General features: G+C 43.0%; 2 protein-coding genes across 8 annotated transcripts in view; one reads left to right on the top strand and one right to left on the bottom strand.

Annotated features, from left to right (window-relative positions):
• CCN3 (cellular communication network factor 3) overlaps positions 1 to 1,462 on the top strand; it is a 9,134-nt gene extending 7,672 nt beyond the window's left edge. The window contains exon 5 of the mRNA XM_066578515.1: positions 1 to 1,462. This exon is cut by the window's left edge and continues 1,107 nt beyond it. The gene's annotated coding sequence lies outside the window, so the exon portion shown is untranslated.
• Positions 1,463 to 62,773: 61,311 nt separating this feature from the next.
• Positions 62,774 to 143,317, bottom strand: ENPP2 (ectonucleotide pyrophosphatase/phosphodiesterase 2). Of its 7 annotated transcripts, none has more exons than XM_066578508.1 (28): positions 143,159 to 143,317; positions 142,877 to 142,991; positions 120,188 to 120,343; positions 113,140 to 113,262; positions 112,778 to 112,838; positions 110,947 to 111,044; positions 109,406 to 109,485; positions 108,418 to 108,537; positions 108,074 to 108,129; positions 107,797 to 107,862; positions 106,530 to 106,602; positions 104,745 to 104,853; positions 100,291 to 100,413; positions 98,634 to 98,665; positions 96,864 to 96,991; positions 96,701 to 96,785; positions 95,397 to 95,484; positions 93,486 to 93,658; positions 91,795 to 91,843; positions 89,067 to 89,123; positions 88,737 to 88,847; positions 86,082 to 86,218; positions 81,188 to 81,323; positions 77,561 to 77,638; positions 76,742 to 76,874; positions 75,425 to 75,578; positions 67,779 to 67,829; positions 62,774 to 63,372 (listed from the first exon to the last, which is right to left on the bottom strand). In XM_066578508.1, the coding sequence occupies exons 1-28, from the start codon at positions 143,189 to 143,191 to the stop codon at positions 63,199 to 63,201; spliced, it is 2,799 nt and encodes a 932-aa protein (XP_066434605.1). In that variant the 5' UTR covers positions 143,192 to 143,317; the 3' UTR covers positions 62,774 to 63,198. The 7 variants fall into 7 exon arrangements, with proteins under 7 accessions (XP_066434605.1, XP_066434606.1, XP_066434607.1 ...); XM_066578509.1 differs by having other exon boundaries at positions 62,774 to 63,369; XM_066578510.1 differs by lacking the exon at positions 67,779 to 67,829.
• Positions 143,318 to 144,179: the final 862 nt, after the last annotated feature.

Below are 144,179 nucleotides of genomic sequence, written 5' to 3'. Positions count from 1 at the left end.
TCTTAATCCGCACCAATGATGCAGATTTTGACTCTGTTTTGGTGCAGCGATGCTGTATTCGAACGTACCCTTATACAATGTTTTATAAGACCAGTGATCCGTGAACTGTAAATATTGTACATTGTAATATACTAGTAGAAAGCGCATCCCAGGGCGGCCACTGCAGTCTATACATATATAGAAAGATCCAGCGGATGACGGATGAAGACGTGTACTTTTTTGCCATGTAGGCCTGTGTGCGATTGAGAGGGGGAGCTTCATGCTGCTCGTGTGGATGTAGATGATGTGAAGTTTGTTGTACACGATGGGCCACGGAAAACTAGCCCGGCACCACACTCTTATGAAAGCGGCCTAAAAAGAAATGGCTTTGTTGCCCATAGTAACTAATCACAGCGCAGCTTTCATTTTACCTCAGGAGTGATTGGTTGCTATAGGCAATAAAAGCAGATTTTCTTTAAGAGTGCAGAAAAATCAGTCCTATTTCCGTATCAAAAACCATGTCACAATCTGCGTCTTTGATACGCATTTTGACTCAGATTCGGCTGACTTCAACCTGCTCAAAAGCCTTTTCTTACTTAGGAATATCGCGCAACCAGTCTCAAAAGTGCAGCACGCACCAGCAACGGCTACTGACTGCCACCATTGCTCAGGTGATACGGTGCTCAGCAACGGTGCTGGGTGACCGTGTGTACTGTGCTTTGTGCCCCGCAGCACACAGTATTCCTCGGGGACAGGACGCTTTTACGCAGGCTGAAGTCTTCTGGGTACCCGCAGCTGACACTAGTGCGGTGTTTGACATGTTTTTCTTCTTTTTAAGCAAAAATGTTGTGGATTTTACCACAAGATATTTCGCAGTGGAGAATCCGCAGCATTACTGCTGCACATGAACGCGACCTTATGGGAATATCTAGGCGGATTTGACATTCAGAAGTCTAGGAAAGCTGAGTGACAACCTGGCGGGAGCTGCAATGGCAGGAATGTTGGTTGCCACCCAGCTGGCCCTGATATAACTAAGAATCCAGTCAGACTATTATCTATACACACAGGGCCTTGTTTATCCACTAACAGTGAGACTGTCCTTGTTGCCCCTAGCAACCAGTCACAGCACAGAAGCTGCTGAGGTAAAGTGAAAGCTGCGCTGTGATTGGTTGCTAAGGACAGTTGGTTGATTGTAGGTGTAGATCCTCCCTCTGTAGATATTTCTGGTTGATGTCCACATATTAGGGATCGCTGTCCTGTATTCAGAGCATTGGGGGTCTTTCTACTAGGGCTGATATGTGATATACGCTGGAGTGAGCGCTTGTACATGGCCGTTGTGTGATTCTTCTTTCCTGTATTTATGAAGCAGCGTCAGTAATGCACAACGAACGGCGATTTGTTGACGAGAGAATTCGTTATTTTTTTTCTACATGTTGTGTAAAGCAAATTTCTATTTTTTCTAATAAATCAGACATTATCTGTGTCCCTGTTGTGTCCTCTATCCTCCATCGTGTGTGATGTCGACCGATACTCATCTGTCAGGATATTTTATACACAGCAATTCCCTCACAGACCTTAAGGCCGCTTTCACAGGACACATTTGCGCATGCGATACGCAGTGAATGGAACCTACTAATTTCAATGGGTTCATTCACATGCGCTTCATTTTTATGCGCATTTCGGTCTGGCACAAAAAAAACACAGCATGCTCCTATTTTCCTACATAATTGAGTATCAAAGTTCCTCATAGTAGTCAATGGAGGGTGCGCAATATGCTTAAAGGTGCGTGGTACGCTGCATGATTGCGCAGAAAAAAGAACACATCTGTAACTGAGATGAATTGGCCGTGTGTCTTTATTTGCCGCACATAAATAAACAATAACTTGGTGGCAGAAAGGGTATGGTAAAATACGCTGACGCGCGTGCAAAAGGTCTCGTTCAGTTGCAAAAAATTGCGCTGAGCTGCGCGCAAATACGCTTATGATTACGGGAATCAAGCCTGAGCGACCCTCTAAGTGAAAAAGTATTAGTACCCCTGTGTAATGTACCAAATCTAATTCTCTAACTTCCCGATGTCATACAAACATGAAATTTGGCAGGAGCATTCTTTAGGTCCTAAATAGGAAAAGTAAAGGGGTCACAACTTGATTATTCAATGCTAAGAGTATTGGCACCCCTATGTAATGTAACTTCCCAATGTTGTACAAATATGAAATTTGGCACGAGCATTCTTTAGGTCTAGCCTGAAGGACTGAAGAGATGCATCTAACTGGTCCAAAAAAGTATTTAAAAGTACTGTCCACTAAAAACTAGTACAACAAATATTCCTGCCCTGGCATATGGCTCTCTCCAGATTAGTTATATTTGATAAATCATTCTGAAATGTGTTAAAGGGGTTGTGGCCATGAAGACTCTTGCTACCATATGTGGTGGGATTGTGAGACAATTTAGGACTTTGGAAACTTGTGTCATGAACATCCATGTACTTCTTAACGCAGCCTTGAACTTGTGTTTTCTTCATCTGGGTTCCATCACTAAGTGATATCTATATACATAAAGGTGAAAGCCCTCACTGACTGACTGGCCACAAATTCTCTAACTATCCTGTGTCACACAAACATGAAATTTGGCAGGAGCATTCTTTAGGTTCTAAATAGGAAAAGTAAAGGGGTCACAACTCGAAAATTCAATGCTAAGTGCAAAAGTATTGGCACCCCTGTGTAATGTACCAAATCTAATTCTCAAACCTCCCGATGTGACACAAAAATGAAATTTGGCACGGCCATTCTTATATCTCTGTTTATACTGAGGAGAATATAACACTGCCCTGTGTGAATATAGTGAGAAGAATCTACATTACCTAACTGTCTATATACTAAATAGACCTCACATATCTGTGTTTATACTGAACTGAATATAACACTACCATGTGTGAATATAGTGAGGAAAATCTACATTACCTAACTGTCTATATACTAAATAGAATCTACCTCACATATCTGTGTTTATATCGAAGAGAATATAACACTGCCAAACAACACGTAAACACCTGTACCAAGATAACTTAGGTGAAACCGGGTATATCAGCTATTGTATACTTAAAGGGGTTGTCCCGCGCCGAAACGGGTTTTTTTTTTTTTTCAACCCCCCCCCCCGTTCGGCGCGAGACAACCCCGATGCAGGGACGTACAGAAAGCTCACCGGAGCGCTTACCTTAATCCCCGCGCTCCGGTGACTTCTATACTTACCTGTGAAGATGGCCGCCGGGATCCTCTGCCTCCGTGGACCGCAGCTCTTCTGTGCGGTCCATTGCCGATTCCAGCCTCCTGATTGGCTGGAATCGGCACGTGACGGGGCGGAGCTACACGGAGCTACACGGAGCCCCATAGAGAACAGGAGAAGACCTGGACTGCGCAAGCGCGGCTAATTTGGCCATCGGAGGGCGAAAATTAGTCGGCACCATGGAGACGAGGACGCTAGCAACGGAGCAGGTAAGTATAAAACTTTTTATAACTTCTGTATGGCTCATAATTAATGCACAATGTACATTACAAAGTGCATTATTATGGCCATACAGAAGTGTATAGACCCACTTGCTGCCGCGGGACAACCCCTTTAAGAAAGAAAATAACCCAAAGCCGACGCCAACCAAAACCATCGCTATATGCACCCAAAAGCATACATATTATATATCGAAACGTCCAAAACAAAATAGTGAACCTGCTCCCATACCCCCAATAAAACTAAAAAAAACTGAAAAAAGAGTCAGTGAAAAAGATATTAAAAATATAACCTTATGTGTCATGAGGGAAAAAACGCAGCAAAAATAATTTTGGTAGCTAAAGGAAAAAAAATAGGGCAGTAAAACTACCATATGGGTAAAATCCCTAAAAAGTGTCTAGTCATTACGGTACAAAACAGCCTGGTCCTTAAGGGGTTAATGGGCTTCTTCAGTTCTGTTATTTTCCACATATAAAACTGGGGGGCTGATGGCTTCATTGAAAAAGGATCTGCTTAGTGTCTGTAATGTGAGGGATGTGATGGATACATCGAGGCTGTATAATATGAGGGTGCTCTCACACGGGTGTTTTTCTCGCATGACTTTTATGTGTAGCACGACGCAGAAAACTCACACGAAAATACATCCGATTATTTACCATGGGAGTATCTATATGGCTGATTTTCTTTAGAAAAAAATCACAAAATGTGTTGATATTTGGACAAAATCGACTATTTTCTGTGAGCCAATAAAAAAAAAAAAATCGCATTATAATTTCATGTGAATGGGATTTTCATGCGAGTGAAATCTGACTTTGTTCGCTCTGAAATGCTAAGATAACAAGGCCTCTTACACAGCTAATAGAAAACCAATTAGTCACTGTAAGGGACCTGTATTTAAAATGTTACTTTTAATAATTATAACATGTTAAAATTCTCCTCATGGGGCCCACTAAATAAATAAACAAACAAACCAACACAAAATGGACAAACAACAAATATAAGTAGTACCCGGTGTAATGTAGACACCAGATTCTATATATGATAATCTCAGATAGAGCTCCTAAATTTGGGCTGATAGATAAATTAAAGGAGATGTCCCGCGCCGAAACGGGTTTTTTTTTTTTTTAAACCCCCCCCCCGTTCGGCGCGAGACAACCCCGATGCAGGGGTTAAAAAAACCACCCGCACAGCGCTTACCTGAATCCCGGCGGTCCGGCGTCTTCATACTCACCTGCTGAAGATGGCCGCCGGGATCCTCTGTCTTCATGGACCGCAGGGCTTCTGTGCGGTCCATTGCCGATTCCAGCCTCCTGATTGGCTGGAATCGGCACGTGACGGGGCGGAGCTACACGGAGCTCCATAGAGAAGAGGAGAAGACCCGGACTGCGCAAGCGCGGCTAATTTGGCCATCGGAGGGCGAAAATTAGTCGGCACCATGGAGACGAGGACGCCAGCAACGGAGCAGGTAAGTATAAAACTTTTTATAACTTCTGTATGGCTCATAATTAATGCACAATGTACATTACAAAGTGCATTATTATGGCCATACAGAAGTGTATAGACCCACTTGCTGCCTCGGGACATCTCCTTTAAATGCAGGTATAACGATATCAGTTTATATATACTGATTAGAGATGAGCGAACGTACTTGTTTCGAGTAATTACTCAATCGAGCACCGCGATTTTCGAGTACTTCAGTACTCGGGTGAAAAGATTCGGGGGGCGCCGGTGGGCGGCGTGGCAGCGCGGGGGGTAGCAGCGGGGAACAGGGGGGATCCCTCTCTCTCTCCCTCTCCCCCCACTCCCCGCTGCAACCCCCCACTCACCCATGGCGCCCCCCGAATCTTTTCGCCCGAGTACAGAAGTACTCGAAAATCGCGGTACTCGGGCGAAAAAGGGGCGTGGCCGAGTAGGTTCGCTCATCTCTAATACTGATCTATAGTTATCCAATAAGCAGTGTCTGCATTATTTTGAAAGGTCTGAAGGCCAATCTCACAGAGCTGGGTACCACAGAAAGTATATGTGGAGTATGTTTCTGTTTGTATAAGTACCTTCTTTGTAATGATATTAAAAGTGTCCAAGATATGATGTCAAAGCTACAGACCAACATTCTGTCTAAAATATTGTTAGTTACAGGAATGGTTAGGTACAAATAATCACTCTATTCCCTTGATACCAGCTCTGATCATGTCCAACAGGGTGTCCCTGCTAGGATTTCAGCATTAATATAGACAACTCTGTTGATTGTATCAGAGTACCTATATTGGTCATATAGTGATATTTTATAGGTTGCTTAAAGGCCTCACTCTATATATCCCACTTTTTCTGATGTTCAAAAATAGCTACTAATAATAAACTGAGGCTGATAGTTAATAGACTGAGGTCTGTCAGTCTATATTGGGCCTACGAGCCCTACACAAGTACGCTACTACTAAGTCAAATAACACATTAGCCATTTATCAGGCAATAGTGTGTATCAGTCTCATGAGTTTATATTGGGCCTTCGAGCCCTGGTCTATGCTGATCTTTATACCATACCAGCTCTGTATCAGGCATTTTGTGCTTGAAACTTAAAGTGACTATCCTGGTAAAGCAGTGATCCTTGTATCACTGCAGAAACGCGTTGGAAGTCTGATATACAGTTAGACAGTTGGATACTTACAACTTAATTTGTCGCAGACAGCTAGACATTAAGCTGATTGTTACCAGCATCAGCTTGACAGTGTATTCACCTCCTGTGTCATGCAGTGAGAATGTTAGTATTATATTCACTATCAGCCTCTGTTTATAATCAGACAGCTGCTGCCAAGGCAAATAGGATCATGGGGTGCATCAAATGAGGTCTAGTGGCACATGATGAGAACATTGTTCTTTCGCTTTACAAGCCAATGGTCAGACCACACATGGAATTTTGTGTACAGTTTTGGGCACTGGTACTCAAGAAGAACATATCACAGCTTGAGTGGCAACTAGAGATGAGCAAACGTACTCGTCCGAGCTTGATACTCGTTCGAGTATTAGCGTGTTCGAGATGCTCGTTACTCGTAACGAGCACCACGCGATGTTCGGGTTACTTTCACTTTCATCTCTGAGACGTTAGCGCGCTTTTCTGGCCAATTGAAAGACGGGGAAGGCATTACAACTTCCCCCTGCGATGTTCAAGCCCTATACCACCCCCCTGCAGAGAGTGGCTGGCGAGATCAGGTGTCACCCGAGTATATAAATCGGCCCCTCCCGCGGCTCGCCACAGATGCGTTGTGACATACTTTAGGGAAAGTGCTATCTTGGTGGAGCTGCTATAGGGAGAGCGTTAGGAGTTATTGTAGGCTTCAAGAACCCCAACGGTCCTTCTTAGGGCCACATCTAACCGTGTGCAGTAGTGTGGAGGCTGCTTTTTGCAGTGTTGCCCTTTTTTTTTTTTTTTGGTATATCGGCCGTGCAGAGCATTGCGCCCTGCAGTAATACTCCAGGGACAGAATTGTGGAGGCAGGGACAGAAGACATATATTATTGATTGAATATACGCAGTGGGCCTTTTCTAAAAAATATTGGGCAAAAAATCTATTTGGCCTGCCTGTCACTCTGCTCAGTGTTCTGGGTCCGTGTGTGCTGGGTGTAGTAGTTCTACAAAATCATACGCAGCCAGCTAAGTGTTACAGCAGGCTTGCGCCAAATTATTTCCTGGCTCTGAAATCACCGCTCTGTTGCAGTTAATAACAGTGCAACACTCTGCAGTTCTGTGACACACTCCAGGGACAGAATTGTGGAGGCAGGGACAGAAGACATATATTATTGATTGAATATACGCAGTGGGCTTTTCTAAAAAATATTGGGCAAAAAATCTATTTGGCCTGCCTGTCACTGTGCTCAGTGTTCTGGGTCCGTGTGTGCTGGGTGTAGTAGTTCTACAAAATCATACGCAGCCAGCTAAGTGTTACAGCAGGCTTGCGCCAAATTATTTCCTGGCGTTCCGTACACAACCTCTGTCTCGCAATCAAGATGTGTCAGCAGCAGCACGTCGCCAGCAGTCGGTGTCACGCGGCGTGGCAGCACAGCGGTGGGCAAGCGTCAGCAGGCCGTGCTGAAACTACTCAGCTTAGGAGACGAGGCACACGGCCCACGAACTGCTGCAGGGTCTGACAGAGCAGACCGACCGCTGGCTTGCGCCGCTGAGCCTCCAACCGGGCATGGTCGTGTGTGACAACGGCCGTAACCTGGTGGCGGCTCTGCAGCTCGGCAGCCTCACGCACGTGCCATGCTTGGCCCATGTCTTTAATTTGGTGGTTCAGCACTTTCTGAAAAGCTACCCCCACTTGTCATACCTGCTAGGAAAGGTGCGCCAGCTCTGCGCACATTTCCGCAAATCCCACACGCACGCTGCCACCCTGCGGACACTGCAACATCGGTTTAATCTGCCAGTGCACCGACTGCTGTGCGACGTGCCCACACAGTGGAACTCTACGCTCCACATGTTGGCCAGACTCTATGAGCAGCGTAGAGCTATAGTGGAATACCAACTCCAACATGGGCGGCGCAGTGGGAGTCAGCCTCCTCAATTATTTACAGAAGAGTGGGCCTGGTTGGCAGCCATCTGCCAGGTCCTTGGAAACTTTGAGGAGTCTACTCAGATGGTGAGCGGGGATGCTGCAATCATTAGCATCACCATTCCTCTGCTATGCCTCTGGAGAAGTTCCCTGCAAAGCATAAAGGCAGACTCTTTGGAATCAGAAACGGAGGCGGGGGAAGACAGTATGTCGCTGGATAGTCAGAGCAACCTCATGTCTATATCTCAGCGTGTTGAGGAGGAGGGGGAGGAGCATGAGGAAGAGGGGGAAGAGACAGCTTGGCCCACTGCTGAGGGGACAGATGCTGCTTGCCTGTCATCCTTTCAGCGTGTATGGCCAGAGGAGGAGGAGGAGGAGGATCCTGAAAGTGATCTTCCTAGTGAGGACAGCCATGTGTTGCGTACAGGTACCCCGGCACACATGGCTGACTTCAGGTTAGGATGCCTTTCTCGTGACCCTCGCGTTACACGCATTCTGGCCACTACGGATTACTGGGTGTACACACTGCTCGACCCACGGTATAAGGAGAGCCATTCCACTCTCATTCCCGAAGAGGAAAGGGGTTCGAGAATGATGCTATACCACAGGGCGCTGGTGGACGAACTGATGGTAAACTTCCCTTCCGACAGCGCTAGTGGCCGAAGGCGCATTTCCGCGGCCCAGGTAGCAGGGGAGGCGCAGAGATCAGGCAGCATGTACAGCGCAGGCAGGGGAACACTCTCTAAGGCCTTTGACAGCTTTATGGCTCCCCAGCAAGACTGTGTCACCGGTCCCCAGTCAAGGCTGAGTTGGCGGGAGCACTGTAAAAGGATGGTGAGGGAGTACGTAGCCGATCGCACGACCGTCCTCGGTGACGCCTCTGCCCCCTACAACTACTGGGTGTTGAAGCTGGACACGTGGCCTGAACTCGCGCTGTATGCCCTGGAGGTGCTTGCTTGTCCTGCGGCTACCGTCTTGTCAAAGAGTGTGTTTAGTGTGGCTGGGGGAATCATCACGGATAAGCGTACCCGCCTGTCAACCGACAGTGCCGATAGGCTTACACTCATCAAGATGAACAAAGCCTGGATTTCCCCAGACTTCTCTTCTCCACCAGCGGACAGCAGCGATACATAAACAATACGTAGGCTGCACCCGCGGATGGAAGCATCATTCTCTATCACCATCCAAAACGGGGACCTTTTTGCTTCATCAATCTGTGTATAATATTCATCCTCCTCCTCCTGAAACCTGACGTAATCACGCCGAACGTGCAATTTTTCTTAGGCCCACAAGGCTCAGTCATATAATTTTTCTAAACAATTTTTATATGTTTCAATGCTCATTAAAGCGTTGAAACTTTCACCTCAACCAATTTTTATTTTAACTGGGCTGCCTCCAGGCCTAGTTACCAATTAAGCCACATTAACCAAAGCGATTAATGGGTTTCAGCTGCCCTCTCGGTTGGGCATGGGCAATTTTTCTCAGGTACATTAGTACTGTTGGTACACCAATTTTTGTGGGCCCTCGCCTACAGTGTAATCCAATTAATTTTTTGCCCACCTGCATTACAGCTGACGTAACATCAGCTGTGATGGGCAATGCAATGGGATATTTTTATGTACCGCCGGTGGGTTCCAGGGAGCCACCCATGCTGTGGGTGCACACGGAATTCCCATTGCGGAGTTGTATCTGCCTGTGACTATTTATAAAAAACCGCGGTCTGACTGGGGCATGCAGACACCTTGACAGAATGAATAGTGTGTGGCACATAGGTTCCCCATTGCTATGCCCACATGTCCAGCTCCAGATGGAGGTGGCACAGGATTGGATTTCTCATTGCTTCTGTACAGCATTGTGGACTATCGCCCCGCCCCTTTTAAAGAGGGTAGCTGCCTAGCCGTGCCAACCCTCTGCAGTGTGTGCCTGCTTTTCCTCTGGCAGATGCACTTATAAATAGACATGAGGGTGGCGTGGCATGAGGGCAGCTGAAGGCTGTGCAGGGACAGTTTGGTGTGCGCTGTGGACACTGGGTCGTGCGGGGGGTGGGGTGTTGGGCAGCATGTAACCCATGAGAAGTGGCAGCGGAGTGTCATGCAGGCAGTGATTGTGCTTTGTTGGAGGTAGTGTGGTGCTTAGCTAAGGTATCCATTGCTAATGAGGGCTTTTCAGAAGTAAAAGTTGTTGGGGGGGGGGGCCACTCTTGCCACTATTGTGGCTTAATAGTGGGACCTGTGAACTTGAGATGCAGCCCAACATGTAGCCCCTCGCCTGCCCTATCCGTTGCTGTGTCGTTCCCATCACTTTCTTGAATTGCCCAGATTTTCACAAATGAAAACCTTAGCGAGCATCGGCGATATACAAAAATGCTCGGGTTGCCCATTGACTTCAATGGGGTTCGTTATTCGAAACGAACCCTCGAGCATCGCGAAAAGTTCGTCTTGAGTAACGAGCACCCGAGCATTTTGGTGCTCGCTCATCTCTAGTGGCAACTAAAGTAATAAATGGAATGGGCGGACTACAATACCCAGAGAGATTATCAAATTGGGGTTATTTAGTTTAGAAAAAAGACGTCTGAGAGGCGGCCTGATAACTATGTATAAATATATCAGGGGACAATACAGAGATCTCTGCCATCATCTGTTTATACCCAGTTGATCTGTAAACTAGACTCAATAAACATAGGTGGACTGTCCAGAATAGATATATGAAGCATGGGGTTTCGAGGCACTTTGCAAATTTTCATAATAAGGATGCCTCCCTAATGCAAGTTACCCCTATAGAACAAATACCTGAAAGTCAATTTAATATTTAAAGAAAAATAGAAATGTATGGGATCGGATTTATGCATTAGACACCTTACAGCCAAACGGCCTAAATGAAGTCCTGGAGAATTTTTAAATTTACTGCTTCCTACTCTCCTTTTATTGATTTTAACCCCTTCCCTCTCCTGGGCGTAAGTTTACGTCCTGGCAGCGGGGGACTTCCCACAACAGGGCGTAAACTTACGTCCTGGGGATAGCGCTAGATCGCTTATGATCTCGCGCTATTCCGCAGCGGGAGCCGGCTGTCAATCAGCCTGTCTCCTGCTGTTAACCCCTTCCCTGCCGCGATCTATGTAGATTGCGGCATGGGAGGGGTTCACAGAGGGAGCACGCTCCCTCTGTGACATTACCGGACTCTCGCAATATAATCGCAGAGAGCCCGGCTGGTTGCCATGGCAACAGGAAGGCAGATACTGGCGTCCTGTATTGGCATAGCCTGTGATCGCTGTATAAGCGATGAGGCATGGCAGGGCAGTAGTCCTGCCATGCCTTATCACAGCTATCATCAGAGCTATACTGTAAGTACCCCACAAGTAGGGACACAAATTGTGTAAAAAAAGATAATAAAAATGAATAAAAAAGAAAAATGTAAAAAAAAGTTTAAAAAAACAAACCTTTTTTATGCCTTTTCTCATATTAGCATAAAAAAAGGTAAAAAAAATTTAAAACCCCACATATTTGGTATTGTCACGTCCATAACGACACGTACAATAAGCTGCACATGCTTTTGACTGTGCACGGAAAAAAGCGTTAAAAAAAACGCTAAAAAACTGAGGCAAAATGCACGTTTTTAGCACTTTGCCTCCCTAAAAAGGAAATAAAAGTGATAAGAAAACCGTATGTACCCCAAAATGGTACCAATAAAAACTACAGCTCGTCTCTCAGAAAATAAGCCCTCATAGAGCTCCGTACATAGAAAAATAAAAAAGTTACAGAACTTTGAATTCAGCGATTTAGAAGAAAACAAAGGATTTCCAAAAAAAGGGTTTTTATTGCAGAAAAGTGGAAAAACCTAAAAAAAATGTAAGAATTTTGGTATTGTTGTTACCGTACCGACCCGCAGAAAAAATGCATTGTGTCATTTATGCTGCATGATTAACACTGAAAAAAAAATCTATGGCAGAATTGATGTATTTTTCTCTCCCTGTTATCATAAAAAAAAAAATAAAAGTTTTACAATATAGTCAATGTATCCAAAAGTGGCACCAATAAAAGCTACAGTTTGCCACGCAAAAAACAAGCTCTTATACGGCCGCGTCGACGGAAAAATAAAAAAGTTATGACTTTTGAAAAATGGAGAAGAAAATCCGCCAAAAATCGTTGGGTCCTTAAGCCCAAAATAGGCCGTGTCATTAAGGGGTTAAGCAACATACTATAAAATTAACATGCTAATTTTAGAATTACTACATTCTCAAATCATATTTATTACTATTATTGTTATAATTATTATCAGTATAGATCATGAATGCCTGAAAGCGCTGCAGAATAAGTTGGCGCTATACAAATAAAGATTATTATTATTATTATTATTATTATGAATATAGTTTATATATATATTTTTTTTTATTATTTTTTTTTAAGGTTTCAGAATAGAAGTTTTTTATTTTATTGTTACTAGTTTTATACATATATCTATATATTTCCCTTTAGGGTTAAGAATGAAATTGAAAGTACTAGAATTCATTACTGTTAAAACAAGCTGAATCCATTTCATAGAAGGTACATTTATTGATTTTAAATGCAAATAAGCTGTTTTTAAACTACTTTACTAATCACAAATGGGCATATACAATACTAAACTGATGTAACAGCCAATATGCCTTTGGAACGCACGCTGAAACGCATAGTGATGTCAGAGTTCATGGACGTCACTCATGACGCATAGCATAATGCTTCATCACGCCGCGCATCACGAAACTACAGTAGAAATGGACCGCGGAGTGGAACCGCTCCCCTTTTATCCAACACATGGAATGAGTCTATGTGGCTGACATCAGATCTGAGCACCACGGCTCCACACATGAATGCCACCTTCCTCACCATCTTTTATTATATAAAAGTAAGTGACATAAAAACTATGATTAGGCTTAAGAAAGGGGTATAGTATAACCCCACAAAACGCGTTGCCAGTCATTCACCTGTATGCACTGGCGTAACTATAGGGAATGCAGAGGTTGCGGTTGCACCCGGGGCCCAGGAGCCTTAGGGGGCCCATAAGGCATCTCGTCTCCATATAGGGAGCCCAGTACTATGAAGAAAGCATTATAGTTGGGGGCTATAACTGTTACAGGTTTTGCGTTGGGGCCCAGGAGCTTCAAGTTTCGACTCAGTGTCAAGGGGTTAAGAGCTGTTGGGGGGCCCCAATATAAACTTTTGCACCTGGACCCATAAGCCTTTAGCTACGCCCCTGCCTGTATGTATAAGTGTTTGTAATATTGGATACTTGTCAATAAAGAAATCAAAGAAGGAACCCTATGATCTACAGCCTTCAAATCTTTACAAGCAGACCTGGAATGGGAGGTAATGGTTAATTCCAGATTCCCCCAGTGAAGTTAGTTTATCTTACCCTATTTCACTATAAAATTTAGCTCCACCCTTCTTTTTCATCGTTTTTTACTCTTCACAACAATCGCCAGGATGGCGTGGCAGTGACCCTGGATCCCCGTGGCAGAGGATGGGGAATTGCTTAACATAGCATTGCATTATACCACTTTCTGATGGTCAGTCTATCAAGCCAAGTCACAGGCCTATCAGCTATACCAGCCCTGGGGCCTTCAGAAGGGCCCAGGCTGCCATGGTAACCAAATGGAACCTTGCTATGTAATCATGGGGGGCCATTTGGGACCCCAGAATACCGATCTGGGCATTAAAATGGTTAGCAGCCAACTTCCAGTTCCGGCGCCCTGGAGTAAGCAGCAGGGACACCAAGCTCCGGCAACCCCAATCCAGATACCGCTCTAATCACAGCTGCTGTTGGCCCTTCAGGCTGGAGACCTTCACCACTGCTCCAGAGAGGCTGTATGAAACACCGGAGAGTGAAGGAGACAGCAGCGCCAACCTTTCCAGCCCCGCTGCCGGGTGGCCGCGCGGGATAGCGCTACCATAGCAACCCTGCTACCGGTGCCCTCGGAGCCTGCTCAAGCCGATAACTACAAGAGAAGTGTACCTCATAGAGACCCGCAGGCACAGACCCCGATAGCGCTTCTGCTGCAGCACCGACGGAGCTTCTGGGACCGACGAAAGCACAGGACGGTAGGAGACACGTGTCCCCCTCCCCCCAGGTGGCGGTGGACATTTTGGGCTCTACTCGGGCAAACAAGGGACTGATATAAACCCCCATAGGAGACAGGGCGTGTGGAGACTGCCTCTTCCAGTGATCAGAATCATTAAAGTCAACGGTTATTAAATAAGGAGGGTAGCAAATCCCACAAAATATACTGCCAGTCCCTCAGAACGCCTTTCTATCTACTGTCACACGTGGCACAACATGATTTAAGTGCAGACTAGATCCCCCTGGCACATGTGCATCAACAGAATCTACGCTTATTACTTTCTGTTCTGACGCTTGTGCAACAATATACCTTGAACACGGTCCCCGCAGTTCTGATGCTTGCGCAACAATACACCCTGCGCATAGTTTCTGCAATCTTGATACTTGTGCAACAATAGACTCTGAGCCTAGTGCTTGCTACTCTGATACTTGCACAACAATATACCTTGAACGCGGTCCACACCGCCAACAATATACTTTGAGCGCAATCCCTGCTGCCTGGCAGCTCCTGCTATTCTGACAGTCGGGTAGCGATATACTCTAAAAACAGCTCTTGCCGCCCTGATACTCGTGCAACAATTTACTCAGAGTACAGTACTTGCTGCCCAAATACCATTGCAACAATATACTCAAAGCGCAGTTCCGGCTGTCTTACCACCCATACAACAATATATTCTGAACGCAGTGGTGGCCGTTGCTGTTTGATACTTGCGCAACAATATACCTCGAGAGCAGCTCCACATACCAACCTATTTAACTATAGAATATATTACTTTAATATATGGAGGAGTTTGTGGTCAAAATGAGGCATAATAAAACTAAGCAAACGGAGACATCATCAAAAAATCTGTCAAAACCAGCACCAGCGAGAGAAGATATTTCCAAAGATGAAGCTCCACTGGGGGACCCACCTGTGTCTCCTACATCACCTGATCAAGAGAACGCAGTAAGAAGAGATATAGCAGCTAGAGATGAGCGAATGTACTCGTCCGAGCTTGATACTCGTTCGAGTATTAGCGTGTTCGAGATGCTCGTTACTCGTGACGAGTACCACACGATGTTCGGGTTACTTTCACTTTCATCTCTGAGACGTTAGCGCGCTTTTCTGGCCAATAGAAAGACAGGAAAGGCATTACAACTTCCCCCTGCGACGTTCAAGCCCTATACCACCCCCCTGCAGTGAGTGGCTGGCGAGATCAGGTGTCACCCGAGTATAAAAATCGGCCCCTCCCGCGGCTCGCCACAGATGCATTCTGACATAGAGGAGGGAAAGTGCTATCTTGGTGGAGCTGCTATAGGGAGAGTGTTAGGAGTATTTTAGGCTTCAAGAACCCCAACAGTCCTTCTTAGGGGCACAACCGTGTGCAGTACTGTGGAGGCTGCTTTTTGCAGTGTTGCACTTTTTTTTTTTTTTGGTATATCGGCCGTGCAGAGCATTGCGCCCTGCAGTAATACTCCAGGGCCAGAAGTGGTGGTTAGGCAGGGACAGAAGACATATTGATTGAATATAGATAGAGATGAGCGAACGTACTCGTCCGAGCTTGATATTTGTGCGAATATTAGGGTGTTCGGGATGCTCGTTACTCGTAACGAGTACCACGCGGTGTTCCGGTTACTTTCAGTTTCCTCTCTGAGACGTTAGCGCGCTTTTCTGGCCAATTGAAAGACAGGGAAGGCATTACAACTTCCCCCTGTGACGTTCAAGCCCTATACCACCCCCTGCTGTGAGTGGCTGGGGAGATCTGATGTCACCCGAGTATAAAAATCGGCCCCTCCCGCGGCTCGCCACACATGCCTTGTGAGTTAGCTGAGGGACAGTGCTGTTCTATTGGAGTTGCTGTAGGGAGAGTGTTTGTAGTGAGTGTAGGCTTCAAGAACCCCAACGGTCCTTCTTAGGGCCACATCTACGTGTGTGCAGGCTGCTGTTAGCAGTGGAGAAATTTTTTTTTCTTCTCAAAATCGGCAGTGCAGAGCATTGCACCCGGCATTAGGGACAGAAGTGGTGCTTAGGCAGGGAGAGTGTTAGGAGTGAGTGTAGCCTTCAAGAACCTCAACGGTCCTTTCTAGGGCCACATTTAACTGTGTGGAGTACTGTGCAGGCTGCTGTTAGCTGTGTTGCTTTTTTTTTTTTTTCTCAAAATCGGCGGTGCAGAGCATTGCACCCTGCATTGATACTACAGGCACAGAATTGTGTAGGCAGGGCCACAACACAGTTATTAGTCATTGAATAGGCACAGTGGGCCTTTCCTTTAAAACAAAAGGGAAAAAAGTATATTTGCCCTGCCTCTGTCAGTCCTAAGGGCTCTGTGTACGTGTGTGCTGCGTGGAGAACGTAAAAAAATCAGACGCAACCAGCTACGGTTGAGTGCAGCCTTGCGCCAATTTCTTTCCTGCCTGGGAAATACCTGCTCTGCCACAGTTAATAACTCTGCAACAGTAAAGTTCTGTGACACTTTTGCAGGGCCGCAACACAGTTATATTAGTCATTGAATAGGCACAGTGGGCCTTTCCTTTAAAACAAAAGGGAAAAAATTATATTTGCCCTGCCTCTGACAGCCGTCAGGGCTCTGGGTACGTGTGTGCTGCGTGGAGAACGTAAAAAAATCAGACGCAACCAGCTACGGTTGAGTGCAGCCTTGCGCCAATTTCTTTCCTGCCTGGGAAATACCTGCTCTGCCACAGTTAATAACTCTGCAACAATAAAGTTCTGTGACACTTTTGCAGGGCCGCAACACAGTTATATTAGTCATTGAATAGGCACATTGGGCCTTTCCTTTTAAACAAAAGGGAAAAAATTATATTTGCCCTGCCTCTGACAGCCGTCAGGGCTCTGGGTACGTGTGTGCTGCGTGGAGAACGTAAAAAAATCAGATGCAACCAGCTATGGTTGAGTGCAGCCTTGCGCCAATTTCTTTCCTGCCTGGGAAATACCTGCTCTGCCACAGTTAATAACTCTGCAACAGTAAAGTTCTGTGACACTTTTGCAGGGCCGCAACACAGTTATATTAGTCATTGAATAGGCACAGTGGGCCTTTCCTTTAAAACAAAAGGGAAAAAATTATATTTGCCCTGCCTCTGTCAGTCCTAAGGGCTCTGGGTACGTGTGTGCTGCGTGGAGAACGTAAAAAAATCAGACGCAACCAGCTACGGTTGAGTGCAGCCTTGCGCCAATTTCTTTCCTGCCTGGGAAATACCTGCTCTGCCACAGTTAATAACTCTGCAACAGTAAAGTTCTGTGACACTTTTGCAGGGCCGCAACACAGTTATTAAACTTATTATTCATTCACTAGAGGCAGTGGGCCTTTCCTTTTAAACAAAAGGGAAAAAAGTATATTTGCCCTGCCTCTGACAGCCGTCAGGGCTCTGGGTACGTGTGTGCTGCGTGGAGAACGTAAAAAAATCAGACGCAACCAGCTACGATTGAGTGCAGCCTTGCGCCAATTTCTTTCCTGCCTGGGAAATACCTGCTCTGCCACAGTTAATAACTCTGCAACAGTAAAGTTCTGTGACACTTTTGCAGGGCCGCAACACAGTTATATTAGTCATTGAATAGGCACAGTAGGCCTTTCCTTTTAAACAAAAGGGGAAAAAGTATATTTGCCCTGCCTCTGACAGCCGTCAGAGCTCTGGGTACGTGTGTGCTGCGTGGAGAACGTAAAAAAATCAGACGCAACCAGCTACGGTTGAGTGCAGCCTTGCGCCAATTTCTTTCCTGCCTGGGAAATACCTGCTCTGCCACAGTTAATAACTCTGCAACAGTAAAGTTCTGTGACACTTTTGCAGGGCCGCAACACAGTTATTAAACTTATTATTCATTCACTAGAGGCAGTGGGCCTTTCTTTTTTAAAAAAAGTTAAAAAATTATATTTGGCCTGCAGGCTTGCGCCAATTTATTTTCCTGCCTGTGAAATCAAATCACTGGTAATACAGCATGCTGAGGGGTAGGGGTAGGCCTAGAGGACGTGGACGCGGCCGAGGACGCGGAGGGCCAAGTGAGGGTGTGGGCACAGGCCGAGCTCCTGATCCAGGTGTGTCGCAGCCGACTGCTGCGCGATTAGGAGAGAGGCACGTTTCTGGCGTCCCCACATTCATCGCCCAATTAATGGGTCCACGCGGGAGACCTTTATTAGAAAATGAGCAGTGTGAGCAGGTCCTGTCCTGGATGGCAGAAAGTGCTTCGAGCAACCTATCGTCCAGCCACAGTTCTGCGCCGTCCACTGCTGCAAATCCGAATCCTCTGTCTGCTGCTCCTCCTTCCTCCCAGCCTCCTCACTCCACTACAATGACACATGCTCAGGAGCGGGAAGACTCCCAGGAACTGTTCTCGGGCCCCTGCTCAGATTGGGCAGCAGTGGTTCCTCTCCCACCAGAGGAGTTTATCGTCACTGATGTACAACCATTGGAAAGTTCCCGGGGTCCGGGGGATGAGGCTGGGGACTTCCGCCAACTGTCTCAAGAACTTTCTGTGGGTGAGGAGGACGATGACGATGAGACACAGTTGTCTTGCAGTGAGGTAGTAGTAAGGGCAGTAAGTCCGAGGCAGGAGCGCACAGAGGATTCGGAGGAAGAGCAGCAGGACGATGAGGTGACTGACCCCACCTGGTGTGCAACGCCTACACAGGACAGGTCTTCAGAGGGGGAGGCACGGGCAGCAGCAGGGCAGGTTGCAAGAGGCAGTGCGGTGGCCAGGGGTAGAGGCAGGGCCAGACCGAATAATCCACCAACTGTTTCCCAAAGCGCCCCCTCGCGCCATGCCACCCTGCAGAGGCCGAGGTGCTCTAAGGTCTGGCAGTTTTTCACAGAGACGCCTGACGACCAACGAACAGTGGTGTGCAACCTTTGTCGCGCCAAGATCAGCCGGGGAGCCACCACCAACAGCCTCACCACCACCAGCATGCGCAGACATATGATGGCCAAGCACCCCACAAGGTGGGATGAAGGCCGTTCACCGCCTCCGGTTTGCACCGCTGCCTCTCCCCCTGTGCCCCAACCTGCCACTGAGATACAACCCCCCTCTCAGGACACAGGCACTACCGTCTCATGGCCTGCACCCACACCCTCACCTCCGCTGTCCTCGGCCCCATCCACCAGTGTAGTTCAGCGCACCGTCCAGCCGTCGCTAGCGCAACTGTTGGAGCGCCAGCGCAAGTACGCCGCCACGCACCCGCACGCTCAATCGTTAACCGTTCACATAGCCAAATTTATCAGCCTTGAGATGCTGCCGTATAGGGTTGTGGAAACGGAGGCTTTCAAAGCTATGATGGCGGCGGTGGCCCCGCGCTACTCAGTTCCCAGTCGCCACTACTTTTCCCGATGTGCCGTCCCAGCCCTGCACGACCACGTCTCCCGCAACATTGTACGCGCCCTCACCAATGCGGTTAGTGGCAAGGTCCACTTAACTACGGACACGTGGACAAGCACAGGCGGGCAGGGCCACTACATCTCCCTGACGGCACATTGGGTGAATTTAGTGGAGGCTGGGACAGAGTCAGAGCCTGGGACCGCTCACGTCCTACCCACCCCCAGAATTGCGTGCCACAGCTCGGTGGTGGTATGTTCGGCGGTGTATGCTTCCTCCACTAAAGCACCCTCCTCCTCCTCCTTCTCCTCCTCCTCAACCTCTGTCTCGCAATCTAGATGTGTCAGCAGCAGCAGGACGTCGCCAGCAGTCGGTGTCGCACAGCGTGGCAGCACAGCGGTGGGCAAGCGTCAGCAGGCTGTGCTGAAACTACTCAGCTTAGGAGATAGGAGGCACACGGCCCACGAACTGCTGGAGGGTCTGACAGAGCAGACCGACCGCTGGCTTGCGCAGCTGAGCCTCCAACCGGGCATGGTCGTGTGTGACAACGGCCGTAACCTGGTGGCGGCTCTGCAGCTCGGCAGCCTCACGCACGTGCCATGCCTGGCCCACGTCTTTAATTTGGTGGTTCAGCGCTTTCTGAAAAGCTACCCACGCTTGTCAGACCTGCTAGTAAAGGTGCGCCGGCTCTGCGCACATTTCCGCAAGTCCCACACGGACGCTGCCACCCTGCGCACCCTGCAACATCGCTTTAATCTGCCAGTGCACCGACTGCTGTGCGACGTGCCCACACGGTGGAACTCTACGCTCCACATGTTGGCCAGGCTCTATGAGCAGCGTAGAGCTATCGTGGAATACCAACTCCAACATGGGCGGCGCAGTGGGAGTCAGCCTCCTCAATTATTTTCAGAAGAGTGGGCCTGGTTGGCAGACATCTGCCAGGTCCTTGGAAACTTTGAGCAGTCTACCCAGGTGGTGAGCGGCGATGCTGCAATCATTAGCGTCACCATTCCTCTGCTATGCATCTTGAGAAGTTCCCTGCAAACCATAAAGGCAGATGCTTTGCGCTCGGAAACGGAGGCGGGGGAAATCAGTATGTCGCTGGATAGTCAGAGCACCCTCCTGTCTATATCTCAGCGCATTCAGGAGGAGGAGGAGGAGGAGCATGAGGAGGATGAGGAGGAGGGGGAAGAGACAGCTTGGCCCACTGCTGACGGTGCCCCTGCTGCTTGCCTGTCATCCTTTCAGCGTGTATGGCCTGAGGAGGATGAGGAGGAGGAGGAGGAGGAGGAGGATCCTGAAAGTGATCTTCCTAGTGAAGACAGCCATGTGTTGCGTACGGGTACCCTGGCACACATGGCTGACTTCATGTTAGGATGCCTTTCTCGTGACCCTCGCGTTGCACGCATTCTGGCCACTACGGATTACTGGGTGTACACACTGCTCGACCCACGCTATAAGGAGAACCTTCCCAGTCTCATTCCCGAAGAGGAAAGGGGTTCGAGAGTGTTGCTATACCACAGGACCCTGGCGGACAAGCTTATGGTAAAATTCCCATCCGACAGCGCTAGTGGCAGAAGGCGCAGTTCCGAGGGCCAGGTAGCAGGGGAGGTGCGGAGATCGAGCAGCATGTACATGCCAGGCAGTGCAACAGTCTTTAAGGGCCTGGACAGCTTTATGGCTCCCCACCAAGACTGTGTCACCGCTCCCCAGTCAAGGCTGAGTCGGCGGGAGCACTGTAAAAGGATGGTGAGGGAGTACGTAGCGGATCGCACGACCGTCCTCCGTGACGCCTCTGCCACCTACAACTACTGGGTGTCGAAGCTGGACACGTGGCCTGAACTAGTGCTGTATGCCCTGGAGGTGCTTGCTTGTCCTGCGGCTAGCGTCTTGTCGGAGAGGGTGTTTAGTGCGGCTGGGGGAATCATCACAGATAAGCGTACCCGCCTGTCAACCGACAGTGCCGACAGGCTAACACTCATCAAGATGAACAAAGCCTGGATTTCCCCAGACTTCTCTTCTCCACCAGCGGACAGCAGCGATACGTAAGCAATACGTAGGCTGCACCCGCGGATGGAAGCTACGTTCTCTCTCACCATCCAAAACGGGGACATTTCTGCTTCATCAATCTGTGTCTAATATTCCTCCTCCTCCTCCTGCTCCTCCTCCTGAAACCTCACGTAATCACGCTGAACGGGCAATTTTTCTTAGGGCCACAAGGCTCACTCATCTAATTTTTCTAAACAATTTTTATATGTTTCAATGCTCTTAAAAGCGTTGAAACTTTATCTTGAACCAATTTTTCGTTAAACTGGGCTGCCTCCAGGCCTAGTTACCACTTAAGCCACATTAACCAAAGCGATTAATGGGTTTCACCTGCCATCTTGGTTGGGCATGGCCAATTTTTACTGAGGTACATTAGTACTGTTGGTACACCAATTTTTTTGGGCCCTCACCTACAGTGTAATCATAGCAATTTGTATGTTCTTCGCCTGCACTCATGGTACAGAAGTGTGTGTGGGGTTGGCCTACACTTTAGCTACATAAATGTAACTTGGGCCTTGGCTATACTGCAGCTACTGAAATGGAACTAAGACTGCGCTCCCACTATACTGCTGCTTCGGAATTGTTACTGGGGCCTGTCTTGAGTGCTACTATTGCTGACATGAAACGAAAACTGCGCTCCCGCTATACTGCTGCTTCGGAATTGTTACTGGGGCCTGTCTTCAGTGCTACTATTACTGACATGGAACGAAGACTGCGCTCCCACTATACTGCTGCTTCGGAATTGTTACTGGGGCCTGTCTTGAGTGCTACTATTGCTGAGATGGAACGAAGACTGCGCTCCCCCTATACTGCTGCTTCGGAATTGTTACTGGGGCCTGTCTTGAGTGCTACTATTACTGACATGGAACGAAGACTGCGCTCCTCCTATAATGCTGCTAGTGATATGTTAGTGGGGCCTGTCCTAATGCTACGGCTGAAATGTTACGAATTATGGGCTCTGCCTATACCGCTGCTAATGGTATGTCTCTGGGGTGTGGAAACAGAGGCTTCCCAAAGACATGATGGCGGCGAGGCCATTTCCCCCCAACGCGGTTACTGTTAAGGTGCATATAACCACGGACACGTGGAGAGGACACGTAGTGCCTCAAAAACATCCCCCTCCTCCTCCAACAGGGAAAACATTCTTGGCAAATGCCTTTGCATTGGTTCGTCTGGTGGCAGTCCAAAAATTTCACCTTTACCGACACTACAAGAGAGCCCCCCCACCATCCCCCCGCCACGGCCCACTTAATCCTGGCCACATTCCGAAAACCAATAAAATAAAACCGCGCTACTAGGTCCGCAGTCACCACCACATTACCACCAACGCGGTTACTGTTAAGGTGCATATAACCACGGACACGTGGAGAGGACACGTAGTGCCTCAAAAACATCCCCCTCCTCCTCCAACAGGGAAAACATTCTTGGCAAATGCCTTTGCATTGGTTCGTCTGGTGGCAGTCCAAGAATTTCACCTTTACCGACACTACAAGAGAGCCCCCCCACCATCCCCCCGCCACGGCCCACTTAATCCTGGCCACATTCCGAAAACCAACAAAATAAAACCGCGCTACTAGGTCCGCAGTCACCACCACATTACCACCAACGCGGTTACTGTTAAGGTGCATATAACCACGGACACGTGGAGAGGACACGTAGTGCCTCAAAAACATCCCCCTCCTCCTCCAACAGGGAAAACATTCTTGGCAAATGCCTTTGCATTGGTTCGTCTGGTGGCAGTCCAAGAATTTCACCTTTACCGACACTACAAGAGAGCCCCCCCGCCATGGCCCACTTAATCCTGGCCACATTCTGAAAACCAACAAAATAAAACCGCGCTACTAGGTCCGCAGTCACCACCACATTATCACCAACGCGGTTACTGTTAAGGTACATATTAACAGTCTGACTGGGGCATGCAGACACCTTTACAGAATGAATAGTGTGTGGCACATAGGTTCCCCATTGCTATGCCCACGTGTGCAGCTCCTGATGGCGGTGGCACAGGATTCTATTTCTCATTGCTTCTGTACAGCATTGTGGGCTATCGCCCCACCACTTTTAAAGAGGGTCGCTGCCTAGCCGTGCCAACCCCTCTGCAGTGTGTGCCTGCGGTTCCTCCTCATGGCAGACGCACTTATAAATAGACATGAGGGTGGTGTGGCATGAGGGCAGCTGAAGGCTGCGCAGGGACAGTTTGTTGTGCGCTGTGGACACTGCGTCGTGCGGGGGGGGGGGGGTTGGGCAGCATGTAACCCAGGAGAAGTGGCAGCGGAGTGTCATCCAGGCAGTGATTGTGCTTTGTTGTAGCTAGTGTGGTGCTTAGCAAAGGTATGCCATGCTAATGAGGACTTTTCAGAAGTAAAAGTTTTTGGGAGGGGGGGGGGGGGGGCCCACTCTTGCCGCTATTGTGGCTTAATAGTGGGACCTGTGAACTTGAGATGCAGCCCAACACGTAGCCCCTCGCCTGCCCTATCCGTTGCTGTGTCGTTCCCATCACTTTCTTGAATTGCCCAGATTTTCACACATGAAAACCTTAGCGAGCATCGGCGAAATACAAAAATGCTCGGGTCGCCCATTGACTTCAATGGGGTTCGTTATTCGAAACGAACCCTCGAGCATCGCGATAATTTCGTCCCGAATAACGAGCACCCGAGCATTTTGGTGCTCGCTCATCTCTAAATATAGGCAGTGGGCCTTTGCAAAAACATTTGGGGAAAAAAATCTATTTGGGCTGCCTGTGACTGTCCTCAGTGTTCTGGGTCTCTGCTGGATGTAGTAGTTCTCCAAATTCATACGCAGCCAGCTAAGTGTTACAGCAGGCTTGCGCAAAATTATTTCCTGGCTCTGTCTGGGCTGTTAAATCACCGCTGTATTGCAGTCCACAGTGCAACACTCTCCAGTTCTTTGACATACTCCAGGGCCAGAAGCGGTTAGGCAGGGACAGAAGACATATTGATTGAATATAGGCAGTGGGCCTTTGCAAAAACATTTGGGGAAAAAAATCTATTTGGGCTGCCTGTGACTGTCCTCAGTGTTCAGGGTCTCTGCTGGGTGTAGTAGTCCTCCAAATTCATACGCAGCCAGCTAAGTGTTACAGCAGGCTTGCGCAAAATTATTTCCTGGCGTTCCGTAAGCGAAGTCAGCCTCCAACCACAGGCCAATAAGTGGCACATTTAATTACAGCGTTCTGTTTCTGCACTACTGGTAATACACCATGCTGAGGGGTAGGGGTAGGCCTAGAGGACGTGGACGCGGGCGAGGACACGGAGGCCCAAGTCAGGGTGTGGGCACAGGCCGAGCCAGTGCGGTGGCCAGGGGTAGAGGCAGGGCCAGACCGAATAATCCACCAACTGTTTCCCAAAGCGCCCCCTCGCGCCATGCCACCCTGCAGAGGTCAAGGTGCTCTACGGTGTGGCAGTTTTTCACAGAGACGCCTGACGACCGACGAACAGTGGTGTGCAACCTTTGTCGCGCCAAGATCAGCTGGGGAGGCACCACCACCAGCATGCGCAGGCATATGATGGCCAAGCACCCCACAAGGTGGGACGAAGGCCGTTCACCGCCTCCGGTTTGCACCACTGCCTCTCCCCCTGTGCCCCAACCTCCCACTGAGATCCAACCCCCCTCTGAGGACACAGGCACTACCGTCTCCTGGCCTGCACCCACACCCTCACCTCCGCTGTCCTCGGCCCCATCCAGCAATGTCTCTCAGCGCAGCGTCCAGACGTCGCTAGCGCCACTGTTTGAGCGCGAGCGCAAGTACGCCGCCACGCACCCGCACGCTCAAGCGTTAAACGTGCACATTGCCAAATTGATCAGCCTGGAGATGCTGCCGTATAGGCTTGTGGAAACGGAGGCTTTCAAAAGCATGATGGCGGCGGCGGCCCCGTGCTACTCGGTTCCCAGTCGCCACTACTTTTCCCGATGTGCCGTCCCAGCCCTGCACGATCACGTCTCCCGCAACATTGTACGCTCCCTCACCAACGCGGTTACTGCCAAGGTCCACTTAACAACAGACACGTGGACAAGCACAGGCGGGCAGGGCCACTATATCTCCCTGACGGCACATTGGGTGAATTTAGTGGAGGCTGGGACAGAGTCAGAGCCTGGGACCGCTCACGTCCTACCCACCCCCCGAATTGCGTGCCCCAGCTCAGTTGGTGGTATCTGCGGCGGTGTATGCTTCCTCCACTAAACCACCCTCCTCCTACGCAACCTCTGTCTTACAATCAAGATGTGTCAGCAGCACGTCGCCAGCAGTCGGTGTCGCGCGGCATGGCAGCACAGCGGTGGGCAAGCGTCAGCAGGCCGTGCTGAAACTACTCAGCTTAGGAGAGAAGAGGCAGATGGCCCACGAACTGCTGCAGGGTCTGACAGAGCAGACCGACCGCTGGCTTGCGCCGCTGAGCCTCCAACCGGGCATGGTCGTGTGTGACAACGGCCGTAACCTGGTGGCGGCTCTGCAGCTCGGCAGCCTCACGCACGCGCCATGCCTGGCCCACGTCTTTAATTTGGTGGTTCAGCGCTTTCTGAAAAGCTACCCACACTTGTCATACCTGCTCGGAAAGGTGCGCCAGGTCAGCGCACATTTCCGCAACTCCAAGATGGACGCTGCCACCCTGCAGACCCTGCAACATCGGTTTCATCTGCCAGTGCACCGATTGCTGTGCAACGTGCCCACACAGTGGAACTCTACGCTCCACATGTTGGCCAGGCTCTATGAGCAGCGTAGAGCTATTGTGGAATACCAACTCCAACATGGGCGGCGCAGTGGGAGTCAGCCTCCTCAATTATTTACAGAAGAGTGGGCCTGGTTGGCAGCCATCTGCCAGGTCCTTGGAAACTTTGAGGAGTCTACCCAGATGCTGAGCGGGGATGCTGAAATCCTTAGCGTCACCATTCCTCTGCTATGCCTCTTGAGAAGTTCCCTGCAAAGCATAAAGGCAGACGCTTTGCACTCAGAAACGGAGGCGGGGGAAGACAGTATGTCGCTGGATAGTCAGAGCACCCTCATGTCTATATCTCAGCGCGTTGAGGAGGAGGGGGAGGGGGAGGAGCATGAGGAGGAGGGGGAAGAGACAGCTTGGCCACTGCTGAGGGTACACATGCTGCTTGCCTGTCATCTTTTCAGCGTGTATGGCCAGAAGAGGAGGAGGAGGAGGGGGAGGAGCATGAGGGGGAGGGGGAAGAGACAGCTTGGCCCACTGCTGAGGGTACACATGCTGCTTGCCTGTCATCCTTTCAGCGTGTATGGCCAGAGGAGGAGGAGGAGGATCCTGAAAGTGATCTTCCTAGTGAGGACAGCCATGTGTTGCGTACAGGTACCCCGGCACACATGGCTGACTTCATGTTAGGATGCCTTTCTCGTGACCCTCGCGTTACACGCATTCTGGCCACTACGGATTACTGGGTGTACACACTGCTCGGCCCACGGTATAAGGAGAACCTTTCCACTCTCATTCCCGAAGAGGAAAGGGGTTCGAGAATGATGCTATACCACAGGGCGCTGGTGGACAAACTGATGGTAAACTTCCCATCCGACAGCGCTAGTGGCCGAAGGCGCATTTCCGAGGGCCAGGTAGCAGGGGAGACGCAGAGATCAGGCAGCATGTACAGCGCAGGCAGGGGACCATTCTCCAAGGCCTTTGCCAGCTTTATGGCTCCCCAGCAAGACTGTGTCACCGGTCCCCAGTCAAGGCTGAGTTGGCGGGAGCACTGTAAAAGGATGGTGAGGGAGTACGTAGCCGATCGCACGACCGTCCTCGGTGACGCCTCTGCCCCCTACAACTACTGGGTGTCAAAGCTGGACACGTGGCCTGAACTCGCGCTGTATGCCCTGGAGGTGCTTGCTTGTCCTGCGGCTAGCATCTTGTCAGAGAGGGTGTTTAGTGCAGCTGGGGGAATCATCACGGATAAGCGTACCCGCCTGTCAACCGACAGTGCCGACAGGCTTACACTCATCAAGATGAACAAAGCCTGGATTTCCCCAGACTTCTCTTCTCCACCAGCAGACAGCAGCGATACCTAAGCAATACGTAGGCTGCACCCGCGGATGGAAGCATATTTCTCTATCCCCATCAAAAACGGGGACCTTTTTGCTTCATCAATCTGTGTATAATATTCCTCCTCCTGCTCCTCCTCCTGAAACCTCACATAATCACGCCGAACGGGCAATTTTTCTTAGGCCCACAAGGCCAAGTCATCTAATTTTTGTAAACAATTTTTATACGTTTCAATGCTCATTAAAGCGTTGAAACTTTCACCTCAACCAATTTTTATTTTAACTGGGCTGCCTCCAGGCCTAGTTACCAATTAAGCCACATTAACCAAAGCGATTACTGGATTTCACCTGCCCACTTGGTTGGGCATGGGCAATTTTTCTCAGGTACATTAGTACTGTTGGTACACCAATTTTTGGGTTGCACTCTTGTGCTGGACATTACAAGACATGACACCATTAGATCAGTCAGACATGGAGTGGATGGAGTTCTGGGACTGCCAGAACTACATTTCATGGTAGAGAGATTATGTCCTAGATTGTCACCATCTTCATTACTCTCCAATAGGACTCAGGAGGAGAAAAAAGTGAAGTGAGTAGCTCTTGATTTTGAAGACCCTTATGATAATGAGATATCAGAGGAAGCGCTAGAGCACCGCATGCATCAGATCTAAGTACCTTACTGTCGGACCCCCACAATACTGTTACCCCAATATCTGGTGCTAATCTTCCCAGACAGGACCCCCACACACATCAGAAATCCCACCCCAGGAACAAGGAGCCATATATAACATAATTATAAAAGTGGGAATGTAGAAGGAAATATAATACAAATGTCACCAACCCCTAGCAGCCCCTATTATCAGGTTACTCATCCGTGTTGCTTTCTTAGAAGTGGAGAGAAGCTGATAGCAGCTTCCGGACATGATGGGCAAATAATACAAAATAATCTTTCATACAATCACCAAACAATCTCGGCTGCAATCTGATTAGTTGTTGCATAAATTTCCTGGTTTTGTTTGTTCTAGATTTTTTTTATATAAATATCCTTTCCCTGACCATTTTATAGCTTGTATATGTCATATTTATATTTTTTCTTTTTCATTTCTTACACAGATGGAGAAAGTTAATTAGGGACATGGAGGTTTATTACTGGTAAGTATCTTCTAGCATAATGACCCGATCTCTTTAGGGTTACAACCAGGGGTCTTACCTGCAGAGTGATAGGAGTATTCCTGGGGGGAGCACTAATATGTCCACAGAAAGAACAATCATCCACTATAATCTATGGGAATACCTATTGACCCCAGAACTACTGCCCCCTGGTTATCCAGGATCACTATAGAGATGATATATTTGGTAGGTGTCCGTCTTTCCCATTATAACTGGTTCTATATTTTTTCTTCCAGGCCAAAAATAAAAGGATTTTACAGACTTACTCCAATCCTTGAGTCAACACCATAAGTCTATAAAACAAGCAGGATTGTATTGTTAATGTTACATCTAGGAGTTTTCCCTGCTTACTGAAACTCACAGCCGGAGCTGATGTGCCTCACTATACATCCTAGAGTAGAGAGACGATGTGCAGGATTTTCACCATCTTCTGTACTCTCTTTTAGGACCCAGGAGGAAAAAGGGGAATGGCACCCGCTGAATTTTCCAGACTTTGATTATGAAGAGATGCCCCTATTATCAGGACACTGATCTGCATTGCTGTCTTAGACGTGGAGAAAAGCCGATAACACCATCCGGCCATGACTGACAAATAATACCAAATAGACCTTCATACAATCATCAGAAAATGTCTCTGCAATCTCATTAGTTGTTACAGAACATTCTTTGCTGCTCTAGATATTTTTGTATATAAATCTCCTTTTCCTGACCATTTTATTACCTGGAAGTATATATTTGTAAGTCATATTTATAGCTCTTTCTTTTTTTACTTCTCAGACAGGTAGCTACATACTATTGAGAGCAACTCAGAGGTCTAATGGTAATTGTCTTCTAGATTATTGACCTTATTTGCCCTGTGCCACATGAATGTATTTGTTTTGTGCACGAAATACACAGTGAATAGAACCCAATGATTTCAATCAGTTCACATATGTATTTTGTGCAAGCATTTTGTTTGCGCAAAAGAATACACAGCATGCTCTGTTTTCTTGCACATTTGCACACACAACTGGCACATTTTGAATTAATTGCCCATTTCAATAAATGTAGGCCTGCTTGTGCATTTGTTTTGAGAGTGTGTACTGTAAAACACGCCCATGCAAATTGCTTTCTTAGAAGTGGAGAGAAGCTGATAGCATCTTCCTGCCATGATGGGCAAACAATACAAAATAATCCTTCATACAATCACCAGAAAATCTCAGCTGCAATCTGATTGGTTGTTGCATAAATTTCCTGGTTTGTTTATTCTAGTTTTTTTTATATAAATATCGTTATCCTGACCATTTTATAGCCTGTAAATGTCATATTTATAGTTTTCTTTTTTATTTCTTACACAGATGGAGAAAGTCAATTAAGGACACAGAGGTTTATTACCGGTAAGTATCTTCTAGCATAATGACCCTATCTCTTTACTGTTACAATCAGAAATATAGAAATATTCCTGGATGAGCACTAATGCGCCCACATAAAAAACATTCATCACCTAATCTAACCTGTAAATGTCATGTTTTTATATATATTTTTTTCTTTTTATGTTTTCCACAGCTCTTCCATTACAACTGTTTCTGTTTTTTCTCTTCCAGGCCCCAAAATTTTGGATATAACTGATATTCTACAAGGCTTGAGCCAATACCGTAAGTCTGTAAAAGAAGGATTATATTCACACCAATACAAATAATGTTCTTTAATACACCAGTAATTGGAATTGCTGTTTTTTTGGTTAATTCCTCTCCTAAAAATAGGAATGATGGTTCATCAATAAAACCCCATGTACCCCAAAATGGTGTAATTAGAAAAAAAAGAGTTTTCTTACAAAAAATAAGACCTTATATGGATCCGCTGATGGCAAAATATAAAATTTATGGCGATAAGAACGTGGAGATGACAACATTATGAATTAAATTGCTGTTTCCTTTGCTGGACATTACAAGACATGATGCCATTAAATCAGTCAGACATAGAGCGGATGTATTTGTATTATTGTATTGTCACAGATATCCACAGGGGGAGAATTTACTTAGTGATTAAACCAGGTTTCTGGTGGAAAAAAATTGTTAATTTTGGAGAAACACTTTTCGCTCAAAAATTGTAAAGTTTTTACTTTTTCACTGCAATCACCACTTTGGTAGAAAAATAGGGTGTAGCAAAAATTTTGTGGTCTTCAACTGCCTGAAAGATTTACTATCATTTATGCTAGAACCTGCCATAAATTATGGAACAATTCTGTACCGGATCATAGCTAGCATAGATTTCATAATCAGGAACACAGATTGTCCAGAGATATGTCAAATTTATTAAGAGATAGTCACTTTTTAATAAATTTGGGATACTTTGTATTTAGATTGACATATATAGCTATGGTTAAAGTACATTTCCCCAAGTGTGCATGTGACTAATTATATATAACTATGTATCAGGTACAAGGTGGGCTTGGATGATTCTGAAGGTTCTCGGTCTTGTGTTGCAGGTACAGGGTGCAGGCGGTTCCTATAGATGACATCTATTCATCCTTCATCTTCAAAAGTGCTACTTATATCTGGAAACTCACGGCAAGCGCTGATATTGCTGAATTATGCATTTTATAGTAGAAAGATGATGTCCGAGATTGTCACCATCTTCGGTACTCTCAAATATGACCCTGGAGGAAATAAAATAGGAACTTGAGGATCATAATGATGATGTCATCATAGACCTAGAAGAAATCTTCTTGGAAGAGATGCATCTCACTGTAGTACCCCCACAATAGTTCCCATTATTTAACCTTTATATGTCCTATTTATCATTTTTTGTTATAAATATCCTTTTCATGACCGTTTTATAACCTGTAAATGTCATATTTAAATTTTTTCTTTTTCATTTCTTACACAGATGGCTCCGGAACATAAAGGAGAAAGTGGTCTTTTTTTGGCAATTATCTTCTAACATAATGACCCTATTTCTCTAGTGTTACATCTAGGGGTCTTACCTTCTGAGTGACGTAGGAATATTTTTGGGTTGAGCACCAATATGTTCACATAAAGAACAATCATCCCCTATAATCTATGGGAATACTTATAGACCCCAGAGCTTCCGCCCCCTGGTTATCCAGGACCAGCACATTATATAGAGGAAATATTTGGTAGGTGTCCGTCTTTTCCATTATAACTGGTTCTATATTTTCTCTTCCAGGCCAAAAATAAAAGGATTTTACAGACTTACTCCAATCCTTGAGTCAACTCCATAAGTCTATAAAACAAGCAGGATTGTATTGTTAATGTTACATCTAGGAGTTTTCCCTGCTTACTGAAACTCACAGCTGGAGCTGACGTTCCTCACTATACATCCTATAGTAGAGAGACGATGTGCAGGATTTTCACCATTTTCTATACTCTCTTTTAAGACCCAGGAGGAAAACGGGTTCATGCTAAATCGAACTTTTAGCAATGTTTAACTGTTTTGGTTCACTCAACACTAATGACCAGATTAATGTTTAGTAGATAAAACCACAACCTGCTGAGACAATGATAAATATGTAGGGAAGGATAATGGGGAGCAAGCACCCCCTGAACGCTCATATTGATTTATTGTATTACTTGTAGTTAAAACCGTATATATTATATATATATATATATATATATATATATATATATATATATATCACAGCTTCTCTGATCCCGCACTTCTGCTTATGCACCCACTAGACCTCTCGCCTGACCCTCCATCCTACAGTATTCAAGCCAATTTCCCAGTTACTACTGTTCATACAAGACTCGTCTTACATAGTAACATAGTATGTAAGGCTGAATGAAGACAATGTCCATCTAGTCCAGCCTGTCTATCCTCCTGTGTTGATCCAGAGGAAGGCAAAAAACCCCAAGGCCAGAAGCCAATTAGCCCTTTTGGGGAAAAAATTCCTTCCCGACTCCCTGAAGGCAATCAGACTGTTCCCTGGATCAACCCCTAATAGTTCCTACCTGCCTGTAAACCCGGATTGACACTTAACCTAATATTTATATCCTGTAATATCCTTCTTCTCCAGAAAGACATCAAGTCCCCTTTTAAACTCCTCTGTGGAATTTGCCATCACCACTACCTCCGGTAGAGAGTTCCACAGTCTAACTGCTCTTACAGTAAAGAATCCCCTTCTATGTTGGTGATGAAACCTACTTTCCTCCAATCATAGCGGGTGTCCTCTTGTTACCGTCGTGGTCCTTGGTGTAAACAGATCATGGGAGAGATCCTTGTATTGTCCCCTCATGTACTTATACATGGTTATTTGGTCGCCTCTTAACCTTCTTTTTTCAAGAGTAAATAGTCCCAGTTTGGATAGCCGCTCTGGGTATTCCAGTCCCGTCATTCCATGTATTAGTTTAGTTGCTCTTCTTTGAACCCCCTCAAGCACTGTGACATCTTTCCTGAGCACCGGTGACCAGAATTGTACGCAGTATTCCATGTGAGGCCTGACAAGTGCCTTATATAATGGAAGGATGATGTTCTCGTCCTTCGCCCCTATACCTCTTTTAATACATCCCAAGACTTTATTTGCCTTTGCAGCAGCTGACTGGCATTGGTTACTCCAGTTTAGTCTATTATCCACTAATACCCCCAGATCCTTTTCCATATCACTTTTCCCTAGTGGTACCCCATTAAGTGAATATTGGTGACATCTGTTTCTCCTGCCCATGTGCATAGTCTTACATTTTTCAACATTGAACTTCATTTGCCATTTTACTGCCCAAGCTCCCAGCTTGTCCAGGTCCGTTTGTAGCCGCACATTGTCCTCCGTTGCATTAATTATATTGTATAATTTTGTGTCATCTGCAAATATTGATATTTTGCTGTGTAGCCCCTCTATAAGGTCATTGATAAATATGTTGAACAGAGTGGGGCCTAATACTGAACCCTGTGGCACCCCGCTAGCGACTGTGGTCCAATCAGAGTACGCACCATTTATTACCACCCTCTGCTTTCTATCATTGAGCCAATTTTTTACCCACTTACACACGTTTTCGCCCAGTCCGAGCTGCCTCATTTTGTATATTAGCCTATTATGTGGCACGGTGTCAAAGGCTTTAGAGAAGTCCAGATATACAAGATCAATAGATTCTCCCTGGTCCAGCTTAGAGCTTACTTCATCGTAGAAACTGATCAGATTTGTCTGACATGAGCGACCCTTCATGAATCCATGCTGGTGAGGAGTTATTCCCTTATTCTCCTTGAGGTACTCATCAATGGCGTCTCTCAGAATCCCCTCGAAGATTTTTCCCGTTACTGAAGTGAGACTTACTGGCCTGTAGTTACCAGGCTCACTTTTGCTCCCTTTTTTGTAAATTGGAACCACGTTGGCAATGCGCCAATCCAATGGTACTACACCGGTCTTGATAGTGTCTAGAAATATCATCTGGGCCCGGCGATTTATCAATTTTAGTTTTCTTTAGACGCTTCCGCACCTCCTCCTGCGTTAGGTATGAGATATTTTGTGAGGGGTTTGTTTTATTCCCCTGCATCTCGTGTGGCATTTCCTTTTCTTTTGTGAATACACTTGAGAAAAAACTGTTTAGTAGATTTGCTTTCCCTTCGTCATCATCAATGATTTCTCCTGCATTGTTTTTTAAAGGGCCATCGCTCTCCCTGCAAATCCTTTTGCTGTTGATGTAGTCGAAAAATAGCTTCGGGTTGTTTTTGCTCTCTTTGGCGATCCCTCTTTCTGCTTCCTCCTTGGCAGTTTTGATCGTATCTTTGCATATTTTGTTTTTTTCCCTATATGATTTTAGCGCTTCTTCGCTGCCTTGTTGCTTTAGTAGTTTGAACGCTTTCTTTTTTTCGTTTATTGCCCCTCTTACCGTCTTATCGAGCCACATTGGTTTCCTTTTACTTGAGTTTCTTTTATTTTTAAAGGGAATGAACTGCTCACATGAGGCGATTAGGATCCTTTTGAACTTTTCCCATTTGTCCTCCGTACTGATATTTTTGAGGATGTTGTCCCAATTAATGTTACCGATAGTAGTTCTAAGCTCATCAAATTTTGCTTTACTAAAGTTTAGTTTCTTTGTCACTCCCTGATAAGGCTTCCTATTGATTGATAGCTGGAAGTTGATTATATTGTGGTCACTATTCCCCAAGTGCCCCTCAACCTGTACCCCCTTTATTCGGTCCGGTTTGTTAGTTAGCACTAGGTCCAGAATGGCCCTCCCTCTTGTTGGTTCCTGCACAAGTTGGTTCAGGTAATTATCTTTAATTACTCTCAAGAATTTATCACCCCTATGAGATTTGCAGGTTTCCTTTTCCCATGTTATATCTGGATAATTAAAGTCCCCCATGATAATTACTTTGTTTCGCTTTGACACCTCTTCTATCTGCCTTAGTAGTAAGTTCTCAGTTTCTTCTGTTGCTTTTGGTGGTCTATAGAAGACCCCTATCAGGATTTTGTTATTTTTTCCTCCCTGTATTTCTACCCACAGAGATTCCACCTATTCGTCTACTACTCCTATATCCTCCCGTAGCCTCGGCTTCAAGTTTGATTTGACGTACAGACATACCCCTCCCCCTTTCTGGTTCCTTCGGTCTCTTCTGAAGAGATTGTACCCCTGCAAATTCGCCGCCCAATCGCACTTATCATCAAGCCATGTTTCCGTAATTCCGACTATATCATAGTTTTCATCAGTCATTCTCGCTTCAAGCTCACCCACTTTACCAATCAGACTTCTTGCATTCGTGGTCATACAATTTATATCATTTTTTTTGTTTTTTAAATTTGTTTTGTTGCTATTCGTACTTATGGCTGATCTGTCAGTTCTAACTGTACTAACCCCACCCCCTGCTCGACCCCCATTCCCTTTGCTTGGACCCGGATCGCTAGTTACACTGGCTACCCCACTATTTCTCATTTTACCCTCCCCCCCAGTCCCTAGTTTAAACACTCCTCCAGCCTTCTAGCCATCTTATCCCGCAGCACAGCTGCACCCTCCCCATTAAGATGCAGCCTGTCCCTACGGTAGAGCCTGTAGCCGACAGCAAAGTCAGCCCAGTTCTTCAGGAACCCAAATCCCTCCTTCTTACACCAACTCCGGAGCCACTTGTTTACCTCCCTAAGATCCTGCTGCCTTTCTAGTGTGGCTTTAGGTACAGGTAGTATTTCTGAGAAAACTACCCTGGAGGTCCTCGCCCTGAGCTTGGACCCTAAGTCCCTGAAATCATTTTTGAGGGCCCTCCATTGACCTCTAACTTGTTCATTGGTGCCAACCTGCACCATGACCGCTGGATCCTCACCAGCCCCTCCCAGTAATCTGTCAATCCGATCCGCGATGTGTCGAACTCGAGCGCCAGGAAGACAACACACCGTTCGACGATCCCGGTCTTTATGGCAGATTGCCCTCTCTGTCCCCCTAATAATTGAGTCCCCCACCACTAGAACCTGTCTAGCCTGCCCTGCTCTCCCCGTCCCCGTCTCACTGGAGCAGTTATCCCCCTGGCGTTCAGAGGGCATGTCTTGCTGCAGCGGTGCTGGCTCTGTAATGGCATCGCCCTCATCTGCCAACGTTGCAGACATGTTGGGTTGTGCCAGTTCAGGACCAGCCTCCCTGGTTCTCTTCCCTCTACGCCTCCTTCTATCTGACACCCAGCTGACTGCCTGCTCCCCCTGCTCTTCCGTACTACCATCCGCCCCTGCCTCTACCCCAGCGAGTGTCTGCTCAGTGAGCACTAAACTCCTTTCCATGATGTCAATGGCTCTCAGTGTTGCCAGTTGCCCATTTAGATCCAGAATTTGGGCTTCTAAATGTGCGACGTGCACGCATCTTGCGCAACAATATGCACCCTCGATCGGCTGATCAAGGACCGCATACATTGCACAAGTAGCACACTGGATGACATTGCCAGGCATGGAGCTCATCCTAATGGGGATCTACAATTTACTTGTGGAAGTAGTGAAGAAAGACTTGTTCACACTCCGCTCACACGCTGCTACAACCGCTCACCCGCTGCTACAACCGCTCACCCACTGCTGCAACCGCTCACCCGCTGCTGCAACCGCTCACCCGCTGCTGCAACCGCTGACCCGCTGCTGCAACCTCTGACCCGCTCCTGCAACCGCTCACACTCTGCTCACACTCCGCTCACACGCTGCTATAACCGCTCAACCGCTGACCCGCCGCTGCAACCCCTCACCCACCACTGCAACCCCTCACCCGCCGCTGCAACCGCTCAACTGCTCACACGCCGCTGCAACCGCTCACACACTGCTGCCTCTGTGCAACCACTCACACACTGCCGCTCTCACACAAACGCTTACCCGCTGCCACTTACGCGCTACTGGTCACAAAATTATTATTTTTTTATTTAAATTACCCCCCTCACAAACACTTAGACCCCCAGACACACACACACACAGAAGACACAATTAACCAGGTACACAGAAGACACACACTTAGCTCACAAACACACACAGAGGATACTTATCAGCTCCTCCGCTCCTCCTGGTGACGTCACCCGCTGTCCCGGCGGCCGCTCACTCTGCCTCCTGTCTCAGCTGCTCCGTACTGGTGCCCTCCGCTGCTGCCGGTCTCTCCGTGCTGCCCCCGCACCTGCTTCGGCTCCGGTAACGGCTGCTCCGCTCCTTGCTGCCCCCGCACCTGCTTTGGCTCCGGTAACGGCTGCTCCGCTCCTTGCTGCCCCCGCACCTGCTTCGGCTCCGGTAACGGCTGCTCCGCTCCTTGCTGTCCCCGCACCTGCTTCGGCTCCGGTAACGGCTGCTCCGCTCCTCGTCTTCTCTTATAAAAGTCTCACACTTGTTTTCTTCTTTATTTAGAGCCTTCAAATGACTTTTTGCCTGCTGTGTCCTGAAATCTTCAGATGACAATAATTGAAACATCTTGCCTCCCCCAATCCCCCTTCCATAACTCCATCCCCTCCCTCATTGTATAAATCTCTCGCTTCCCAAATAACCCTCCTCTCCCCCACCCCCATAACCCTCTCCCCAATCCTTTTCATGGCTCCACCCTTCTGCCACATCCATCTCACCCCCCCCCCCCTCACCAGGAAATCACAATTGAGAGACAAGGGGCAGTCGTGGCAAAGAAACCATATTGAATACATTTTCATCTATTCATTGCAGTACATGGCATCATTAGTTTCTGTTTTCTTCTTTATTTAGATTCTTCAGAGCATATTCTTCCTGTTGAATACAGAGGACGCCGGAAGACCGTGGCTAAAACCACTCCAATCTCTAATCTTGCTCCACTCCTCCACCTCTATAACCCTCTTTCCTCCCCAACCCCTTTTTCCCACTTCTCCGCCAAGCCCATAACTCTATCCTTCACAATGTCCTCCTCCATCCACATAACCCTCTTCTGTTCCCTACCCTCATAGCCCTTTCATGTCGAAAACATATGGATTATATAGATTTTCTCCCATCTTTTAGTCAATGCTGTAAATCCATAAAACAAGCAGGATTGTATTCTTAGTGTTACAGATAATCTACTCTAATATGCCTGTTATTGAAATAGTTTCTTTTTTTGTTCATCCTTTTCCTAAAAAAGGAATAGAAGTTTATCAATAAACCCCATGTACCCTAAAATCGTGCAGTTAGAAAAAAGTAAATTATTTTACCAAAAATAAGCCCCCATATGGATCCACTGGTAGCAAAATTTAAAGATAATAGCTGTAGAGCGTGGAAATGAAAAATATCAAAAATTGCCGTGTTTTTAAAGCCCCAAGTAGCCCGGTCCTTAAGGGGTTAAACCGACCACCTATAGAGTTTCCTTTTTATGCTTCCAGTTATATTATTCTTTGGTCCCATTAGCTGCCAGAACTACATTTCACGGTGGAGAGATTATGTCCTAGATTGTCACCATCTTTATTACTTTCCAATAGGACTCAGGAGGAGAAAAAAGTGAAGTGAGTAGCTCTTGATTTTGAAGACCCTTATAATAATGAGATATCAGAGGAAGAGCTAGAGCACCACATGCATCAGATCTAAGTATCTCACTGTAGGACCCCCACAATGGTGTTACCCCAATATCTGGTGCTAATCCTCCCAGACAGGAAACCCACGCTCATCAGAAAATCGCACCCCAGGGACACGGGACTATTTATAACATAATTATAAAAGTCGGAATGTAGAAGGAAGTATAATACAAATTTCACCGACCCCCAGAGGCCCCTATTTATCAGGTTATTCATCCGCATTGCTGTTCTAAAAGTAGTGAAAAGCTGATAGCAGCTTCTGGCCATGACAGGCAAATAATGAAAAATAATCCTTCATACAATCACCAGAAAATCTCAGCTGCAAATTTGTTGGTTGTTGCATAAATTTCCTGGTTTTGTTTGTTCTAGATTTTTTTATATAAATATCCTTTTCCTGACCATTTTATAGCCTGTAAATGTCATGTTAATATATATATTTTAAAATGGTACAAGGTTTCTTCGAAACATGGGGAAGCTTTATCCAACTAATGCCACAGAGAGTAAAAGAAAAACTAAAAAATTGCTTTCACCACACCTATTGGTTCCAAGAGCAAGCGGCAGTGGGGGATACACCAATATAGGGTAAATCACTGGTCGTGCTGTGGCCATGCGGGGCCTCCACAATTTCTGAAGATCTCCAGCAGGAAGTTCAACAGACTAAATATGTAAATATCAAAATGGGTCAAGAGTTTGGTTTAATGCAAATGTTCCCCTCCTCGTCCCTTCCTGTCTAACTGACACCCCCCTCCTCCCTTTTTTTTCCTTCTCCCCCCTACCCCCGCCCCACTCCCCCTCCCCCCTCATTCCCCTCCCTAACCCTCCCAGTTATATAAAAATGTTATGCAAAAGTGAATCAGGATGACTTACATACTCATGACGCTAAAGCAGCAAATAACACTGCAATGTCAAGGTCTGTCCTGATTTAATCAATAAAAACTGTTTTAAAAAAATATATTTTTTTTTTTTCATTTCTTACACATATGGAGAAAGTCAATTAAGGACACAGAGGTTTATTACGGGTAAGTATCTTCTAGCATAATGACCCTATCTCTCTAGTGTTACAACCAGGGGTCTTCCTTGCAGAGTGATATAGGAGTATTCCTGGGGTGAGCCCTATATGTCCCCTATCATTCCCCTTTTTTTTTTTTAAACAATAGGTTTTTATTGATTTTTACCTGTATAATAATACAGAAAATGAGTCGAAATTTCTGTGAATACATACGAGAAATTAGAATTTTCAGCAATGTTTGAATTTGAGCATTTTCAAAACAAATATAATGTGAAAATAATAAAAGTGGTCTTAACTTGGACTGCTCAATTCATAATGACTAATAATAGGCATGTAACAATCTCACTAGGTCAAAAGTAAACTCCATCCCCTATGATCTATGGGAATACTTACTTTTTATGCCTTCCACAGCTCAAAAAAGACAATTGATTATAACGCCGTTGTCTTTGATCGGTAGGTATCTTCTAGCATAACGACCCGGTTTCTCTAGTGTAACATCTGATAGTTTTCTGAGGATATATCTGGTAGGTGTCCATCTCTTCCATTATAACTGATTCTGTATTTTCTCTTCCAGGCTCCAAAACATTGGATATAACCGATATTCTCCAAGGCTTGAGCCAATACCATAAGTCTATAAAAGAAGGATTATATTCACACTTATACAAATAATGTTCTTTAATACACCTGTAATTGGAATTACTGCTTTTTTGGTTAATTCCTCTCCTAAAAATAGGAATGATGGTTCATCAATAAAACCCCATGTACCCCAAAATGGTGTGATTAGAAAAAAAAACTAGTTTTCTTGCAAAAAATGAGTCCTAATATGGATCCACTGATGGCAAAATGTAAAATTTATGGTGATAAGAATGTGGAGATGACAGCATTATAAAACAAATTGCTGCATCCTTAAAGCCCAAAATAGGCCAGTCCTTAAGGGGTTAACCCTACCACTTAAAGATTTTGCTTGTAACACTTCCAGTTATCACATTATCCTCTGGTCCCATTAGCTGCCAGAACTAAATTTCTGTATATGTTATGTGTTGTTCAATAGAGAGCAAGACGAGGATGAGAACGGAGGTGATCAACCCACCAGACCTCTCAGTGCCTCCATAGCAGATGGATCTGACTCCATCAGGGTGTAAGTACAGAAACCATCTACAATGTGCCTATTGTATAAATATATCATATATTACACTACATTATAGATATTTATAACTGTAATATATGTTATGTGTTGTTCAGTAGAGAAGAAGACAAGGAGCCGGACAACGTTGATCATGTTGGAAATGTGACTGATGCATTCATTAACGTACATGTTGACGATACTGTACCTCTGGATATGAAAATCCTAGATCTGTGCTGCAAATAGATGTACAAAAAGGGCACACTGACATAGCTGGGGGAGTTCTCATGCAAAAGAGACTCCCCAAGGTGATAGTGATGTAGAGTAGAATAGATTAAAACGCAAAGAAATGTATTGGATTTTTAGACTCAAGGGTTTTATATATTGTGGGATTTATGTATATACATTTATATATATCTTTTTTTAAGGCATATAAGGAAAAGTTACTTTCAGTGATATTCTGAGAAAATGGATCTTAAAACTATTTAAAAATTGTTTAGCTATATATCTATATTTGTCTTTGCTTCTAGAGATAGTTGGTAATTACTTATATGTACCTCCATGTTATATATTACTTCCCACCTAGATAACATAGATGATATATCAGGATGCATTTCATGGAAACATGAAGATCATTGTTGCCTCGTTCACTAATCATTCGGTTTAATTACCGATCATTCAGTCATTCTCATTCATTCTCATGTAAATTATTAAACGATTTAGGGAGTGAATGAGCAAACAAGTTATCTGCTGACAGCAGGAAGACTTTGGAGGTGAGGTGGAGCGCTTCATATTCTTCAGATATGCAGGTGATATTGAATCAAAATTTGCACCGATGGTGTGGATTTTGACTCCGTGTTTGAATGGGAAAATGATGTTGAATTTGCTCCTGTGGAAAGTCCGCAGCACGTCTGCTACAAGTAAACATACCCTTAAAAAAGAAAGGCTGAACATGTTATGCAAATAATCATCACTAGAGGGCTCTCTATACTCACAGTATTTTGTAACTCTTAAGACATGGTTGTAAGTGAACTGGTGAAGTCAGTTGCAGCTAACATAGATTATAAATCATTGTGATATTCAGTCTAGGACCTCAGTGTACATGTAACAGGGGCTAACTAGAGTAGATGCCAGCCAGCCATCCAGCCATCCATCTTTGGGGGGTCTTGTTTCTATAACATGGTAACTTATTCTATAACTGTAATCTATGGGTCACTATGATAACAATGCAATTCAATTTATATAATTTTTTTTGCTGTGCTACAGTTAAATAATACAATATCTTTGGAAAAAAATTATTCCAAAGATATTGTATAATCTTCTGACAGACATAATTTTTTTAATTTTCTGCAGAGCTGTGAGAGGGCTTATTTTTTACAGAATGTCCTATAGTTTCTATTGGTACTATTTTTAAGTGCATATGACTTTTTGATGACCTTTTATTACATTTTTCATGGAGACAGCATAACCAAAAAAAAGCACAATTTTGGCATTGTGTAATTTTTCATTTTTATTATAATTATGGAAAAAACAGTACACACCCAGCAGTGCAAACAGCTGCATTGTTCTCCTCATGGCTGCCAGCAGATTCCATTGTTCTACTGTAAACATGGCAGATGGAGAACATCCTGCAGTCTACTAAGAGATAAATGTGTTTGCTTTATCTCTCGGTAGCTGAAAGATGGATTTTAAGTTGACCTTAAAATCATCATTCAAACAATAAGTGCCTGATTCCTGCGTTTACATGTAACAATTATCGCTCATTTTCGTCCATTTGAACAAATTTTGAGTGACAATCGTTGCATGTAAATGGGCCTTTAGGGACCCTCAGAAGGAATGTCATTGTGAGGCGCCATTTTGGAATCCCCAAACACCGATCACAGCATTTAAAAAGTTAATCACAGCTGTTGTAGGCAGGTGTCAGCTGTCAAAGAGCAGGATAGGCTACTGATCCCACATATAGAAATCCCCTGCCCTCATGATATAAATATACACCCTGGGGCATTGAGAGGATAATATAAATCCAGAGTGAGTTTGTGATATTGTATGGAAAGTGATGCAGCTACAAGTTGGTGGTGATAGACTTGTGGGTTCCTGAAACCCGAGGTAGGGCGCAAGCACCAGGCCGCAACCTTGTGTGTAAAGCCTAGTACAAAGACTTGTCTCGGAGACAGTAGTTCCCAGTGTGACAACTGGACATATGCCGAAGGTCGATCTGACCATGAGATTCAACTCCGTGCTTCTCAGCTGGGTCCACATGTATCAGATGTTAGTTACTGTTGCTGGTTTCTAGTATAAAGTTTTCAGCATGCACAAGTCTGATTCTTCTTTCCAACTGATGCCTCATTACAAGGTTTGCAGCCCAAATCACTTCATGAGATATGACTCCAGACAGTACCGGTCATACGGGTGGCCAGTATGGATGTGGTTCTTAAGTAGGTTCATGAAGAGCAGATAGGAATAAAGTCTCTTCAGAGTCCAATCCCTCTGCACCTATTGCTAACCTGCACAACCCCATCTCTACCCACTGCAGGGGTAACATACGTATTATGGAAGCCAATAATGCTGCTGTGGGGACCATGATTAGCCTGGCTCTATCATTCTGTGACCTTCAACAAAAAATACATATAGGGTAAAAAGGCCGAGGGTCGCGCAAAAAGGGCAGCAAATGCTGTTTATTTTTAGACAGTTGTTTTTTTTTCAACATGCAATATTACACCATACAATGATCAAATGGTGAAGGAGTTAACCAGTGTATGCACGCATAGTTTTGTCATATTGTGTAGCGCATACACAAGGTTTGGACAGGACTTTGGTTAACATAGGGAACATCATTCACATCACTCAAAACAGGGGCCAGGTTACAGAGTACACTGCGGGCGGCAGAGACAGTCTGCGCCCACCCACTGGACTCTGGCGGTAACATACATTAGAAGAATTTTGACAAGGTATTATGTAATTAAAATCACAGAAGGGGAATATACAAACAGACAAAAAAATAAATAACTCACGGAAAGCTGCCATATACTTACTGATAAACTGATTCAAGAGGGAAGGTATAAACCATGTAACCCCCATTATGCAGACAGTCAGAGTGCTAAACAGAGGAGCAGCTTACACATGTGCAGGACACTGATGAGACAGCCACTCACAAGCCCTCCTTATACCGAGTGGGGTGCCTGCTTAGTGTTAAACCCTGCACAGATGAGCAGATATATGGTGTCAGGCCACATGGTACGTGTAGTGCACCATGCTAGCTTACATCCTAAAAATGACGCCATAATTAAATCTAGCGGGTTGCCCTGCACACCACAGGTGAACCACACTGGCGCTGGTAAGCCTGGGCTCCCCCAGCATTCAAAACCGCACTGAATGTTATTGATAAATACTGATAAGTACAAGGTATTAGCTGATATTTTGGCCAAAATACGTGAGCCTTCAAGGGTCCTTGCATAATGTGGGTCCCCACCCTTAAATAGTTGAAAGCACAGAAGGGGAATATACAAACAGACAACTAAAAAAAAATTGCATCAGTTTATCAGTAAGTATATGTCCGCTTTCTGTGATTCTTTTTTTTTTGCATTATATAATTAGGAGCCGTGTTTTCTACTTCATTGATATCTAATTACCATTGGTTTAACCTGCTACAAACTGGTGACGGGTTCCCTTTGGGTTCCTTTTAACTGCATCTGCATCCTCAGAATGAAGTTGAACAAAAAGCTAATAGCCTCCTACTCCATCGCTCTCTCCCATAATCTACAGGCCACTTTATGCCTGCAGCCAACGAGACACTGCAATAGGACTCTTGCACAAAGTGATGAGATGATACTGCATCATGCCAACCCACACAGAGATCCTGTTCTGGCGTCTCATGGGCTGCAGACCTAGAGAGGTGGAGAGTTCTGTTCTGTTCATCGTGAAACATTATGGCAAAAGTAGTAGTAAACTATAACAAACTATATAGATTTTTATATCACTGTAATCATATTGACCCACAGAATAGTGATAGCGTGTCATTTATATTGCAATCCTGTAAATACAAAATCTGTACAACAATAATGGAAGTGATATTTGTCTGTTTTATAAATCCCCCCCCCCCCCCCAAAAAAAAAAACTATTATGTCCTGATTTGCTCTGCACAGCATACATGTGTTGCCAGCTTATAAACTGAAATAGCGGTAAAACCCTAAACAAAACTACTACTTCTTAGGGCTAATGCCCATGGTCGGATTTCTGCCGCATTTTACGTGGTGGAAATCCGATGCGTTATGCTGCAGCTATTAGGCTCTATTAAACCTAATACCTCAATGTACACGCTGTGGAATTCCACCATGGAAATTAACAGAAAGAAACCATGGCATGCTCTAATTGCCGCGGGAATACGAGCGTCCGGCTTCCATTGTAGTCAATGGAAGCCGTGCATCACACTATACTTGCACTGTAGCACAGCAGAAGTATCGGTGAATACGCGTCACCGCCCACGGGAGGTGTGTATGGAGGTTTTGGGGGGCGCCGAGGTGGACTCCGCTGTGATATTCCATTAGTGGAGTCTGCCACGGCCGTTGGCATATGGCCTTATACTGGTCTCTAGATGGCAAACAAAATAGACACTAATGCGCCCAAGATTTTGCAAATGGTGACAAACTTTTTCAGTCTTATTGCAATTGCAACTAGCCGTGCTGCCATATGACAGAAATGAAGAAAATATTTCCTCTCCTCTGCAGCAGCACCGACCCCATTGAAAGCAATGGGATAGCATCCTGGACTTCTGCCACAGCTGTCATAGCTGTGCAGAAGTCCGCGATATACTCCCTATGTTTTCAATGGGGCTAGCACTGCTGTCGCTGACCCCATTGAAAACACTAAGCGATATTGCAGATTTCTTCTCTGCGATGCGAAGCTGGAGTGAAAAATCGCAAATGAGTATGAAACCATTGAAAATCATTGGTTTCATAATCATCGCTGTCGCATCACAGGGAAAATATCGCAGAGGTTGGCACGGCTAGGCAGCGACCCTCTTTAAAAGTGGCGGAGCGATAGCCCACAATGCTGTACAGAAGCAATGAGAAATAGAATCCTGTGCCACCGCCATCAGGAGCTGCACACGTGGGCATAGCAATGGGGAACCTATGTGCCACACACTATTCATTCTGTCAAGGTGTCTGCATGCCCCAGTCAGACCGGGCTTTTTAATTCATAGACACAGGCAGGTACAACTCCCTATTGTGAAGTCCCTGTCGACCGACAGCATGGGTGGCTCCCTGGAACCCACCGGCGGTACACAGAAATATCCCATTGCATTGCCCAACACAGCTGAGGTAGTAATGTCGTGCTTAATGCAGGTGGGCTTCGGAAGATAAAAGGATGCAGGGAGCAGGATTGCTTTATTCTGGACTGCAGGAAACCAGACTGGAACCACCCAAAGGACTGGGAGAGGATCGCTCACAACCACCAGAAGACACAGTAGGAGCACTAAGGCAGTAGTAGCTGCAACCCCTGCACATTGACTAGTGAGGCCAGTCTCAGTAAAAACTAAGGCCTCCTTCCCACGAACGGATTTCCGCCGCGTAATTCGCGGCGAAAATCCGCTGCATTGCCCGCAGCTATTAGGTTCTATTGAACCTAATAGCACAATGCTCACGATGCGTAATTCCACCGCGGAATTACGCACCGCGATTTCTCCCGTCCTCACCCGCAGCATGCTCTATTTTCTGCGGGTGAGGACGGGCTGTACGCACTGACGGCTTCCATTGCAGTCAATGGAAGCCGTCCATTCACGCTATCTCCCGCTGTAACCAGCGGGAGATAGCGTGAAAAAACGCTTTCCCGCCCACCGCCGAGCGTCATATGACGCCAAATGACGCGGTCCGGCCGCGTCACGTGACACGGCCGGCCGTGCACGTGACACGGCTGGTGACGCGAGGGCGGTGGGCGGTGACGGGCGGTGACGCGCGGCGGTGGGCGGGGAAGCGATTTCACGCTATCTCCCGCAGGTAAGTATAGGGGCTCTGGGGGGCGCCGTGACGGGCTTCGCAGCGGAATATTACGCTGCGGAGCCCGTCACGCTCGTGGGAAGGAGGCCTTAGTGTCCACAACGATAGGGACAGGGACTGAGTACTCAGTAGGCCTGCTGCAGACACATCTTACAAGGAGACAGGACAAAGAGATGACCAGCGTTGTGAGCATTCTTTATTTGTGGACTGAGATAGTTTGCAAGAGGAATAGAATATGGTTATAGAGGTGGAGTGCTAACCTCTAAAGGGACTCTGTGTATTCCTGTATCTTCAGTGATGTGTATTTATGTGAAATGGAACCGATATTAATTGAATTTTCTTGATATTGTTATCGAGGTATTACTGTGATGACAGATTACTCACCAGGTATTTTTCTTATGTTTTAGCAGTAGATAGCGTCTCGGTTCTCTAAGGTAAATGGTCAATCGCCTAATTATACTTCCATTGTTTATTTCTGTGTTCTCAATTTAATATTTTATATCTTTGTTGCGCCATCTGCTGCATGGTATCCCAAGTCAAGTCTGGAGTCGCTACGCCGTAACTTGAAGCTCCTAATACTAATGTCTTCTTATTTGGCAAAGGTGTCCCAGGTGTGACTGCTACTTTGGCACCCCCTATAAGACATATCTCTGGCCACATTGGCATCTGCACAAGTGGCATATGCATTCTTGTGTATGGCATGTGTTTCCCCGTTTTACTTATATCAAAAACTTGAGGTATAGTGTGTTCTTGTATGGAAAATCTAACACAAGCACCCCCCCCCCCCCCCCGCCCCCACACACACACACACACACACACACACACACACACACACACCCATCACTCACAAAATAATGTTAACCCCAGGACAAGAAATCCAATGACACCAACCTCTGTTTATTCTAATCAGGCTCTTCACGACAACCGACCCCCAAGGATTAGAAAGAGCTATAAACCTGGGTCGTGAATCCTCGTTTCTTTTCTTAGCAAGGTATAACTGTGAGTCCATTGCTAGAAACAATTTAGATGCATCTGGTTGGAATTTCCTCACCACAATTTGGACTTTTCCCAAATCTGCTTCCTCCGTAGACCACAAATTGTACTATTAAATCAGTCTGACAGCTGCACCAGCTGTTTTTTTTCATCCTACCTCAAAGAACATTGATGTTCCATGAAATAAGTAGATTCTCTTCTGTATAAGTTCGGAGGCACGTTTTCCTAGTTGTTACCAAACAGAAGAAAATTGTACTTTGACATCTTAAAGGGGTTTCTGGTTTTGTGTAAATGAAGCATAAATCACTGTATACAATAAAAGTTTAACAACTTTCTAATATGCTCGTACAGTACTTTGTTTCTCTTTCCACCTTTTTTAGGATGTGTTTGCTGTCAGTGGAAGAAGAAAATGATTAATTACATTCAAAGACAGTAATCTTGTACACAGCTAGTTCTGTTCTCAGTTGAAAAGTGGATACAAATTTATCCAGTCTACACAATGCTCTGTGAGCTCAACAACCTGCACTCCAGACTGATACTGTTACCATGTGGCGGTTGCTGGTCCCCCCCGGACGTCGGTGTGCGGGGTCCCGTGGTCGGGGCGAGCCCCCCCCCCCGACTTGTTGTCCGTCTGTCTGGGGCGCGGGTGCCTGGCCGGCGGGGTGCTGGTGGCGCACGTTGCCGTGTGCGCGCGCACCTGTGAATGCAGCTGCCGTGCACAAGCTCCCTTTTGTTGTTTTCTGTTGGGAGTTGGCTGTCTTCCTCTCTCCGCCCCTGGGCAGAGGCTTTTGCTTAAAAGTCAGGCAGAGACTTGCAATCAATGTCAGCTATTGGTTTCCCTCAGTGTGTTAGCTAGTCTGCCTCTGTTGGTCTCCTGCTTCCTTCATCTTGTCTGCTATACTTTGCTTTTATGCGCCAGGTTTTTCCATCTGCCTCAGTTCTGCTTAGTATTGCTCGTGTTGGTTATTTACATCTGCCTTTTCTGTCAGTATTCTACCCTTTCCATCCAGGTACGCCAGCGTCCCTTTTTTGGTCCCTAGTGAGAATAGGGACCACCGCCCAGTTGCCCGCCTGGAGTTAGCCAGCAGTGGAAGCAAGTAGGCAGGGATAGGGGTTGTGGATGAGATCTAGGGCACCCGGGTTGGCGTATCAAGGGTAGTATACCGTAACATAATAACTGGCCCTTAAAAATTGCTCTCCAATGGAGGCTATGAGTACCCTTGCAAGTCAGTTGCAGGATTTAGTGGTCGTGATCCAAGACCTGTCCTGAGGTATTTTCAGGGAAGAGGAGCAAGTTTTTTATTTTTCAGCAGGCATGTAGATTGTATTTTTGGATGCGGCCCCTTCCTCCGGTTCAGAATCCCAGAAAGTTGGATTGATTATATCCTTACTTCGGCGTTCCCCCCAGACATAGGCTTACTCCTTACCCGAGAGTTCGGCTTGCCTGCAGTCAGTTCATTTGTTTTGTTCGGGAACTTGGAGGTATTTTTGATGAGCCGGACCGTGCAGGGTTGGCAGTATCTCATCTCATGTCTCTACGTCAGGGGCAGCAGTAGGTAGAAGTCTATTGCTCTAAATTTAGACTGTATGCAGGTGAAACCTCTTGGAACGATAGCACCCTTAAAGACGTGTTTTTGTTGGGTCTTTCTGACGCTGTGAAGGATCTACTCATTTCTCATTCCGCTCTCGGGACACTTAATGATGCGATGGAATTAGCGGTTAAGGCTGACGTGTAGCAACTTGTCCTCAGAAGTGTCTACAACATCAGTCCGAACTGGCGAAAACTTCAGATCCTAGGCTGTCTTTGGAAGGATCGCCTAGGATCACAGGTACTCCCCTAAGTTGTTGGTTCCTTGCCAGATTGGCTTCCGGAATTTCACTCGGTCCGGTCAAGCTTTTATTGATTCGGGTGCTGACGCCAATTTGATTAGTTTAAGTTTTGTCAGACTTCTGATGACTGAATTCTCGTACACTTCACCAGTTTTGATTCTACCCCTCTGTCTGCAGGTGTTGTACAATGGAGGACTCCCATCTTACAGTTCACTGTGGGTATTTTCAATTCTGAGAATCTGTCGTTTTTGGTAATGGAAAGGACGTCTGTTGATGTAGTGCTTGGTATTCCCTGGTTGGCACTGCACAATTCCCGATTTGATTGGTCCACTTGGGAATTGACACATTGGGGGTTGTCCTGTCATAGTCACTTAGCTACTATATCCATGTGTTCAGCAGATACCATACTTATTCCTCAGTATTTGTCTGATTTTCATGATGTATTTTCCAAGAAACTGTCTGAGACTTTGCCTCCCCATAGGGAGTGGGACTGTGGTATTGGTTTGATCCCTGACAGTCCCATCCCTAAGAGCCATTTTTAATTTGTCTGGGAGTGAGCACGAAGCCCTTAAGTCCTATATTTCGGAGTCTCTGGCCAAACAACATATCAAGCTGTCCAGTTCCCCTGCCAGGGCAGGTCTCTTCTTTGTAGAGAAGAAGGATGGGACATTGAGGCCTTGTGTAGATTATTGGGCTTTGAATAAAATTACGGTGAAGAACCAGTGCTCCTTGCCCCTGATTCCTGGTTTATTGAATCAGGTGGTAGGGGCCCACTGGTTTTCCAAATTGGACTTTAGGGGGGCTTACAATTTAATTTGCATCCGAAAAGGGAGATGAGTGGAAGACAGCGTTCAACACCTCGTTCGGACATTGTGAATGTCTGGTCATGCCCTTTGGACTTTGTAATGCCCCCGCTGTGTTCCAGGGGTTTATGAACGCGGTCTTCCACTACTTCCTGGGGGTATTTTTGGTCATACATCTCGATGACATTCTGGTTTATCCCCCAGACTGAGATTCACATGTGCGGCACCTGAGGATGGTTCTGACCCGTATGCGTGAGTACCAACTTTTTGTCAAGTTGGAGAAATGCATTTTCGGTACTAAACAAGTGTCTTTCCTTGGGTATGTGATTTCACTAAGGGAGATTCAAATTGAGTCTGATAAAGTGGCAGCAATCTCCCAATGGGTCAGACCAGATAACCTGAAAGCCCTCCAGTGTTTTTTAGGTTTTGCGAATTTTTACCGTAAATTCATTAAGAGTTATTCTATTATTGCTCAACCCCTGACCGGTGTTACCAAGAAGGGTGCCGACTTGGTAAAATGGTCGCCAGAGGCCCTAGAGGCTTTTAGTCATCTAAAAAGGGCATTTACTGCTGCTCTGGTGCTAATACAGCCTGACGCGAGGTGACCGTTCTTCATTGAGGTCCATGCGTCTGAGGTGGGGGCGTGGGCTGTTTTGTCTCAGGAAGTCAGCGAGAGATCTGGGTATAGTCCATGTGCGTTCTTCTCGCGGAAGTTCAGTTCTGTAAAACGTAACTACAACGTGGGTAATCGTGCGTTATTGGCGATTAAGTGGTCTCTAAAACAGTGGCGTCACCATCTTGAGGGAGCAGGGCATCCCATTACCATGTATACTGATCATAAAATCTTGGTATATCTCGCCAACGCTAAGAGACTCACAGCTCGTCAGGCCAGGTGGGCTTGTTTTTCGCCAAGTTTAACCTCGTTGTTTCATATATTCCAGGGGAGAAGAACGTGAAGGCGGATGCCTTCTCATGGAGTTTCGGTTTGCCGGAAAGTAAGACAGTAGCTCCCGAGAATATCTTGGCACCTGGGGTGGTGGTGCCAGCTGTAGAATCTGATCTCATTCCTCATCTACAAAATTGTCAGCAGGACGCTCCCTCGGGGGTGACGGAGGGCAGATGGTTTGTGCCAGAGACCTTTCGTCTGAGAGTCATTGAAGAGGCTCACTCATCTGTTCTCGCAGGCCATCCGGGGGTTTAGGGGACTCTGGATCTTTGTACTAGACACTATTGGTGGCTAGGCATGTCTCGGGAGTTCCGTGACCTTGTTAAGGGATACTCTGTGCACACAGTAAAAGTTGTCATCGGCAAACGGTGGGGCCTCTGAGACCGTTACCAGTGCCTGCAGCTGATGTCGCCACAGATGTGCTTCAGGGGTATCGAAAAAAGTACAGAAGAACCAGGAAGCAACGGGAGCTCGTATGCAGTTGTGTAGTGGGGAGAGCCTATTTGTATCTGAACCTTACAGGATGGGACAGAAGGTATATTTGTTTTCTAGAAATCTCAAATTTAAGGTTCTGTCTTTGAAACTGGCGCCGCGTTACGTGGGTCCCTTTGTCATCACGCGTGTAGTAAACCCACTTGCTTATGAACTTGATTTGCCAGCTACATGGAGGGTCATTATTGAAACCTTTTGCCCCTTCGGTGAGCCATGAGTGGAGGCAAGTAGGCAGGAACAAGGGGTGTGGGTGAGATCTAGGGAACCCGGGCTGGCATATCAAGAGTAGTATACCGTAACAGATACAATGTACATAGCTAGTCCTATTCTCAACTGAGAAGTGGATACAATTGTATCCAGTTTATACAATGCTCTGTGAGCTCAACAGCCTGGACTCCAGACTAATAAATACATTGTACATAGCTGGTCCTACCCTCAGCTGAGAAGTGGATACAATTGTATCCAGTCTACACAATGCTCTGTGAGCTCAAGAGCCTGCACTTCCGATTGATACATTGTACACAGCTAGTCCTGCTCTCTGCTGAGAAGTGGATACATTGCATCCAGTCTACACAATGCTCTGTGAGCTCAGCAGCCTGGACTCCAGACTGATATATTGTACACAGCTAGTCCTGTTCTCAACTGAGAAGTGGATATACTGTATCCAGTCTACACAATGCTCTGAGTTCAGCAGCCTGGACTCCAGACTGATACATTGCAACTACTATCAGAGATTTGTGCAGCAGCTATGTTGGTCTCACAGAGCATTTCCTATGCCGGATACAATTGTATACAAGTTTCTAGCATAATTTGCTATAAGGACAAAGACAATTATATGGTGAAAAAGCAGCGGAAACAATGGTGTATACATAATACAGTCCTTAACAAGGCTGGACAATCCCTATACTGCACCCTTCAAGTAGTTGTGACAGCAACTTTTCCAGGAAGATCACTACTGAGAGGATTTCTCCAGACTATAAGGCCTCTTTCAAACAGATGACAGCGATATCGCAGCTGTGTTCCCACAATTTTGTAGCGTCAGTGAGGCATTTTTCTTGGGAAAAATCGTGTATCGCTTTGCTGCTGCTAGCAATATAATCGCGAAATTTTATCGTAAGAAGGTGAAAATAAGCTGAAAAAAAGGGGGATTGCTTACCTAAAAGGCTCGGTCCGGGTCCTCCTGCTGCTCTCCAGAACTCTGCCAGACATCCTGCAGTTTTTGTTCGCCCACAATAGAACACTTCCTGGTTGCTGGATTCACAAAATCCTGCCTCCAGGAAGCTATGGCTGTGATTGGTTCATCAAGCACTACTCAGCCAATTAATGCAGTGCTCGATGAACCAATGCGAGGGCTGTGATTTATTCTACCAGCGCTGCATTGATTGGTTGAGCAGAGTTTGAAAAATCAATCATGTTGTAGAGGCGGGATTTATAAATTGGCTGAACCTTGGCATTGATTGGTCATTTTATAATTCCCTCCAGAACCTGTTTTTTTTTCACGGAATGCAGCTAGGGCTTATTTTAGGGAAATGTATGACATTGCATGAAAATTCCTAGTTTGTGAGATACAATGCGATAAACAAGAAGGCTCCATAGGGAAACATGGGCTACAAAAAAATCCCATATCGCTCAAATATCGAGCATGCCGCAATTTGTTTTTCTCGCGGAATAACATTAGAGAAAACATCGCGAATGTGAAGGAAACCATTGGAAAGCATGGGCTTCACATGCATGCGATTTGTAGCACTGTTGTATCATGAGAAAATTGCACAATTTTGTCGCCCATGTGAAAGCAGCCTTAGGGCCCCTGCACACTTGCATTTTTCACGCTTTTTTTTAACGCCATATCGCTTCATTTTTTCAATGCGAATGTCAATAGGACTTTCTAATGTTAAAAACGCATCGCACAAAAATTGCAAGTTTGTGCTTTGCGATTTTTTGTGTTTGGAGAACAATAGTGATGTATTTAGAGAACAGACCACTCGCTGTTCTCTAAATACATGCAATGAAGTACTAAAGGGCTGATTAGCCCATTAGTACCTATGCAAAATGATCGCTCAAAACTGTCAGTTTCTGACGAATTTTGAGCGATCATCTGTGTGTCTAAATGTACCTTTAGAGTCAATTGATTTGATGACTCATCTGCTACACTTAGTTTCCATGGCCAGCCTGTGTCTATCTGGTCGTCCCCATTATCGTTTTCACCTCAGAAGAGCTTGTACAAAACATCTTTTTGATGAAAAGAGTGGTCATTACTCAGAGGGATTGGATGAGATTAGAAAAACATGGCTGCCTTCTACCAGAAGTAGAAGCCAACACTTTGTTTACGTCGACATGGCCATATGGGGTCTTGTTTTTTGTGTAGCTGTAGTTTTATTGATACAATGTTTTTTTGGAGGACAGGGAGAAAAACATTAATTCTACCATTGCTTTTTTGTAGCGTTTTTTTACAGCGTCGAAGGGGTTTTGTTATTAAAACAATACCGCTTACCCCAAGCTGGGCCGTGCCTAAAAAAACCAAACAAGCACATACTCACCTTACTTATACAGAACATTTGCAAGTACGATTATGATAATGGCAAAATATTTTTTTTTTTTTTAGGTTTTTCCACTTTTGCACAATAAAAAGTCTTTTTTTGAGCTGCAGCTTCTATTGGTTTCATACTGGGGTACATACGGCTTTTTTAAAAATCACTTATTGGGTTTTTTTGAAAGGCAAAAACAAAATAAGCATTTTGTTGTTTTTGTTTTTTTTAACAGTTTTGGCCATGAAAGGAAAATTGTGTGTTCTATTTATTGTACAAATCATTACAGATACGCTTTTCTCAAATATGTGGAGGAGAAAGTACACAAAAATAAGGGTGTTTTGTGAGGTTTTTTTTTTTACCATTTCTTTTTCTTACATTTTTATTGTTCTTGTAGGGGGGCTTGAACCAGAAAATGGTTGCTATGATGCATTGCAGTACTTCTGTACTGCAATAACAATCACAGGTTGTGGCAAGCCCAGACATCACTATCTGGTGCTCAGTGGCCATGATTATTTAGCAGGGGGCCTATGACGTCAGAGGGAGTGTGCTCCCTTGGTGAATAGTTTACATGTCACAATCTACATTGATCTTGGCATTAAAAGGGATCTGCAGCAGGAATCAGCATTCCCACCGATCCTCACTGTTGCAGGGGAGGTAGGCGGTCAGTCACAGCCGGCTCTGGCTCCGGGATGGTGCAGGCTCACTTCTGAATTTTACTTATGTCCTCGGTGTCATCACTGTGTTCTTACTGTGAGATATAAATACTTTTTTATATGATTCTTATTTTCAGTTTTTTAGAGGATTTATAAAATTATTTTGAAATTATTAAAATGAAATAAAAATAAAGCACCATGACATTACTTGGATTTGGACCAAATGACTCCTATTTGTAGGTAGTGCATTATAGGGCATATTTATTTAGACTAGTATTTCATATGTTGTTCTAAGTAAATTGCGCACCCATCTACCTGCAACAAATGTATTAAGAGACGCTAGTGTCTTAGTACACTTGGTTCATCTGTGTGCTTGAAAACAATCTCCACCAGCAAAGAGCTGTAGAGGGTTTTCCATATAATCTGTGCCAGTTTCTGGTGTAAGTTATAGTAAGAGAGAAGAATCATACATCATGTCTGAAGAGCCAGGCTCCGCTCACTTTTTGGAAGTTTAATAGCATCATTAACCCCTTCTTTCCCCAAGACGTAAGGGTACGTCATGGGAGCTGGGTACTTCCCGCAAAATGACCCACCCTTACGTCATAGGGATAGCGCGAGATCATAGCAGATCTCATGCTATCCCGCACTGGGAGCGGCTGTCACTAGTAGCCGGCCTCCTGCTGTGACAGTGGGGGGCATCGGAGATGCGCCTCCCCCCCCTCACTGTTAACCCCTTCGCGCGCTCTCTCTGTGACTCCAGCCGGCTCTTGCGATATCACAAGAGCCCGGCTGGTTGCTATGGCAACAGGATGCCAGATACCGGTGTCCTGTATTGCCATTGCCTAAGATCGCTGTAATAAGCGATAAGGCATGGCAAGAGAGAAATCCTGCCATGCCTTATCTCAGCGATCATTAGTGCTGTAGTAAAAGTCCCCAAGAGGGACACAAATGGTGTAAAAATAAGAGCAAAATAAAGTACAAAAAATAAAAATGTAAAAAAAAAGGTAAAAAAAAAACTTTGCTTTTTCTCAAATTAGCATAAAAAATCCCACATATTTGGTATCGACACATCCGTAACGACGCGTACAATAAATTGAACATGCTTTTTTATTCTGCACAGCAAAAAGCGTTAAAAAAATGCTAAAAAACTGAGGCAAATTGCTCATTTTTAGCATTTTGCCTCCCAAAAAAACGCAATAAAAGTGATTTTAAAAAAACGTGTGAACCCCAAAATGGCACTAATAAAAATTACAGCTCATCTCACAAAAAATAAGTTCTCACAGAGCTCTGTCCATGGAAAAATAAAAAAGTTATTGCAATTTGAATGCAGTGATTTTAGAAAAAAACAATAATTTCAAAAAAAAAGTGGAAAAACCTACAAAAAATAAGAATTTCGGTATCGTTGTAACCATACCGACCCGCAGAAAAAAATGTAGTGTGTCATTTATGCTGCATTATTAACGCTTAAAAAAAAAATCTATGGCAGAATTGATGCGTTTTCTCTCCCTACGATCATAAAAAAAAATAAAAGTTTACAATATAGTCTATGTACCCAAAAATGGTACCAATAAAAACTATAGTTCACCACACAAAAAACAAGCCCTTATACGGCCGCGTCGACGGAAAAATAAAAAAGTTATGGCTTTTGAAAAATGGAGAAGAAAAAATACCAAAAACCGTTTGATCTTCAACGCCAAAATAGGCCCTATCATCAAGGGGTTAAAGGGGTTTTTGCAGGACTCGGATATTGGAGATCTAACCATTAGGGTAGGCGATCAATATTAGACTGATGGAAGTCCAACTCCTGTCCCCCCTGCCAACAGGGGTGCTCCATCCATTTGAGCTCTGTGCCTCAGGTGGTGCCCACTTCCCATATGCAGGGGTGGCAATTTATAGCTTCTACCTGCATTCCTGGCCCATACTGGTAATCTGCCTGACTAGGCAGATTCCCACTGATCCACTATGGCAGGATGTGAAGTTAATTGTATCCACTTCTCAGGCCAGCTTCACACGGATGTATGCGCAATTGTACACGCCTTGCGCTGCAATGTATTTGCCCTATGAACTTGGCTTTTTTGCGTGCATATTGGCATATTTTACTGTACCAGAAGACATGATCATTTGTGCGTGGGGCATAAAGATGTACTGATTGAAATGGCTAATTCATCTGAGTTCCAGATGTGTTCTTTTTCCAGCTGACTAATGCATCTCTTTACACATTGGTTGCCTACATTGACTTCTATGGTGACCTTTGGTACACAATGGGTGTGAATGAACCCATTGAAATCAATGAGTTTTATTATTTGCATATTCCACACGCAAATACATCCATGTGTCTTAAAGACACTGATACAGTTAACAGTGATAGTGCCAGGGGACGGAAGCCATGCTGAGCTGCCCGGAGCCTTCTATGCGATGCAGGTGGTGCGGTGATGTCATCGTTTCACCTGCGTTGTTCTGCACAGAGTCAGACAGAAGAGGCCCGGTGGTGGATGGGAGGCTCAGTGGTACCATGGAGAAGGGGAGTCACTATTATTTTACTATGGGGGACAGTATGGCTATTTCTTTAGGGTGCATTATGGCTATTTATTACTAGTTTAACTATTTTGAGAAAGGTAAACATTTCAAAGCCCATTTTTGTTGCCCACACTGGATCCAGCAGAGGATGGAGCAATCACTTATCCCTAGAATCTACGTCTTATGGGATGATTCACAAATCGCCAATTAGATTTTCTAGATGATCTTCCTATGTATGCAATGATACAGATTTTGTTAGATTTTCATAACATAGGCCGTACAAGAGCTGCATAAATTCAGACCCCCTATAAAATGAGAAACCACTCAACATTGTCCTGAAACGAGAAATGTCGTCAGAGCGAAAAAGTTAAGTAAACAAACCCCCGGGGTCCATTAAAATTCACAACAGCCACAGTTGTCTTACAGTTGGAGGTTACCCAAGTGAAATAGTACCCCTCCGAGCCCATGAATACACAGGCTGTATTAAGCAACAGTCTCTTGTGAAGCGGTTTCTCCACATGTCCCTTTTTCTCAGGCGATTCGCATAGTAAATAAGTTCACACTGAGCTGGATTTAGGGATTTGCTCTTGTTCATTGTAGGGTCTTCTTGCTGCATAACGAGGTCTGAGCTTTTGGTGGCCAGTTTATTGAAGGTCTGTGCATCAGGTCATACACCAGATTCTTACACATATAAGGATTCGTTTCAGGAGGATCAACTCCGCTTTCTTTTATTGTCTAATTTGTTTAAAATTTGCAAACCCTGCACTGATCTTATAGAAGTAGAAGTGTGGAGTAACTTACAGGTGATGAGCCTGGAGGTGGATCTGACTCAACGGACAGCAGAACAGATAAATTGGCTGTCTTGATTCACTGTCAATCGTACAGGAAGGGATGTCCAGGGCTTGCTTCACTATTTCCTCTTCAGCATTAGTCAATAACCATTAAGCAATTGTAATTCATGAATATTTGTGCATTGGATGTAGTGGTAATAAATAGGGAGAGGGGACGACTTGTTATTGTATAGCGCCAACTTATTCCGCAGCGCTTTTTTTTTTTAGGTAATTTGTTAATTACTAGCTTGGTACTCATTTAACCGATGGAAGGCTGAGTCAACCTTAAGCTGGCTACCTGAACCAGCTTAGGACTGCATTCTGCTGCCTTAACACTCTGTGCCACATGAGGCCCTATAAATATGGTTATTATTAGATGGATTTTTCCATGATTGAAGTCAACCGCATAGATGTAACCAGTGCCAATATACCCAGGCCCAGCAGATAAGTGGAGTCAATGCCAGATTCCTACAGTCTATTTAAAGTGTAACTAAACTTTCAGCAAACTTCAGAATTGTCATAATGACGTGTCAGACGTTTTGACCGTTGGGGTCCAGGTGCCAAGACCCCACCAATCACTAAAATGAAGAGGTAGAATCGCTCATCTGAATGCTGTGCCCCCATTCTTTTTGATTCAGCTTTCCTCAAAGCGGTAAAGGGACTCAAAGTCTGAGTTAATACACCATTCAACGATCACAGCCAAAGATGTACATGGCTCGGATGAGCGCTTCCGCTTCTTCATTTTAGCAAATTGGTGGCGTCTCACCAAGAGGTGGGGTTTCAACCCCACGAAGCAAAACATCTGTCACTATGTCATGTAAGCAGTTTGCTGAACGTTAGGTCACCTTTTAACTCCTTAGCAATCCAGGCAATTTATGTACATTCTGGGTGCACAGGGTTTTCACAGAGCTTGATAGGGAGCTGAACCTGCTCCATACATGGATGTTAGAAGACATCTTTGAAAGCCGATACCTGACACAGCAGTTGTTATCCCTTTAAATGCCACTGACAATTCTGAAAGTGACATTTAAAATCCCCAATATGTGTCCTCGCCTTCCTTACCCTGTGATGACACTGCAAGATGCCATCAGTGTGTTATGATCACGTGCAGAACCAGTGGAGCAACCCAAATTGGTGAAACCATACCTACATGGTAGGGGTAGGCCTGTTAAGGACAAAAAGGTGGATAGTATGACCAAAAGGATGGGGAGGTGCTGCCCAACCCCCCTTTTCCCTACATTTGTAATAAGAAAAAATAGTTTATACATAATTTATTTGGCATCACTACGTCCATAAAAGCCTGCTTTATCAAAATTCTGCCTCATTTATCCCACGCGATCAACGTCATCATTAAAATAAACACACCAGAATGGCACTTTTTTGGTCACTCCTTCAAGGGAAAAAAAAATTTGATTTAGCAAATCGAAAAAAAGTCTTATGCACTCCAAAATGGTACAAATAGAAACCACAGGTCAGCCTGCAAAAACAAGCCCTCACACAAACCCACATACACATAAATAATCTTAAAAAAATATATATATTTTTTTCTTTATAAAGTAGTAAAGCAAAAAGAAAACCCCCACTAAATTTGTTATCATCATAATCCCACTGACAAACAGAATGAAAAGTTGTCATATCATTTTTGTCACTGTGTGCACACTTTAAAAGCAAGACCCCCAGAAGGCAGTGAAATTTTATATTTTACTATTTCACATCACTTATAAACTCATAAAGAGGAAGAACAATGCTTAAATATACTGAAGAACTTTTACAAGTCACTGGTCAGACCTCACATGGAATATTGTGGACAGTTTTGGGCATTGGTTCTAAAGGACAATATATCAGAGCTTGAGCGGCTACAAAGGCAGGCAACTAAAGTAATAAATGGAATGGGCGGACTGCAATACCCAGAGAGGTGATCAAGATTGGGGTTATTTAGTTCAGAAAAAATGGCTGAGGGGCGACCCAGTAACTATGTATAGATATATCAGAGGACATCTCTCCCATCCATTTATACCCAGGACTGTGACTGTAACAAGGGGGCACCCTCTACATCTAGAGGAAAGAAGGTTTCTACACAGACAGAGCAGTGAGACTGTGGAACTCTCTGTCTGAGGATGTGGTGATGGCAAATTTAATAAAAGCATACAAGAGGGGCCTGGACTTCTTTCTTGAGTGATATAATATTATATGTTATCATCAATAACTTCAATTGTTGTTGATCTGGGGATTATTCTGATTGCCAGATTGGAGTCAGGAAGGAATTTTTTACCCCAAATGAGGAAAGTCAAGGGGAAGAGACCAAAAAATGGAAAGAAACGGGGCAACATCTTTAAAGCGTTGAATTACATTGAACTAATGAGTCTACTAGCTGACAATTACTGGAAATATGTTGACACTCGTAAGTTACTCTATGATCAACAGTAAGAGATCCACAAAGCGTTCTACCGACGTCTGTGTCATCTCCATGTAGTTTTTAGAAGCTATAAAAAGGTTAAAGCCCTCACTGACAGAGAATTATTGGCGAGTGAAACTTCCTGTTGTCGTACAAACATGAAATTTGGCCCGATCATTCTTTAGGTCCTAAACAGGAAAAGTAAAGGGGTCACAACTCGATTATTCAATGCTAATTGCAACAGTAAGTGCACCCCTATGTAATGTAACTTCCCAGTTTCGTACAATTGTGAAATTTGGCACAACAATGTAACTGACCTCTGTGTGTATATACTCAAGAGAATCTACCTCCCTTCTATCTGTATATATACTGAGGAGAATCTAACTGACCTCTGTGTATATACTGAGAGCAATCTAACTGACCTCTATGTGCTTACTGAAAGGCTGTAAAGTACATAAGGAAGCGTCCATGGGCTGCAGGGATGGAACATGCCTTAAAGGCTAAAAAAGGACTGCAACCGCCAGTCTGGGCTTACATTTGAATAAAATGATGTTACCTTTAAAAGGGTAAAAAGTGAGGAGAGTGGGAGGGGTGGAACATTCTGCAGAGGGACATCGGAACATGCAGTCTGAGCAGAATCTAACGTTCCTCTGTATGTGTGTGTATGTATATATATATATATATATATATATATATATATATATATATATATATATATATATATATATTATTCCTCTGAGGTAACCATGACTTCATGAAAATTTTCCATGCAAGCAACAGGTAAACAACTTCTGGCAAAGCTGGGTATATCAACTAGTCCATTTATAATAAGAGGTTCAAATATGTTTTGGCCAGGGTTTCCTCAGACTATGATCCAGTCCTACATAGAAATTATTTTCAAGTTGGGAAGTGGACTGTGCATGGAGAAGGTTTGGATTAAGTGGCTCCCAGTTGCATTACCAGAAAGTCAAGGGGTCCAATGCAAAAATCAGTAACTATTTATTGCACTGGTGTCCTCTTCTCGATAAAGGCAGCTGTAGTGGCCCGCAGCCTATATATCTGGCCCCTCCATGATTGTCATACATGTCATGTAAAAATTGTCCTGTCACTAGTTATGTGTATTGCACAGCTGCAGCATGTAAGAGGTCAATGTCTATGAATGTCTGGGATAAGTCTGGAAATTGTAACCAATTGTCATATCACACGAGTATGTAAAATATAAATATGAGTGAAAGATGAAGGAAGGAGTCCATTGCTTCAACAGTTGAGTGTGGAGGGAGAGCGCCGACCACATGGGGGTAACTTCAACCCTCATGTGGTGAAAAATGAAAGAGAAAGAGGTTCCCGGAAGACTTAGTCCCCGGATCCCCATCCTAAGAGAGAGAGAGAGAGCAAAAGAGACCGCCATACAGTGTTCAGCAGCCTGCTTAAACGTGAGTGCCAGTGGAGTGTGTTGTGCTCCTCTGGTGTGTGCGTCAAGGAGCGGAGTCATACAGATAACTTGGACTGTAGGCCCGGTATCATCCTGTGTCCTGAAGTACATGTGTCTAGGAGCAGAGTCATACAGATAACGTGGACTGTAGGCGGCATCCTGTGTTTTCCTCCCTGACCTCCGTAATTTGCCTATCCTGCACTGGTATGGGAATTTGCCTATTCTTCGAGGAAAATTCCAGGCACTGACCGTTCCCAGCGACTGAGGTTGTCAAGTACTTGTGTGTGGGCTCAGTTATTCTTCTTCCCGTCAGACATCCTGCGGAGTAAGGAACGGTGGTGTCACCTGTGACATAATTCTTTAGATCCACCACACCACCTATTCAGATAACAGCTGCCTCAGCTTTGCTTGGAAGAGGCCTGGCGGCGCCTTGGCCAAGGTTGCACATGCCCTCCAGGGAGGAGTTGGCAGAGCCACCGTGACAGGTGCCATCTCTACCCCTGTCATCTCCTCAGCGTTGGGCCTTGTATCTCAGTATAGGCAATGTCTGGATAGTGATCAAGGCAACCAAGTGGTAGAGGGCATGCTCTGCCTCATTTGTCCTTCATATAATGTGTCAAACTTGATATAAAGTATGCAAGGAGAAACAAGCTTAAAAATTAATTTGTGCGGTTTATTATAAGAGGTTCCATTAATCCATACGACATAAATAGATGTTTGTTCACAATTTCCAGTTAATATAAGTCACTTTACAGATTCGGTAGTCTACAGATTCGGAAGTCTACAAATATATATCAGCGCTGCACTAGAAAAGTAAAAATTCCCGGTGCAAGTAGAAATTCTGCAGCACTATTAAAAAGCTTAGTCTATGAGCCTAGCTGCAGCCGTACGAGATCTCCTAACACAGACATCTACAAAACAACATTACTGGACGAATGACATGTGCACGACATGAAGGATTAAAATACTAATATATTTAAGTGTCCTGGTTTAAAAATTAATAAATACAAAAAAATAAAACCAATATAAAAATATACACCACTTGAAAGAGTCGCCGACAGCTGTGAGTTGTGCGCTTTAGATCTCACTCTCAAACGTATGCATGTGCGTTTTCAGGGACAGGACCTCTGTGTAGCCTCGGCTGGTTTTTCGATAGAAGTCCAGTCCAGTGAGCTGCTCAATGTCTCGGACACGTGCAGTGTGCAACTTCAAAAGCTCCTCCACCCACTTGGAATCATCCTCGGAGTTCTGCTGGAGGAGAGAAAAAAAGAGCAAATTCTGTGTTAGAGTTAGAAATAGGACAGACTAATGGAAGTATGAAAGGTCGTGGGGCAAATCTTTTGGATAGCAGCTGAAAACACAACATATAGCTGTAATCAAAAATTACTCAACCCCCATTACAAATTACCATAGATTTGCAAAATTTACAAGATTTCAGCTGTTTGCAAAAAAAAAAGAACAATTAGAAAATTGCTCAAACACAAATAATATCACAAGTGATTTCTCCAAATTCACCACAAAATGCTATTTTTAATAACTACTGCAATCTTGGAATTATTCACCCCCTTCATGACAAGTCTCTTTAGTACATACTCTGGAGGGGTAACATCACTCCTTAAGGAGAGCACCAAGAAGGTGAGGAGACTTATAAGGCCATCCATGCTCCTCTGCGTAATATGCAAATAAAGAAGATGGAACAATAGCTCTGCAGTGCCACCTATTGGAAGGCAGCATTATTTCAAATCAATGCTTGACCCTTTATACAGGTCTGTAGAGCAATGATTGGGAATTGAAAACCAAGCCAGAATCAATACACAGACAGCTGTTTTGGGGTACAAGTCTCCTCACTCACCATCTTGGTGCTCTCCCTACGGAGTGATATTACCCCTCTTGATCCATATCATAGGCCTCTCACTAGCCAAGCCAGGATCCTATTGCACACTGATGAGGGGCAAAAACCCAGAAACAGCTGTCTGTGTATGGTGCAGTATTTTGTAGTATTAAAGCAGAATATGGTTATTATTAGGCAGATTTTTCCATGAGGGAAGTCAACCGCATACATGCGACCAGTGCCAATATACCCAGGCCCAGCAGGTAAGTGGACCCAATGCCAGACTTCTACAGACTATTGAATGTGTAACTAAACTTTCAGTCATGTTCAGAAATGTTGTAGTGACACGTCAGAGGTTTTGATCGTTGGGGTCCAAGTGTCAAGATTCTGGCTTGGTTTTCAATTCCCAATCATTGCTCTACAGACCTGTATAAAGGATCAAGCATTGATTTGAAAAAAAGCTGCCATCCAATAGGTGGCGCTACAGAAGTATTGTTCCATTTTCCTTATTTGCTTAGTACTTAGTAGAGCACCTTTTGCTGTTACGACCTGCTGCAAGTCTTGAGGAATTTTAAATATGCTTGGGGTCATTCTCCTGTTAAAAAGCTCCGATGATGCCCAAGCTTCAGGTTCCTGACAGAAGGCATATTTTCTCCTAGGATTTCCTTATATTAGATTGAATCCATTTTGCCCTCCCGAAACTGCAGGTTTCCAGTACTAGTAGCAGCAAAACAACCCTAGAGTATCACTGAGCCACCTCTATGATTCACTATAAGGCCTCATGCCCACGGCCGCAGCTTTTTACCAATGTTTGTAAATAGCAGCTCTGCCGGCAAAGACCGCTTATGGCTGCAAGTGCGCTGCGCATGGCCATGTATTACACACACACGGTCATGCGCAGCATGCCTTTTTTTTTTTTAAACTTCCAGGCTCTGTTTCATAGCAGGGTTGCCTGTGAAAGCTCCACCCATTCGCAATGTATTATGTATGAACAGCGTTGGAAATGCTGCATATACAAATGTATAAAGCTCACGCTGTGTGGTATGCAGAGAAATAGAGCATGCTGCGATCTATTTCTCGTGCGCATCAATACGCAGTGTGTACATGCACATGGGCATAGATCAATGAAAGTTTATTGACTATCATGGACTCCATTTACCGCATACCACACAGCGTCATAAGAGGTGAAAAGACAATTGTGGAGTTGAGACCTAAGAAGGGTGTTTTGCATATCCTTCATTCTTTCTCTTTCAGACATACCCCTAATTCACAGACCTGAAAAATTCCAGTTTTTTTGTATCATTGCTGCACAAAGCAGAATCCCAAAACTCCTGTCACTTATTAATATGGTATTGAACATACTGAGTCAACTTTTTGGGAGCTTTTAGGTCAATAGAGGTGATGTCTTGGAGTTCAGGCATAAAACCCTTCTACATTCAGTATGCATCTTAGGCTGCCTGTCCACGGGCGTAGCGATATCCCACAGCGGATCTCTGCCACGGGAGCCGCCGCCAGGGAGCAGGGGAGAGCAGACTGTTCTCTGCACTGAGCCTATCTGACCGATAGGCTCACCGCGGCAAATCGCAGCATGCTGCAATCTGCCGCCCGCAAGCGGTGAATCGCTATGATTCTCTGGAAAGTATTCACTGCGTTCCCCACGGCTGCGTTATCGCCGCGGGGAACGCAATGAAAATTTGCCCGTGGACAGGCAGCCTTACTGTTCAAACAGAAACCTCAGTGCCTGATGCTACTAAAACTTGTTTCAGGTCTTTTGCAGTCATTCGAAGGTTTTTGACCACCTGCCTGCTCAGGAATCTGGTGGCAGCCACTGATGGCTTCCTCTTTCTGCCACATCCAAGGTTGTGTAGCCAGTGTTAATTTAACTTTGAACTTGCAAACCATGCTTCCAGCTGCATCTCCAGGAACACTCAGTTCCTTTGCTACTTTTTGTACCCTTTTCTTTGTTTGTTAACCCTTTGGACCACTCTTAACTTAGCCATATCTCTAACATTCAGTCAAACATCACAGTCAACACACCCTGCCAGTCGAGGTATTTGATGCATTTTATTTCAAGCACACCTGATGTAACTAATCAAGTCCTTGATTTGCAAATTTGTGCTCTTATGGCTGCTATTACACAAGTGCTAGTGGGAGCCACTAGCGCTCGCGTTTTACTGACAACTGTTTGGCTGAACCTGCAAGTGCAGCCTGGCAATCAGCACTAATACAAGAGCAGTGACGGCACTTGTGTAATCATTCTTTTGAAGGATTTATTCAGAGGATTGAGTTTGGAGAAACATATTATATCAGTTGTGTTCAGCTATTTAAATTATTTTTGTTTGAATTTTTTTTATTGCAAATGGCTGAAAGTTTGTAAACTTGACAAATAAACCTAATTTGCAGTGGAGGTTGAATAATTTTGATTGCAACTGTTTATAAGACAGCTGCAATGGAGGTACATGGAGTCCCTACAGTTCTGTATACCACATCTACAGACACTTTGTGTGCCCCTCTATGGTACAAGTGTACACCACCATATATGTAATGTTTCTAGTGCAGAACACCTCCGTAAGGCTGTGTTCATACTAGCATCATGCCTTCTAATCATAATGGAACTATGGCAACTATGATAGATCCTGAATAAGCTGTTAAAATAACATCTGGTACACATCTGGTGCACGGATATATGGCAAACTCTGCAGAGATGAGCTGTGGCTTGGAGAATTCATCCTGATGGCCTGGACCAGATGGAGAAGAAAAGGAAGAACAAGGATTCTAATTAGAGAAGATGTCACCTTTTAATCATTGATTGTACTAATAGGCTAGATTCATACGACCGTCTGAGAGTTTTGCTGCAGAAACTCGGGCACAACTTTTATCAGACAGCACATGGATATTCGTCCTTGTGCTTTTTGATCTCCGAGGACCCTGCACACTGCAGGTCCTATTCTTGTCTGTGAAAATTGCAGTGATTTTTTTCTTCCACACAGATAATCATTCATGTTAAGTGTCTCATAGGCTGTAATTGGTCAGTAGACTGTCTGTGGAATTACCCAGACAGCATATGGCCTGAGTATAGAGCCATGTGAGCGGGCCCTAAAAAGTTTATTCTCCCTCTAATGGATGAGCACTGCAATCATTTATTTGGTCTACAAAGTGATGATGGATGGTAGCATTCTTCTTTGTGAAACAGAAACTGTCAAAATATATAATGCTTGTAAAGGAGGAGTAGAATGTAGCAAACGAGTGTGTGTTCGGGAGAGGGATGTAAGTATACCTCGCAATTCTCCTGTTTTTTGTGGGATTGTCTTGGAGAAGGTCATTTTGTTGAGGGGACTGTTTTGTGTGCAATAAATATCCCAATAACTATATATCACAGAAAGTCTTACTATACTTGCAGGAGAAGGATCCGTCAATGCAGAGCAGTTTTTCATTAACGTGTACTGTGTGTTTTTGTTTTAGTACAGGAAGAACACATATTGAGCCACATGAAACACAAAACCACATGGAGGAAGTTGTAGACACGGAGACTTGTATGAGGACAGACCTAGAAATTAATCAAGAACAGTTTCAACAGCCACAGTGAATTGCTCCCCGGAGATTGTCCAAAGAGCGGAGACATCTGGTGCTGACAAACATGAGAAGGGCTGATTGGTGAAACACACAAGACGACAACAGATAAGAGTAAATTGCTCCATGCTGGAGGCACTCTTTGCTTACTCAATGGCAGTGGGTTTATTTTTCCTTAAGGTTCTTGAAATGTCAACTAAAGTTTAACTAAAGACAATCTTTATGATGAACAAGAAAGAGAAAGAAACATACTAACCAGCCCCTTTGACCTGACTTTAGAAGAGCTCTGGGGACCGGACCTGGCAAACTATAAAAACAAAAATAAAAGAAAAAAAGCACAAAAGATTTTCTGCTGAACAGTTTGTCCTAAAACTTGAAGAATTACAGATTTTGCATGCAATTGCACTACCTGGCCAAATAGAGATTAGGAAGAAAAATAAGACAAATGTCCATGGTTTCCACATGTAAGTAGTTTCCTCAAATTTTTTGGGACTATTCTTTGACCTATCATAATATAGAGTAGGGGGATTTGACTCAATAATTCGAGAAAATGAAGAGGCTACAATACTTTCCAGAGCATTTGAAGCCCCTCAGTGCTGGTTGGAGAGTCCCATCAGTAGACCATCATATAACTAGGCTCCCAGGAAACCTGGTGCCAAACTGTGTATATTAGTTTGTCCTTTATACCCAATTGCCCTCCTAGGTTCCTTGCTACTAAAACGTAACCTTTATTTGTTCTGTTAATATAATTTGTGACAAACTTTGTAAAAAAAACACAATGAGCGCACAATGGCTGCCATTTAAGCCCAACCCTCTGATGAAGCTGAAATAGAAACAGAACATGTTGTGGGGCAGAAATTTTAAGAGCAGCCATTGCGCCACATTATGACCCATCTGCTGGAGGAGTCTGTATAGCATAGTAATTATCAATGGACAATTGTTATATTGGATAGGCGTACTTGCTGTTTTTTTTAAATAAAGAATTTGCCACTTATAACCTTTATTTGGTCTGTTAAAATATGTCTTAGTAGCAAGGAACTTGGGATGACCATTGGGTCTAATGAACAAAAAGAAGAAAAAAAAGTAGCCCATCAGTAGAAGACTCTAACCAAATATTCACACTAGAGTATCATGGATTTCAATGAAACCAAAAGGTGCTATGGTTGCTTGTAGAGCATCTCATCTCCTCACACACTCTCTCTACACTAGAAATGTCAAAGCTAATACTTATAATTGAGCACCATTACAATGCTTTAAGGCTGCCTCATCATCAAAGAGACTATGGAAAGGTACTACTGACCATTGAAGGTGTCAAATTACTTTAATGTCAATCATTTTGTATAAGTGGACCAGCAAATTTGACGTGGCCAGTTGGCTCATTTGATAACTGCAGGTTTCTAAGGGTGCCAAGGCATTATCCTTTACAGGCTATTAGGTTCAAAGTTTTTCAAAAAACACGTCTATGAAATTTTAAATGTCTGATCATGGGGTCTCTGTGCTCCAAAAGCTTTCAAATATTTTTCTGGTTGGCCAAAAAAAGTATCAGCTGTGTACAAGTTTCAAAGCTTTAAGAGGAGTTCATAGGTCAAAAACCATTTTTGGCCTGCCTAGATATCTTCTCCATACCATAGATGGTCTACAGCTTTGTAAAAAAAAAAAAAGATGTTTAATGGCTTGGGGAATTTAGGACAAATTGAAAAGATCTGGTTTCGGAGGTATGGGATTACAAAAATGGATGTGGATTCTTATTTTAATTTTATGCTTGAACCATGGCCCTATTCTGCAATCAATGCCAAAATGTATTGGCTAAATGTTTTAACACCACATATCCTGTGGGGACATTTACTAGGATAAAAGCTCATCCACAGTTAGATAACATGGCTTCGAAATCTGGTTATATACACAAGAGATATCTGTCATTTAACAACTATTCCTCCCCATTCCACCATGAACATGTACTGCACACGCAGCTGAGCACACATGTTTTTCAATAGAGTGCGGGGATCTTTTGTGGCTTACACTCCACAGCAGCATATCTCCCCTTATCTGCTGTTAGGGAAGAATTGGTAAACCAACAATCATTGGATTTATCCAAGGTTCATCTAAAGTGCAGGACCAGCTTAAGAAGCTCCAAACTCATTGCCAATGAAAAAAGGATAGACATTGCCTACCATTCTACACTTAGCTGAGGAGAACCTACTCATGGTAAAAGGTTATCCTACTTGGGAAAGATCTTTATACAGTTCATAAAAGTGAGTCAGGACATAGGATGACATACAAATAATATACATACGTGAGGGGAAAAAAAGTAAAAAAACAGACTGGAGACATGGGAAACATGAATACATGAAGAAAAATTAGTCATGGAAAGGAGAAGCAGAACACAAAACACAGAGTGTGCATGTACATGTCCTTTACGTGCTTTTAGTATGAGGTCATTGAGTTTTGTCATTTTTTCGTTAAGCAGGACTTTTCTTTAGGCCATGCAGAATTAGTTCATTTTGTAAAACGTGCCAGCATATTTAGTTGATCCATAAGGAGGTACACAGCAAGCACAGTATTTTAGGTCGTCTGCACCCTTCTTAGCATCAACATAATTTTTGAAAAACATTTAACCAAGTATCAAAGTAGTATATATAATAAAGGCAGCAACTGTGACTGCTATGGTCAATTCCCATCTCTACCCTTATGGGCATTAGGAAAATACATAGGTATCTACGAGCATGAAAGAAATACAAAACATAAAAACCTGGCTAAAGAGTCATACTTCTCCTAAACAGGGTTCTTTAAGGGAAAAAAATTGGTCCTTTCATTACTAGATGAAGGGAAAAGATGAAAAGGGACCCCAACGTTAATTTTTTTCTATTGGGCAAATGATACACTAGTGTGGCTTGAGGCCTGTGAACATGAGTATAGGCAGTATTCATGGAGTAGTAACACTGTAATTGTAGAAAACCTAAAAAGGGATTCAATCAAAAGGTTCATGAAGTTTGACTCTGAGCTGAGCTCTGAGACACAGAGGTGGGCTATGTGGCTTCTCCCTACCCACATCATGCAGACTGACAGCTCTCCCCTTTTGTGTACAGGTAGAAAGCTGTCACTCTGCATGCTATGGGCAGGGAGAAGCCAGCGCGGCCCACCTCCGCTACTCAGTACTCAGCTTAAAGCCCTTTTACACACAACAATTATTGCTCAGAATTTGCTCAACAGCCATCTTTTGAGCGATAATCATTCTGTATAAATGTGTGCCATCGTGCACTTACCATGCACTTATCGTCCATCGCCAACTACAGGTCCGCATGAAATTCTCGTCCCCAGGATAAGATAAGATGGACCGCACTTCGTGTTCTCCACGGGCAGCGCTGATAACATTCTTTAACAGCTGTTAACAGCTGCTGTCCCGCTAGAGAACAATAGCTATGTATTTAGAGAACAGACCACCCGCTGTACTCTTAATACATGCAATGACATACTAAAAGTCTGATTAGTACCTATGCAAAATTATCACACAAAACTGTCAGTTTCTGACGAATTTTGAGCAATATCTCTGTGTGTAAATGCACCATTAGAGTCCAACTTCATGTTTAATTTGGCTCATGTGGTTGCTAATGGAACAGATTATGACCGGTGAGTGTTCACATTGACCAATTTGGCTAGGACCAGAGTAACATGAGTAGTTATCTAAGGATACTGCTGAACCTTCTTTACTGCTGTTTATATTCCTCATAGGCTGGAAAAAAATATACATTTTTGGATAGTAGTTTGTTTTTGTTATTTTTTTGGGTGGGGAAAGTGGAATTTAAGAGGTTAAAATTGTTTTACAGTTCAGACCCTTTTATACTCTATATTCATGCCCTTATTCCCCACTTCAAGAACACAAATAGTAAATCCTAAAGTAAGGGTTTATTCACATCTAACAGTTACGTCTGTCCAGTCTTGTTAGACACAATTGATGAAGAGCTTATGCACTTGTCTAGCATCCAGAGCCAGGTAGAGAAGCCTCTCTCAGTGTAGCGTGGGAAAACGTCCAAGGGCAAAACTAATACCACTGGGCACAAAACTAACCCGATAACAAACAAATCCTATAGTTTCCTATCAGTTTTTATCTGGCATTTTTGTATTACTGGCGGGCTAGACATATGCGAAGGAGCCCCAAGGCATTCTTGAGGAGATTTTCATGAAATTATATAAATGAACTTCCAAGTTACAACTTTGTTGAAACTGGTCGAGCAACACAAAGCTGTAAGAGCCAACATGCACAAGCGGCGCATTGAGAACAGTAAAGTTTTGGCAATCAGAGATGCAAGTTAATTCACGGTCACAAGCATTGTTTGGTAAAGGTATTAATATGCAATATTCTGTAATCCATTGTTAAATTTCCCAGAAGTTAGGTTTAGTAAGATTTCACAACAATTTCTATATTTGCAAATAATACACCGATTGTTTAAATTGCATATTGAACAATAAAAAAAAATAAAAAACACAAGTGTCCTGGTCACCAAGGGTTTCGATTTTATGACATTTTCTAAAATTAATATTATGGAGTAGATTGATAGTGAATGTTCAAATTGGCAAAGATTGCTCAAATTGATCTAAATGGCACACATGGCACAATGCTGTATTTTAGAGCAACTCACATGGGTAGCTATATGATGCACACCAAATGTTACGGCCTCTCCTAGTCACATTTTTTTCTAGATACTTTTCAAAACATTTAAGCCAAAAACATCATAAATCTGGTACAGTTTACCATGTACTTCATGAATTTTGGTCAGTAAATCTTTCCCAATACCTTATATTGACTTCAATAGTCTATATCCACCTTTCAAGCCAAATATTCCTCATTGCTGCAATACATCTTAATTAGTTCTACACATCTTGATTAAAAAAAAATCCTACCATTTTGTGTATCCAGCTCCCATACAGATCCGAGTGTCTCTATGGTATTAGACAAGCAAACGCACTGTAGTGTGATCCTGAAGCCATACTCCTTGTAGGAGTTTTCTACTATTTCATAAATTTGTAGATTCAGGCTACACAGGATGTGCTTGTTGTCCTTTACCATGGAGACACACAGCCCTGCAAAAGAGCTGTAGGCACAAAATAGGGTTTATTTATTACTCACCTTTTCTTGCCTAAGTTCATTGGGCACACCGAAGACGGTGGGTCTGCCAGTAGGAGGCAGACACCAGCCAAAAAAAATGGTAGGTCCTTTTATAGACTAAATTCCTTTGACAGGCGGAGAGCTAATAAGTTTATACCAAGCAATAGGGGCAGATAAGAGAAGCAAACAGCAAGTAAATAGTAGCTGATTTAGCAGGGGATTCCAGGCCCCATAAAAGTTAGTACTTCTTTGGTTAGTCTTTCTCCATGGTCTCTAATAGCAGAATTTGTCAAGGCTTTTGGGACAGGAAGGATCCTTTGCCAGGATGCTGGCCAAGTATGGTATGGCCAGAGTGATGGGCATCCCTGGGAGAGCATGAAGAGGAGTTGCCAGGCTGAAAGAAAGTCAGTCACTCTGTTTCCTAGAGGCATACTGTAATTCCACTGAAAATGTTGTATACCAAAAAAAAACCTATTCGGTACCAAATGTGCGAAAACCGTTCCTCTTGTGAAACTGGAAATCACTAGAGTAATAAATGGTTGAATCTTAAAAAACAGAAACAAAACACAATCTGGAGGTAGGAGTGAGTCCATAGCATGATGCTTAAAAGGAAGAGTGAGCACAACAATCTGGGGACAAAGAAACTAGCTCTATTTTTGAGTCCAAAAACCCTAAATTGCAGGCTTATGTGTCTAGAATAAATTCCAAAGCAAGAGGCCCGAAAAAGGAAGGAGCCTCCTTAACCCACTTGAGAAAACTGGCGTGTGGCCTCACCTTCATGAAAAGAGGGATCCACCAAGGCTTACTGTACAGCGTTGGGGACATAGGCATCTGGAAGTACTTGGTTTGATGCCTGACTTTGTAGTCTGTTTTGCAAGAGTCTTCACTTTCTGTGAGATGTGGGCTGCAAAAGCGTCAAAAGAATTGGAACGATATTTCAGGTTCTTGATAGAAACCAAGGGCCAGTGATTTTTCTGGGAAAGGGAACTTTAGCCACAAGTATGCTCAGTGCGAATGTCACTCAGAGGTGAGAGCTATCCAACAATGAAATGCTGAGGTCTGAAGAATCACCTGCCTGGTTGCTTCCACTCCATGAGAGTACTTTGACAAAGTCCAAGTATCTAGAAAAAAATAGGTTTGTGGTACAGTTTACTAGACTGTACCATTGAGTTTGTTCACCATGGAAGCTATAACGAATTCTGTTCCACCAGAAATCCAAAAATGTAACAGATCTTTTCACAGGACACAAATGAGGGAAAATACATCAGTGCAAGCCTCCAGCAGAATTGAGAAGGGGGAGGCAAAGGAATCGGATGATCTAGAATGGGGAGGCACAAGATAAATCTGGTCCTATTACACAGACTAAAGGAGATCCGGCAATAGAGGTTCAGTGGGCAGGTGGGCATTTCCTTTAGGCGGAGATAACACTTTTTTTTTTGCTTCGTTTCCACCTCCTAGTGGCAGCAGCTTATACCCACAGTCTTTGGTGCCCCCTAATGATACAAACAGTAGGATATTGCTTAATCAAGATTACTGGCAATGTTATTTAGTTTACGTAGTTGTCTGTTAAGGTGGACATATAGCTATAATTGTACCCAATTGCTCATTTGCATGAGAAGTCCAAATCACAGCATAGAAAAGAGAGCAAATTAAGTAGAAATGTTCTAGGCCATAGCCAGAAAACCCCATTGAGCAATCTTGGTTTCAAATTATGAAATAGTTGGTTTCAGCTCCAGGTGACAGGTTCACTTTATAGGACAGGTAGATTAGGACAATTTAGAAATTCTAAAGCCATCCAGTCTGATGGAAAATTTCATAAATATTACAGAATCATCCAAGTTCTTGATTCTCAGATACGTTTTATATGTTTTGGATAAAAGAAAATTAAAATTCAAACACATTACAAAAAAATACCATTTTTATTTTTTACAAAATTAGATGTTTTTATTCTGCGTCTTAAAGGTGTTGTCCCACAAGAAGAACTTATCACCTACCCACAGGATAGGCGATAAGTGTCTGATTGGTTAGTCTAACCACTGAGACCCCCACTGTATGAATATGAAATTGGATGTCTTGGAGGTCCCCGAATAAATTTAGTGGTAGCACACATACACTCTCCATTCATTCAGGGACCTTCAGGACCCCCGTTCTTGTGATCGGCAGAGGTTCCAGCAGTCAGGCCACCAGTCACCTATCTTGTGGAGGCACAATATGTGCTTTTCATTGGGCAACCCCTTTAATACTGAAATAAACTTCACTTCAGGAATTTCCCTATGAAGTCCTACTTCAAGATCCGATTAGGAGAGATCTATAATGCTGTTTTGTGGAACCTCGCACCACACAGAAGACCCACATTACCTGTCCCCATGTATGCAGGACTGAAATACAGTGAACAATCACTGGTGAATTTCACTCTCCGATTGGCTGTCTGAAGTTCAGAAAACCACAATAAATTAATTTAAAAAATAATACATTTTTGACACTGCAGAGCCATAAATTGTGTTCAGTGTAGATTAATAGAAAAAATGGTGGAGCAACTCCAGTAGAAAATGAGATATACATGCATAATTTTTGGGGGTATGTAAACGCATTTCAAAGGTTAATAAACCTCTTCCTCAAAACTTACTGAGGACACACGTCAACCTCGAAATGCGTATACATGCTGGTTTAAATATACACTAGAGAAGCTTGTCAATCACAATTATATTACACCTGGAGGTCGCATCACATACCCCATAAATGTGAGTTATGGATCTACAGAATGTGCATGTTATACGTAATCACCGAAAAGGACTTACATTGCAGCTTTCGTCATTGTCTGGTCTGTGTGGAATGATAAAGGAAGTGACGGATAATCGCCCATCACAGTTGTCAGCCGGTTGGTTAAAATCCAGACAGCTGGTTATAATGCAGAAGTAGTGTGTGGGGACTGGGATTGTTCCATCAACAAACCTGAAATGGGGAAAAAATATATATATCTTTAATGTCATCTTTATAGTACTCTATAGCTTGAGCTACAGACTCTAGGAGCTATTCAACAACATTGCCATTGCTTACATAGCGTCAATATATTCCATAGCGCTGTACACATGTAATAACTCACATTAGTCCCTGTTCTAGATGCACTCGCAATATAACGAACCAATCTTGCACAATAAAAACATTAACCACAATCAGTTTTTGGAATGTGGAAGGAAACTGGTGATCTGGAGCCCAACATGTTGGAGGAAACAAGGATTGTGCATGTAGGATTTCAACATACCCGATCCTTTGTGCTCATGCGAGAGGAGCAGCTGTTTAAAGGGGGTTGCGCTAACATGCACAACCCCTCCTAAAATGTAGCTGATCATCCTGTTCTTGGCACTCCTGGCAATCAGTTGACTTTGCTGGGGATGCCACAGGCAATCAGCCACACATTTCCCCTGGAAGGCTACTGCATGGGAACCATAGTATTACAGGATGGCCAAACACATGAATGATTGCCCTGTAATACCAGTACAGCGGAAGATCCATCAGTAAGGGCAGCTGAGTGGCTCTCTGCTCTGTGGAACTGTCCCAAGCAAGGAACCCCTTCTCTATGACATCATATGCCCTAGCAGGTCATCATGCTCTTGGCAGAACCCCTGTAAGGATTGTACATCAGTGCAAATAGTTCATGAGGCTTGCTACAGTGGTACAGAGCTGCGCAACCTCCCTGTGATGCCATACAGCCTTTGCCAAAAATATTGTATAAAGAAATATCTTCTGCTAAAAGTAATCAGAATACGATAGAGCGTGTCAATTTTTGATCGGTTTTAGTCATACAATACTCAACAGAAAGAAACTCTGTATGTCTTTGAGCGAAATTGGAGGTAATCGACGGTAAAAAGACCCCATGCACCATTATGTGACCCCTAATATAGCCCCGTGCATCTCCTAGACGATCTGCTAATACTGCATAATAAATAAGGTTGTGTCGTCAAGAAGTTTTGGACCATCCAACTATTTTTGACCATAGGGACTACTATCTTAATTGAAATTAATTGGACATTTTAAAAATCTGATCCATTAGATAGGCCCTGGGATTGAATGTGAACATTATCCTAATCACAACAGTAGGAACGCCAACTCCTTACGTTTTAATTTTGTCAGGGCTGTCATATAAGCCATCGTAGTCATAGTCAAAGACAGGTCCAGCAAGAACATTAACGCCATTCCTTTCTGATGCATATCGTTTTACCAAGACTCTCTGAAGATAATTCCAGATCCCTGGAAAAAAAAAATACAAAATTGTGGAATCAATTATGAAAGTGATATCTGGACAAGAGAATTCAGTAACCGTTACTTCTAAAAGTAAAGAAATGATGAGGCCAATTAAAAGTAATGCAAAAATAAAATAAAAAAACTCTTAGCTGCAACATTTTAATGCAGATTAAATTACACATTTTGAGTATTGAATTTCAAACCTCACTTCAAACCCAATCCCACCACAAAACTTTGCACGTCCACTTTCTCCTTTTTTTCGGCACCCCTTGTTGAAGTACATGACCTCCCTACTTGGCTCTTTGAAAATGGTTTTAGTCTCCATAGGTGGACCCTCCCTACGGTGTTCTCTCCAAAGTTCCCATGTGAATTATTGTCTGCACCTTACACTTCAGATTGCTGTTGGCCAAACACTTGTTTAGTTGACAGCCATTTCTCCTGCTCACCTAGCAAGCAGGGTTGCTTCTAAATGGGAAGTGATAAACTGTTATCGGATACTTCTGGTAGCAGTTTATCTAATGCAGGAACAGAGGATGAAGCCTTTTGAAATTCAACATGTGCAATCCTTCATGTGTGGGGCAAATTAAAAAATTCTCAAAAATTTGTACGCTGAAATGCAGTTTCAAAAATTCATTGGCCCAAACTTAAAAACTAACTAACTGTCTTCTTAGCATTCTTATAACGCCACTTACTTTTGAATGCCGGGTATATGGGAATGACATTGGTAATGAGAAAAGCGTCATATTTGGCATCGGCAGAAGAACTTAATTCTGAAAAAAATTAAAAAATGTAGTTAAATAAAACTTGAACAACCCAAACCAGGCAACATACAGTATGAAATACATGATATTGGCCATTAATATAAAATATACATGGCATAAAACGATAGTCCCCTGCAGAGCGGGCCATTTTCTAATAATGTTAAGTCACTTCTGGTGGGAGAATATAATTATGGTAGACCTCCTCCAATCAACACAAGGCAAATTCATCAAATAGGTATAAAATACAATTAAAAACTAGCGCAGGTGACAAAAACCATATGTATAAAAAAAAAGAAAAGGGCGTTCCACTATTTTTCAAATGGTTTTCACGTTTAGATAAGCCATTTTCAAATGCCTGATTAGGAATGGATGTATCATAATGGCGTGGCTTAACCCACAGCGGTTGTACTAGATTTATTATGGACAAACGTTGTCTTTTGGAGCAGTGTTGGTGTACGTCTAGCCATGATGTACAGAAGAGAAGTAGCTTATATGCCCCAAACGTGCAGTATTATGAAGAATGTTCTGGATATAAATTAGATGACTTGCTCTCCCTTTGTGAAGTAGCATTGATACGTGTGACCCACTGTGCCAAGTTTTCATACGAAAAAGGACAAAAACTTAGCTCTTAAAACCAATTTCAAACGAACATAAGACAGGCAGAATTTTGCGCCTGCATTATAGCCACAAGTTCAGGGCCAACCAGGGGAGTTAATAACCCAAACTGACAGCATCATAGTGATCTAGGACACTGAACATTGGGTTACAAATCTGCGGTTGGCTCAGGAAATGTAGCCGCAATACAGGTGCAGAAATGTGCCCCACATTATGCTCATGTCCTAGTAGCATAAAGAGATGCTGGTGCTATAGAGGGTTCTGGGACTACTTAGTTAAGACAAGAGTTTTGGGAAAACTACACCCTCCATCTTAAAAAGGGGTTTTCCTTTTAGGGCATACGGACACCACAAAGTTCTGTGCTTCACTACTTGGTATTCCAAGTAATACTCTTGGCACCATGTATTTCACATAATAACCTTGGCAATATGAGTTGATCATCACCAGGGCCACAGCTAGAGAAGGGATTGTCCAGATAGGGACCACCAGCTACCTTCTTAGGAATAAGATTTTGTTTGGTGTGCGATGGCAAGTTATCAGTGAGTGACCACCATTACTTTTGTAGTGAAGTGGGTGACTATTTAGACTCTACATAGTCCCCTATATAGAGGATTAAATACCTGTACATGTATAAAATTCAAAATAGTATACATAGAACATTCAGAGGGGTCACATGATCTTTTTTTGTTACTCCAACTTTGCTGCTATAGATAAAGATGGAGTGAGCTGCCAGTTGATTGGCTGATGGACTAGGTATACAAGGCAGGTTCTGCTCCCGGGATGGGTGGTGACTTAGTTTTTGTAGAATGAAATAAAAGAAAAATCCTTCTGCATTCATAAGAGGAATAAATTGCTGCTGGAAAACCACTTTCTTGGAGAGGAGAAGACAACGCGTTTCGTTTGTGTGCTCATAACACCTTTTTCAAGTCTAGACTTGAGAAAGGTGTTAGAAACAGACCTAAATGCATTGCCTTCTTTACTGTATGTTGACTTGTCACGAATAAAATAGCCTTTTAGCTTTTTATTCTAACTATTTGGACTTTTCCTGGGAGGGGGGTCTGTCAAACTATACGCTTCCTCTTCTCGAAGCAAGTGGATTTCCAGCAGCAATTTATTCCTCTTTTGAGCACAGAAGGATTTTTCTCTTTTATTTCATTCAACTTACCAAACCCTGCCGAGAGTTTTGGAACTCCTACTGCAGCTCTCCAGTTACTTCATCCTGGATGCCCCACCTGGCATAAGAGGTACCCAAGTGCTTGCCAGGACTACAGGTGCAACAGCTGATCCTTCTACCAAAGGGTTTGGCTGTTCACACCAGGTAAGTCAATTTTTTTCTCCCAAACATTTTCTCCTACATTACTGTTTTTATGTTTAGTTTGGAGTGCTTTCCTGAGTCTGACCCTTCTTTTTCAGTTTTTGCAGAGAGCCTTGTGGGGAGTGAGCTGCCTCAGTGCTACTGGAGAGCTGGGTTTCCAGTATGAAAGAGAGTGAGTGCAGCTTGGATTCTTGGAGTGTTGTGACCCAGCTGTTGCAATGCAAGTGCTAGAGGGAGGTCTGCTGATCATCCATAGAAACATCAGCTGCAGTTACCGACCTCAAGAGCTGAGCAGTCACTGGGAGGGAGACCACCAGCAAGAGAAGCCAGTATCAACATATTGAAGTTCTGGTGATGTCTAATTGTAATTACCATCACACAGGCTCATCACCAGTAAATCTGATTATTTTGACTTCATCAATGTACAGCCTCCCAAAAGGCACTATGCTAATAATTTATTCAGGGGCAGCGACTGCAGATTTTAGTTAGCGGATTTAGTTATTTGTTTAACTGAAGTTCCTGCAAGATTAAATTGCTTTAGAGGAGGCTCACATTTTCAACAGGCCAGGGTAAACCATTTCCTGACTGTCATAATTCTATATTGCGTGCACAATATTAAAGCATACACTAATCATAGGGTACGGACTAAGTTATAGCATAAATTGAATGTTAGTAAACGGTCTGCATTGTATCCAAATAATACTGTTTTATGTTATTGCTATATTATTCTTTACTGTACATTCAGTAAAGCATTGTCTAAGGCCCCCTGTCCACGAGCGCTAGCGATATTCCGGCACTGGGGGGGGGAGAACTGTCAGTTCTCTGCGGTGAGCCTATCTGACAGATAGCTTCACCGTAGAGAATCGCGGCAAATCGCAGCATGCCGCGATTTGAGTCCTGCGAGCGGACGCTGGCAGGAAAGCGTTCACTGCGTTACTCGCAGCCAGATTATTGCCGCGAGTAAGGCAATGCACTATCGCCCGTTGACAGCAGCCCTAACTGAACTGGAGCATGGACAGCCAGCATAATCACCCAATGAATTCATTACCTGTACTTAGGCAATGGTCATACATATCCAGGCACTACTATGGCAAGCAGAGCACTTGGGAAAGAAAAATATAGTGGCATGTGTAGTTATAATGGTGAACTGCTGCAGATTGGAGCTTCTCCTTTAATTTTAGCAATAAGGCGGAATACCCCTTCAAAAAATACCTTCAGATAGTGACATATTTATAGGGACATATTTATAGAGGGTGCCTGGAAGTAGAAAAAAGGTTCAGATTTTTTTTTTCTCCAGAAATGGCACCACTCTTTGTTCACAGGCTGCGTTTGGTATTGCAGTTTAGTTTCATTCATTGGCAATTTAGTTGAGCTGCAATACCAGACATTGGCCATGGGCAAAAGTGGTGCTGTTTGGTGGAAAAATATATATATCTGTATTAAATTGAATAATTCTCAGTTCTGGTTCATTCCAGTATGAAGATTTCTTAAAATTGGTCTGCAGCCTTTTACACAGAACATTATGAAAGCGAGGTCCTGAGCTAAAACTGACAGCAACAAAACAATCCCCCATTTACAAGGTTAATACCAAACACACACACATCACAAGATGCTGAGATAGAACTCACGAGGTGGGAAGAGGAATCCATAGGACATCTGTTTATCTGCCTTGTAAGCTGAACAGCTTGGACTGCTGCCTGGAGAAATGCGTGGGTCAAGTCTTACGCAGTTTGATAAATAATCTGGGATGCCAGATATTTCAGCCTGTGTTGGGAGAAAAATGTACAATGTGATAAGAAGCCGTTCTACTAGCAAGTTCTGTGCATACAGGAGCATAATATAAAGCTCCTGGGTCCTAAATCTGTAACAGCACCCAACGCCCTCCCCATCTACCATGTGCCATTTATAATACAGACATGGTCTTATGTGGAGTCTTCAAGTGCAATAACTGCTTCATGCTGTTGTCAGTGACTACAGTATCTCTCAGCTGCATTTACTATTGTGGTCTCCTGGATCATTAAAATGCTGCTCGGTCCTTCCTCCATGACTTACAATACTGTTCTGCCGTTTTCAGATTCGCTATTCCGTATCTACACAGATTCACCCCAAATGTAGCAGGAAATAAGTGGAGAGTAATATAAGAGTATTAGGTACCTGCCACACATAGGTTAATGGAGAGGGGTATCTTCATGTTGTAAAATTTAATGGCACCCCCAATCGTTATTTTTGGTGAAGCGGGGTATAAATGACACATAAGACGTACCCCAAAAATAAGCCGTACTCCAATTTTTCTGGATTTTCGGGGAGGCATGAAATATAAGCCCTACCCTAAAAATAAGCCCTAGCTGCCCTACAATGAAAAAAAAAACCAAAAACAATATATTACCCAGCAGGCTCAGTCCCCATACCTCCCGCTGCTCTCCCGAGCTCCAGCATGCTTCCTGCAGTCTTCAACCACCCACTGAAGATTGCTTTCTGGTTACGGAATTCATAAATTCTGCCTCCAGGAAGCGATGGCTCTGATTGGTTCTCAAGCGCTGATCAGCCAATCAATGCAGCACTGGATGAACAAATGCGATGGCTGTGATTGGTTTATCCAGCACTGCATTGATTGGTTGAGCAGTGCTCGAGTACCAATCACAGCCATCGCATTGTGGAGGCAGGATTTATGAATTGGCCAATCAATGCAGCAGCTTAGAAGTGCACCAAGCCTGCTAAGTATAAGACCTCCCCGAAAAAATAAGACCTAGTGCCTCTTTTGTGGCAAATATAAGACAGGGTCTTTTTTTCTGTGAAACCTGGTATGTACTGCTGGGGCAATTGAACAGGCAACAGGAACTTTTAAACCCACTACAGTTATGCCCATGGACTGAGAAAATAAGCAATAAAGGGGGCTTTGGAGATTTTGAAAAAAAATGCCCAGGGTGGAGGGATGGTATAATAAAATAATCATTACTCATCATTAAAATGTCAGACTGCCCCAGCACTGCCACTCTGCTCACCTCTTCAGAAAGCAATGAAGTCATGTTCATCAATCACATGATCACTGCAGCCAATCTCTGGCCTCAATGATCATGTGTGCATCCCAGGAGGCCAGTGACTGGCTACAATGGTCATGTGAATGATGAACGTGATGTCATCGCTTCCAGGAGGATTTGGCATTGGAGTGGAAGGGCAGTTAATTATTTTATACCACTAACTACCCTGGGGTAATTTTTTCAAAATCCATTGAAACTCCTGTAAGAGAGGAGGGGGAAATCTGCCGTAGCTTTCTATAATAAAGGAGAATTGAGAAAAGCGGCAAGGAGCTTCTTATTGTTTCTTTTTATCCATTTGACAGGAGCCCAAGTGTGGCTTTACATGGGACAACCATCATCTAAATAGGCACTCAGTCTGTCAGCTCACACTTGCTGTCCAAACCGCAGGCATCATGGTATAGAGCAGGAGGAGCGGAGCAGATTGATATATAGTTTTATGGGGAAAGATTCAGTATAAACTTGGATTATATTCATTTAAACCTTTGCTCATTTTGAGCTGAACAGTCCAATGGGCGGAGACATCAGTGATTGACAACTGTGTATGAGTGCACATACAGGGCTGGCTGTCAATCACTGATAAGACCGCCCATTGGACTGTTCAGCTCAGAATGACCACGGGTTTAAATCAATAAAATACAAGTTAGTAACATAGTAATTTAGGCTGAATGAAGACAACGTCCATCTAGTTCAGCCTGTTTCAACCTCCCTGTTGATCCAGAGTAAGGCAAAAATCCCAAAAGAGGCAAAAGCCAATTAGCCCTTTCGGGGGGAAAAATTCCTTCCCGACTCCATAATGGCAGTCAGAATAATCCCTAGATCAACCTCTGATAGTTCCTACCTGTCTGTAAGACCCGGAACAACAACCTGTTGGTCACCTCATGTCTATATCCTGTAATATCCTTCCGCTCTAGAAAGATGTCTAGTCCCTCTTAAACTCCTCTATGGATTTTGCCATCACTATGTCCTCAGGCAGAGAGTTCCACAGTCTCACTGCTGTTACAGTGAAGAACCCCCTTCTGTGTTGGTGATGAAACCTGCTTTCTTCTAGACATAGTGGATGCCCTCTTCTTACTGTCGCAGTCCTGGGTATAAATAGATCATGGGAGATAACCTTGTATTATCCCCTAATGTATTTATACATAGTTATTTCATCGCCCCTTAGTCTTTTTTCCAGGGTAAGTAATCCAAATTTTGATAGCCTCTCTGGGTATTCCAGTCCCGTCATTCCATGTATTAGTTTAGTTGCCCTTCTTTGAACCCCCTTAAGCACTGTAACATCTCTCCTGAGCACCGGTGTCCGGAACTGTACGCAGTATTCCATATGGGGCCTGACAAGTGCCTTATATAGTGGAAGAATAATGTTCTCGTCCCTCGCCCCTATACCTCTTTTAATGCACCCCAACACTTTATTTGCTTTTGCAGCAGCTGACTGGCATTGGTTACTCCAGTTTAGTCTACAATCCATTAGTACTCCCAGGTCTTTTTTCATCTCACCTTTTCCTAGCAGTACCCCATTCAGTGTATATTGGTGACATCCGTTTCTGCTGCCCATGTGCATAACCTTACATTTATCAACATCGAACTTCGTTTGCCATTTTTCTGCCCAAGCCCCCAGCTTATCTAGGTCCATTTGTAGGGGTACATTGTCCTCCGTTGCATTAACCCTTTCCAAGCCACTGTCTGACATCTAAAGACATTCTGATTAAGGGCTGTACAGCTTCGATATCGGAAGACGTTCGGCAGGGTATTCTTACTGTAGATTACTGTCCGCTCTGTTGTTGGGGGCCTCTCCAGCATGTCCCATACTGCAGTACTGGCTCTAGCCAGCAGATGGCACCATTGTATAATGGCAGAAAGAGAAAGCCCCCTAGGAAACCCTGAATCCAAAATTGAATTGCAAAGTGTTAATTAACTTGTATAATTTTGTGTCATCTGTGAATATTAATATTTTACTGTGCAGACCCTTTATCAGGTCGTTGATAAATATATTGAACAGGATGGGGCCTAATACTGAACCCTGTGGCACCCCGCTAATGACGGTGGCCCAATCAGAGTATGAACCATTTATTACCACCCTCTGCTTTCTATCTCTGAGCCAGTTTTTAACCCAGAGGTACACGTGTTCGCCCGGTCCGAGCTGTCTCATTTTGTATATCAACCTATTATGCGGCACAGTGTCAAATGCTTTAGAGAAGTACAGATATAAGAGATCAATAGACTCTCCTAGGTCCAGCCTAGAGCTTACTTCATTGTAGAAGCTGATCAGATTGGTCTGACATGATCGACCCCTCATGAACCCATGCTGGTGAGGAGTTATTCCATTGTTCTCCTTGAGGTATTCTAGAATGGCATCTCTCAGAAACCCCATGAATATTTTTCTAGTTATTGGAGTGAGACTTACCAGTCTGTAGTTTCCAGGCTCTCTTTTGGACACCTTTTTGTAAATTGGAACCACATTGGCAATGCGCAAATCCAGTGGTACAACCCCGGTCTTGATAGTACCCATAAATATTAGAAGCAGCGGCCTAGCTATCACATCACTTAGTTCCCTTAGAACCCTTGGGTGTATTCCATCTGGGCCTGGTGATTTATCAATTTTTAATTCTCTTTAGCAGACTCTGCACTTCCTGTTAGGTAAGTAATATTTTGCGAGGGGTTTATTTTATTCCCCTGCGTCTCGTGTGACATTTCTTTTTCGTTCATGAATACACTTGAAAAGAAACTATTTAGTAGGTTTGCCTTCCCCCCTCCCCGAATGTTACTGAATGTTTCCCCATACAACTATATATCAGTCTGCTCAGCTCTTCCTGCTCTATAATATGATGTCTGGTTTGAACAGTATGTTCAACCTGTCAGATTGCCTTTAAGTTGGTCAGGAAGTTTGAGTTTTAGAAAGACTTAGGAGACATGGCGCCATTCACTGGAATGGGGACGAGCTGTAATACCAGATACAGCCCACAGACAGATGTGGTGCCATTTCTGAAGAAGCAGTAGTCTTTTTCTAATCTTGGACAAATCTATTTAAATGTGGAAGTTTGAACCAGTAGGTTAAAGTTTAAGCCTGGGTTCTCAGAAGCCGGATTCCCGGTGGAAATCTCGGTTTGGCCGCAGCGAAAAATCGCGAGATTTTCGCCGGGAGAAGCGCTGCTTCAAAACCCGCGGCACTTAGCCATAGGTTTTGAAGTGGCCCGGCCACTCGCTCTTCCGCTGCGGCCAGCACTCCCATAGAGGAGAGCGCGGCCGAGGCGGAGGAAGAAAAAGAATCAGCATGCTGCGGCCGGCTAATCCGCGCCGGCTTTGCCGCAGCGGATTTGCCATCCCTTGTGGATGAGATTTCTAAGAAATCTCGTCCACATGGCTGGCTAATGCCGGGATTAGCGGCTGCAGGTGGATTTGCCGCGGCGAATTCCGGACGGAATTTCCGCGGCAAATCCGCCCCGTGTGAACCCAGCCTAACAGTGTGATATAATGACAAGATACTGACCTGCTTTGACACTGTATACGATGTCCAGAGCGGCATCTGAAATGATTCACTGTAGCCACTTACAAAGTCACTGTGGTAGAGCACACTGTACTTGTTTTTAAACAACACTGCTGGTCGCCCGTACAAGAGGTTTTTGTCTGAAAATACATAATAGATGCAAAAGACAGATTAGGAAAGTGAAGCAAACAAAAATAAGCAAACTGCAGCAAAGAGAATAAAGATACATATATATACACACATATATATATACACATATACACACACACACACACACGGAGACCCATCTGCACAATACCGGAATATAGTCTACTGTAAGCATAAAAGAGTCGTCTGCTCTGTTTCAATATTAGATATAGCATGCAGGCAAATGTGGAGTTGCTTCAAGACTCCAACTCTATTTCCAACTCTGTTTTTTTTCCAAGGATAAGGGCACGGACTGGGACATCAGCAGCATGTGCAGGTTATTCAATATCCAAAATGGAATCTCAAACTGGCGCTAAAGAATGAGAGGTTATAGCAAGAAGGAAAGGTTTAATAACACAATAAAACAGGACTCTACACCAAGCACATATGTCCAGTAGTAGCCATCAAACTATCCTCACTCACAAAAACCATAGTTCACTTTAATACACAAAAAGGTACTAGGCACCTGCTGACACTCAAGCACACATTCAAATGTTGTCCAGAGTGGGCTCAGTTGTACAATTCAGTGCCAAACCCCCTTACTTTTTGGTCCACATAAGTATATTTCTATTTTAAAGTATAGCTAAGGGTTCTAAAATATAACAGGTTCTCTTATCACTCATTTCCCCCTTTATTTACCCCATTAGAGATGAGTGAGCATACTCGCTAAGGGCAATTACTTGATCGAGCATTGCCCTTAGAGAGTACCTGCCCGCTCGGAAGAAGAGATTCGGCTGCCGGCGGGAGGAGGGGAGCGGCGGGGGAGAGCAGGGAGGAACGGAGGGGAGATCTCTCTCCCCCTCTACCCCCCCCCCCCCCCCCCGCTCCCCCCTGCTCACTGCCGCAACTCACCTCTCACCCACGCTGGCAGCCGAACCTTGCTAAGGACAATGCTCGATCGAGTAATTGTCCTTAGCAAGTATGCTCGCTCATCTCATTTTTTTGATCCAATCAGCAGGGAGGCAATATCTGAATGCCCTCTGCTGTCCCCGGACGATTGTAAGAGTTTAGCATTCAGAGACATTTTGGCCAAATTGTTAGTAAACCCAAAGTAAATATGCACACACAGTAATAGCAGGATAGAGGCACGGATTGTGGAGATTGCAGATATGGTGAGAAACAGATCTGTCGGCTTGTGAGCGGAGTCTGTGAAGATAAGCACTCCCCAACAGTTAAAGCATATACCTAACAATACCTCAATACCTAACAATAGGCAGTGAATTGCAGAAGAGCAGGAAGGAAGACAACAACATTTTTAATGAAAAGTATAATACAAGATTGATGAGACACATACAGGCCATTAGAGGAGCATAAGTTGTCTGAAAGGTTAGTGCCCCTTTAACAAAGAATGGAGGAGTCATCGAAGTTCAGAGACTGGTATTGCACAATGGAGTATGATCAGTACATGAAACATATTTGGGCTTCGTGATATTCGAATTCTGTTGTTTATTGTAAAGTGAAAACAACTTGTGCTCAAGTTGCAGAAAGCATTTGTCCTCCTTCCAATTTCTCTTAAGTCACTCAAGAAAAGGAAGCCAAAATGATGAACAAATCTAAAAATGAGTTAATTGGTTAACTCAAATGTTAGCATTAGTTAGCAGACTCAACACAATGGTCCTTGTGAGGAAGAGAGTAAAAATACAAAAAGAAAAGTTCCGTTTATCCAATGCTAGACATTGTATTCCCCTATTACATAGAGACACAGCAAGTACTAGTCACCAGAAGGTTATAAATTTAAGGAGATTATGGTTTGCAGTCACACATAGCAAAGTAACAGTCCAATACTAAAGGAATCAAGAGTACTGATTATTGTATGCATTGTATCACAAATCACATGCACTTTTATTGACCTCATCCATGAGCAGATATAACATGTGATACAATGCTTGAATGCACTAAAACGAGTCAGCCATGCTCAAACTATAGTTTGAACTACAAAATTAGGGATCCAACATTACGTTCAAAATGGGGCCTTAGTAGAGTGGCAGGTCTACAATAAATTTAGGTAATTCAACGGCTGTGGGGCCCAACTGCTGACAACCTACACCATCAGATTCTGAAGATGCCACTTTGGTAAAAATGTCAACATTGAACCCTACCACAGTATTGTCTGCTCTGATGCTGGGAATAAGCAATTTTCCAATCCAACTGGCACCCTTGTGGCAGAGCTAGTGATGGCAGGGCCAATAGGAATTGGGAAGGGGAGGTCCTAGTGTGCTGAAGGGTGTGAAGAACTGGAGGAGGTTCATCTTAATTTTCTTAGGGGACTCTCCATAGTGTATGCCTTTACCCTAGTAACTTTAACATTACAGTTCCTTGAACCAAAACTTCTCATAGATGTCCACTGCAGTTAAGGTTAGGGTTGAAAACAAGTACAGTAGTTTTAATGTGCAACCCAAACACAAGGCGTGTTAGTTTCATGTGACATTTAAGAGCTGGACAGCCATTAAAGGTTTAGTTTCAAAGGCTCACCAGCTCTGCTTGCCAATGACACTTCTGAGGGCATCTCTGGTTTGTTCTCCAATGAAGAAGTACTTAAGGCTGCTTCTTCTGAGCTGCTAATTAACCTCTCAAGTGCAGCCCCTTTAGTCCAAGATTGAAGAAAAAAAAAATGAGAATGTGACAAGTCATATACAGCAGCGGTCTGTCACTCCTACCACAGGTAAGACACAACAGAACAGGCGTTTTTACGCAATTTCGAAAAATGATAATTCAAGTTACACAAAACACACAGATGGACGGAACAAGGACTAAAAGGACTAAAGGGACGGGAAAGTCAACATCAATAATGAATGAACAAACCTGTATTTCTTGGTGGCACCTCCTTAATCTCATTGCTAAGTTCATCTACTGCCACATCTGTCAATACAAACAGATACAAAAAATTAATTGAACAGATATGAAATAAAAAGAAGGTTGTGTACAATGAGGGATCCTACAACAGAGCGGAGAACAAGTCATCCAGACCTGGACTCCTAGCCGGGAATAATTTGAGGGTACGATTTCGAGAGTCAACTGGATGGTTGATTCCATGGAATGGGCGAGTCACTGAGAAGATTTCGATGTGTTAATCATTGTAGCAGAAATGAAACCCAATACATATGGATGAGGTCAGCTGATATTTTGGGGGGGGGCGGACATTTCTGGTACAACAATAGGTATTAGTTGTAATAAGTCATTACTCATCATTGTTACTTGTTTTTAGTTGTTTTAATTGAATTCTAATTTAGTATGGTAAATGAAATTGTGACAAATGCCAGGTTTTAATATAGATTGTTTTTCTTGGAATTCATCAAAATTTTACCCAATGAGGAATTGAATAATGGTGACTGCAAACCATAAAGTTTTATGAAAGGGACTTCTTTAAGGGGTTTTGTCATAAAAAAAAAAAATTATCTAAACTTACCCATTCTTCTCCTGGTTGAGCTTCTCCAGTGCCCCAGATCAGCTCACCGCAGGCTGGGCCCAGCTTGTTATGAAAGCTGCTCATCACAAACTCCTTCCTGCTGGGTCAGTGAAGGTCACATCCCTGTGCCGTAGCTTCACTGCCTAGGAAGGAATTGTAATCTATTTCAGAGACAGTTCGCATGAGCAATCTCTGAAGAAGATAGGCAGTCCTCCTGCTGGCCTGTGACATAACGTACATTGGCAGACTGCCAACCTAATGTACGTAACCTCACAGGAAGGAGAGGAATCAGGCAGCTGGAGGTAAAGTGAGCACCCAGACTGCAGGAGACAGGAGAAGATAAGGGAGGTGAAGATCTGGTAAGTAGACTGATGGGGGAGGAATAGATAAGTAGAGCATTTTTCTTTTTTAGTGACAGAACCCCTTTAAAATATACTCGTATATACTGTAAGTAAGTCGCTACCTATGGGTGATGCTTACCTGTAAGTTATTGTATTCGATCCTTGAAGTCTGGCAGTATTACAAGAAAAAAAGCTCTAAAAAAGGCCATTCAAGTAGAACTAGGATAAATAGCTCCATCTCTACATACTACAGAAATTTACAGTATATGCATGTGTATCCAAATGTTCATCCCATTTGCTCTACAATTTCTGTTTTTTTAAATTGCACCTTTGCTTGCTGTGCATAAGGCATCGAGTCATGTTCATTTTGACTCCACAATATCCAAAAACTACTAAACCGAGGTTAAATGGTGTTAATGATTTAATACTACAGTATCTTGTTGATAAGTTGTGTTAAATGCAAGAAGTTTTAGTTAAAACTGATCATTACTGTTATTCATTTAAGTATTTTGTCAATACAAAGAATGAAGGTATACCTATAATATATTCCATATCTTCCAACAAGGTAAAATTGGCTAAAGCCGGAAATGGAAGGATAGGATTTAGTGTTGCGTCTTGGTCAACAATGGCAGCTTTCTTTAAAATAGTCTATACTGCCTAAAGCCTCTTCAACTTGCAAGGAGAATCAGATTGGGGCACAAGGGAGAGAGGAAACATGTCCTAAGGAAACGTTATGGAATGCATAGCTTGAGCTGACATCGAATGTTCTTTCAGATCATAAAGTACAGGAGAGTGGATCTCTCAGCTGTGATGAGCAAGGGCTCCAAGGTTTGGGTAGTACTACTTTTCTAGGCATCCGCATTTGTGATGTTGAACTGTATTCCTTCCAAAAGGTCGTATAAAAAAACATAGAATGGAAATCGTATAGGTCATTCAAATTAGAATATTTTTGGATGGCCTTTTAGAACGAATGGTGGTCAATATCACGTATGATAAACCCCTAAAAAAGAGGTAATGGTCAATCTTTGCATAACTTTTTATTGAATAATCAAACGGATCAAATGGAAAGTCTGAGACAACCCAAGAGTTTGTAGTGAGAACCAGTGAAGCCGATGTGTTTTCATTTTTAAAATCCCTAACCTCTCAAAAATCTTCATGCAGGAACCCAAGATGGACAAAAATTTAATGAATATCCATTAAGGAAAAAGAAATTATTTACCCCAGAATATCTAGAATTTTCTCTCAGCAGATGGTCCTGATCTTTCCAGTCACAGAATGAAATAATAAATTGGCAGAGAATGTTGGCGAATTCTCAGTATTTGCCTGGCCAAATATCAAGTAGTAACAAAATAAAAAATTCTATGTATGCTGAACACTTAGTCCTGAAAACACGATATACCATAGAGGCAGACCATGCGGATACTATAAGGCCCACGAAGAGAAGGTTATGGTTACGCTCAACTTTAGTTGGTCCTGTCCTGGATGTTGAGAACTTTGACATGCCACCCTCTCCAGGAGGATAGCATTGTTTGTAAGCAAGGAGGTATATAATTGGTTAAGCGTCATGGAAAGAATGCATAGGTGGAAATTAACATAAAACGCCTGATGTTTTAGGACCATAACAGGGGGCCCATTTTGAACTTTGCTATAGAGTTTCTTCCATTTGTGCCAAGGATGAAGGGCATCAACAGTACAAACAAAGAAAAAGGATCATGCTGGATCCAAGAAAAGAGCAAAACGGAGGGGAGGGTATTTTACAATTATGACACCTCGTCATTCTTACCGTCAGTTCCTTTAACATGCAGTCGTTTATTCAACTCTTCAGCCTTATTCTTAACATGAAAGATAAATCATAGGTGGAAAAAAGTTAATTAATAAAAAATACAGCCTGCACACATCACTGCAAATTAGTTCTGCTTCAGAAAGAAGGAAACCATCTCTCAAGCACCACTTGTAAGCCGCTACTCTGAAAGTCAATGTCTGGTCTTCTGCAAAGCATTACAAAAGGGATTACTTTAATTTTTTACTGATTAAAACCAAAAATACTGAAATATACATCCATCCCCCTGCACCTGCATGTCCTGCACCGTATATCCCAACATTGATAGGATTGTAATCTATAAGCGGTGCTTCAGACAGTTATCAAATATCTAAAAAAAGTGTTATTTTACATTATGAGCTCTTATTATCATAATACAGATTTGAGTCACATTATTATGACCACTGGCTAATATCCAGAGTAACCGCTGTGTGCTGCATGGAAAGCAGTTAGACGGGCTGGGAGTGACTCAGTAAGGTGCTGGTAGGTTGCCTCAGGTATCCAGAGCCATGCTGACTGCAGTGCATCCTTACAGTTGCTGGAAGGTGCACAGCGGAGGATCCACAGATGCTCAATTGGGTTTAAGTCTGGGGAATTAGTGGTTGGAAGTGCACAATGAAGACTTCCAAGTATTTCCATGGCCCCTATCGAACATTTCTAGCTGTGTGACATGTCGCATTGTCTTGCTGGAAGATCCCATCTGCCCTAGGCAATACGAACAGCTTTAATAGGTGTCCGTAATCTGCAAGGATGGCTTCGTAACCAAATCTGTTCAGGGTGCCTTCCACATAGATAAGCAGGCCCAGAGAATGCTATAAAAAAAAAAAAAAAAAAAATTCCACAGACCATAATGCGGTCACCAACTTGTGTTCTTCCAGCAATGTTTGCAGGCTGTTTGTTCTCTGAGGTTTCTTGCCCGACATGCCAACTTTCATCCGTTCAATGACAACGAAAACGTGACTCATCGGAGAAGGCAACCCTTTGCCAATCCGCAGTGGTCCAATTAGAATAATTCTGTGTGAATTGAAGCCTTTTCTATTGATGCACCTTTGTTATTATAGGTAGTGACCATCCATCTGCTTCGAAGCCCCACGCATAGTTGGGTTCACTGAACTGTTTTAGACACATATTTGGTAGCCCCCTTGGTTCATTATCATGGTGAGCTGCTCCACTGTAGTGTATCAGTCAGCCCTCGAGCACCTTTATACCAGACATTCACCTCTCACATCAATGTCACGTGGTGTTCCATAGTTTCCAGCCAATCAGGAGGCTGGAATCGGCACAGGTGATGGGGCGGAGCTACGCGATGATGCGTACAAGGGGGCGGAGCCAGAACGCCGCTGCTGCCGGACCGAGCCGAAGGGAAAAGACCCATCTGCGCAAGCGCATCTAATCGGGCGATTAGACGCTGAAATTAGACGGCACCATGGCGACGGGGACGCCAGCAACGGAGCAGGTAAGTGAATAACTTCTGTATGGCTCATATTTAATGCACGATGTATATTACAAAGTACATTAATATGGCCATACAGAAGTGCATAACCCCACTTGCTATCGCGGGACAACCCCTTTAAGGAAAGCAGAGACCTCCAGCAACATACAGTATGAAGGGCACCATGTATGACAACAAAATCCATGCAGTTAGTGGGGTCTACCTTATCATCACATGAACATCCAAGCTCTTCGTTTACAGTGGATTGAGAAAGAACTATTGGGATTGGCTTGGAGACTTCTTCTGGCAATGCTGGCTTGTGAGATGGTGCTCTTAAAAGGTGATTTAAGCTGCCATGAGTCCCATTGTTTGGAGCTGGTTTCAAACCAAGGAGATCTGAGGGTACAGAAAATAATTTATAACTAAATATGAGCCTCTTGGCAGTAACAATGACAAAACAATGAACACAGAAGCAAACACAAATCATGGAGAAGCAAATACTAACCATGGTGAAGACAACATAAAACCTGTTCATACTGAAAGTGGTCTTTCGGGACTCTTCCTGATGCTGCAGCTCAGCCCCGTTTATTTAAATGGGACTGAACTAGTGGGACTAACAACGTAGCTTATATCGGCCGGCTGTGAAAACGGATGGCCGATATGCGCTTGTGTGAAAAAAGCCTAAGAGGAAGAGAAGGTGGTGGCATTTGGATGACACAGCATGCCTCACTCTACAACCTGTTCTGCATACTACAGATGTAACTGCTGGGCAGAACCACTTCGAAGGAATGGCCGCGGGTTTGCCTCACCTCCTGAAGAATGTGGAACTGTTGCTCCAGTGGGAGCCGCTTGAAGTGCCAACTTGCCCCATCCTCTACCACCACCATTGTCCCCTACCTCTTGCTTTCCTTAGGTTTTCTTTTCATTTTATTTAGGATTTTTTTGTATTCACTTTTTAGTGTAGGTTTATTTAACTTATCAGCTAACTTTGTAGTTTGCAGAAAAGCACTGCTAGCTGCAAAAGGCCTGCAAATATTTTGTAGTAGCTGTACTGGTAACTTTGAACAACATATGAGGCTGCTGACACACATTGTGTGCATTTGCTGTTTTCCTGTTTGTTTGTTTTTAAATTTACATTAACATAAAAAGCACCGCCAACTAAATAAGCAGCAATCTCTGGGAGGCACGATATGTGAGAACAGAAGGCCACAGAGTATAGCTTGTATCTTTGTGAGCTGCTCCTGTTCGGTGCAGTGTAACTGAATTCTCCAAACCTCACTGCTAGCAGCTTAAGGCCTAAAAATAATTAGTAGTGGCTGGACTGGCAATTTTGAATGGCATCTAAGACCACAAACTGAAAATTGCACTATTCCCCATGCCAAAGCGTAATTTGTCTGTCTGCTTTGCTGCTATATACGTTGACAGCAGCAGAAATATACTCTCTCCCCATGTACAGACCTTGTTTTGTATAGGCATATAAAACGTAATGTAGATTCTTTCTCTGTTCCCTCCAATATAATTATTAATGTTCCCTGCTGGTATATCCTATGTAGAATATCTGTTAACAGACCACATGTTATATAAGCATTTAAAAGTGATCATAGAATGATAGAATGGTAGAGTTGGATGGGACCTCCAGGGTCATCTGGTCCAACCCCCTGCTCAGTGCAGGATTTACTAAATCATACCAGACAGATATTTGTCCAGCCTTTGTTTGAACACTTCCAATGAAGGAAAACTCACCACCTCCCGTGGTAACCTGTTCCACTCATTGATCACCCTCACTGTTAGAAAGTTTTTTCTAATATCTAATTTGTGTCTCCTCCTTTTCAGTTTCATCCCATTGCTTCTAGTCTTTCCTTGATGCAGCTTCTCTCTTCCGTGCTCAACTATGAATTATGTAGGCATCCAGTGAAACTGCTGGACATATGCAAGACAGAGGACACATTTTGTGACATCAGCAAGTCACCCTGGCTGCTGCTTAGCTGCACGCTGACCTCTGCAGCAAGAATTATGGGAAATTCTATTTTCCCATGATTTTTGCCAAGAATTAGTTTAGACTAACCTGATTGGATTTTCCAAAAATTGGGAGGATTTTATTACTCAGCCAATCAAGATGAGCAACACTACTCACCACACATGACATTGTACAATTCAATGTTTTCAAATGGAGGCACTTTGTTCTTGAACTTAAATGAAGGGCCATGTCCTACGAAAACGGTCTGGTAAGGGTACAAGAAAAAAAACACACAAGTGAAAAATTCCTTTTGTCCAAATCTAATTGTGTACACTTAAAATGACCTTCCTGTGTGGAGACCATTTTTTTTTTTTTATGGGGGGTGGGGGGGGGGGTGGAGCGATATTACCTGCTACTCTCTCTTTGCTGCTTCCTCTCCCTGGATTCACCAGTTGCCTGGCCCCTCTTTGGTCTTCCAAGACAGCTGCACCGATTTTCTGGCTATCCAAGGCACACTGTATGCTTGTGATGCATCGGCAGTCTAAGACAATACATGCTAGTGGCTAGCACTGCTCATGTGAACAGCACTGGCCAATCAGAAAGCAGTGCCCAAAATTACCAGTGCACAGTGTGTACCAGGTAGTGGCAAAAGCAGTGTGCCTTTCTTTAAAAACTGAAGAGGAGTCAGGAAATGGCTGATCTAGGAGACAAAAGGTGTAAAGGGAGAACTTCAGGTAACATTACTCTGCCACTCATGTCCCGGGACAAAGTTTGTCCTTGGGAACAGAGGGTCACTTTAAAAGGTTGACAATTCACCTAGATTTCATTAATCTAATGTGAACCAAACCATAAAACAAAAATTTCCAAATTAAATGAGTATTACTTTTTTTCCCAGGAGATTGGGTTGTGCATCATCTCACAGCAAAGAAAAGTCGTACAGTATGTAGCGTAACAAACTACTATTACCATTAGTACTCAACTCCAAGGCTATGCAAGATTCTACCAATGAGTTTCTGAAGTCTGCTGGTCCTCGATAAGCATTTTTGAACATTTCCAGCCCACTGAAGTGGCTATGGGCCTCAAAATCCATAAAACAATGGACTAAAAGACTCTGAAATGTTTTAATCTATGGATCCATGATTTCAATCAAGTAAGGTTCCCCACATCACATGATTTTTGCTCTACTTCCTTGAATAACTTTTTCTATGGCTGTCCATACCATTTTGGATATCAGTGAGTCTTGGGACGGCAGCACCTTAACCACTATACATAGGAGTTATAGAATTCACGGCTCTACATTTTACGGCCCATTGGGCTCACAGATACTATTCAGTGGAACCCTGTTTTGGTCCCAGGATGATGTCTACTAGATTTCTTCATTACACATTAGTTCTTGCAACATTTTAGATTTTTCTACGATTTCAAGTTCCACATTATCGCTAAATTAGAAAAAACAGTTTCAAGATTCCCTCCTGCTGTACCTGCATGCTGATTATCTTGTTGTCATAACCGTGGTCTCCTTGGAAGCTGCATTTGCCACCTTTTTTGTACACATCCATTTGTTTTCTAGGTACGAAGACAGAAGGTTAGGCAACTGCAAAAGATATTAGCAATTACTCAAAAACATCAAAAATCAAATCTAACTTTGCGACGTGCCATGTCCGGTCCACTAATAGATGAATGTCCTCTATCCTTCTGTTATTGGCATAGTGCAGCCTCTTTGGGAGATGCTGCTTCAGGTAGGGTTTGAAATGCTGATCTTTGCTCTTACACTGGAAAATAAAAGGGAGCAAAATGTTGATTTTTGGAAAGAACACGATGAGTATATAAAATATACTATATGATAATTGAACCGCGCTGTGCACAAACCAATTGTTTCATGTGTTAACCCTTTCCAATCCAATTTGTATCCTGGTTTTTCTAGGGGGCTTACTCTTTTTCTGCCATTATACAACGGCGCTATATGCTGGCTAAAAGCCAGTACTGCATGAGGTGACACGTTGGATAGGCTCCGACAGCAGAGAGGCTGGCAATTTACAGTAAGAGAACCCCAACGGATGTCTTCCAACATCGGAGCTGTACTGTCTTAAATCATAATGTCTTCAGACGTCAGACAGTGGATTGGAAAGGGTTAAATAGGTGTAATTGTGGTTGTGTACAATGAGAAACACATGGCCGCTGTCTTCTTAAAAACAACTTAACACATTGTGGTATTGAAGACCAGCTACATTGAAGTGAATGGAGCAGAGCTGCAATACCACACACAAACTGTGGACAGGAGTGGCATCATTTTTAGAATAAAGCAGCCATGTTTTTAGAACACCATACTACCCCTTTAAAGCTACACATCACACCTCATGGTCTTATAGTTCATGTCTCATACTAATAAAGGATTGCCACAGATGGCACACTTTAGAAATTAGATTTGTAGGTGCACCAATACTAAAACTATGACTTAGCATATTTGAGATAGCAGGGTACAGCCCATTTTAACTTTCTCCATCAGTCCCATAGATCGTGAATGAAGTGGTAGCGGGCATCTACGAAACACTGGTCCATTCAAATGGGATCTCCGTTCTTGTGAATGGAGGAGGTCGTGGCGGTCAGAACCCCATCTCTCATAGAGTACATGTATCAGCTATCCTATGCATATACACTAGCAAATGTTGCCCGCAGGCTACCATGTTAAAACATAATATGTGTTACAGCGCTCCGCCACGGCCATCCCCGTTCACCTGCTGCTGGGGCTGTGGTCGGTCACCATCCTCGTTCCCATGCTGCACAGCCTCTGGCTTCTGCCCCCCGATATAGAGGGCCAGTGCATGCTCCTCTGGCATGCACCCTGTTCTATCACCACTTACCTCTGGCTGTGTTATGCATCCTTCTTCTGTGGAGGATGCTAAGCAATTTGGTCTATCCTGTTTAAGCCTCTGCAAGTGTTTGGTGTATTTTCTGGTTTTTCCGACTCATAAAACGATTCTGAATACACTGGCTTCTGCATTCCTAACCTCAGCTACGTTATTGGGCCCCACTATTTGTCTGCTGCACACCCTGACCACATTACCATACTGTACCTGTTCTGACCTATTGTCCAATATCCGTATTGAAATGTATGCTGCTAGCTTTGACCTCGGCTTGTCTTCTGGATACATTTATAGTCACACCCTTAGGTACCTCACCTCGGCCTTGTGCAGCAACAGCAGCCATACTACTGAGACTACTTCTGCGAGTAACAGTTTGGGAACCCCACAGCAAAGACCAAATCTGACTTGAAGGGGTCAAGGATGAAAATTGGGGTTCCCAAAATGCTGCCTGCATATCCTCCAAGTTAAATCAGTGTGTCAACAAATGCCTCTACATAGAATGTAAAAAAAAAAAAAAGGAATCTCTATGTATGACACATTTGATTCTTACCGTTAGATTTGCAACAACAGCTTTTGCATCATCTAGAAACAAAAACAAAAAGATAAAAAATACAAATGAGTACATCTTGTATATTATGGTATAAGATGAAACTTTTTGAAATAATATTGTTATGTTGACACTTGTATATATTCCATAAATTTAGGACAGGGCTCCACATAAAAAACGAGGTCATTCACAAGACATGCACTACATCAAGATGTACCTATAAATGGTCTCCATAGAGAAACATTAGGATCACAACAAGTTGTGACTCGTGGACATCGCCACTGAGCCCTAGTCATAAAACCTTTTTGAATATTTATTAAGAGTTGTCCTTTTCTGTCAAGTTTTCAGCCATAGAAATTTGGGACAGGCAGCAGGTCCACCATTACACCCATCGCAGGGATCGTCCATTACCCAGATTTCCCTTGGCAACAGATACCTAGTTATTCAACCGTAAAAATGTCAAGTTGCAACTCAAAAGATAGGCAAAGATGGGTCAAACCCCTGGAAGAAATGTAAAGGTGGCCATTTGAGTCGTCAACCAACTTTATAGATCCATCTAACTCAACATCCTCCAACCCCATTCAAATCTTTCTTAGCAGGAATGAAACTCCATACAAGGTTATATATTGAGTCATGGCTTGTTCATAGCACACATCAGGTCATTTTCATATAACCACTAATCCACTAGTGGCATATGCAAAAAGCTTTAGCTTGAAGAGCATTCAATTTTCAATGCATTGAATAAAGCCTTAGAAATGCATTGAAAATGGAGGATTGACTTACCACTAGTCTCTAATTTTCTAGTACAGACATGACAGAACACTTCTCTCAGGTCACCTTTACTGCCATAGGAATGAGCATTGAATGTGCCCGATATTTTTTTCTTCTTTGAGTTTCCTACAGCTTTAGGACAACACTGACCTGGAAGACGAAGTGCCTGCTTATATACAATGTCTAACTCTCCAGGGTCACAAATACCAATAATGGAATCGGCGTACGGCCGAGAGCAGCCAGATGCAAGAAACCCAATGTTGTATGGGCATGAAGTTGACAAAAGTGCAACTGGGTAACACAAGCCAAGGTTTACACATTGAACATATCAGTATGAACCAGGGCGTGGAATCATAAATGTCTCATGTAGAACAATAAATACATTTACTGTAGTAAAACGTTAACATCAAGCTAATTATATACTATATAATGTTTTTATTTTGAAGCTGGAGTTGATACATTTCTACCAGCTCCACCAAAACTGACACCGACTCTACAGTCCTGGTAGGAACCTTATATTTTTGAATAAAACAGCAGTTGTCTGAGAGTTAAACAAGTTTTTAGAATATATGGACACAATGAATCAACAATTTGTCTTTGTTTTCAAAAAAAGAAGAACCTCACCTAGACAGCAATTTTTTGGATTTTCTAAAATTTCTCATTATGACTTAGGTCTAAAAAAAATTGGTATAAAAGCAGAAACCCAATTCAAGCTAGAGTTTAAGAATTGACAACCACAAAATAAAAAACACAGAGATCACATAACCCGAGTCGGTATTCACTATTCGGTCAAAATGAATAATATTTTTGAAAATCTGGACCATGAATTAAGAAAAAAATTTAAGCTTACAAAACCTTATTATCTCCTAGCAGGTTGCACTCCACTTACGTTTCACTGTATTGCTTTTAGGGCGCATGCGGCCCAAAGAGCCAGGCAAGAAGTGATAATCATCCACGTTGCTGAGATAGGAAGTAAGAAATTCGGTCTTTTCACAGCTGGCTTCCTCCATGCCTATGGTACAAAATGTGAAGAAAAAAAAAATTTGATAATGGGCATTGAGAACCTTCAAAGAGTTAAACAGTGATCCAGAAGCTAAATCCAAATATTTTTGGCTTGGATGTGTGAAGTTTTACCAAACAAGAACAAAACTTAAACTTTGAATCCCATGTTGGCTAGATTGAATTTTACTGCTTCCAAAATAGGTCCATATCACGGCATAATATATACATAGAATTGCAAAAAGATGCACCATTTTGCATCGTTAGGCAGCAGGAGATGTGCAACTTTTGAATGTTTGTTAGCTACAAAAACTTAAAATGTTCTGTCTCTGTGCATGCTCCGTGGGTAGGCCCTTTCTGGTGTGAGGTTAGGACGGTGCTTCATGTTATCATGATTTATTTAATTGGGGAAAGGGGGCAGATGAGGAGTTTTCTGAACATTTATAGAGTCTACATGCAGGAAAAAGAGAACTACAGGCTGCTAGAGGGAGATACCTTTTCCTTGCAAGATACATTAAAAAGTTTTATATCACACATACTACTGGTTTATATAAAAAGTTAACATTTGGCATATAAATAACTAGCAATGCTGCTTTAAAGTGAATAAACCATGGGTGTAAATCCATGACAGTCAACATGAAGAATGTGGCTCTCACTCTAGTTGCATGGGATCCTCCTATTACAGGGTTTTACTCATGAAGACTCCCCTTTTTTATATAGAAGCCTGCTCAGAGACAACCCAATTGTTGCAGGTCAGGTTTCAGAAAACCGTAGCAGTCAGCCACCTTCACTGGCGGACGTAGAGTCTGGCCATATGTTTCAAATGAATATTCGATCATGTAATGAACCATTTCTGCCAGCATAAGAGACCATTTTTGTTAACAGGTCTCTACTCACTAGGGCACCTCTCCCTGAGACAAGATTTAAAATAACCCTCCTGTTTTGGGACAAATTTCTGCCATGGGACCAGATGGGGCAGGGATTACATAACTCACACTTTTTCTTCTCTGCCAGCTGACCGATCTGCCACTTCCTGTTCTGGTTTACAGCTGTCCAATATGGCCACCATAAGTTTCTACATAGCTAAATGCACACTGTACAGTGCTATCCAATTGGCCATGCCTGATCCTATGAGCAGCGCTGGTCAATCAGAGAGCAGGCATAAGGAAGTGGTAGGTCAACAATACAAATTCACTTTGGAGATTAGGTAGTCTGAAGATTGTGTCCGCCATCTTCAACAACCAAAAATGGGACCTGGAACTGGTGGACAGCAAAGAACAAACAATAAATGTAGGCAATATACCTCTACCCCATCTGGTCCCAGGATAGAATTTTGTCCCGACACCAGAGTCATAAGCCTTCAACAGCTCTTCAGTCGACAGCCACTTCTCCTGCTCCCCTCCCCCTCCTCCCATACATATTAACACTCAATTTTTTGCAAGTATTCATGTCTCTTCCCAGAGCTGAGGGGAGTAGAAAACTGCCAGGCAGGCAGTGGCTCATCTCCAGAGGGAAGAAAAGGATTGGGTTTTGAAATTCAATGCACCTGATCCTTCTCCCTCAGACATCAGTTGGGGAGATTTAGGAGGTCCCAATACACATACGATAGGTGGCCGATCCTGCAGAAATTTCAGATGACGATTCCCTAAATTGAATGTGGGCCTTTAAGACTTCATCGATACAGTTTATATAAAGGTCATATATTGGCTGCCATTAACAAGTTAAAGTACATTCTCTCAGACATTCATATGGCCATGTGATTCATCTCGTTTCAAGTGGCTTTCAACTTGGACCATTCAGTTTCTTAAAAACCAACTTAACTGTTATGGAGACATTAGATTGGGTGCCCATGGGAAGACAGGACTACAGGAATCATGTCCACAAGTATTAGAAATTAACACAGATTTGGGTATAACCTTTAGAAAAACAGTTTCTTTCTAGCATGATAAAAGGTCCTGCTGATCATATATTTCAACACACCAGCTGTGATTAGACAGCACAGTTTGTTCTAGTTTGTGATGACCTAAAAATAAAATTATCGACTTCCAACAACCCGGGTCATAGTTGAATAAACTTTCTGAATTATTACGGATTGAAGTCTTTTTAATTAAAACATCAAAATGCACTCTGAGCAGAGTCATGATAGATGTGGAATTTCAGAGCCATTTATCGCCCCGGCTGGAGCAATCAAGACACTGTTGGATGCCAGAGATCTTTACCCCATAGAACTGCTGAGTTACCGTCTCCTCAGCCAAGAACTTTTACTAAGTCTTAAGCTTGATATTGTCAAAGACATGTGCACTGATTTACAAACCATGTGTCTGACTAATCCACCGTAAGTAGTACAAATTGTTGTAAGCACAAATATGAAATAAAGCAAATGTGAATGAAACCTAAAACAGAACATGGTCATATTCCAACAGTCACTGCTCAGATAGTTACAAAAAAAAAATACATTGATGATAATGCCATCAATAACATTGCTAGTAATGTTAAAGGGGTTTTGTCATTAGAAAAAAAAAAAAAAGCAAATACTTACCTATTCCTCCCCAGACAGTCTTCTTACCACATCTACTCTCAGGGCTCCTCCAGTCCCCCAGGTCACGGCACCGCCAGATGGCAGGAACCTTTCCTTCCTGTTTTGGAGCGTCCATCAGCAGCAGTTCACTTTCTGCAGGGCAGTGGATGCTACGAGTGACGTAGCATTCACTGCCTAGCAGGGAAAGACGAATCCTCGGTAGCCCACTTTAGCACAATATTTCGCCATTAGTGTTTCATATAGTATATGAAACACTAACGGCGAGACATTGCATATGCACAATCACGCTAAAGCTGGCTGCCGAGGATTCGGCATTCCCTACTAGGCAGTGAACGCTACATCACAAGTGACAGTGTACATTGCCCTGCAGGAAGCAGAATCCCGGCAATGTATGCTTCGTCACAGTAAGAAGAGGATCCAGACAGCTGGAGGTGATGTGACCCTAGGGGGGCTGGGGGAGCCAGGAGAAGATTGGGGAGGTAAAGAACTGGTAAGGAGACTGCCTGGGAAAAAAAAGGCAAGAATAGATTTTTTTTTTACGAGAGACCCTCTTTAACATAACCTATTTATTCTAAAGATAAAATGAAGCACATCATGAAGCACATCATTGTTTTTTTCTGGTGAAATTCTCTGCTTGTTTTATAAGTCACACACCTACCTTTACATTGGAAAAATTAGAGCCAAAATTCAATTTGTTGAATGGCCGAAGGCTGTCTGTAATTGGCTGAGCACCTCAGCCAATGAGAAGCAGCTCTTTCAGTAGGCAAGGATTTTAATTCTCCACCTGCTGAAAGAACTTCAGTGCAGAGACGGGGACAGCGGAGACAGGATGCGGCTGAGCCCTGGCAGCTGAAGAAGGAAGAGTATGATTTTTTTGATTTTTTTTTTACACCAGTTCGGGTTGTTTTTCAGGAAATGGTTTATATTTAAAAGCCCCTTCCAGAAAAACAATTAAGGGGGACTGGCAGCTGTATCCTCTACCACAACTGTCATCTGTGACAGCTGAGGTAGGGAATTCTTTATTCTTCGCGGGGATGAAGAACTTCTTTGCCACATCTGTCACATCTGTGACAGGTGCAGCAGGGAATTCTTTATTCCCTGTGGGGATACGGCAGCCTGACAAAAATACCGGCCTGTAATAGGGCCGATTAAAAAAAAAACAAAAATGCACCAGCCTGGTGGGAAAAATACGGCCAGGCCGGTAAATTAGCAGCCAGGTGGCAACCCCATCTGTGTCCCCCATCTTCCTCACTGTAAAGTAACTGCACAAACTCCCCTTACAGTGAGTAGATTGAATTGAGCGCTAATCGTGCAAGTGCACTAGCACTCCATTCACTTTTGATGGAACTGCCAAGATACCTGGGAGGCACCTGCTGTGGTATTTCCGTCAGCCCCATTGAAATTTATGCAGCACTGAGGATGCATGCTTGGCCAGCACTCCCACAGTGACAGGAGAACGAGACACGGGAGTCCCATTCTCCAGATTGGTGGGGATCTCAGCAGCGAGATCCCCACTGATCTGCAAGTTATCTCTTGTCCTGTGTATAGAGGATAAACTCAAATTTTGATACTACCTCTTTAAGGAAACACAATAATAAGGGTACATGGAAAGGAGTCAATACCAATTGTAATTCATCTCTGTGCTTTTAAATTATACATATTTTTCACTGAATATCAGAGGATTTTCTACTCAGTCAGTTAGCACTGTATGAAAATATTAGGAAATGTAACAGTTTACATAATATATCCAGTCACCCTGTCCAAACGACAAACAAAAAAAAACAACCAGTCATCAATAAAGTTACCGTGATCTCCAACAAAGATGATGTTGATGCACCGATGCAGTTTCATTTGTTTCAAGCCGTCCATTAACATGCCGACTACTCCATCAAGTTCCTTCAAATGATTGTTTAGCTAGACGAAAAGAACGAGAGAACATTAATCATCTTGAAGGCAAACATTTTTTCATCCTTTATTATTACACTATGGCTATATTTGAACTATATATATTTCAAAGTGATGTATTGGTAACATTAACGAAATACAATAAGCATCTCATAACTTTCAATTCAATCAATAGTAAGTTTCAATTGTGAACGATTTTTGGTCATTCTATGGATCATTCTCTTCCGTACAGATCTTTTGATTATGGCTTCGTTCAGTTCACTCAGGCTCATGTTTGTGTCAGATTTGACAATATCAAGCCAACAATTTCTTGGGCAGCCTTTCTTCCTACTTCCACTAACCATCCCCAGTGTGCATGCCTTCTCAAGTGAATTGGTATGATATAGCCAAAGTAGGGCAATTTCTGCTTGGTGATCTTCCATTCTAGTGAGGTCTTTCACTTGTTCCAATCCATGACTTCTTTGTTAGGGATTCTCACTATCCACAGGATGTGCAACAGTCTCCTCCAATAGTACAACTCAAAGATGTCGACTAATCTTCTGTCGTCTTGATTAACCAAGTCTCACAGCCATAGGTAGTTATAGGGGAGATAATCGCACTAGAATTGACTAGCTTGGCTTTAGCTGCAGTGCTGATATTTTTTTTACTGTTACAGATAGCTGGCATTCATGCTCACCACTGCTTCCCACCTAAGGGCTGATCGTCTTGATTTTATGTGTTGTGCCCCCATTTCCTCACTGTGGATCTTTTTGCTGCATATTCCATTTTCAAAAGGTAATCATCACCTTCATGTTTTTGATGTTAAAGGGGTTGTACCAAGATTACAAGTTTCTAAAGGATGGGGGGTAATTTGCTGATCGGTGTGGGTCTCACTGCAAAGACCTCTACTGATCCCAATAACGGGGGCCCCATGTCCCCCCTCTGCATTTCACACAAGGATTGCTTCTCACCCTACAGGGACATCAAAATGAATGGAGCTCTGGCCAAACATGCGCAGTTGGCACTCAATTTGTTTCAATGGGACTGATGGACAAACCTGAGCACTTGCCGCTTGGGTATCTTGACAGTCACATTGAAAGTGAATGGAGCGCCAGTGCAACTAGTGCCCTCTTCAGTCTCCTCCTCACTGTGGAGGGTGCAGTAACCTGGTAGTGAGGAGAACGAGAGGCATGGGACCAGAGTTCTTGAGATTGCTAGGGGTCTCAGTGGTGAGACCCCCACCGATTAGCAAGGTATTCTCCATCCCGTGGGCAGGGAAAAACTTGTACTCTTGGGACAACCCATTTAACACACAACCCTATCTGCTTTCAGCCAGTAAGGTAGTGTTGTCAATAGGTCTGAGATTGTTGATGTTTCTGCCGCCAATCTTCACTCCAACTTTGAGGTCTCCTGGCATTGCTTTTCTTCTGACTGCTTTTGCAAAGCGGTTGAAGAGTGGTGGTGATAGAATGCAGCTTTGTCTTGTCATAACTAGTGCTATATAAATCACTTAAAATTTGTAGATAGAATTTACAACCATGCACAAAGGTGATGAAGCAAAAATTAATGTCTTCATATGCACTAATATCTAATGAGGTGCAAACTGACCATTTGTCACAATTGTTCATTAGCACCCGACCAGTTAGATGTAGGAATGTTCGCCATGAAAGGGGTTATATGGAGATTAGGAAACATTCAGTACAAACCTCACTGCCAAATGGTCCATATCGGTGCCCTGCCTGATCGGGCTGCTCCAAATATATCGCATACACATATGGCCTAAATATAACAAATAGAAGTTATCAGCCACATTTCACATCTTAAGCTACCCCTCCTCCAAAGTGTATACAATGAGTTCAGAGCAAAACTTCACCTGTGGAATGGGTCATTTTTTGTTTTATTACTTTGGCCAAATGTATTTCTTCAGTTTTAAGGGGCACAGATGGGGCTTTAATATGGTGATAAGACTATTTTTTTTTAACTTTATGTAATTTAAAAAATGCAAATCTCTTTTATCATTTCTGTAATTTAACCTAATTAGTTTCATTTATGCCTTAAAATAATCCCACACTCTCCCGTAAGTATATCAAAAATGCACACTTTAGCCCACCTACATCGTCCCTATATATCCAAAAACACAGACCACCATTTTTTCCCCTGCCTATAGGTGATATGTTAAATCTGTAAATGGGTGCAAAGAAATTGTACACAGAATTTTTTTATTGTAGGCATAAGAACAGATAGAGGTGGGGCTAGGGAGGCAAACTACTGACGACAATTTGAGTGGATTTGGTATAACATTCAGTGATATGGACGCATTGTCGTGCTCATAACACCCACGTAAAATGCAGCCACACGACAGAATAAAAGTCCTGTGATGCAGGTTGGTTGTGGGGTGCTGGTGGCAAAGTAGTCGAAAAAGAAGTCCGTAAAGTATTTTTGTATTTTAATTTTTTTTTATTTACTTTTTTTATTTGTTTTCTGCATCTGGAGGCAGCTTGTATAACATGATTTTCATCATCCTAGTGTTCTACTGTATACATATTATACAGAGGAACAGATAATTGCAGATCTAGAGAGGCCTACTGGTCATTAGATCATCACTAACCGTGATCTCACAGAGGAATGCTCAGTGAATACAGATCACATCTCTCTCCAACTTCAGAATGTTGGAAGCCCATGAGATCTTTGAGCCATCATAAGTGTCAAAGGTAATGTCCCGAATGCTGAAAGGACCCTGGGAAGCCGCACTACTTACAAAATCCCACCTATTTTTCTTGCCACTTTTGATAGGTGGCAAGAAAAGTGCAAATAGGTCAAAAAGTTCAAAACCACGATTGCAGCACACCGCCTTCAATAAACTCCTCCCAAAGAGCTAAATGACAGAGTTCTGGGTGTCTACAGGCTGTCTATAATGTGGGTCCACAAGTACATTCTCTAACAATGAATAGGAAGAACTACGTTGTAACCTACCGTTCACTGTCAGGTAAATGCAACCATTGTAGTACTGTCATTACTCTACGTTGTTGAGTGATAACGCTAGGGGAGAACAAAACAAGAATAGTAACAGTTAATACCAGTGAAAATACAAAGAAATGAGGCATAGGTTTTTGAAAGGATATATTCCACTATGTAAGGTTGCTTTTATATGACCATATTGTGTTACGATGAGGACCGGATCACTAAAATGCAGGTTTATCATAACGGTCTTAAAAAGGATCAATAATTACTGAACACATAGAGGACTTACACGGGCCAGAAAAACGTGGCTGCCTTAACCCCTTGTTTATCAGCCGTGATCCAAAGCTGAAAATAAAAAGGTCAAAAATATGACATCTTGATAATAAAGACAGAAAGTATATAATAATAAATCTCTTCTTAAGAATTCCACTAGAATTCTGTTCTATCCCGATATTAACAGTCAGGTTGTGGCCCTCTATGGAGTGTGTAAACTTACTGGACAGCTAAGTAAAGCCGATTTCCATGTCTGCATAAATTGAAGAAATGCCACAACTTGAATGAAGGCCAAATTTTTATACACTTATTTCTACTACAGATGATCATCGCCAATATCATATGTTGTTTATTACTTACTGGTTGCCCGCCCCACCATCTGTGATTGAATTTCTCTCGTGAACGAAGGCTGAAGTTGGCATCAAACACTGGATCATACATAGAATTACCAACAATCCCATGAGATTCCGGATAGAGACCCTTATATATAAAAAAAAAGTGAAAAGAATTTTACAAAAATACACAAATTATGAAAAGAAGTTTTAAAAAAAATCTTATATTCAGTCAAGTTCCTTTAATGAATCAACAATAAATGCACCCGGTACAAGATTGTTAAATATCCCAGAATAATCGATGCAATGAATACACTGGAAATAAATTAAATTCTTACACAAAAAACACTATGAATTGCAAGTAAAAAAAATTATGTCTTATTACTTTTTACTCCGTAAATCAGAGAAATCCTCCAATTGACTCCACTTCAACACTTCTGCTTAAGAATAAGATTTTTTTTAAGGCAGTTACAAGCTACGTTTTAACCTACATTATTTATGCTGCAATTGTTTAGCACACCACATGAAAATTAAGAATATGATTTTACCACTAAGTAGCTGACTATTGCTTGGATTGGTACATCTATCATGAGTAAATATATGGGATGCATTGGTTGCATTCGCACATGGGTCCAAAAGATCCCTCTACCTCAGAGGTCCCCAACTCCAGTCCTCAGGGACCACCAACAGGTCAGGTTTTCAGGATCTCCTATAGCAAGAACACCTGTTGCAATGTCTGAGGCACCAACAATAATTACATTACCTGTGCAACACTGAGGAAATCCAGAAAACATGACCTGTTGGGGGTCCCTGAGGACTGGAGTTGGGGAACACTGCTCTACCTTATATGAAGAGGCCTATTCCAAAATGCTGGCTGTGATAAATGCCTCTGTTACAGATTTGACACTGGGGCCTAGAGTTCCAACTTTTGTCTCTGATCAGGAGGATTACCATCAATATAAACCTTTTACTTATCAAGGAAACCAACCAAAAGAAAAATAATAATGAACATTTACCGTTGCCAGTGTATACAGGTTGGGGAAAGTTTTTGTGGGGTACACGGGCCTCATATAAGGTGAATGTGTTCCACATGTTCCTAATTAAAGACATGAGAAATCTGAAATTATTACTACATTGCACAGCAAATTATTCAATATGCCCTTTTCTGCAAATTCACAAAAAAAATTTGTACAGAATTTAATTGGAAAATTTCTATTAAATGAAGCAAATAAAATGATCAAACATAACATTTAAGTCATCGATAGAGAAAGTGAACAACATTGATTTTCTTGGTACATTAGCATCTGTCAAGGAGTGGGACATATAAGGTATCAAGTCAACAGTCAGTTCTAGAACTGGATGTGTTGGAAGCAGGAAAAACTGGCAAGTGTAAGGATCTGAGTGACTGACAAGGGCCAAACTGTGATGGCCAAATGACTGGATCAGAAGATCTCAAATAACAGGTCTTGTAGAGTTTTCCTGGTATGTAGTGGTTACTACCTACCAAAAATGGTCTATGGAAGGACGACCCATAAGTCAGTGACAGAGTCATAGGCATCCAATAGTCAATGGTGCCAAAGTACTCCACTTCACGACAGTGGTATTCCCTAATAATAGTGCCCTCTGTCAAAAAGATCATGTGCCCTGCCATACTACTAAAACTGTTCAGGAATGGATAAGTAACATGAAAAAGATCAAGATGAGGATTTGGCCTCAAAATTCTCCAGATCTCAATCCAATTGACCATCTGTGGGATGTACTACTAAAAAAACACAGTCCAATCTCACAAATTATAGAAGTTAAACGTCTTGGAACCAGATACCCCAGGACACCTTTGGAGGTCTTGTGGAGTCCATTCATCGACACATCAGAGCTGATCTGGCAGAATGAGGGGGACCTACATAACGTTCAGTGGGTTGTTGTAATGTTATGTTTAGAGATGAGCGAGCGTACTTGGAAAAGCAGTACTCGCTCGAGTAATTTGCTTTATCCGAGTATCGCTGTGCTCGTCCCTGAAGATTCGGGTGCCGCTGCGGCTGACAGGTGAGTCGCAGCGGGGAGCAGGGGAGAGCGGGCGGGAGAGAGGGAGAGAAAGATCTTACATCCGTTCCTCCCCGCTCTCCCCTGCAGCTCCCCGCTCCGTGCCGGCACCCGAATCTTCAGACCCGAGCACAGCGATACTCGGATAAAGCAAATTACTCGAGCGAGTAGTGCTTTTCCGAGTACGCTCGCTCATCTCTAGTTATGTTTGATCGATGTGTGTATGTATTAAAATTAAAGACCATTAGCTGAGGTACAAGATGAATATCTAACAGGCGTAATACAAACATCAGTTTACATTTATATTAATCAACAATAAGAGGTAGTTTGTTATCAAGGCAGATACCCTGTTCTGTAATAATAGCATCCTAGAGTTACAGTCAAGTGCTGGTAAATATATACACGTCTCCCCTCTATGTTAGTCAGCAATTCAGAAAATCTGAGTGGTGTAAATGAATATTCCCAAAAAGGATGAGAGGCGAAATAAATCCGAAAAAGTAAAAATAACAACACTTACTTAGCTTGTATATATTGGGCAGAACTTTGTTTCCCTCTTTCATATATGAAGCACGAAATCCATCAACTGAGAAGATGAGCAAAGGAGGACGGACAAAGCTAAGAAAAAGAAAAGTATTAGGAATTAGAAGAGTAGGACTCAGATATAAAAGTTCTTAAGTTAAAATAATGGGGTCCTCTCTCCTCTTGATTTCCTAACCTAGGTAGAGGTATATACAGTGCTGTTGTGCTTCATTCTAGTCCTCCCATTAGCATGGTGCAGCAGAAATCTGCATTCATATGACCAGGCGATGTTTTTCCACTGCTTCGTGATCAATTTTTTTCCTTTTACCCACTGGAGTTTCGCCTTTCTATTTATCCTAGACATCAAAGACGCTGAAAGCAGTCGTCTGCTGTTCTAGCTGGTACAAAGTCTTCTTTTTTGATCACATCATTCTCGGTATACTCTGAACACTGTTGGGAGTGAAATCCTGGCCCTGGCTAGTCTGGCACTGATGACCAGGCCTCATTTAAAAGTTGCTCAGATCTTTGGCTTTTCCCATTTTAATGTGGATTTACACTGTAAATGATCCACTTGATTTTATGCTGCACTCCATGGTCATGGGTCTAATTTCCATATAGGGAAATCAGATTGTGGCTATTCAGTGTATATTCTTTACATCACCGTTTGTGTAAGGGGGTACAGTTTATAACTATTTAAGGATAGTTCCATTACAAAGAAAATCTCAGTCTGTCTCTTTAAAGAGGGGGCAGGAACGAATGAACAGAGCTGAGCAAGACGAAGAAACAAGAAGGAGTTGAGAGAGAGGGGCTTGATTTACTGAATCCTGCACTGAGCAGGGGGGTTGGACCAGATGACCCTGGAGGTCCCTTCCAACTCTTACCATTCTATGCTTGGTGCAGGACAGAGGTTGAAGCAGGAGTCTCTTCTGGTATATTGCAGTGTCAGATACAGACCTATGGATGGTTCCCTCCGGGAGTAAGAGACACAGCAATTGAGAAGCAGCGTAGTTGTGGACAGGGAAAGAAGGGAGGACTATCCCAGTTTGCGCTACAGTGCCATAGCAATTGCCCTACGGACAGTTTTCCTCTGGTGAACAGGAAAAGGAGTACTGAATAGTGAAGTCAGTGCCAAAGTTCCCTCTCTTCTGTCGACTGTGAACCTGCACCAGCAGGCCTGGAAGAGAGTCATCCTTTGTCATATGATCATAGAGGTGTTACAGGTATTCCAAGGGGGCTTCTTAAAAAGCTGCTTACGCTGTCAGATTTCCAAAGTTTGGCCTGGTCATTAAGGCGCAAACAGGCTTGGTCACTAAGGGGTTAATGAGATCGGGTTCAGCTATAGGCGATAACTAACAACCAGGCTTGGGCTCTGATTAACGACCATTGGATGCTTGAACTGTATTGAAAGACTGAGATACCCGGATTGCCGGGTCACAAGTTACCATTTTCCTGTTTTACAGGTAATAAAGCGTTGTTTGTTCAGCAATGCCGACTCTGGCATCGCATGTCCTTCAATCTGAAATCAAGCCGGAAAACCGGGAAAGCCCTGAACCTGCTGCCTGCGGTCCCTTACACTTGTCTGCAATTACCCCGGAAGCACCAACAGATTAATCATGCATAGACGCTCAGTCATGGGACTTCTACTTTTACTAATGTGTTCTAGGGGAGATCACAAAACAGGATGCATACAATAATGTAAGCAATAACAACCTTACTGATGATCAGGGGAAGGAGATAAGACACATACAGTGTAAGATGATCCATAGGACTGTATTTAATAAAATGCACAATAACCCTTTATGGGAAAAGCAAAAAAAAAATTTAAATACCCTGCTGGACATTCTGGTTGTTTAATTTCTTCACAATCATCATCCGCCCAACGAGTTCCACCTAAAAAAAAATAAAATTTTTAATTGTTAAAAAGACTTCCATATTCAACAATGTATGAGCTTATAGACTTCTACAGGTGCCATAGTATGGCTTCATACAATTTTTTTTGTGCTGTAAAAGGTCCGCGTCCATGAAGCCCGATACCGTTAGTCAAACAACGAACAATGTTCAAAATCAACCTTTGATCACCATTTTATCAGGGCATCATTCCAAGTTGGAGACAATTATAAGTCAAGCCTAGATTGCAAATCAGCTCCTAAAAATGTACACCAAGTGACTGGAAAGAACAAGAAGTCATTACCTTTACATGTTATCTGATAGTCAGTACAGCAGTCGCCTTTGGCTAAGCAATCATCGGAGCAGTAGCACGCACTATCATCATGTCGGACCTCACCACACCTATCCTTACAGCTCCAGCCACGCGCTAAGATTAAAGATAAGATAAAGAAATAGTGAGTGAAAGGAGTCCAGACGTAAACACATTTATGTTTGATTGAGACGTATTAGCATTTCAGAGGCTCATGTCATGCATGCTTACAATATAATGTTTGAGGTTTACCATTTTCCCGCTGTTGACTCGGCAAAGTAAAAAAAGTACACCAGAAAAACACATTACATTGACCCAAATATACAAGAATATAACTACTATAATACTGCCCCCCCATGTACAAGAAAATTTAACTACTATAATACTGCTCCCTATGTACAAGAATGCAACTACTATAATACTGCCTCCCATGTACAAGAATAAAACTACTATAATAGTGCCTCCCATGTACAAGAATATAACTACTATAATAGTGCCCCCTATGTACAAGAATATAACTACTATAATACTGGCCCCTATGTACAGGAATATAACTACTATAATACTGGCCCCTATGTACAAGAATATAACTACTATAAAACTGCCCCCTTTGTACAGGAATATAAATACTATAATACTGCCCCCTATGTACAAGAATATAACTACTGTAATACTACCCCCTATGTACAAGAATCTAACTACTATAATACTACCACCTATGTACAAGAATATAACTATTATAATACTGCCCTCTATATACAAGTATATAACTGCTATAACACTGCCCCCTATGTACAAGAATATAACTACTATAATACTACTTCCAAATACATGAATATAACTACTATAATACTACTTCCAAATACATGAATATAACTACTATAATACTGCCCCCTATGTACAAGAATATAACTACTATAATACTACCCCCTATGTACAAGAATATAACTACTATAATACTGCCCTCTATGTACAAGTATATAACTGCTATAACACTGCCCCCTATGTACAAGTATATAACTGCTATAACACTGCCCCCTATGTACAAGAATGTAACTACTATAATACTACTTCCAAATACATGAATATAACTACTATAATACTGCCCCCTATGTACAACAATATAACTTCTATAATACTGCCCCCTATGTACAAGAATATAACTATAATACTGCTCCCTATGTACAAGAATATAACTACTATAATACTGCCTCCCTATGTACAAGAATATAACTACTATAATACTGCCTCCCTATGTACAAGAATATAACTACTATAATACTGCCTCCCTATGTACAAGAATATAACTACTATAATACTGCCCCCTATGTACAAGAATATAACTACTATAATACTGCCCCCTATGTGCAAGAATATAACTACTATAATACTGCCCCCTATGTACAAGACTATGGCTACTATAATACTACCCCCTATGAACAAGAATATAACTACTAGAATAGTGCCCCCTATGTACAAGAATATAACTACTAGAATAGTGCCCCCTATGTACAAGAATATAACTGCTATAACACTACCCCCAATGTACAAGAATATAACTACTATAATACTGCCCCCTATGTACAAGAATATAACTACTATAATACTGCCCCCTATGTACAAGAATATAACTACTAGAATAGTGCCCCCTATGTACAAGAATATAACTGCTATAACACTACCCCCTATGTACAAGAATATAACTGCTATAACACTACCCCCAATGTACAAGAATATAACTACTATAATATTGCCCCTTTTTTATAAGAATATAACTACTATAATACTGCTCCCTATGTACAAGAATATAACTACTATAATACTGCCCCCTATGTACAAGAATATAACTACTAGAATAGTGCCCCCTATGTACAAGAATATAACTGCTATAACACTACCCCCTATGTACAAGAATATAACTGCTATAACACTACCCCCAATGTACAAGAATATAACTACTATAATATTGCCCCTTTTTTATAAGAATATAACTACTATAATACTGCTCCCTATGTACAAGAATATAACTACTAGAATACTGCTCCCTATGTACAAGAATATAACTACTATCCTACTGTCCCTTATGTACAAGAATATATCTGCTATAACACTGCCCCCTATGTACAAGAATATAACTACTATAATACTGCCCCCCATGTACAAGAATATGGCTACTATAATACTGCCCACTATGTACAAGAATATAACTACTAGAATAGTGCCCCCTATGTACAAGAATATAACTACTATAACACTGCTCCCTATGTACAAGAATATAACTACTATAATACTGCCCCCCATGTACAAGAATATGGCTACTATAATACTGCCCACTATGTACAAGAATATAACTACTAGAATACTGCCTCCTATGTACAAGAATATAACTACTAGAATACTGCCCCCTATGTACAAGAATATAACTACTATAATATTGCCCCGCATGTGCAAGAGAATATGTAGCATAATATTGCCCCTATTTACAAGGAAATATGTACTGCAATGAGCAGAGGTTCTGCTTTTCTTATTCACACATTCAGTAAACCAGCAGAAACTACATCAACCAGTCTCCACACTATAGTAGAGAGCCTGCAATGGACTCTGGGAAGCGTCGGTGTATCAATACAGGATTGTGCTGCAGCCGGCATGACTACAGTAAGCATAAGTGGCTAATCCACAAGTAGGTTTAGCAAGATCTATCCTAACAGATCTCTTTATGTCCTATTAGCCCTTTACATATGCGCATACAAAATGAGCACTGTTTGATTTAGGAACATGTTAGCACCGTGCCATGTCTCCCCGTTAAAACGTCATAAAAAGTGACATTCATTGAGACTAACGTATATTTATTAAGTGGTTTCTTTAATTAGAGAGAGTGGTGAACCAGACCAGATTAAATACAACCACCTCCCACATTCAGAATCTTAAAACCACACTTACGCCTGGCTGACATTAACCTCTTCTCCCCCATAAACCATTCCATGAGGGGATTTTAAGAGGGGAAAAAAAAGAAAAGTGTAACTAAAAATTGCATACTGAGGAAGGAAGGTCCCATGAGCACAGCCAGTAGGCCCAATTCACGTCAACACATCCGATTCCTCCAAGACCCATCACTCCAGAGCCTCGGTCTTGCTGTTGGAGCTGGTGATGCAACAGCAGCCCTTCTCCAGTGCAAATGAGAAGAAATAAGCGTTATCTCTTGGGTCATCAGGAGCAGAAACTGGGGCTCAAAAATATAGATAACTTGTTTTTTCTAATTTGCACTGGAGAAGGGCTGCTGTAGCATCACCATATTTCAATATTTCAACATAATTTGGTTGATTTGGCTCTATGAAATTTAACTAAGCCCCTTGTTGCATTATAGATCTATATCTATAAACCCAACTAGGGGCTCAGTTGGATTTCATAGAGTCGAATCAAGCAGAAAAAAAAATGTATGGTGCCAATAGCATTCCCAGATAGATATACTGGATAGCTCTGAGAGGCTATGATAAACAATGGTGGTGGGGGAAGGGTAGAATGCAGTAGGAGGGGGTACTAAATCTAGCTCACCCTAGAAGCCTCTGGATACTAACGTGCTACAACAAGCTAGTGGAGTACAGAGAAAAGGGATGGCCCCATAGCAAAGACCACAATGTGCCCCTTATTAGGGTGTTGGACTTTGGCACAGAGGACAGAATGGTCTGATGTTTGTTTTTTCCTCCACTTACTTTCCATGACCTTTAACCCATTTTTGACCAAGTGCTGTAAATATATGGCGCTTGACCCTGGGCTTTAAATCCGTGCCATCGTAAATAAACAGTACCGCATGGGTTTAAAGCTCTTGCAATTTACCAAGTCCAGAGCTCCACTGTCAGAGGAGAAGACATAAGTGTCCCCCAGAGGTCTTATGTGACATCATAAGTGACAGATGTTGAAAAAAAATTTAAAAAATTGTATTTAAAAATATTTATCAAATAAGAAATAGGATAAAATACAAATATATTATAGAATTTTTGTATTTTATCCCATTTCTTATTTATGTATATACTTTTTTAACATCGTAGACCATATAAAAACAGCTATTTGGAACAAAGAAAACAAAACAGAAATAAAATATATATATATATATATATATATATATATATATATATATATATATATATATAATTAGTATCACAAATAAAAAACAACAACAAAAAAAAACAAAGACACGCGCACAGCACAAATAAATTTTGGTGGCCCAGGGAAGAAAAACAAACACACCCAGGGACATAAACCACCACATGCATAAAATAGGACCAAAATACTAGTCATTAAAGTGCTTATTTTTGAGTATTTGAGTTCCTCTGAAGATGAAGTCCTGCCCTGGTTCCAGCCACCCAGTAAAAAAGGATAATGGACCAAACATCACTTGGCCCACTCTCTCTATGGGCCCTCTAGTGCGCCTCTATGATACTTATGCAAAAAGTAGAGTATTCACCCACAGTCTGTTTCATCAGGAGGAGTATTGCTCGTTGTGGTACTTCGTTTAGAGTCCTACCACGTGTCGCTAAGTTTATCCCGAGGAAGCACACTGGGCCGGATTCAATGGGACCCATTTAGGACCCCCCAATAGGGGTTGGAATAACCCTTATTATACGGATTACCCATATACCTGCAGAGACAGGTTTTTGTGCAGTGCTGCCCCTTTTTAGTGCTGCTACACTTTAATAAATAGCACTTGTAAACGGAGCCCAAACTACGCCCGTCATGATTACTTAGGGATCATTCGCATCCGCGCTTTTGTTTTCCGTTTAGGTCTTCCATCTGAGGAGCAGCCAAACTGAAAACTGTTCTGTTTAAGTTCCCATTAATTTCAATGTGAACTAAAAGTACTTCAGTTCAGCTTAGTTTGCCTTCGTTCCACTTTTTAAACAGCTCAGCCTGCGCTACTATTTCCATGAAACAAAAACAGAAATCTATATTGAAAGGGGACTCCCATGTTTATTCTCTTTTTGCTTTTACACTTTATACAAAGGTTTCTGTTTTGATGTCCATTTAAGGGCCAGTAACCTTTTTTTTTTTCAGCCTAGCTGTTCCGTCATGGAAGCAGCAAAATGGAACACGGGATGTAAGAATCTTATCAGCTCTGCCGACTATGATAACAGCCTGCAGAGCTGATAAGAGTTCATCGCTCAGTTCAAGAAAGCTAGAACTGAACGATAAACAACTCGTGCACGAAAACTGTATGATGTCCGTGCATTTAGACGCAATGGTTATCACTCAAAAGACGGCTTTGACCGAATTTTGAGCAAAAATCATTGGGTCTAAATGGGCCTTAACAGATCCATATGTAAATGGGCATATGCAGAAGATTAGAAAGATAAAAGGAGACAAAAATACAGATCAGTTAAAAACAGATGCAAAAGAACTAAACAAACAAGTTGATAGAAAGTGTCCTGTATGGCATTTCTCTCTACTGGATCCATTAACAAGTGAGAGCTACAGGTTCTGCTTGGTTCTGCTATACTGTAAATCTGTTCTGCCATTCATATCATGTAAAAGAAAATGAATCTTTAAAAAGAAATGGAAAGCAAAATGCTGATGTGAACAAGCCTAAGAGTATGCAAGAAAAGTTAGTTTTTTAGTTATGGCACATTCAGCGATTTCATGGGGTCTCCCCACCATCCCTTCCCTGTTGACCATAAATTCAACTATAGCAAAAACACACAGCAATGTAATCACAGTGATCAATGGATGGATGGAGTTATACGTCAGATCTATGGCACTACAAACAACCCATATATGGGAGCTGGACAGCAGAAGGTACCACTGTAGGTCTTTAGGCCAAGGAGTCGCATTACTAAATATAACAAAATGATTGCTATTAGCCTTTGAACCCAGAAGTAGCTGCTGTGATGAAAGTTACACCAATGGGCATAACCAGTATTCGGAACATAGAATGGTACAGTTGGAAGGGACCTCTAGGGTCATCGGGTCCAACCCCCTGCTCAGTGCAGGATTTACTAAATCATCCCAGACAGATATTTGTCCAGCTTTTGTTTGAACACTTCCATTGAAGGAGAACTCACCACCTCTCGTGGTAACCTGTTCCACTCATTGATCACCCTCACCGTCAGAAAGTTTTTTCTAATATCTGATCTGTGTCTCCTCCCTTTCATCTTCATCCCATTGCTTTTAGTCTTTCCTTGTGCAAATGAGAATAGGGCTGATCCCTCGGCAGTGTGTCCCCCTGCACACGGGCGGAAATTCTGCGGCGGGATTTACCACAGAATTTCCACCCCTGGACGCCTGAATAGGATTGCATTGCAAAACGCAATCCTAGGCAGACGGACGCGATTTGTCCACGTGGAAATACACGCAGAAAACAAATCGCGGCATGCTCTATTTCTGTGCGGGTCACGCAGAGGTCCGCACAGAAATGTCACTCCCGGCACCCCGGCTCCGCTCTGCACCGGCTGGCCGGCACATAAAAGAGCTGGAGCCGCGAGAGAGGTGAGCGCCGCACTGGTCCCTGCAGGGGCTCAGATTGGGTCCCGCTGCGAGAATTCTCGCAGCGGGATCCGACCCGTCCGCCTGCAGGCGGCCTAAGTCTCCTCTCAGCCTTCTTATTTGCAAGCTAAACATTCCCAGATCCTTTAACCGTTCCCCATAGGACATGATTTGCAGATCGCTCACCATCTTGGTAACTCTTCTCTGAACTTGCTCCAGTTTGTCCATGTCTTTTTTAAACAAAGACAAAGGGAACAAAGTTAATAGAGTCAGTGCCTGGTGATGTCCTGATAGTCCTTCATTTTAGTCTACAAACTTTTTGCCCCAATGGCACTTTTTTTTTTTTAAACACTCTTTTGGACTTTTTGGATTGTTTGTGCAATCATTTGGGACAATCATCCAGTTAAGATCATGCATTAGCTTTGCACTGCATAAGAGTCCTACATAAAACCACAGATGACACCTGTTGGAGCCTCACTAAATAATTCTGCCCCAATCTCTCTCAAAAAAAAAAAGTGGCAACAAGGAACCCATTTAATGTTCATGACTGTGATCTCAAATACTGTACCTGTCTTTAGGCAGAGCTGGTCAAAGTCCTGGCAGCAGCTGTTGTAACTCTTACAGAGGTTGTCGCAACGGCAGGCAGGCGGACCAGCCTCTTTGAGCTCAAAACATCTGTCCTTACAGGACCCAGACGTGATGTCATAGGGGGAGTTACTGCGACCTGTGTAAAAGCAAGGGAATATGCGTAAAAATAGCAAAAGTCAAAAGATTATTAACCCTTTCCAATCCACTGTCTGACATCTAAAGACATTCTGATTGAAGGCTGTTCAGCTCCAATGTCGGAAGACGTCCGGCAGGGTATTCTTACTGTAGATTACTGGCCGCTCTGTTGTCGGGGGGCCTCTCCAGCATGTCACATACCGCAGTACTGGCTCTAACCAGCAGATGGCGCCATTGTATAACGGCAGAAAGAGAAAGCCCCCTAGGAAATCCTAAATCCAAAATTGGATTGCAAAGGGTTAAGGGTCCTTTTGGAAAGGTCGATTGCGCTTTCACACAGAAGCGATGATAAATGGAGGTGGAGCGAACTGGAGATTACTATGAATGGAGGCGGGTGTCCAGAAGCAAACAGGCAGTCCTTCATAGATAACAGACTTCCTGTTTACACAGGTCAATAGTCGTTTGATAAACAATAAGCAAATGAATTATTGTTCATTGTTCGGTCATTGGCAGTATTTACACTGAACGATTATCAGATTTGTATGATCCAGCAAAAATCTGAATGATAATCGTTCTGAGTAAAAGGCCCTAAAACCAAACCACCAAGCCTGATAGAGGTTAGATATAGGCATATCATCAAGCTATTAAAAACGGGGTGTTCCACTTCTAACCATCGACGACTGATCCTTGAAGTGGTACTGCCAAATGAGTCTCATTGAAGTGAATGGGACTCAGCCTGCAGTACCACTCGGGACCACTGCATGGAGCTGTGTATTTACGGCAACACAGCCTCTCTGTGTAAATTAGAAGAATGGCAGAAGAAACCAGCTGATTGATCTACAGGGATCCCATCCTGCAAACCCCTGCCGATATGCAATTGATAACAGTTAATAATTATTAAAAGGGGTTTAATTTCTAAGGACGAGGATAAACTTTATTGGACCACTTTCACAAATGGCCATACTTTTTTTAGTCTTTAAATGCCTGTAAGAAATGCTATGAAGTTTTTTTTTTCTTTAATAGCGTTTTATATATTTTGTTACATTCGGAGCATGCTTTTCTATTTTTTAGCATTTTTTTTCTCTTTAAGATCTTTAGAGAATTTTAGGGGATGGGAAAGTTAAAAAAAAAAAAAATCACCAGAAAGATCACTAAACCTAGTGCATGTTGTTATTTTTTCAAAAAATAACCTCAAATGAAAAAAATAAATAAATACTTTGCATGCATGACATTTAATATTTCACTGCAGACTTTACCATGCAGTCTGGTTGTAGCGTTTTAGCCATGGAAAAGCTACAACAAAAATGCCACAAAAAAAGTGGCACTTTTTAGTAAAACACCGTAAAATCATTTTGAGGTTCTGTTCTGCTGCAGCACGACATGCCCTCTGAATGCCAGGGGGATGACTGCTCCGGTGAGACGGGGACGGGGAGTGCAGGGCAGGCTAGACAGGTTCTAGTGGTGGGGGACTCTATTAGGGGGACAGAGAGGGCAATCTGCCATAAAGACCGGGATCGTCGAACGGTGTGTTGTCTTCCTGGCGCTCGAGTTCGACACATCGTGGATCGGATTGACAGATTACTGGGAGGGGCTGGTGAGGATCCAGCGGTCATGGTGCACGTTGGCACCAATGAACAAGTTAGAGGTCAATGGAGGGCCCTCAAAAATGATTTCAGGGACCTAGGGTCCAAGCTTAGGGCGAGGACCTCCAGGATAGTTTTCTCGGAAATACTACCTGTACCTAAAGCCACACTAGAAAGGCAGCAGGATCTTAGGGAGGTAAACAAGTGGCTCCGGAGTTGGTGTAAGAAGGAGGGATTTGGGTTCCTGGAGAACTGGGCTGACTTCGCTGTCGGCTACAGGCTCTACCGTAGGGACGGGCTGCATCTTAATGGGGAGGGTGTAGCTGTGCTGGGGGATAAGATGGCTAGAAGGCTGGAGGAGTGTTTAAACTAGGGACTGGGGGGGGGAGGGTAAAATGAGAAATAGTGGGGTAGCCAGTGTAACTAGCGATCCGGGTCCAAGCAAAGGGAATGGGGGTCAAGCAGGGGGTGGCGTTAGTACAGTTAGAACTGATAGATCAGCCATAAGTACGAATAGCAACAAAACAAATTTAAAAAACAAAAAAAAATGATATAAAAATTATATGACCACGAATGCAAGAAGTCTGATTGGTAAAGTGGGTGAGCTTGAAGCGAGAATGACTGATGAAAATTATGATATAGTCGGAATTACGGAAACATGGCTTGATGATAAGTGCGATTGGGCGGTGAATTTGCAGGGGTACAATCTCTTCAGAAGAGACCGAAGGAACCAGAAAGGGGGAGGGGTATGTCTGTACGTCAAATCGAACTTGAAGCCGAGGCTACGGGAGGATATAGGGGTAGGAGACGAACAGGTGGAATCTCTGTGGGTAGAAATACAGGGAGGAAAAAATAACAAAATCCTGATAGGGGTCTTCTATAGACCACCAAAAGCAACAGAAGAAACTGAAAACTTACTACTAAGACAGATAGAAGAGGTGTCAAAGTGCAACGAAGTAATTATAATGGGGGACTTTAATTATCCAGATATAACATGGGAGAAGGAAACCTGCAAATCTCACAGGGGTGAGTTCTTGAGAGTAATTAAAGACAATTACCTGAACCAACTTGTGCAGGAACCAACAAGAGGGAGGGCCATTCTGGACCTAGTACTAACCAACAAACCGGACCGTATAAAGGGGGTGCAGGTTGAGGGGCACTTGGGGAACAGTGACCACAATATAATCAACTTCCAGCTGTCAATCAATAGGAAGCCTTATCAGGGAGCGACAAAGAAGCTAAACTTTAGTAAAGCAAAATTTGATGAGCTTAGAACTACTATCGGTAACATTAATTGGGACAACATCCTCAAAAATAACGGTACAGAGGACAAATGGGAAAAGTTTAAAAGGATTACCTTTAAAAATAAAAGAAACTAAACTAAAAGGAAACCAATGTGGCTCGACAAGATGGTAAGAGGGGCAATAAACGAAAAAAAGAAAGCGTTCAAACTACTAAAGCAACAAGGCAGCGAAGAAGCGCTAAAATCATACAGGGAAAAAAACAAAATATGCAAAGATACGATCAAAACTGCCAAGGAGGAAGCAGAAAGACGGATCGCCAAACAGAGCAGAAACAACCCGAAGCTGTTTTTCAACTATATTAACAGCAAAAGGATTTGCAGGGAGAGCACTGGCCCTTTAAAAAACAATGCAGGAGAAATCATTGATGATGACGAAGGGAAAGCAAATCTACTAAACAGTTTCTTCTCAAGTGTATTCACAAACGAAAAGGAAATGCCACACGAGATGCAGGGGAATAAAATGAACCCCTCACAAAATATCTCATACCTAACGCAGGAGGAGGTGCGGAAGCGACTAAAGAAAACTAAAATTGATAAATCGCCGGGCCCAGATGGATTACACCCAAGGATACTAAGGGAACTAAGTGACGAGATAGCTAGGCCGCTATATCTAATATTTCTAGACACTATCAAGACCGGTGTAGTACCACTGGATTGGCACATTGCCAACGTGGTTCCAATTTACAAAAAAGGGAGCAAAAGTGAGCCTGGCAACTACAGGCCGGTAAGTCTCACTTCAGTAACGGGAAAAATTTTCGAGGGGATTCTGAGAGACGCCATCGATGAGTACCTCAAGGAGAACAAGGGAATAACTCCTCACCAGCATAGATTCATGAAGGGTCGCTCATGTCAGACAAATCTGATCAGTTTCTACGATGAAGTAAGCTCTAAGCTGGACCTGGGAGAGTCTATTGATCTCGTATATCTGGACTTCTCTAAAGCATTTGACACCGTGCCACATAATAGGCTAATATACAAAATGAGGCAGCTCGGATTGGGTGAAAACGTGTGTATCTGGGTAAAAAATTGGCTCAATGATAGAAAGCAGAGGGTGGTAATAAATGGTTCGTACTCTGATTGGGCCCCAGTCGCTAGCGGGGTGCCACAGGGTTCAGTATTAGGCCCCACTCTGTTCAACATATTTATCAATGACCTGGTAGAGGGGCTGCACAGCAAAATATCAATATTTGCAGATGACACAAAATGATACAATATAATCAATGCAACGGAGGACAACGTGCGGCTACAAACGGACCTAAACTGGGGGCTTGGGCAGGAAAATGGCAAATGAAGTTCAATGTTGAAAAATGTAAGACTATGCACATGGGCAGGAGAAACGGAGGTCACCAATATTCACTTAATGGGGTACCACTAGGGAAAAGTGATATGGAAAAGGATCTGGGGGTATTAGTGGATAATAGACTAAACTGGAGTAACCAATGTCAGTCAGCTGCTGCAAAGGCAAATAAAGTCTTGGGGTGCATTAAAAGAGGTATAGGGGCGAAGAATGAGAAGATTATCCTTCCATTATATAAGGCACTTGTCAGGCCTCACATGGAATACTGCATACAATTCTGGTCACCGGTGCACAGGAAAGATGTCACAGTGCTTGAGGGGATTCAAAGAAGGGCAACTAAACTAATACATGGAATGACGGGACTGGAATACCCAGAGAGGCTATCAAAATTGGGACTATTTACTCTAGAAAAAAGAAGGTTAAGAGGCGACCAAATAACCATGTATAAGTACATGAGGGGACAATACAAGGATCTCTCCCAAGATCTGTTTACACCCAGGACCACGACGGTAACAAGAGGACATCCGCTACGAATAGAGGAAAGTAGGTTTCATCACCAACATAGAAGGGGATTCTTTACTGTAAGAGCAGTTAGACTGTGGAACACTCTGCCTGAGGAAGTGGTGATGGCAAAATCCATAGAGGAGTTTAAAAGGGGACTTGATGTCTTTCTGGAAAAGAAGGACATTATAGGATATAAATCTTAGGTTAATTGTCAATCCGGGTATATAGGAAAGTAGGAACTATTAGGGGTTGATCCAGGGAACAGTCTGATTGCCATTAGGGAGTCGGGAAGGAATTTTTTCCCCAAAAGGGCTAATTGGCTTCTGGCCTTGGGGTTTTTTGCCTTCCTCTGGATCAACATGGGAGGATAGACAGGCTGGACTAGATGGACATTGTCTTCATTCAGCCTTACATACTATGTTACTATGAATGTTACATAATCTTACCCCAGAAAAAAGCCTGCGATGTATACTATTGTAGAGGCATACAATGGCATATATGGCTACAGGGTCACATTGTAGAAAAACCGTATACTGTGTTGTATAGAAGACCATAGTTGAATGGAATACCATACTCTGCTATTCCATGTCTTATATGTGGTAACCCACCAAGTGGAAATCATTAGGATAGTCTTTTTGGCCTCCCTCAGGTCAATGGAATCCTATGGACCCACTTAACATGTACATCACGAGCCTTTCCTGGCATTAACATGAGCTGAACAAGGTCTTAATCTGTGACCCGATAATCTAGAACTTTCCCTAATCCATCGCACAAAAAGAATATGGGTTACAAATACATGAACATCGGTGGAAGTAAAAAGTGACCAAAATTATCTAATATTTTGAAGCGAAACAAAAATAAAAAAAAAACTACATTTATCCAAGATTTAGGCTGAGTCTATGCATGGACTTCCAGGTACTATCTACTGACTCTTCCTGGGTTCTTCCCCATCCAGAAATAGAAACCTATTATTTAATATCTTTATTTGGTTATTTCTATAATGTTGGTTTGTGGGCCAATGATATCAAGTTGCGGCTTGTCGTTATGTTTAATGACTGCTATGGGTTTCACATGTTGTCCTCCTGTAACTTCCTCTTCTACTCAACTTTGAATGTTGAATGAAGGTGAACTCGTAGTTTGTAGAACGTCATTACTGCCTTTACTTGCTCAGCTTTAATCCCCTGAAACAGTTTAATCACTTGATTTGTAACCTATGCTGTATCCCCCAATACGTCCGGCATGCACCAGAGGGAATTACCGCAGCCGAAGCAGGAAGATCGGAACATAGATTTAGTACCCCAGAAAAAGTCTTGGGCACTTGAGGTTGACTTGTTTCAGTAGCCAGGTGATCTCCAATTAATCAGTGCGTTTCCGATTATTAATAAGAAGACCGGTCGATCTCAACTTTTTTAATTACAAGATACAAAAGACTGCATGCCGTAGACCAAAAATAAAAATTTGAAGGTTTAAAAAAGATTTTACACTAAGTTGACAACTTACATAAGGTTTCATAAACATGGATGTTGTGCAAGGGTGGTTTCACACCTGTGTTGGAGCTTCCAGTTTCCTACTCCGTTTGGGGAACAGAAATGGGGAACTCCCGTGGCCTAATGGCTCAAACTTAAGCTAGAACTGAACAGACCCCATTGGCTATAATGGGGTCAATTCACTTCCTGCTCAGCTGGCCAGCTTTTAGCCAGAAGAAAAAGCGCTGCATGCAACAAAACCTCCGACCAGAAGTTCCAACACAGATGCGGTACCACACTAAGGCCGTGTTGTGCTTTTTGTTTTTAATAGAAGCCATAAACCAGTTTTGGAACCACACAACCAAATATTAACACTTAATAGACCCAGTTGACTTATAATAGGGTCTACTGAGGGTTTCGTAGTTGTGGAATTTGCCACATAGATTCCTAAAGGACAGAGCAGATGATGCTCATAGGTCATGTAGTGCAGGTTTTGGAGAAGAGAAATTTGCATCTCTAGATCGATCATAAGGTTAGGAGCACATGTGATGGAAAAATCGAACACAAATACACATTGACTCTGCAGAAAATTCTACATGCGTTTATCCCACAATTTGGCCGCAAATTTAATGTCTCTGCATTAAAAGGGGTGAAAATCTGTGACATAAATGGACATGCTGCAGATTTAAATCTGCACTGTAGGTCAGTTATTGTGTAGAGAAATGATCCAGCATGTGGATAGTTGCTGCTGTAATCTGCTGTGGATTATCCATGCACAAATCTACAAGGAAAATATTCAAGACTTTCGCTAGATTTGCATTTACCCCAATACATTTATATGGATATCAAACTACAAAGTAGCCTACGTTCATATCTGCGTGAGGGGATTCCTTTCTTCTGCTCCATTACAGGGGAACTCCTTAGCTGATCGCACACATCTTGTGATGGAACTGAACAGACCCCATTGACTATAATGGGGTTCAAGTTCTGTTTGCGTTTGCAGTCTGGAATTTATTTAGGTTTGTTCTGGTAAGAGTCCTTCATACAAGACTTTTTTATGCAAGATCTGCAAAGAAACCTCCAAGCGCAAATGTGAACATAGCCTTACATGCTCTAGAACCGACTCCAGACCAGTTTATTTTTCTCACTGCGGTGTCAGCAATTTACCAGAACTGCCTGTAATGTGTATCCAGAAAAACAGCTGAAACAAAACTGGAAGATCAGTTTGTGCGCGAGATAAAGAAAAAGCCTCTTCACTTAAATAAACCAATATCATCCTCCCAATCCACAAGATTTTCTTAAGAAACCTTAAAAACTTCTATTTATTTGTGAGATTACAGAAAGGAGACAGTCATAGTCTGACAACAAGTAATACTCCGAGATACCATTTAAGAAAGCATCCTACTGAGGGTTAATATGCAGCCAACAAAACACATCTTTTAACATTTTGGAGAACGGCTGTGCAGGGATTGTGAGCCTTCATTTGGGGACTGATGGGCCATCTCTGGAGACAGAAGGTAGTCAAAAGGAAGAGTCCATCCTTGAACAAGCTTAGTGATCCGTTGTTGGTAAAATAGGTGTTGATCTATGGCCACTCTGATATGGACTATTAAGATGGCATGTGAGATCTATTGTACTCACAAATGAAAACCGCTATTAAAAGATGTATAATGTATAAGAATAATAGAAAAACAATCTCAGGGACAATTACCCTATGAGGTTTGGGTGAAGTTGCAATTTTTTTGTTTTAGAGCAGTTCTTCCATCAACTCAGAAAATACTGGGCAGATATTTCCTATGTTGTAGCCTTCAGAAATGCAGTATTACCTGAATGGCCATTCAGGCAATACATGGACGACATGCTTACCAAACGACTCTAAATTATTAAACATAAAATAGAAGAAGGCCCAAAAAAAGGAATGAGAACTTCAACTCCTTCCAAAAACATTTGAATAAAATAACACAATATAGGCAACATTTTTAGCATCCAATTCCACAAGATAATAGTCAGTAGCTATATCTTGAGGCTTAAAGGGGTTGTCTCAAGTTTTATCTGACATCCGGACACCCCAGCCGCAGCTCAGTTTCAAAATGAATGGCAGTGGGTGGCCACCACTCACTTCAATTCAATGGGATCACTAGAGACAGTTGACTCCGCTATCTCCAGAGGTCCCATTTAAGTGCATGGAGTACTGCCATTCACTTTGGTACTGAGCCACAGCTGGGGTGTCTGCATGACAGGTAAAACCTCTTATGGAGGCAACTCCTTTAAATGAAGTGCCTATTCCTTCACCCAGGATAGTTTTCTGCCCTAGCCTTGTGTCCACATCAACTAGCTAAGGCAGGACTAACTTGTTGGTGACTCCCTGCCATCCAGCACACAATGGCACAAGTTGTTAGGAATAAAGAGTGGCCCAAGACTTAACTATTACAGACAAAATGCTCATAGCTTCAGTTATAATCCTGACCAATTGGACTCCCTTCAAGGGCATAGTTTTCCACCCGAATAATCTGCTGCCCAAAATTCCTGTTGGTCCTGTAGGCACTACACGCACTCATTTAGCAATGGGACCTATCCACGATTTTACATTCCGATGTTGGTTGAGGCCACCTGCTGTCAGGTTCTCCACAATCCTGGGGACAGGGTAAGGTGATTTGGTGTCCTAGGCAGATTAGGAAATTAACTCCCCACCTACAACCCCTAGAATCAATTAAAAGTCAACTTACTTTTTAATGAACGAAATCTAAACACATCTTAAAACAGATACAGGCAAAATGTTTAATGTGGTGACTCCCTTTACTTTTTATCTCCCTTCAGCCCAGACCGTTTGGGCAATTTCTCCCAAAGACTGCAGAGTTTGATGCCAAAACATCTTCGGTCGTCTGAGCCCTCCTCTTCTACAGGAGCTGAACCACATCTTGATGACAACTCACACTACATCCTGGACAGTGCAGCACCAACACATGGATCATGGGAGGATTAGCTTGGAGAGAGGATGGGTGCGCATCCTGCAACAATGAGCGCCTCCATCAATCATGGAAGTACACATTATATATAAAGTGCTGCAAGAATCTTTTTTTTAAACCAATAAATTTGTGTGCCCCCCCATACATCCATCTATGACACAGTGGCAACCTTATCTACCCCTGCCATGTCTGAGCCCATTATTCAGCACTATAGTGGACAGAGTTGACCAACACACCCAAACACTTCTGTAACCTACAACAGCTAAAAAGTTAACAAAGTAATAGTATTGGGAAGAGCTGCAGATTCAGTATACAGAACTGGAGTGTGGGAGGCGAGCTCGTACTGTATGATCATGCCGGGCTGAACAGGAGGTAGATTTTCCCAATCAGTTAAACATTTTAAGAGTTGCATGTTGTCCCGTTTCATAATTGACCTTTCATGGCGCTTATTCACAGTTCATGATCCTTACTGGATTTCAAAAGACGTGTGGTAATGTAGTCAGATCCTGCAGGGGTTACACACAAACACCACTTTCTCCCCCAAACTATCAGCGATTATAGCTATTGGGTCAACAGGAAGTTACTGACATATCGGAAGAAGCGAGATTTGAGGGGTACACGCACATTAGACAGCAACGTATTTTATCGCATGGCTAACTTCACACAAGCAGATCAAAGACCTTGAACTTGGCAAACATGCTAATGCTAGACGTGTTTATTGAGTAGCTTGTGCCCATTTCATGCAAAAAACGCCACCCACCACACTCTATTTTCCTGCACATTTGTGCATCAAATGTCCCCACAGAAGTCAATGTGGATGCACAGATGTGCGCACAATACACTAGGAGATGCGTGAAACACGGCGTAATTGCAGAGGAATAAGACTTCTTGAACTTGTTGGACTAATTAGCCTTTCGATGGCTGGGAGCATTAGCATTTTTGTTTTGGCATGCACAAATGAATATGCCTTGTGTGCACACATAGTATAGTAAAATACGGAAAAAAGCGTGCAACATTCATGCAGCTAAATGTGGCACTCATACATGTGCAAATATGCTTACGCTCGTGTGAAACCAGTCTTTAGGCCCTTTTACATGGAAGGATTAGCGTTAAAAAATAATTAAAAAAACTGTTTAGACAAGCAAAAAAGAATGATAGTTTTTCAGTGTAAATGCAGCGAACGTTCAAATGTTGAATGAGAAATCGTGCACATTTTGTTCATTCATTTTTTGCAGGTTATTGTTGGGTTGTTTGCTAATCATTCAGTTTAACCCTTTCCAATCTAATTTTGGATTCAGGGTTTCCAAAAAAGCTTTCTCTTTTTGTTGTTATACAACGGTGCCATCTGCTGGCTAAAGTCAGTGTGTGTGCCAGAGAGGCTCCGACAGCGGAGTGGCTGGCAATAGACGGTAAGAATACCGTCGGACGTCTTCTGACATTGGAGCTGTACAAGCTTCAATCAGAATGTAGGAAGACATCAGACAGTGGATTGGAAAGGGCTAAATACCGATCAGTTGTCCTTATTCACTTATACTCGTGCAAAAGATAAATCGTCATGTCTTAAAGGACCTTTAAACATTACCCTTATAGTCACACCCCTGTGCCAACTTGCATTTGCACAAAACAAAGGAAAAGGTACTTTTGTTCTGAGATAGGAAAGTCCACATACATGCTTAGGCCTCACGTCCACGGCATGCACAGATTCCGCGTGCGGATTTCCACAGCGAAAGACCTGCGTGCCAGTGCGGAATTTTTAAATGCTCACCGGCGATCGCGGATGCGATTTTTTTTTTCCACATGGATGCACTGCGGATCACCTGCATAGAAAAAAAATCCACAACCCCACCTCCCAGCCTTTTCTCCCCCTCCCTAACTGATTTTAGCCTTCAAATCTGCAGTGCATCCGCAATTGCATTTGCAGATGCACTGTGGATTGTCTGCACCCATTGAGCCCATCCGCATGGAATCCCCACCAAAATGGAGCATGCTGCGATTTGTTTTCTCGTATCAAATGGTGCACAAATCAAGTCTGCATCCTTAAATTCAGTTGTGGATGCCAATGCTTCCCTATGGGCACTTTGAATTGTGGACCTTCCGCGCGGGTGACCCGTGTGGATTCCGCAAATCAAATCCGCCCACGGACATTAGGCCTTAGATTCAGAAATGCAAACTCCTCTTTAAAAAAAGAGTTTACCTTCATTTCAGTAGAGGTGATGGCCGCTCACCTAGCCAACCAGAACCTTGCTGTGCTCCGATGGAGGGCAAGAACCCCAAAACAGCTGTACGTACAAGGGGATTCTGGTTTGACTTACATTCCTAGTGAAGGTTAGATATTGACTCAATGGGTAGCTATGTTCCAATAGGTGGCAATATGGAGTCATTATTCCATAACACATTTGCATAGTGTTTTCCCAGGGAGCATTGCAGTGCTCTCCCCAAGTGGAAACATTTTCACCCTCCCAGACTCAGTGGAGGTAACGGCAAGACATGCGAATATATCGAATACACCCCCTCCCCATTTCTTGTAGTGCCCTCTGATCAACATAGAATTGGATATTATCTTGAACCTGGTAAGTGGAGAAAGAAGCCATTTTACCACGGTGATGGAACCCACAAATCACGCTGTAGCCCGAAGAACACATTTCTAAAACGTCACAAAAGTGCAATATTTTTCCAAAAACTTCTCTAAAAACAGAAAGTAGTAATCCTGAATAGCTTGCCATTGGCTTTCTGGCACAGGACCTCCGTCCTCCTGGGGCCATCATTGTCAGTAATGTTTATGACTGGAATAGGAAACCTCAAAACCTACAAGTTCTGGAACATTTGCTTAACCTCCAACTATTAAACAAGCCCGGAGTCTGATCCCGACAATTATCTAATTTATAAAGGACATGAAACATTCTGAGCAAATAACCAGCGCCATTAAAGGCGCTCTCCACAAAAACAAGTTTCAAACCATTATACAATTTTTCACAACCCGGCTTTTCAGCCTTATTCATTTTAATACCCCTGGGAGCAACCAGTTTCTTTGACATGGCAAAAATTAGAGTAATGACATGTAATAACAACCTTGGATTAGAGGGTTGCAAAAAGAACAGACAGACTGTATACACAATACAGGGATGAGGGCTCCCTTCGTCTTATAGAAGATCATTTTGCTTTACTTTTTATGAGCCCACCCATAGATACTATGAAGGAATTACTTTAAGAAATATTCCCTTAAATGTTGCCCTTTTTACGGTCAAGTTTTGAGTAGATAGGGCAGATTTACTATACTTGCAAGACATTGAGGATCCTTGGATACGAGTTGTGAATTTGTGTATTTTTGCCAAAATGCCAACTAATATCTCAATGGTTTACCAATTTTGCAGGTTGCAGTTGGGGCTTGAGATGTTAGAACCTTGTGTGGTACACTTAAAGGGTGTGAGACAAACCGCCGGATCTAATGGTATGGTGTACCTCCGAACTTTCAAACAATGGATAGAAGGACAACTGAGGAGCATGTAGAGGCCTCTTTTTTTAAAGAAATTGTCCAGGACTCAAGACTTTCTATTGAGAACATATCCTCAGGATACAAGATAAGAAAAGATAAAGGTGGAGCTCCTTCATCCAATAGAATGGATTTGCCTTTCTAGGAGATGGTGGACAGGCAGTACTTCACCCTAACGTCAACCATATACTGTGTAGTATAATGTATAGGCTATCAGGAAATGTAGAGAGGTGCAACCCTCACACAGAAATGATTCCAATTGTAATGTCGGTTCTTCTTTATTAAGAAATTCAAAACAGCCAATATTAATACGACTCCGGAACGTTAATATTGACCGGTTTTTAATTTCCTAATAAAAGTACCGTGTTTACAACCAGTTCAAATAATTTTTGTGAGGGTTGCACCTCTCAGGTTCACATTTTTTTAATTTCCTTATAGCCTATCCTCAGGCTAGGTCATCAATAGTGGATTGACAGGTTCCCCACTAAGCAGCTGATGCACAGACCCGCTGCCAGTGTGGACAGCACTGGAGGCCGATAGCGCTGTTAACATTGCAGCAGCTCGGTTTGGTACTATAGGTAGAGTTTCCACTGAGCTCAATAGGAGCTGTGCCTGCAGTAACAAACTGAACCACTATAATATAGACAGCACTATCCGATTCCATTGGTGTCCATACTGATAACAGACTAAGATGTCAGCTGATCGGCGGAGATCCCACCAAACAACTTTTGGGGACCTATCATGAGAATAGGTTCTCAATAGGAAAAGTCTCCAAAGTCCCTGACAACATCTAGAAACAATAAAATGCCTCTACATGTGCCTCAGGAGTTGTCTCTCTATCAATTGTTTGAAAGTTGGGAGGTACACCATACCATTCTCTTAGGAGGTCTCTGTCCCACAACTTGTATTTTTCTGTATTCAGATTGATAATTTATTTTAAGAGTTACAATAAACTTGCTCTTTAGTTTCATGCATTTTTTGTAGTTTAATCTTTTTGTCTAGCTTAATATATAAAATGACACAAATAATTTCATTTTGAATATAACACCAGGATATTCCACAGCGCAGAACTCACAATCTACTTCCATAATTATTATATCAGCACAGACATAATATACAAACTCCATGCAGATGTTGCCCATGTTAGATTTGAACCCAGAACCCCAGCGCTGCAAGTCAATAGAACTAACCACTGAGCCAATTACTCAACTATATTCACATTGAAGTACCGAGGCAAAGACACTGAATATCTTCTCTTTCGTTATCATACAAAGGCCATTGATAAAAAGCACCCAAAAATTAAGGTATTCGTGTACCAAAATAATGCACCCAGCACCAAAATTACAATACAATACCAAAGCAGTACCATACATTACTATAATGGATTTACTGCTATGAGGAATACGATTTTTAAAAAAAAAAACGCAAAAATTGTTTTTTTATATTAATTTAAGGCCGCCTGCACACGAACGGATTTGCATTGTGGAATCTGCGGTCGGCATCCACACCGCGGTTCTGCAGCAAATACTGTTCATAGCATGCTATGGGAAAGGGCTTCTTCCTGCACACTTGCGGAAACCAATTGTGGTTTCCATGAGTGGAGGGAAAAATAAATTTAAAAAAAATAGCGCAGTATGCTCCATCTTTGTGCGCTGTCCATACGGACAGCTTCCATTGAAGTCAATGGAAGCAGTCTGACCTGCGGCCCTTCTGCAATTGAAATTGCGGAATGGTCCCGAGTACTCACGTCATCAACTAGCAGAGCTGCAGTGGAATCTGACCCGTTTGTGTGCAGGCGGCCTGAATCAGACAGTGAAACATTTTCCATTTTATTTTCGGATTGTAGATTTTTTTTTTATACTGTTCTTTATACGTAACTATGATGGCAGACATCATTCCTGAGCTACATTTAACAGCGTTTAGAGAGATGTTTTACAGCAGCTTCATGGGCCACTTACACAATAAACAGGAGGGGACCCATGGACCTGCAGGGGTTATTTTTCAGGGATGGGGGAGTAGATAGTCACAGATTATACCTATTGTGAATGATGGATCCTGTGTTAATCTACATATAAGTGTTACCTCTCAGTGTAATCCTGCCTGCGGGTCACATGACACCGCCGGCGCGTCATGCGCTGTAGTGCGCCAGAGCATCATGCGGGACTTCGCTCAGTAGATCCAAAGGCAAGTATGGGGTCTTTGAGGGGGGGGGCGCCGTGACGGACTCTGCAGCGGTATCCTGCTTGCAAAGCCAGTCACGGCCGTGTGCATAAGGCCTAAGGGGCCCATTTCCATGGGGACATAAGATAGTCACTGATGGACGGTGTATAAAATGTGGGTGTGGTTTCACAGTGCACATTGTAACCTTTACATATATTATTACAACAGCAGCATACTGTACCTCTGTATTGTGACATGATTTGTATGATTCCTGTACTGTAATGGCTTTGACTAGATTATCCCTGCACCATGACATCACCAAACGTTCCTACCCCCCCCCCCCCCCCCTCTACTGTAAATGTCATTGAGTAGATTATCCCTGTGCTGTGACATTACCATGCTTCATTATCCCTGTACTGTGGCATTACGATTTGAATAATTCCTGTGCTGGAACATCATTCACTAGATTATCCCTGTACTGTGACATCACTGTGCTGTGACATCGCTAGGAACATTACTGCACTAATGTGACATCACTGTGCGTTATTCCTGTACTGTGTGCATTATGATTAGGGAGACCAACATAATTATAAGCTTTACCTGAACTTACTGTAAAAGGTGATTGTGATGGGGTGAACCCATTACAAGTTTTCCTAAGAAGGCCCCCACGCTTACTTGTTATGCCTCTGATCAGGAAGTCTGATGCATGATTGACTGTGACTGAGAGCCCTGATCATCCCAAGATAGTTGAGGCCTCAGAGCAACTTGCTCATTTGCCCCCTTCTTTATTCTTGCCTCCACTAGTATCATACGTGTCAACGGTGCTTAATACAAGTCATTTAGAGCCTCCTGCATCACAGCAGAACAGCAGAGAACTTTGGAGCAGTGTAGAACTCTGGGCACATAGAGTAAGGAAAGTTAAACAAAATCCTGGCACCAAAATGTGGGTTACTGCTGATGTCAACAGTTTAGCCTTTCACAAGCATCGCTGCTTATCCCAACCTATTTATCCTTACAGCATGAGGGTATAATGGACACTTGAGAATTGCACAAAGAAATCAATTAAAGGAACACCAAGTCCAAGTCTGTCGCATACAATACATGATTTATTACTACATGTTATCAGCCATTTTAGGAGGCAGACAAGCTAAAAGTGAGCAGAACATACAATCTGAATGCTCACTGCACTGGTTGGATTTGAACCCATGACTTCAGTGCTGTAGGTGAACAAAACTAGCAAGAAATCCATCAATCATCATCCAACACTCATTTGCATATTTCCCAGAGGAACATGGATGGCCTTATAAGTCTCCTCATTCACCTTCAAGGTGCTCTCCATAAGGAGATATGATACCCTTTCTGACCAAAGTTGCCAGACTCCTACTGCAAAACGTGGAATACTTCACAGTACACAGGTTTTCTAACATTAGAGAAACATAGCTTTCTGTATATGGGTTGTGTCAGAAATCTCAACTGAAGTCAATGGTGCTGAAAATCACTACTACTTACAAACAGTGGAAGAAAGCAGACATGTTTTTCTAATCCCGGGCAACCCTTTTAATCATGGACATGTTGGAAACGGGTCACTAAGAGATCAAAGATTCCTCTTTTGGGCCCAACTGCCGAGAAGAGAACACTGCCTGGGCACAACAAGACCTTGAAATAATCTACTAATCCTTCTAGGTTAAGTTGCATCAGTCTGCAAAGCAACTATTCTGTTTCTTCATAGACTAACATTTTAGAATTATCTGATGGGCCCAGGGAACGTGGCTGCCCGCGCATTAATTCACTACATGTGTTAGAAGTTATTGAAGACCAGATGACGCAACACCATACCAGTTGTGTACCTGGATAGTTAAGAGAAATGGGAAGGCATCATCCCCAAATCCATAGTAAATAAAATTTACCAATTACCATACCAATTCCACATTAAATCTGCAGCAAGTTTGTGTTGGATACATGTGCACACCATAGTCTATATGGAATATGTTTTATTTGCATGTGGCCCCATTGAATGAAGCCAATCAGTATGCAAATCTACAGTATTAGTAACTCGGAGGGAGGTAATTACCCAGAGTTCCACACCGCCGCTTCCTCCTGTATGACACAATACCTCTCTATTACTAGAATGCATAATAGGGAACAAGTTCTGTCCTAAGGTCTGGCAAGTGCCCTTGGGGACTTTAGTACTACAAATACCTGAACATCATTATAATGGGGAGTTCACGAGTAAATCCAAGACACAGCCAAATTTCAAGTTAAATGCCCACTGCCATGTGCTACACAACACCTCTACATTGTTCTTTCAGCAGCCTTTCCCCCACTGTCCCCATTTTTGCCATCATTGCTGACCACAGGACTGTAACAGTTTTTCTTAGCCAAAAGGTGCATGTTGTTTCAATAAGGGGGTGGTGTATAACTGGTGTGAAAGGAGTTTGGTATATGCTTCTTTTCCTCTTGAAGGCTAAAAGTAAAGGACAAGTCTTGTTTAGAAGCTACAATTCAAATGACAGCATTTTGACAGGAAGAATAGGTTTGCATACAGTGCCATTCTTCCCGTCAAAACAGTAGACACCACCCCAGATCCCAACTACCTCGGTGGTATCCCATGTACAATGGTTCCAGCATGGTGATGTGGCTTTCATTTATAATAGAAGTCTCAACACAGATGTGAACATGTCAGAGGAAATTGGAATAGTTTTGTGTGACTTAATACCGTCTCTTTAAAACTGTGCCGTGGGTAAAGCTGGTGGCTTTGGGGGGAGAATGCGGACTGGACGTGGTTGGTGGTGCTGCTGAGCGTGGAGAGATTGAGGACAGAGTACACAGAGGAAAATGTATAAGAAGCAGTTTCTCAGAGAGTCCAAAAAGAATTCTCTGTAATTGTAGGCAGTAAGAGGTATATAGCCGGGTGATTCCTGGACGCCTGTTTGCCATCTTCAAAAGAAAATAGTCTTGCGCCTGCCAAAGAAACTGGCCTTCCCATACCAGCCAAATTTGGTGTGTTACCCGAATCCTAGTTGAATAAAAAAAGTTACCAGTTTTCGTTAACATGCGTTCTCCAGGTGATGTTCCACATCTGGTACCAGTACAAGGCCCAGGTGACTGGGTATTCTTCTGCTAGTATGGACTTCCAAGCATGGTTCACCAAAGCTATAGCATACCCATAACAGAGTTGGCTGCAATGGAGTCAATCGCCACAAGGACTGGCTAAGGAGACAGTTGAAGATCTGGCTACCCTACCTAGGCTTATGCCTATCCTCAAGGAGCTCCGTGTCATTGTCAGGCAAGGTTCTTCAAAAACAGCTACAAACTAACTTGTTGGATTCAACACGAAGACATTAATGAATCCTATTCAAATAGAAAGGATATAACTGACAAAAATAGTGTCTACAACTAGCCTCAAGGTCCTTGATGTACAATCCTCTCAAGCTTCCTGCATGGTAAAGATATGAGTTAGCATGGAGAGGCAGTGACTCCTGTTTATAGGTACGGACAGACTTATGTGGCTTATATCATTACCATTAGATGTTCCTTACATCATTGGGTCGGAAACCAATTGTTCACCAAGAAGTATCCCTGTTGCCCTCATTATCAGCCTCCTCCAGCCAGTCTACATCTTACCCCTCTTATATCACATATGTACACTATCCAAGGCAAAGTGTCTTGTAGCTTCGCCATGGCACCCATCACCCCGATTCATATGCTATACCAATCTGCCCTCCTAGCTGTATGTAAAATTGGTGGTAGAGCCCTCTAGAAAACAAAAACCCAAAAGAATAAACTGCCTTGAATACAACTCAATGCATTACACTTTAGAGTCAATTATCTGATATATGGAGAGCTGGCAGAGGTTGGAGACCAGAGGCGAGGGGGCATTCATATGTACTCCACAAACAACTGCAAAGTTTACCATATTGTGTGAACAGGATTTTTAACATCTCGACCACAAAACAGCAACACCTGGAAGAAACGGTAAATCACCCCAGCAGTTAGAAAACTATATAACTGTAATGTACGATAGGCCAAACCCTGAGCTATTTCAGTAAAAAGCAAGTGCTAAAATGCATCGAGAAGGAATTTCCCAAGAATTGAACATAGATTGTGATAATTGGACTGCTCAGACTTTGAAGAAAAAAAAAAAAGATAAATCAAAGTTGTGCCAGCAGTTTCCTGGCACCAAATTCCCACTTTTAGGGTGCATTCACACGAGCGTAGGCGTATTTAGGTTCGCAAGTGCGCAGCGTATAATCGCCGGAAAGAACGTTTTTCGGAGATCATGACCAGAGCTAGAAAGCGTATTATCGTTTGTTCCTACTTTGCAAACTATCTTTTCGGCCATCGAATATGCGTTGGCGCGTATTTCGGTCGCGTATGTTCCGTGTTTTTTTCGGGTTGCCGTTTTTACGCGCCGTAAAATCGCCCGTGCAAACGAATACATTCAAAACCAACGCCTCAGACGGTCACGTATATACGATTGCGCGCAAAAACGCGCCGTTTATGAGCTCGTGTGAACGCACCCTTAGGTCCAGTAACTCCTGAAATAATGGACCAAGCTGTGCCTAAACAATACCCCCATATAGCAGCAATAACATATAGTGCCCATATAATGAACACCTAACAATGCCATATGGTACCCAAAATGTACAACTATATGGTGTCAGTGCACAGAGAAACCAAAATGTGCCACTTCGTATATTAGTCACATTGTGTGCCAGAGGAAATTATATTAAAAGGGGGTTACACCAAGATTACAAGTTACCCCTAGTCACAGGACAGGGGGATAACTTACTGATCGCTGGGGGTCTCACTGCTAAGACACCCGCTGATCCTGAGAATGGGTGTCCCCCTGTCCTCCCCACTGCAAGGTTACTGCTCCCCCACAGGGGGAAGGAGAATCAATGGTGCGCCGGTCATGCAAGCACACGGATGCTCTATTCCATTTCAACGGGATTGCAGATATACCCAAGCTGTAAGCGCTCTCGTACTTCCATCTATGGCTAGGGGATAACTTGTAATCTTGGTGCAACTCCCTTCGAGACCGGCATTTGAAAAGCTCATCTTACTTTAAAAAAAAAAATTGTTGAAAAACACTATTTTCATGCCATTTGATGAAAATGCTGCAACCAGATGTTATGTTATAGTGACATATATAATGCACTGAAAAGTGAGAGTTTTGGTCTTTAGGTCAGTGCCGTTTTTTTCAAAGTGCAACATGCTCTGCATATGGTGGTTTTCAGACATTTTACCCTACAGGCTGATAAAACATCAAAAGAAAAAAAAAAAAGCTATGCAAATTAAAAAAACACTATGAATGAACTTAATGGCATTTTTTAAAGAAGAATTAATGAAGGGGGAGTAAAAAAGGAGGACCAAAGTTAGCAGAAGACATGCAGTAGTTTTCTCAATAGACACTCGTAGCAGACTTGAACCTGTCATTTGCCTCCTGGTGATATCAGAAGGTGTCGTTTGTTTTACAATTATCACAATGAAGAGTCATTGCTGCCCCGGAGCGCATCGACCAACTCTACACTTCTATTATAAGTTTAATATAGCTAAGTCCTATTTTTCCGTTTCTGCTGAATTTTCTTAAGTTTCCCATAGAACAACAATGGAGGAGGGAGTCTGAAGAAAGGCAATACACAATTAAAGTTACTTTTAGTAATTTAGGGTTTAGTCAAACACAATGCCCAGGGCAATAGTAAGTATAGGTCTGCTGTACATTCCCGAAATGCTACACCTCAAGTCATGAGTCCATGTAAGACAAGATGGCCGATGTCTCCAGTCATACAAACGTATGTTGAATGCTACCAAAAAGCTTCTGTAAGGTTAATATCACATAGTCTTTGATGGAACTATCTGAGCGCTGTATCCCAACCCAACCAGTGTCCAAAGGACTCCCCGAAGAGGTCATAAGTTAGCAAAGCGTACAGGCAAAAAGGGAGGGTAAGTCAAAAATCGGAGTACTTGATTGGCTCTTAGGTATGTGATTTGCATGCACTCTCTTAGGCCGGCTTCACACAGGCGCAAGCACAACTGCACATGCCTTAACACAACTTTTCTGTGTGTGTCGGCGTATTTTACTGCACTTTTTCTGGCCATAAGACACAAACCACTTGAAATAGCAAATTTGTCTAATAAACACCAGATGTGTTGTTCTTCCTGCGCAATTACATAGTGTTTCATGCATCTCCTTGTATATTGCGCAGGCTTTAGCGCACCCCCCATTGACTTCTATCGGGACCTGTGGTGCGTAAATAAGCAGAAAGATAGTACAAGCTTGCATGTGACCGAACCCATTAAAATCAATGGGTTCTATTCTCTCTCCAGAAACTGCATCCTTCCATGGCACATATCCAAGTTTATGCAATGCACCATCCATACTACCATATACTATCCAGTTACCTGCAGGTCTACGGCCAGAGTAAAGTCTAGCTATACATCACCCCATACGATCTTATGTGACTCGCTGGGGTCCTTGCCCAGAAAAGTTGCTAAATTTGACTCTTTGCTTGCAGGACTGATAGAGGCAACAACGAGCCAACCCTTCATTAAGTTTTTCTCTGGTTAGCAAAATTGTTAAATGCCTCAACTGATATAACTCTAGAAAGTCCTAGATTAGGACAAAAAAAAGGGATTGCTGCCGACTACTTTTTTCCCTCCGTGTTGCAGGCAGGACAGGGACTACTACAGCATAAGGACCCCAACAAACAACTCTCCATATCTCAGCCTCTGGGATCCTCATAAGTGTGAGATGAGGGGGATGCAGTATGTAAGTAATAACAGCTGTCATACATAAAGGTTCAGATTTTCAGTGGAATTGCACTTTAAGGGCTCGTTCACATGGGTGTATTCGCGCGTGGAATATGCAGAGATTAGAACTCTTTAATTTCCATTTCTGTATTTTGCGTGTGCATTTCAGTCACGTAAAAAAAAAAAAAACTACAGCACATTGTACTTTCTTGCACATTTGCGCACCAAAAGATCCCTATAGAATGGGGGATGTGTAAATGTGCATGCAATATGCAAGGAGATGTGTAATACGCTGCGTAATTATGCTGGAAAAAGAACACATCTGGACCTCATTAACCATTTCAAGCAGTGCGTCTTGTTTGCGCAAAAGAACATGCCGTGCGGGCGGAAAAAGTACAGTAACAAGTACGCCGTAAGCCTGCAAAATAGCATAGTTTGTTCCACAAAAATGCAGCGCAGAGGTGTGCACAAATGTGCATACGCCCTTACGAAGCAGCCCTTAAATCAGTGTATAGAAGAAGGTGCAATAGAAAATAGCATTAGGGTGCGTTCACACGTAGCCGATTTGCTGCAGATTAGCGACAAAACCAGCACCAAATCAGCTATGCTTAAACGCACCCCTACCGTGTATCTATATGCCCGGTGGAGGACCACTCTGATTTACGCTCATTACTAATGTCTTAAAGTGACAGGTCCTCCATTAGCCAGTCTGTGGTATATTTAAAGCTGATGCATCCACAATGCATAAACTAATGAGAAGGGAATAGAATAGAAAATGTGGTATCGTTCAAGCCGTGGCTGGTTTAAATCACATGTCCAGATTCATTAGAGTGCGTTCACACATTGCTGATGATCATGTGAACGCACACTTTAAAAAAATAAAAAAAATTATATAAAAAAAACAAAAAAAAAAACTTGACACATACAGTAAAATACTTGCTTCCCAAATTCCGTTGGAGAACCTGTCACATGCAATACCAACCGATCTAGACAATATAATCCCCGTCATTACCTGAGACGACACCTTCATCCAGACTCATATATTCGGACTCTGATCTTTTTAAGCGATTTGCAGTAAATCCAAAACATATTTGCACTCCAAAGATAAAAGTGACAAAGGATATAACCTGCGGGTACAAAAAAAAAAAATAGCACATTAGTATATGCATACGTCAGATTGCATAGGGAGAAATAAGGCTCTGTCAAAGATCAGCTTGTTTAATCGACTGTAGCAATGCAAGAGTTAAATGACAAATCCAGTTTTGCTACATCGATGCAACAAAGTCTTCCCTACCTGATAGAAGTGTAAACCACTGCTCAGAGCCATAGTGCAGGAGCCACTAGATACTGTTTCCCTTTAGGTGTCTGTCTGCAGTGATTGCTGGGTGAGTTGGGTCTATTACTTCCAAGTAATCCCACCTGGTTGAGTTGACGGGCTCATTTCATTTGTCCGGGGTCTGGTTTCATCATGTTTCGCTCACAAATCACAGGCCTGAGTGTAGGAGGCTGCTTGTAGCACCACATCCCCCCCTCATCTCTTCAAACACACACTTCTCTCACACTTAGTCAATAACAGTTTACTTTTAACATGCTCCAGCACAGACTGTCAATGTACTTTGTAAAGTCAAGGAAAGAAAATCATCTGCAAAGTATATTTCCCTGGCAGCACAAAACAGCTGCAAGACGTACAAATAACCGAAAGATACATTTGCCAGAAGCTTAGTAAGTGTTCGGGATAGAAAAGCAGGTACAGATATGTCCTAACTCTTGTTATGTGCGTGGAGACTCTCTATGCAAAGGAGGCTGGAGGGGCATGTGCCTCGGGCGCTGTAAGGGTGAGGGTGGCACTAACAAGTCACTCTGCCTTGACCTAGGTAGTTAGATAGAAGGCAGTAAAACTAAAGGTGTTTACACATGGATCGATTGCAGGTCAAAAAACAGCCAACAATTGAGCAATAAATGATAAGTCAATCATATCGGTCAGCGTTCATTATACGCTCCTGCCACCAGCCCCATTGAAAACGATGGGTGCTGTGATGCAAGATAGAACATGCCACAAAATAGTACATGCCACGATTTGTTTCCTGCACAGCATTGTATCGTGATGCCATGTAGGAAAAAAATCACTCATGTGTATGACCCCATTCAAAAGAATGGGGTTCATATTTGTGCGGTGCACACATCTCGTGCGATTTTGACGACCCTGTGAAGCCCACCTAATAGTCTGTCTAAACATAGTCTTTTTCTTCTAGAGAAGACTCTGGTTTTGGCTTATGTTCCTATAGGAGCATGCATGGCCTTATGAGTCTTCAAAT

Source organism: Eleutherodactylus coqui, chromosome 9 (genome assembly GCF_035609145.1).
Source record: "Eleutherodactylus coqui strain aEleCoq1 chromosome 9, aEleCoq1.hap1, whole genome shotgun sequence".
NCBI lineage: Eukaryota > Metazoa > Chordata > Amphibia > Anura > Eleutherodactylidae > Eleutherodactylus > Eleutherodactylus coqui.
This window is presented reverse-complemented; position numbering and strand designations above follow the sequence as displayed.

Excerpts from the sequence above, each read along its gene's own strand:
- ENPP2 (XM_066578508.1), bottom strand. The coding sequence starts at position 143,191 with ATGGCTCTGAGCAGTGGTTTACACTTCTATCAG. Across the intron at positions 108,130-108,417 it reads GATGGTGGGGCGGGCAACCA|CTTTGGATCACGGCTGATAA; the intron begins GTAAGTAATAAA and ends TTTTATTTTCAG. Across the intron at positions 76,875-77,560 it reads CATATACCCGGCATTCAAAA|GGATCTGGAATTATCTTCAG; the intron begins GTAAGTGGCGTT and ends TTTTTTTTCCAG.